The sequence below is a fragment of the Callorhinus ursinus genome, unplaced genomic scaffold (assembly GCF_003265705.2).
Source record: "Callorhinus ursinus isolate GAN/ISIS: 27379988/994484 unplaced genomic scaffold, GSC_fseal_2.0 scaffold3, whole genome shotgun sequence".
NCBI classification, from domain to species: domain Eukaryota; kingdom Metazoa; phylum Chordata; class Mammalia; order Carnivora; family Otariidae; genus Callorhinus; species Callorhinus ursinus.
Genome location: NW_027397065.1, coordinates 6,377,836 through 6,522,014, shown reverse-complemented (window position 1 = coordinate 6,522,014; position 144,179 = coordinate 6,377,836).

The window sequence follows — 144,179 nt, the reverse complement described above, 5'->3', positions numbered from 1 at the left end:
TGGAATCTGTATTGAAATTCTAGGTATTGAGAATTCTGCGCCCTTCTCTGGCGTCCTGCGGCTCCCTGCCTTGGGCCTCGGTGTGCCGTGTAAGAGATTATTAATCAGAAGCGTTCTTTTTGTGTGTGTCTCAAAAGGAGGAGGTTTGGCTTATGAATACTGAGAGGGATATTTACAATGGGTGCATCCAGTAGGTAACTGGAGATTTTATTATGATTCTGATTGTTTTATACAGGGAAATCACTATTCTGATTCGAAGATGGAGGGGGACCGCATTGAAAACGCTAAATTCAGAACTTCGAGTTATTGAGTTAGGATGCCAAATGGAACTAACGTTTAAAAGCCCTATCTTCTTTTAAAATGTGGGGACATTTTGCAGTGAAAAATTTTAAAACCCCACACTTGATCTATATTTTTTGGTAAACACCATCAGTTGGTGAAGAAGAAAAATGTATCAATCAAATATCAAAGAGAATGAAAGAAAAATTCTTACTTAAAGTCCAAAATATTTCGGAACACATCTTGTTCCTGACTCTGGGCCTTGGTCTCACTATCTTGGGGGACAAGGCTGGGCAAATGCCTGAGTATTCAAGGCAAGCCTTAATTTTTTACCATGAGGTGGCCAACATCATCTTTAAATGTCATGCCTTTTGCTATGTTTCACAAAATTGGCGACTTTACGTTAAATCCTGTATCTGTTATACAATTCTAAATAATTATTTCTGATTGAGACAGCAAATTAATCATTCGTTGATGTGGGAGGGGGGAGAAACACGTGTCTAATTGGAGGTTGTGAAGTTCAGTGAGGTGGTATTTTTAGATTTGAAAGTCCAAAATCAGGTTTTTGGGTATCTCTCCCCCTCCAGACTTTTCCTCATTGCCTCCCCATTTTACCCCCTTTTACCCAACCCTTTGGGCTCCCTTCTCTGCTCTTTCCCCCTTTCCTCAGTCTCTCTCTTCCTTTCCCTTGTTGCGCACCCCCCACCGCAGCGCCTTTCCTCTTTCCTTTCCCATCTCTTCACCCACCCACCCCCATTCTGCTCCCCTTCCTCTGTGTGTGTATCTCTCTCTCCGTCTCCACCTCTCCCCCCCCCATTTATTGTCTGATCCTATCAGTCAAGTTAATATAAAAGTAGCAAGTGGGAGGCCCAGAACCTCTCTCCCGCGCGCCCAGGACACTTTGGGGAGGTGTCGGTCGCTGCCAGGTTACCGGCCGGAGTGGTGGCCCTTGATGCAGGGCACGCAGCTTGTTGAGGAGTTGGGGTCTGCCCGGGGTTGCGGGGCTTATTCAAATGCCGCCCGCTGCTGCTGTGATTCGCAGGGACTCGGCCTCCATATGGTAATGCGGGGCGGAGTGGGGGGAGGCGCAGAGGGTAGAGGAGGGGAGGATGGGGGTGAGGGCGGGGTGGGAGGGGGCTCCGGCACCGCGCGCTCGGCTGCCGGGCTGGGACAGAGCACCCGGACCCGCGGCGGCGGCGGCAGCGGCACTACCCACCCTCCGCCGCAACACCCACTGAACCAGCGAGCCACCGAGCCACCGGCCCCCGGGGTAAGCCACAGCGCGCACACGGCAGTGACAGTGACGGTTCAGATGCTTCAGGTTACTACCATGAGCCAATAAGGGAGATTAGAAACAGAAAAGGAGATTACTGAGAAATCAGAGATAAGAGGTGTACCTTTCCGTGTCCCTTGTCACACAGCGCGCGCGCGCACGCACACACACGTCTGTACACACATGCATGCACAGACATCCGTACATGCACACATTCCTTGCTAGTACCATCTAAATATATGCACCGCCACTCTACGCCCGGAAACGTGGCGGGTGTGTTTGTTCTGATCCCTGCATAAAGGCAGGCAGGTATGTTTGAGAGTCTAGGCTGGAACAAACCGCCACGCACGATTGAATTGCAGCCAAACTCGAAGAGACATTTAACCTGCCGAATTATTTCGCTCAGCCAGGTGCCCCCCAGAAACCGGCAATTCTGCAACCAGTTGTGAAATTCTGCAACTATTCATAAAATGTGCTGAAAATGTACTTTAGGAAAGGTAATCTTGCTATGTATGGCAAGGTAAGGACAAACGTAAAGGATGAGTGTGTTTCCGTTTTTTAATGTTTTACGTGTAGCCATCTGACCACTTTTTATTGGGTGACATATCATATGAGCACTTTAGTGTAGGCTTGGAAAAACTACAGTCAGAGGTAAGGCTGGAAATGCCATAAGACTTAAGGGTGCTAAAAATGGATGCTGGATAGTCCAGCATGAAAGATGGCATACAGCTGTAGGTTTAAAATGGGAGAAAATACATGTGAATATTTATACATGAAAGCCACTGGGGAGGGCTGAATCTTGCCCTGAGTATCTGTGCAGGTAAGTCATTCATAAGAAAACTAATTACCTGTGCATGTACTTGGACTTGTTTAATTGAATAAGCTGCATGTGTGCATACTTGCTGTTCTTTGTGGCTATGCAATTATGGATTCAGTCTTTTAAAAATGATAGCTTTGGAGGAATTTTAAAAGTGGACTTCATACATATATATATATTTTCCAAAAGCCATTGTATTGAATAGACGTATTGCCAAAGGAAAATCTGACCCTATAAACAAGATTACTATTGCTTGATATCTAACTCAAGGCCTGTATAGTTTAGGGTAAGTCAAATGGCTTAATATAGTCAACTGTTTTGTTTATTTGTTTTCATTTCAAAGTCAGGAATTAAGGATGCTTTTCAATCGAGATAATGTGCGTTTCCAGTCACATAAGATAAAAATGAAACTCAGTAAATTTTGAGTGCAGCAGATAAGGTACAACATACAACATGGTTGAAAATGTCTTCCTTGCAGAAGGCTGTCCGTTGCTGTGTCTACACATTTTAAAATAGATTTTTTTTTTTTTTTGGCAATAAGAAATGCTCTAAGGCAATAGGGTAGCGAATGCCGCAACTCTCAGTTAATCAGCACAGAAATTATTTAGAAATCTTTGGAGTCACTTCCCTTTATACATACATTATCTCAAATGCACTGGCCCGAACTGTGTTTTTGCTAATATGAAGTTAATTAGATAATCAAACTTTGAGCCTTGAGCGATGGACATTACAGCCGACCAAGGGGGTATGTCAGGGGGGGAAAAAGAAGTGTCTTTTCTTTTATGACCAAACCAGGAGGCTATACAGCTGGCACTACCTATATGACAGATGTGCATATTTGGAGCCTTAAATACACAGAAGCAGGGAAGCGACTGTGCATATTATCTAGCAAGAGACAGCAGCAGACACTCGCCAAAAAATACAGACAGAAAGGGACAAGAGAGACAGACATAACAAGATAGCAAAAAAAGGAAGGGGGGATCAATAAAACGATACAACCTGAACTTTTCGCGAATTAAAAAATGCAAATATATCTTTACATATGCATCAGTATTAAAAATAATACACGCTGGAACCAACAGGAGCGGGAGCAGGAGGAGGAGGAGGAGAGGTGGAGGAGGAGGAAAGGAGGAGGAGGAGGAGGAGGAGGAGGAGGAGGAGGAGGAGGAGGAGAAGGAGGAGGAGGAGGAGGAGGAGGAGGAGGAGGAGGAGGAGGAGGAGGAGGAGGAGGAGGAAAGAATGGAGGCGCCGCGGAGCCCTGATTATGCATGGGCTGGAGCTGCCTCCTCTAACCTGTTCTTCTCCGAGCCCGGCAGCCGGCGGTCCTCAGCCGCCCACAGAACAGGAGCCGAAACAACCGTTCCCGAAGGCTACAGCGTTTATTTTTCTCTTTTGGGGGTTTTGGCGGTTGTTTCAGGGGCTCGCCAACTGGCCCCTTTAATTAAAAGCTTCAATAAAAGGCGATCGCGCCAGGAATGCACCGGCTCCTCTCCGCGCAGGATTTGCATATTTTTTTAATGCCCTAATTTCCTTGATGTATGTAAATGTAGCCGGACGTAGAGGGAGACAGGGAGCTGACGTCAATGGACGTGACCTCGCAGCTAAACCTTGAACGTGAAGCCGGGATGGGGGAAAACACGGAGCGGCAGCCGGCGGAGCCCGCTAGTGCGGGCGGCGGCAGTGGCAGCGGCCGCGGCCAAGCCCAGGCCGGAGGAGGCCAAGGGGCCCCGTATCCACCCCGGGGGAGGACGAGCCGCCGTCTTCTTTCACCACCGCCTGGCTTCCAGCCTCGCCAGCCTTCCGGCCATACACACAAGCTCTTGTCCTGCGCCTCCGGCCCCACCAAATACACGTTCTTTTGCTTCCCTCAGAAAAACAACACACTCAAAAACAAACCCAAATCAACAGATAACAAACCAAATCAGATCCCCAAATGTTTTAGACCAAGGTTCGGGTAGCTTATCAGAGAGAAGACTCTGACAATGGAACATGGTTTTTTGTTTGCTTTTTTGGCTTCTCTCCAGAAGAAGAAGGGGGGGAGACCTCAGACAACAGCAAATCATTCCTAAAACACGAAATGCTACACGTGTTTCCAGTAGGGAGAGATAAATCGCCCAGCCGACTGGTGGGAGCTTCTCCTTTTGGTACCTATTTACCTGTGCACTCATTAAGCGCGTCGGCTTCATTAACTGCCGTGCTATTAGCCTGCGATGTAATGTGATGGAAGTGTCGCGCGCGCGCGCGCGCGCGTGTGTGTGTGTCTGTGTGTGTTAAGGAGGCGCTGCGGGCGAGATGAGAGCGAGATCCGTGTTTCTCCAAGGCCACCTCTGGGACTTAACTGTAGGGCCATCTAGACCAGAGCTCCTGGGCTGGAGTTCGAATTTCACCTATTTGGGAAGGCGGGTGTGTCGATCACAGAAGGCTCTCTCTCTCTCTGAACAGCCAGGCCCTTCCTATTACACTGTGCGGGAGGAGGTCTTTTGAGGTGTGAGCCATTCCTTGGTCGCAGCCCGGGGCGCTGCCTGGCGGATTCAGCCTGGTGTGTTTTTATCTTGGAGCTCAGCAGCCTCAGCGAGGAGGTAGCTACTCTCCGCTACGCGGCAGGGAGGCCTTCAGACTATTCCCCACCCCCGCCCCCCACCCAGCCCCGCGCGCCGGCGTGTGCGTGCCGGCGCACCCGGCGGGAGTCGCTGGCACCTCCCAGTGCACATCCACCCCCGCTTCTGCTCGCCCACCCACTCCTAGGTAGCTAAGAAATGATCCTCGGCCTCTTCTGGGCCGGGGCGGTGCGGAGTCCGAGGCGGAAGGCAGAGTCGCGGGCTGCCAAGGAAGGGGCGCCGGAGGCCGCGGTGTCGGCTTCCCAGTCCTGCCCTTGGCCGCCAAGGCTGCCGTTTTCTTCGTTCCACCTCGCAACCCTAGCTTTGTTTTCCTGACATGCTCGTGACCACCCGGCCCCACGCCTGCGAGGGGAGTGTGTGCGTGTGCGCGGGGGGCGGGCGCGCGCGCGGGCGGGGACCCTCCCGCCAAGGACACGCATGGCTGTCTGTCCTCCGGCTGCACTTGGCGGGAAAGCTGGGGGCCGCTGGCGGGCGGGCGGCTCTCATTACCACCTCCCCGCTCCCCCCGGACGGCATTTACATACAGGCCACTCGCCTGAATTTTTATAGTCCCCGTTCCACCCCGGTCGCACGCGCGCAGGCTCGGAACAAGCGCCCGCGCGCGCAGACACCCGCGCCCAGGCTGTGGCCGGCTGGGAGCGCGAGCAGGCCCAGGGGTTCAAGCCGCCCTCGGCGAGACGGGTTCTTGCACCCTCCCTCTCGCGCCTACACGCCTGACAGCCTCCCGGCTCGTGTTCCAGGAAGCCCACTTTCCCTCAAGGCCCCCACCCCTCTCCGACCCACACCCTCCCACATCTCTCTGCCTCTTTCCCTGGAACACACACACACACACACACACACACACACACACACACACGCTTTTTCTTACCCCTCAAATAGATAACTCCTATAGGGCGTCCCTGGTACCTTTTGAATAGCTCTGGAGTTTAAAGAATAAAAATCTTTATAACGTATTGCTTGTCTTTAGCCAAACACATTTGACGACCACAACAAAAAGAGGAGGAGGACTGAGGAAGGGGGACTTGAACCAAAAGACCTTTCTTTTTTTAAAAAAAGTCTGCAAGTCAAAAGGTCATTCTCCAAGTTTGTAAATAAAACTGCAAAGGGAGTTCTTAAAAAAAAAAAGAGGAAAGAAGGAAGGTAGGAAAGATCCACAAGTTACATAAAATGGTGCATTGAAAAAACAAGACAGGCCTATTCTTTAAAAAAAAGAGAGAGAGAGAGAGTCTAAAGAAATCAAGAGAAAAAAAAAACTGAAGGAAAAGAGAAAAAGATAGAGAAAATAAAAGGTAGAAAAGGCAAAAGAAGTTTCCAAAGAAATGTGTGCTTTACATCTTATAATAGGAAAATGTAGCCATTGCCTTCCTTCAGACGAGACATTTCTAATTTGTTCCGTCTGTCAGGAGGGGACTATGAGAGGTTTGGGTGCAAATTCATTATCTCTGGCAACGCAGAACGTAGTGTGGGGACTGAAAAAGACCGTGGCAATGGATGAACAATAGGGCTTCAGTTCATCAGTAACAAAAGCAGTGGGGAAATTGGTTGAGTTTCAGAGCACGTCCTCCTCGGCAGAGGGGGCTGGACTAGACCTTGGACAGCCCCCCCAAAAACTTGCCGAGCCTCGCACACACCACTTCACTCTCCGCTCCGAGGCTCAGGGAGCAAGTGCCTGGCGTGGGGGGAAAAGTTGGCTTTTTTCCTCTTTCGTCTTTTGCGCCCTTCTCTCTCTCCCCAGAAGGGAAGATCCTTTTAAACTGTTTTAGACGCAATCAAGCAAGAATCACCGTGTGGAATTGAGCGGCAGTTTTAAATGTGCTAAGGAGAGGAATGATCTGAAAATTTTTTTTTCTTTTTTTGGGACGCCGAAAGGAGCCTGTTTGTGTACTGCGGCCGCCCTGTGACTCTGGATCTTGTCTTCTGGCCGGCGCCTCGATTCCTGCCCAGCTGGATTTGGGGGGGACAACACTGCCTGGCTTAGGGAGGAGAGCAAGTGAGTATCGTGGCGGCCCGCAGGCGGCAACTCGGTGGGCTGCACGGGGCCAGCAGTGACCGCTGCAAACCCCGCGCCCGCGCTCCTCACCACGTCCTCGAGCCGGTGACCGCAGAGCCCCGCTGCGGGCCGCTCCGAGGGCCAGTCCGGGGCTTTGCTTCAGCTAATTGATTTTGAGTCTCGGATGCTAAACCTGTTGATCTCTTGAGTTGTCTGAGCCAGAACTGTTAATTATCCAGCGGTCTGACCCCCAGTTGCAGAGAGATGCCAGGAAAATTTCGCGTTGGAAAGGGGAATTTTGTATGTAATTTTGTGTTGTTGTTTAGTGGGACTTTTTTCTTATAAACCTAGAGCTAAATACAATTGTATTTTGCGTTCCTGGATCCAGAATTTGCATTTTGAATGATTCTTTTAACCACCTCAAAGTTGCAATCATCTGGCAATGAAGTGAGGATCTGACTGGATTCTGGCGGAAACTTAATGTACACTAGGTAACTAGACGTGGTGGATTTCCACTTCCCTTTTCTCTAGCCTTTTGGTTTCTGGGAGGCGAAAGGCCGCTTTACAGGGTTATCCCAAGTTCAGATTCATCAAGATAACAGCCATCGCAGTTAGTTATTGGGACTTGGAACATTTCAGCTTCAGATGCTTCTGGTATCCGAGCGGAGCCCGGTCTCTGCAGTTTGCTTGGAGCCCAGACCCCGCTGAGGGAGGCAAACCCTTCCTTCCGTTGCCTGGAATTGTCTGAGGGAACACGGGGAGGGGGGAACCCAGGCACTTTATTTGCATTAGGGTCTGCCGCGTTTTCTCTTGCAAATGTACCGGCGCTGCTTGAATGGGAGACTGTCTTGAGGGGTCAGGGCAGCAGTGGTATTGATCAGAAGTTAGACCGGAGGCCCTGTCAAGTCACGGCCATGGCCGGGGCTCTTTTGGGGCTGTGGCTGCCTTGGGCCCAGAATGACAGGGTCGGATCCAGTTTCCTCCCTCTCCTGGTGCCCAGCTCTTCCCAGCACCCTCCTTCCCCACCTTGCCACCAGTAATTAGGGCGCTGTCTCAGAAACGAGCTCCCATAGTCAGCATAATTGAACCGGTGCAGTACTTTCATTTTGCAAAACCAGTAGCCCCACCCCATTACTCCAAAATAACAATAAGCATTTAAAAAATCATAAAAGAAAAGCAACCTATTTTCGGGAGACTAAGACTTCTTGAATATTGAGTCATGGAGGAATGGGGGAAGGGAATAAAAAAATCCACCACTTTACAGCAATCAGGTTTTACATTATTCATTGATTTACTGAAGGAAATAGCCAATCAGGAGCCATAGATATGAATGCACATCTCACCGTGCTGTGGCCTTACAGTAAACTATTTGCATCTTTCTAATGGATTAGATATTTATCTAGGGATTCCCATTGTTTGAAAGGCCTGGAAATCCAGTTCCTGAAACATTTAGAAATGTTCCAGTCTTGAAATTCTTACATGGAAGAACTCTCCCTCTTCTTTTGTATGGCAGGTTACAGTGTTCAAATCCCTAATGTCTTTTAAGGGTCCCTCTTCCTTCCAAGCTAAAAATAAAAGAAAAGAAGAAAGAAAAAAATTAATTTCCCAAACCCCTCCAGATTCTGCATATTTTGCATTCCCATTATCATGCATGTCTCCATTTAAATGCAAATTAGCATATTTAACCCTGTGGGTGCTGAAGCCCAGCATACATTGTACTGGGGGGTTTTCTGTAATCTCTTGGCATTTTAAGGGATCATGGTAATTGCAATACTTTAAAATGAAGCCAAATCTAAACATGATTGTATACATATATGTATATATTAAAACTGTGATCATTTGTTTTCTTAACTATTTTTCAGGTAAGACTACAAAGAAGCCTAAAATGAATAGACAATACGACCAACCAAAGGTAATTTAAAATTTTACGTTTGATAAAATCAAAATGATATACAAAGTCAAAATAGAATATCATTTGCTGGGTGGTAGGCCTGCAGTGTATTGCATATGTCCCAGTTCGTGCAATAGATACAATTCCAGAAAAATCTAAGTTTCCATATGTGCTGTTTTTTTTCCCTGTATGTAGCCTTTGTATACTATGTATCAAGGTTGATGCAAACATAACCTGTAACTGCCTATAAAAATGAAATTCAAGATACAGAAGACATAATAGGACACTTTTATTAGAAAGTAAGCCAGTCAAGTACCTTGCCTGAACTATACAAATCGCTGTAAATTAAATGGCTTTTATGTAGAAAATGGTCGTCTTGACTGTATTAGTGGACTGTGGTTTACTTACATAAGAATCTACAAACTCAGTATTAAAAAGGGTTTAGTAATAGGCCAATTCTTTATATACTCTGCAGTAGTCTGAATAGGATTCAGAGAGGTGTTCTGAATATGAGTGGCAAACCTGATTATTTGCATTTGTGAAATAGCACAATTCTGATCCAAATATGTGGAAAATCATAACTTTTCACTTCTAACTTAAGCAGAGATTGTTTATTCCCAAGAAAACCAGGATGTTTCAATTCATGTTTCAGCCATCTGGAGACCTATAAAAAGATTAGAAAACAAGCATGACAATCACGTCCTAATCTACTGGCCATTAATGGGAATTTATTAGAGAATGAGCAGGCAAGCCATTTGAATTCAGTATATCCTTCAATATGCAGATTTCAGAAACGGTATTCTGTAGCTCAGATAAATAGCTTTCTGAAAAACAAAAATACTTGAAATAAGTACATGTAGGTGTTAATAGTTGCTCATAACAATGTATGGCAGGCATTGCTAGGAATCAGCCCAATTGTTTCAACTGGCTCACATCCTAAGTGATAATAAAGTCCTTGAAATGTATATAATAAACTATGACATGAACCTTGGCAATATTCAAAAATAACCAGGTGTTCAGTGTGAAGCCTTGCTGTGTATCTTTTATTTCTCCATACCTTGAAAGAGAATGGAGAGGTAAAATATTTAATTGGCTATATGGCTAGTGAACAGACTGCCCATAACCTTTATGTTGGCTATTTTCACTTTTGGGGGCTCTCACAATGAATCTACAGTATATGTGGCATGCATGAGGGCCAGTCCTGGAGTCAGTTCATGTGACTATGTGGCATTGCTTTAGAAGATGCTATTTTAAGACAGTATTTTCCATAGCTTCTAATTGTAGAAGCACTTCAAATGTTCAGTGTCTTGGCTTTCGTGATAGTTACTTGGGTTCTAAAAATGGATTTAATTGTTAAATGTAGGAATATAGGCACATTAATTTGTGAATTCACACAAATATGGGGTGACACACATACACAGACATACATGTATCACGTCTCTCCACTTTCACCAACCCCCACCCAGATGTATAGAAGGCAAAAAGATATTCTAAAAATATCTGGCATTTCTGAGGGTTTTGAACTTAAAGAATTAAATTCATCTGATCATATGCTTGCTTTATGTAGTACATGCCACATCACTAATGATTCTGCTTCTAGGTCTTGGAAAGCAAGGCCAGGATACTCTCAATCTCCCAATGCAGCCAAGCTCATTATGGTTTTACATAACGTCAGAGTGGCATGTGCCTCAGCCATGTGCCCAGTTCTGTCCATTAGGTTATGTTGTGACCTCATAGTTCAAGAAGGAACAGTAGTAACTCTATGGGAGTGTGTGTCTCTGAATTAGTTTGTAGTTTGCACGTACATTTTATATGTAACCCAATGCAGCCATTTCTGATCATACTTCGTATACCAAGATTTGATGAGAAAAATAGATGAGCAATTTCCATAGCTGAGTCTTTTCTAAATAATCAGAACGCAAATGCTCACCCCAAAAAAGTGAATAAAAAAACCTAAGGGAAAGTTGGCATCTGTGTTTCTCAATTGTATCTTTAACTGGTGTAATATTGTTGTATGAACTGTAGATTGGGGGCTTTTCTTAGCAATTTTGGTTCTCTTTACTTGTCAGTCTTTTCCATAGGATTTACATATGTGTGCTCTGTATGTAACATGGTAAGCATATTCACTCTCATGTCTTACAAGAATAAATTACTGAATTAATGAAAGAGTATATATTAATTCTGAAAGTGTTTTAGTCTTTGGGCAAAATAGTCAACCTAAAGAAATGAGAGTATTGTGATAAACTAGTGATGTGTGAAATGAATATGAAGATTTATGACATTCATGTGTAGCATATATTTGAAAGAATAGTAACACCACCAAACATGACTCCCAATTTTGGAAAACAATCCATAAAGTTCACCCATGGTGAATATGCATCTTCTATGGACTGCACCTTAGATATTCTGTTGAGGGGCATCTGAGTATTAGAACTGTACATATCATAGATGCAGTATACATAGATTACCCATAAATGAAGGAGAAGAAGAAAAGAGCTCTTTAAAGTGACCATATTTACACTTTGAAAAGTCCTAAGAAAAGGAATGAGGCTAATTAATTAATAAAACAGTATTCTCCTCTAGATCGAAGAAAGGTGGGGGTGGGGCAGGGAAAGGTGGGGTAGAGTTATGCTCTTAACACCCAGGTGTTTTGTCGTTTTCATGAGGTAACGATACTTTTTTCATAATTTCATAAGGAAGACTAGTACATTTTGTCCTTCTGTATGAAAACTGATTTTTGAAATTATAAACAAAGGCTCAGCATTTTTATTACAGGAGAGTTGTGTACAACAGTAGAAACTAATGCTGCAATGTTTACCTGGGCTACATTCTAAGGCACACTCTATACAGAGTCATTTTTTCTAAAAACCAGAATGAAGTCAGCCTGCTTAGAGCATTCCGTTTGAACTTAGAGAGCAAACAAAATACACTATCGCCATGGCATATAGATACAAAACATGACTGAGCCGTGAAGCCATTAAAAACACACCACCAGAGCACATTGTCAATGTAATCACACATCGACTCACTGCGTAATACAGATCTGATTCCCAGCCCCAGAAAGCAAGGCCCTGCTTTAAGCAATAGCAAAGTGCCTTCCATCTGTCTGCCCATGCAATCTGCCAGAAGAGAAATGCAGGCAAAGACGCTCCCCAGATCTGAAATGCTTTTATCTGTCCTTAGAGAGAGATTTCTTCCAGTCTTTGGATATTAGAGCGATCTACACTAGCACCGAGGAGGTAAAAGGCCACGGGTTGCTTATCCTGGAGCGGTCGGTAGTGCTAGCGGAAGAGATGTTGATTGAGAAAATAGGGCTTGTTGCAATGCTGCGGCCGCGGCCGCTGCTCGGGCAGGAGGCGTGGGGCAGTTGGCTGATCACTGATGCATATCAATAACCGTGTACTTGAGATTTCTCATGACATCATCATTACCTTGGTCTCCCGCGGTCTCGAACCTTTGACCTTGCCGGGCTGGTCCACATTTTGGCAGTGAAAGCCCCTCCAATGATGGCCCTTTTCTCCTTCTTTCAGACCGGGGGCAGCAGCACGCCAGCAAGACGGCTTCTTCTCCTCCCCAGCCTAGAAGCCCTGTGAAATCGAGGATCTTCCCCCTAAAACACATACACACGAGATACGTGCGATCAAGCTGCCACTGCTTGGTAAAAAGCTCACGGTGCCTAACCCAAAGGATCAGGAACAGATCCTTGAATCAGCTGTCACCTCTTCTATAGAATGGGATGTTTTTTTTTCCTTCCTCCTTAACCTGCGCTGGAAATTGCCGTTGGCTTTATACATCTCTATAGAGGGAGGCTAAGGAGTCTTGCGTGAGAATGAAGCAATTTACAATGCAAATAGAGGCCTGTGGAGGGACGGATGCTGCTGCTCACACGTAACCGCTTTGCTGCACCTTAGTAGCTGGTTTTATTTTCTGATATTAATAGATGAATTGTTGGCTAACGCTGCCGGAGATTACTTGCTGAAAGGAAAAAAAAAAGTTCGGAATAAACTTTGAAAGCAACAGATCTCGTTTGGATGTTTTAGCTGCACACACAAACAGAAACCAGGTCATATTTACATGCAAGAAGGAATCTTATGCTCGGCAAGTGTCCTGGAGGACTACTCTTCGGTATTGCCAGAGAGATCGGGATCTGGAATCTGGCCAGAGGAAGACAGAGGCGTGTGAGGGAAGCGAGTTGTTATCTTTGGTTATCTAGCTGTATGAGTGTATTGGTCTTCATAAAGCTAGATAACCGAAAGTAAAAACTCCTTCAAGGTCGCCGGGGAGCACGTGAGAATGAGACTACAACCAAGAGACAGTAAAAACCAGAAAGGTCAGGAACACTTACTGAATCTAACTTTGTTTTTGTTTTTGCTTTTGTTCTTTTTCCTTATGATTAAAGGTGGGATTAGAGGAAATTAAGTGACACACAGATGCCAAAATACAAAGGTGCCAGATACTTTGAGAGGGCTTGTTACAGCTGCAAAGGAGAGTTGTATAGTGCTAATAAGTAAAGATGCATGTGGAGTTTGTCCTACTTTAAGACAAAAGTTTATATGAGGGTGTTTTTTTTTTTTTTTCCTTAGAAAGCTGTTGTAGAGATGTCTGGTATCTAGTTTAAAACTGATTTCGTAATACGTAGACCTAGGCTATCTCCTTCTGAGGGTCCCCTCCCCTGAAAAATTTGAAGATTATGCTTGAGGACTACATGTATTGGGGTTGTATGTCAAGTTATATTACATTAGACTTTCAGAAAAGTTTATAATGGAAGGTTAATAATTTGTATCTCTGAGGACATACAGCTAGCAGAGAAAATGCAAAAAAAAAAAAAAAGCAAAGCCTGATTTTTATTCTTCTATTCAAAATACAAGGACAGATGCTTCTCTGTTCCAAGAGGGTTTCCTTGAGGAAGCTACTGAAGCAGAAAGACATGATGGAGACGAGATCGCCTCCCCTCTTGTCAAAGTGTTAAAAAAATGTTCTGTCTTACTCTGCGCCTAGCATTGGAAATGAAAGTGACATTTACGCCACAACCCACGTGTGCGCCTCCTCTCTTTTTGTTTAAGGATGATCAGGTCTATCCAGGAAACAGCTCTGGCATCCCAAACTGAAATAATTAGGACGTATATAGACCTGACAAAAATGGAAAGGGGGTGGGGAATCTGAGGGTCTGTCTTGCCTAATTGATTCCGATAAACGGAATGCAGGAGATGTGAACGGCAGGACGCTCCGATTCCCACGCTCGGGGGCAAGTGGTAAAGCGGGCCCGGCAGCCTATGACAGACAGCCCTGTTGGGGGGTGGGGGTATGAAAAAAACATCAAGTGCACACACCATACTCATCTCCATCGCTTAAGAAAGTAGAGGCATTTCCCACCCACAGCCATCTGCAACCTCCCAAATGGTAGCATCGACTGGTTTGTAGCTGCTGCATACTGTCTGTTTCTGTTAATTTTATAACCGCTGTTTAATTTGGCCGTAATTAAGTTCAGCTTTCTTCTTTGGTTAAGATTTTCAATATTTAAGGAAAGCTAGTAGAAAGCAGTTCCAAAAAAGTCCCGTTTCTGCCTGCCCTTCACGTCAAATTCTCAGTCTGTACTTTTGGCCTTGTGAACACATTCTGGCTTTTGTTTTGGGTGGATTATATCTAAAAAACACATACTCTATAATGGACATTATTATCACTTCATCAGGCTGTTTACCCCTTAACATGCTATGTCTAGGAACTTGGCCTAATTGTGCTAGTAGACACACAATGGAAGTAAAACTATAAAATCATCAGCCTACAGAAAATTAATGGCAATAGTAATATAAAAGGTTGTTTTGGTATAGTCCCAGTTAGATGAAGTGCATACAACCATTTTTATTGAATCTAAAAATGACTATACTTAGCAGAAACTTTGGGGCTTTGGAGGTCCCCACTGCAATCTTTTCATAGAAGTTCTTACATTTTTCCACGTGTCAAAGCAAACATTTGTATAGGCATTAAACGTAAATACAAACATTGCAGTAAGAAAATGCCTAAAATGGCCTATTATTTTCCATGTGGCCTGGATTACTGACAATTTCAAATCCCAAATCTACAATTTTTCTTCAAAAACATTACATTTTCCTTCGTAGCTTCAGCACCTTATACGATTCCAGACTGGAAACCCTAAACCCACTGTTAGTTTCAGTTAGAAACTCTGAGAGACTTTATTAACGTAAATTCTCATTATGGCTGCTGAACACGTGCCAAAGTTTTACTACTGTAGTGACCGTTGAGAAGACCCTTGTTTATTTATATTTGAAGCACTGTTTGTGCAAACAACCTTTCATTGTTAAGTGCCTGTATTCCTTTCATTTGCTTCATGTCCAGGGGTGCTATTTACCTAGAACCATTGTCTACTACAATTAACATTTACATTACAAAGTGTGTGGTTTTCTTTCTCAAGGAGGTTCAATTAAGGCAATAAGATGTTTGCTAGGGAAACCTATTGTTTACTGAAAGCACTCAATGGAGTCAAATTACTGAAGCTTTTGCTTACATCTTGGTCTTTTATGTAAATGTGTTAAATATAGCATCTAAGGAAAATAAACAATATTATAATTATGTGTTTGCCATTGTCATATCAAACTTGCTTTGTACCATACTAATGTTACATGACTTATCGATCAATAAAAATACATTTCAATGTTATTATTTTCATTTTATTTTTTGCTGTTCCACTCTTCCTGCTGCAACATGTCCCAATTTTTCTTTTTTCTATTGCACATCAAACTTCTGACATTTTGTTTTATTTGTGTGTGTTGGAGAGAGGTACTATATCTGAGCATGGGTCTGAAGGATGTCCAAGGTAATCTCTACAGTGACCTTATAATAAGGTGATATTTCTTTGAAATCTGAAATATTCCAAAGGCATGTACATATAAGTCAAAAGAAGTGTAAATACCGGTTAAGTAGTTCTTTGAAAGCTAGTTTTAACATTGGCAGAAACCGGATCAAGTTTATTTAGCATACCACTGCATTGTGAAACAGTCGGAGTGAAGTTGCAGGTTGCGTGAGGATGCATGTTAACTAGTGGGAACCAAGCGCAGTCTTTGTGAAAGCGGAGCAGCAGATTGCTGTGCAAGGCCAATGTTAAAAAGGCAGCTGAATTTAACACCATCTGGAAGAAAAGACCCCTTCACGACTTTCTCACACCGTCAGACAAAACTAGTGTCTCTTGTTCCGAGCCCTTGTCTATGCAACCATACAATACTGAGTCATTATACTTTTGCTGAGAGAAAATTTGAGAACACAATATGGGTAACCAGTGAATGACCAAGTTTCATTGTGCCCGCTTAAGTCGATTGAAATCTACGTCTAGAGCTATGAATGGTAGTATTGTTTTCCTCACCAGGGCTGTACTAAATGTCAGCACAGTGTAAAGAAAAACTTGAAGTCTGCAAATAACTTACCAGATCTCAATTATAATATTTTCCCACACTAGAACTAATATCATTGCGAGGGGCTACATTGCAGAAAATACAAAAAGAAATGAAAAGAAATAGAGAATTCATTTAGAAGCTGTTTTATCCAGACAAACATTTTAATTTTCTGATGGGAACTTCAATTCAGGCTGCAGGCAGGCTGGGTTGAGAAGCGGAATTCATTATTGGAAAGTTCAAGTTACAAAAATGCTTCTTGTGCAATTAAAATAGAATAAAACAAACAACTGCTCCCACCTGAAACCCTCCCTTCTTAGATATAAAGATATTGACTCTACTTGGGTTTTATTGCTTTAGATCTTCTTAGAATTATTAGTATGAATCTAGCCCAAATTTTGCTTGGAATTTTGGCAGACACTGCTCTTTCAGAGTTTGCCACTATGATTGACATTGCAAAAGAACATCATGGATGTACATTTCAAAAAAAAAAAATATGCAACATTCTGGCACCTCCCTAGGTGGATTCAGGTACCCTCAGGAATACACCTCCCTTTGTGTTATACCTCCTCCCCATTTTCTAACTTTCTTTTTCTCATGATGTGTGTGAATCAGTTACTATACTTAGATTTAACATTCACATAATCGATTTAACTGTAAACAGTCAGAAAAAGGAAACGAAACAGTTCAAAAACAGTAAAAGGAGTTGGTTGTGTATGTTTTATTGGGATGTCTATTTTAAATATAATTGACTTTGCAATTTTGTTATTGTGTCACCAAGTGTCGCATAGTTCTTAACATGTAAGTGAAAAACAATGAGTAATTGCTGTTTTGCTGAATAATACATCTGAGTTGCCAACGTCAAAGGTATTATTTTGTGTATTTCTAAACAGGAACGTTTAACTGCAGGTTTTGACATCTAGAATCTTTTCATGAAATACTTCAAAATTGGGCAATAAAATGACACCTGTGAAAGAAAATACAGGGATATAACCAACTGATTTTCCTTGTCCTACTTTCTACTAGAAAATTAACAATGAAAAGTCACTCAATAATAGAATTATAGAGGATATAATATAAAAACACAGCCACACAGAAAAATCCAAAACAACCACAAAAGTGGAAATTGGGTAGAGGTAAAAAAGATACATAGGAAAACTCCTGCAATATCCTTGCAGGATGTAAGTGGATATATCCACCAGTCTCAGCCCCTTAGTGAAGTTACCATTAATGTGCATAGTAATGAGATAAAAGCATTATTTACATTCAAAATGAATTATTTTCTCAAAGTGGCTTTTCTTTAAGTCTTAAACAATACATTTCCACCAGTGCTCTGTTTAATTTTCAAATTAAAATGATTTTCTTATTTGGAAAAATATGAATTCTAATTTGATTTTCTGTAATCTTTGATGAAAATTAAGAAACCACTTGAATAAGAGATAAGGATAAGTATATTTCATGTTCCTAAAAGTTCTTCCTATTTATAGACTACATTTAAATGGTTCAAGACGGTTTAGCATTTTGAGAATTTTGAATTTTTAGAAATGGAGAGATAAAGCCAAAGGTTTTATTTTCTAATATAGCTAGAAAATGTATGAAAAAGTGTGTAACTGTATATCTAGTTTTTTTTTTCTCCTATGTGTCTGTACCTCTGGAAATGCCATTGTGGCTTAAGAATATTCATACCCTTTTCCCACTCTGTCTTGCTATGATTTAGGTTTTCCCTAATAAGTTAGGGTAAGTAAAACACACCTTATATATGATGTTGCATTTGGATGGATGCTGGGGGTGGAGGTGCTGAGATGGGCAACAGAGACAAGGTGTCCTTTAGAAGTTAATGAGGAAAAAGACATCTATAATACTGGCCCAATTGTTTTAACGTTAGTATTTTGAGACAGCTAAACAGGTCCTACAGTGACGGGTCATGTAAGGTAGTTCTTCAGTGTCTCCAGATTTTAATGGATGGCTTTGTTACCCTGTTTCTGTGTTCATCGGTTTCTTAGCACAAGTTAACCCAGAAGAGAAATCAGCAGAAACCTTCATTCTCATCTGCTTAGAGAACCTATTTCACCCCTTTTGGGAATCGTTCGACTTTATAGTGGAATTAATTCTAAAGAAGGTGAATGGAAATGGAAAGTATATAGTTATGATTGCTCCTGAAGAATGTCTGCTTGCCCTCAATCAGGGCCGCGAGAGTTAGTGCACTTCCTTAGAAAGGTGATGACCATCTTTGAGGTGGGAGCATGTGGTTTTCCGCTTTGCAGCCAACTGCCAGACCACAGGGGGTAGGACTTTAAAAAGTGAAGATAATCGACTTTATTCAGGGAAATATGGAGTTCAGAGCCATATTTGTTCAAAGAGAGGCACATCACTGTGTTTGGTGGTTTGAGGTTTAGCTGAGCTCCCGCACGACGCATTCTTTGAGATCTAAAAATAGCCAGGCTTAGCAGTCGCATTGCAAGGTGCTTGGCGTGGGCGGTGCACAGAGGAGACAGCCGACTCTGGTGACTGGCTGCGGAACTGGCTGGGCTAGGCAGTGGCAGCGGCGAAGGCGACCGGCTTGCCGCCGGGCAGCACTACGCCTCCCGGTGACAGCCAACAGCCAGAGTCCTCCTGCAGCTGTGGCTGCTTGCGGCCCTTTCCTGAAGCGGGCGTCTGATTGGTGTTTCCCGGGAGACGGGCTGCCAGAGCTGCCAGAGCTGCTGGAGCTGGTGCGCCGGCGCGCGCGCTCCCGGGGCTGGCGCGCGCTCCTGGCTGGCGTGCGGTGAGGCCGCGGGGGGCGCGCTGCGGCCCAGGTAGCCGGCTGGGAGGCCTCCCAAGTTCGCGCGAGCTCAAGTTCCCGCGCCCGCCCTCCAAGGTTTGAGAACCATAGAGGGGGCCTGGCAGCCTTCCTCTAACCGGGCGTGCTGAGTTGCATCCGCTTAGGGCTGTTCTGTTTTTTTATTTGTCCGCCCTTCGTCCCCTCACCAGCGACCTCGGTCCTGCTCCTGCGCCAGCTCGGGATTGCGGTTGCTTAGGAATCTCTGAGTTGGACTTGTGCACGGGGGTGGTGTCGGGGTTTAGTCAAGCCAGGACCTCGGCTGGAGCGAGGGATCTAGCTGCGGCCACCTCCTTCGCAGGGCCCCTTCCTCAAGCTAGCAGGCAACTTGTGTTTAAGGGGCTTTCTTTTGCTGACACTGTTTCTCTAGTTCTGCCCAGGAATCTTCCCTGGATATGATCAATATCATTGATAAAGATATAACGTGCTCCTCCCCACCATTTTTTAACCTAATGAAAAGCTAACGGAAAGAGCACCCCCCCCTCCCCACACACACACCCTGGGAAGCTCTTGGAGAAGCAAGTTTTCTGTATCAGGAACCAGGGTTGGTGAGCACACTCCGCTCTGGGCCCTTCCCTGGGTCAACTTCCACTTCTGCCCCATTGCCCATTGGGGACTCAGCGCTCTCATCTTTTCCCTATCAGATTTGCAGGAAATATTGATCTCCCTCTTGGGTGGATACAGTAGAACTTGTTCAGAGATTCCTTTAAAAAGAGATCTGGGTCTTAAGCACTTACTAAAGCCAGTTAATAACATCATGCATGGACATTTAAACTTGTTGTAAGTTGCAGAGAGGATTAGAGGGAAGTCACGCTGTGCGCAGCTAATGATACCATCTTAACTCTAACCGGGCTAAATCCACCTCGTCCCGCGCAGGTCCAGCTCTGCGGCCCTCGGGTGAGGTTGGGAAAGAGGAGGGTCTTGGAGCAGCGCAAGGAGGGCGGAAACAGGAGGAGCCACTCTGGTCCTCGCTTCAGGTGGTGGTCACTCGTCCTGGGAGGTTGCGGGCAATCTTGCTGCTAGGTGGGCACGAGCACCGGGACGAGGGCACAGGCTTCCTGGTGTACGTGTACGCGCCACAGCCCACGGGCTGTGCTATAATGACACTAAAGGACACTTACCTACATGTTAAGCAGGTTTGATTTCATTCACCAAAGGGTGCACCAATGCTTGTAGCAAGCTCAGGTGAGGTTGTGGGATTCCCACGGTGGTGGGTTTTTGCTACTGATCGATTTGCATTACAAAGGCCGTTTACTTTCAGTTCTCTTACAAAAGTAGTCAAGCTCAGTATTTCACAGGTAAATTTCGAAGCATATTATTAACAACTTCCTGTCATAGGCTTGCTCGACTGGTTTCAAACTGATTACTGTTTTAAGGCAGTTTTCGACTACTTTATGACAGGGCCAATTAGAAATAATCTTGGGGAAATGCTTCGAAAATGCTGCGTTATTAAAACACTCACCTAACAATATTCATTTGGTTCTGTCACTAAGTAGCTGTCTGACGGATATCTTGTGTTCTCAGAGTTTCTTTTAATATTCACTGGCCCTGGGAAAACAAGCTATCAGGAGAATTTTAACTGCAACCTGGCTCTTGGAAATTTTTTTTTTTTTTTTAGTTTTGAATTCAAACTTGACAAGGTTAAAATGTTTATGTCTTATATAATTGCTAGTGGGAGACTGGAAATAACTACAGATGCTAATCACTATAATAATTGGTGAAAACTTGTAAATGAACCTCTTGGGAAAAGGAATGTGTGCAAATAATAATAAATACTTCCTCTGAATCAGTCCACAAAAATGATTTACAGAATATTACCCAGGATATCTCTCAAATATTTGTCTTTTAGGGGAAAAAATATAATCTACATATATAACCACACATGCACATATATAAATGTGAGTGAAATGTATTGGAATTGAAGAATTTCTCACAAGTATGATTAAGAAGTATTTTCCCTGAATAAATATTTCAAATATAATTAATTTATGCATTTATCAACCCTGGTCTAATGAAAAAAAAACTTACTATAATTTATTTGGAGGTAATGCCTTCATGAGGACAATAATAGATTTAATATCACTGAAATTCAGAATCTATGCACTTACTTCCTGTCAGGACTAGATCTCTTGTAGTGTAATAATAAAAGTGTAGTTAGTCCTTATTTTTAATTCAGTGAGCATTATGAAGGTACCTGAAACTGTCGCATGAATTTAACAGTCTTTGAGAGAAGCTCAAATAATGGATTTTAGGCCTCTAAATTATTTTTAGAAAGCACATAGTTTGTATATAGAAGCTGCTCAGTATATATCATTTTAATGTATTGAATTATCCATGAAATGTATGATCTATATACAAAGTTAAATTAGTAGTGGCTGATGGGAATCTGAAGTTGAGGATGTTGCTGGAATAGTTTGAAAACTGTTTAGGAGCTTTAAATATAAAGTTATCTCCATGACAAATTCATGACAAGTGGCTTTGAAAAGAATACAAGAAAAATAATTTGATAGGTCTTCATCTTTAGGGTCTGTAGTACGTGCCTCTTGAGTGATGATGGTAGTGAAAATATCTAGACAGCAAGGAAATAGGGATTAATTGATGAATTCATATTTGCATTGTTTTATAAAGTAATTCTTATGACAATTTGTAGGTACTCAGATTAATATAAAAAATAACAAGTTTAGCTGTCCCCAAATAAAGTTAGAAATTGCTGAGTGGCTTAGATTTTCACACTCAAGTCTCATGCTCAATTATAGTCTAAAATCTGAGTTTGCAGATATGACATGGGACTCTAGTGATTCAAACAGCATAGTACAAATACTGCATATATTTCTGCCAAATTTGTCTCAGATGGACTAGCTGCTAAGGAAGAATCCATAACATGACCGAGCTAACAGAAAGTGTGTTACCTTTCCAATAGGTAATCCCTCCATTTGCATGCAGTGCTCATTGACGAGAGAGGACTTGAATTTTTGTCATTTTTCTGGACTTCAGCCTTAAGGTCTATATTGTCAATTCAAAATGAACAGTAATTTATGCTAACCAATAATTATTATTAAGACAAAATTATTTTCTTGGCCAATAGAAATTTGGCTTTATTTAAGTTCAACTTAACTAGATCCATTTTATTAGAGATTGTCTAATTCAATTTTGATTTTTCAAATTGCTTTTTATACTATGAAGAACCCTTCTATATAAAATGTAGTTTGAAAGGAGAAAAATATTTATACTTTTATCATTTTAAGTGGTCAAATACTGCAGCACTAGATATGAGAATATCATGTGCATCAATACATTATTAACTTAATCTAATGCTCAGAGTCATTACCACATTCATGGGTGTCTTTCTGATATCTCTCCAGTCCACTGGATTTTGAAGCGTGATTATGTAAATTTTCTACTGATAAATAAATGACTATAATTGTACTTGAAATACCACTCAAATTCTTAAGACCATGGCATCTAAATAATATATTATGCATTCCTTAATTATTTATCAAGACTAATTCAAAATAACTGTAGGGTAAAGCATACATTTATTTTTAAATTGCCATCCCCTTCCCCAATTTTTTTCTGCACCAGGTTAATAATATTCCAGATGGTGAAAATATGGAGAGATGAGAAAAAGGTTGATAAGTAGAGTAAACAACAAGTTTAGTCCTCAAGGAAACATCTCTGGTCTGGCCAATACTACTATCACCATGATGCAATTTTTATGGCATGTGATCTTAATAACAGTTCAGTAAGGGTATTTTGGTGACAGAGGAAATCATGTTTAAATGTTAAACATCAGTGTAGAAAATTCCTCACTATTACTTGACAAAGAAAAAGGGAAAAGTTAGCAGAAAAAAAAAATTCACCAATGGGTATTTTTTAAGGTTCTTTTATAATCATAATAGGGAAATTATAATCTTGAGTTATAAAATTTAAGTAAGGGTTGTACAATCAAATGACACTAAATGTAAAGTATGGCTTCCCTTCATTTAATTATAGCTATAGAAAATCACAATAATCGAATGGTAACTTTTCATTGTTTAACATTGCAAGGCTGTATTCAGAACTCTTGTACTGTGCCTTTAAAAGAAGGGCGCGCGTGTGCGCGCGCACGTGTGTGTGTGTGTGTGTGTGTGTGTGTGTGTGTGTGTTTTACCTACATAAATTCTAATTGCAGAATCCACTCTAATCACCATGTAGAAATCATCTGAAGCCTCATAAGTTCATGAGCTACACACTTTTCTTTTTTATTCTGCAGACCACACCTTATCTGGTTGCTAATGAAATACAGGAGATTGATTGCAGAAAATCTTCAAGGGAATATTTGCTGTACCACATATAGTAAGCTCCATTTGGTGCATTAGCATTTAGCCATTTTATGCAAATTTAGAGAAAATGACTCATGTATATGATTTAATATGCATCAGCGATAACTCATACCACCCTTATAAGAAAAAAGAAATTAAAAATTCATTAGAAAACTAGACTAGTGTCACTACATGGTTAAAACATTATTAAAGCATATTTCAATGTTTTGCTTACACTAGTGTTCTCATCATGGTGCCACCATTTCATGACAAAGGCCGTAGAGGAGAAAACATTCAACTTAAAATGTCTGCTGGCACACATCGCTGGATTTGTGTGTCACTAAACAATGAGCGAGCATAGCCTTGAATACCAACTATTTAATTAGCACTTTTGGAAACCATGCATAGAAAATAGCTCATTTACATGCATCTGCTTAGCGATTAGTCCCATAAAAAGCTACCATTTTTTTGTTGTTGTTGTTTAATATAGCGAGCATTTTACCATCGGCCATGAAAAAAAATCAAAACATATGTTATTATTTTCAAATCCTGAAATTCAGAGATTTAATTAAAACAGGCAAAAGTCTTCATATTTCTCTTCAAGGTATATTTAAATTATTTAATTTAACCTTAAGTGTACCATAAAAGGCTGGATACAAGTAATAATTAAGAACTTCAAAGGGCAACGGAAACCCTCTAACAGTCCTTGGTTTAATTAAAGGCTATTATTAGAAAGCTCTTGAATATACAGTTACATTTAATGACAAGTGATGGCTAGTAAAAGCTGTGTTTGAAAGTTATGAGTATCTTATTCTAAATACAATTCATAGGCTATAGAAAGTATTGCGATCATTTCATTTTGGAAATAAATGACATGTATTTCTTGAAAAATCAAACTGATAACATTAAAAACCTGTTAGTTTAAGATGCTTTGCTTTTCATTAATTCTCTAGTCTACACATAACTGTCATGATCACATATTAATTGTATGCTTCTTAAAAAGCATTTCTGCCAATTTAAATGTCTTTAAGAGGATATTTTTTTGAATACAGTGGTATATTTATGAAGCCATGTATACAAATGTGTATGGATGAATTAACAATAAAAGTGGACTTTACTGGTGTATTTTGAAATGTAACATTCTTTTTTGGAATGTGGATTGATATTTAATACAACAGTAATAAATTATTTTTTAGAAGTTTATATTATCTACCACATTTGTGTGAGTAGACAATTGGCCGAAAAACAGGTGACTCTAAATACATTTTAGAAAGTATATAAACCATATAGAAAATAGGAATCAGTCATTTATGTAAAATTTGCTGTTTATCATGAGTATGCTCATTGTACTATTTTGCTTTGTATGTATTTATACAGGGAATTTAGTTGAATTTGCATGAAATTCAGGGCAGATGAGTGAGTAGAGTGTGTATATATACATATATATATTCAGATGTGAAATTGAACAAATATTTTGAGAGTTTATTTAGAACATTTTACTGATTCTGTTTGTTAAATTATCTTTAGTAATTGGCTTATAAAGCATTTGTAGTAAAAAATTGCTCACTTATTAAGCATATAAAATTTTAATTTTATGAGAAATCTATTATTTTGAAAATGTGATACTCTTTCCTTTGTTCACTGTGGATCAGTGAACTACACCATGAAATGTTTGGTTTAAGAAAGATTGTGTGGATTAAATATGTAGCTATGAATCTATATCTGTGTAGATTATCTGTCTAGTTACATAATGTAGTGTATGTATATAATCCACTGTGTAAGAAAAGTGTGCTCCTGATGTGCCTTTCCTATGGCATGTTTCTTTCATTAGAATTTTTTTACTTCAATTTCTTATTTTATTTTCCTCGCAACCAGTATTATTCTTTATTTATTTATTATACTCACCCTACTTCCCTCCTGCATAGACACTCAGAATTTAAGGTTTGTCAACAGAAAACTTACTAGTCTTGTTCATTGCTGTATATCCTGCACCTAAAACAGTGTTGGACAGATAGTAGATGCTCGATGATTATTTGTTAATCAAAGAATGAATACATTTAAATATGAGATCGATCTTTCTGAGATAGCTGTTGCCCTATGGATCTAAGGAATTGGTTTAGATAGACTGGTTCTCCCAGCATGGGAGCCCTCTTGAAGCTGCCCAGCTTTGATGAGATTATCCCTCCTGGATAGAGTAAAATCACTGGTTTTGGGGTTGGTGAGAACTGCAAGGAAACTTGTAATCTAGATTTCAAAGTTCAGTTGAGGAGAATTACATATATATTTGAGATTTTATCTTTGTTTTTTTAAGATTTTATTTATTTATTTGACAGAGAGAGACAGCAAGAGAGGGAACACAAGCAAGGTGAGTGTGAGAGGAAGAAGTAGGCTTCCCACTGAGCAGGCAGGCCTCGATCCCAGGACCCTGGGATCATGACCTGAGTTGAAGGCAGATGCTTAACGATCAAGCCACCCAGGCGCCCCGAGATTTTATCTTTGATATAGGAAATATCAAATGGTTCAAAGAATAGGGCCAACTTAACGGGCCACATGGAGAATGAATCCTAGAACACAGAATTATTAAAAACATTCCAAAGAAATATTTTACAGGGAATTTTAATATTTTTATTTTACTGTGATTAAAATATCTAATTCATAAGAGCATGCTGTTTGTAAATGGCCTGAAATGCTTACAATTTTAATGACAGAAGAAACAGATGTGAGTCAGAGTCTCCCTGGGGCCTGACCTTCTTCTTGACTATGTTAGGACCATTTTTTAAATCTCCATTAGTTTCCTTAGAATACTAGGAAATTATGAATAAAGATATGGTTATGTTACTAAACAGTGCTCCTATGACTTAAAAATTAACCTGTCTAACCTGCAATCCAATAGTTACGTGGAGAATTTAAATCATTGATTATAATTTCGAGCAGAAATTGGAATATATCATTTGGTATAATCAGTGAAAATTTGTCTTTTCACGTTTTCACACAACATGGGTTCAAAGTAACAAATGTAAGATGGGAAACTCAAATCAATGACATGTTTATTGAGGCTCTTATGTTCCCACCAAAAAGGTTCTACGTTTCTCAGAAAATAACCAGCAGTAGATTGTTGAGTTCATAAAGCAACAAGTAAACATATTCATAAGACCAGGTAGTTAGAAAAGTGAGTCATCAAAAAGGCCCAGCCCTTTTCTATTTATGTACCATTGAAAAAGAATGTCCCCCCCCCCCCCCCCCCCGCCCGCTGCAAAAAGCTTTTTTGTTTTCATTTGGTCCACAGCTTGGGCAAGGGTTCTGGGGCGTTTAAAAAGCTGCCTAGTGGCCGCAGGGAGAGGCTCAGGCAGAAGCCCTGGCATCAGGGGTTTGCCAGAGGGGCCCCTCAAAGGCTGCTGGGCTCCGGAGGCTCCTAGTCGTGCCTGACGGTGAGCCTTTCGAAGACATACTGGCCCAGCCCAGCCTGCAGGCCAGCCTATCTACGAGGTTAGCCAGGTTGTCGCATGTTCTTGATGAGGTTCACCTCCTGACCTAGGAAATGGTTCTTTAGCAAGTCACAGAGAAGGGCATCTGCGCAGGTAGAACCAAGGGCACGCAGATCCCAAAGAACCTGCCTGATTCAGGTTCTTCTCCAGAACCACCGCGGCTTCCACGGTGTACAGGGTTTTACCCCGTTCATCTTCGGATGGCTCCTGCACTACCGGGAAGAGCAGCAGCAGCGCCAAGCACGCTGGTTTTACGTCTTCAGTAGACTCTTGGGCCCTCACGCTTCTCCTCAGCCAACACGGCAGAACTGGCCTATGCCCTCTGGAGCCACATCGTCGTGGTCGAGAGAGAAGCCCAGAGAAAGGTAGGTGTAGCAGGCCTGCAGATGCATGTTGACCAGGTGGTTAACGGCAGCCTCCACCCCCTTGGAATAATTCTGTCAAATCTGGAAGTTGCTCACGGTTGATTGGCAATAAGGAGCAAAGTTTGAAAAAATTGTGTTGGTTGATTTTGGGGGCAGGGGATGGCTGAGAACGTGGCTCCCAAAGTTTTCCAGTTTCCCAACTGGAAAAGAGTTGTTGAAGGGTGCTGCCGGAGGCTATAGTAAATGGCGTCCAAACACCGCTGAAGTAAGAGATAGATCTGCAGGAGGCAGGGTGCACTGCCAAGAAAAAATGTTGTTAGAATTTGGGAGTTGGGTTAAGCATTTGATTAAGCCCATTAACTCTTTCATATTATTAAGGTATTATTTTAGTCTGTGAATGCATTTTTGGCAGCTACAGTGGCTTTTATGTTGGTGCAAAAAGGCGCCAAATGATTCCCTGGGAGATAAAATAGATTTAGCAAGTCATGTGCCTTGAACATCGTGACTGACTGTGGAATCTGGATCCAGACTGATGCGTCGACAGACTTCATCATAAAGCAAAGCAGAGAATTCAGATTATATATTTTATCTAGGTCATTTTCATACTTCTGACTTTTACTTAGAAAACAACTCTCCACTGTGTAAGTGGGCATACTATTTACTACACTAAAGGTAGAGCTAAATATGAGGAAATCAAGGAAGAATTTCCGGGCTAATAGAAAATCTATTAACCAGAAAGTATTTATTGAGTACTTTATCAGAGTATACAGTGCGAAGGGCTAATTATATGTTTGGGAGTGTAGGGTTGGGAGATAGAGAGATGGAAAGCTTTGGAAGAGGACTTAGAAAAAGTGTAAGAAATGATGCTAACTTTAAGAAACCTAACATCTGACTGAAGAGACTAGATTAATAAATATGGAAACTTAGTGAATAATGTAAGACTGTGGAATTCTGGGATACTCAATAATATTATAGGAATGTAAAGATAAATCTTTATGAATACCTAAGGAAAGATTAGTAAAGAAAGTAATATTTGCAGCTTTGTATTTGAGCTTTGAAAGAGTTGTAGAATTAAGACAGAAGGGAGACCATTGTGGCCCAGAAAACCAAAATGATGTATGATGACCTGAATGCGTCAATGAACTAAGCATGTTTCTGAGAGTGAGAAAGAAGAAATTTATACTCAGTAATGGTGATTAATATTTGTGGATAGGTAGAATAAGGCCAGATTACTTATATTCTTGAAACTTGGCCATTAGAGAGAGACAGGATGATGAAAGTTATGGAGTTATTCCGGATTTCTTCTTTGATATATTCAACAAATATTTATTGAGTATCTACTATGTACAAAGTACTGTGCCAACCCCTGGGAGAATAGTGGTGAACCAAAAACAATTCTTGCCCAACGTCATGAAATTGTATTCTAGATGGAGGCTAGACTTTGAACAACTAACCATACGATTGACTGTTTAATTATGGCTATGATTAGTTCTACAAAGAGGGTAATACAGAGTATCATGAGAGAGTGTAACTAGTCTGGAACAGGGGATGGTGTTAGGGAAGCTTGCCTTAAGAAGTGATGTTGGAGTTGAATTAAAGGACGAATAGAGATGGCTGAACAAAGGGGAAGGAGGGTAAGCGGAACTTTATCGATAGTCAGAGGAGACAGTACATGTCAAGGTCAATAGACAGGAGGAAGCCTACCATGTTTGAAGAACTTCAAGACCAGTGTGACTAGACTACAGAAATACACAGAAAACAATATAGAATGGTCTAAAGATGAGGTTAGAGAAGAAGGAGGACAAGATCATGCAGACTTTGTAGGGTTTTGGTCTTTGAATGAAATGTGGTGAAAAGCTTCCGAAGAATTTTTAAGCAAGAGAGTGGCATGTTTGGATTTACATTTTTAAAAGGTGATTCTGCCTATAGTATGGATTGGAGGAAGGCAAGGGTAGGTGAGGGAAACTAGTAATGAAGCTGAAGTAATAGTTGAGTTAAGAGATGTTGATGGTTTGGACTAGGGTGGCTGTAGTGAAAATGGAGGGAGGCAAATAGCGAGGTGTTTATGAGGCAACAAAATGAGGAAAGTAGTCTTTATTTATTTATTTAGTTATTTTTAAAGTAGGCTCCATGCTCAACATGGGACTTGAACTCACAACCCTGAGATTAAGAGTGCTCTAACAACTAAGCCAGTGAGGTGCCCCAGAGGAAAGTAATATTTAGAGAAAGGTTCACTGTCATCAATTTTCAAGTGGGCCAAAGTGGATATAGGGAAGCCTAGTATGGATATAGGGAAGCCACTCGGAGACTGTTGCAGTAATCTGAGAAGGTGATGAGAACTGAAACTGGGAATGGAGAAGAGAAGACCTATTTAGAGACATTCTAATAGAGCAAGACAGAGATTTTTTTGACTCAAAAATTTTAAGTCTTAATGATTTTAGTGGTCTTGGTGGCTAGAAGAAGGAATTAAGACAGGGAGGAAAGTGTTGAGTTTGTGGTGTTAGATAGTTATATAGGCAGATATAGGAGTATGATTCTATTTGGGAAGCTGTCAGTAGAGATTTGTGATTGAATTAAAGTCTTAAAATATGTGGAGTTTGCCAAGGACACAGGATAGAGAGTAGAGAACAGCAAGCCAGGACACTGATTCTGACATTGGTGGAAGAAGTAAGCAGGTGTCACCCATGAGTTAGCTTACATCTGGAAACAGTTGTGCTCAGTAATTCCCTTTTGAAGGCAACTTAGATTTTACTGTTTAGTGTGTGTTCAATTATTGAAAAAATGAGAATCCTCCCCAAAATGGCTGCAATTTGCCACATTTAAAAATACGTTACATTGAAATAAGGAGAGAAAGAAAGAGAGGAGAAACTAGTTGGAAAGTGTTCTTATAATTTTAGAAGTACTTGGAATTTAAGTGATGCTTCATAAACATTTAATTAAAAATGATTACCAAGTAATCCAGTATATGCTCAAGCTCACAGATATTTCTTTTAGAAAAATGTTAGCTTATACTTTCTGACATATTTATTGAGAGCTTACATGCTTGGTACTGTTCTTGCTCCTACTGATTTTCCTTCTGGTTTTGGAAGCTCCATTTTATTTATATTTTATTTTATTTCAATTTTTTAAGTAAGCTCTGTGCCCAACGTGGGGCTTGAGCTCATGACCCTGAGATCAAGGGTCTCATGCTCTACCAACTGAGCCAGCCAAGTGCCCCTGGAATCTATATTTTCAAGGGATGAGATAGTCAATAAACAAGTAAATAAAAGAAAATATCAGATACCTATAAGTGCTATGATAAATAAAACAGGGTAATGGAGCTTACTTTAGTTTGAGTGGTCAGCCAAGGCTTACTTGAGGGAGTGATGTTCAAAATGGCACATGAAAGCATACTTATGCTGTCTATGTCTATGAAGAGGTGCATATACTTGTCTCTTTGTTTACATAAGATTAATGATCCTATTTGGGTTTAATAGCAACAAAAACTTTGACATAATCTCTTTTGAGATCAAGAAAAAGGTTAAGATTGGGGCACCTGGGTGGCTCAGTCAGTTAAGCGTCTTACTCTTGGTTTCTACTCAGGTCATGATCTCATGGGTCATGATGTCATGGGTGTGAGATTGAGCCCCGAGTTAGGCTCCAAGATCAGAGAAGAGTCTGCTTGAAGATTCTCTCCCTCTGTACACCGCCCCCCCAGTTGCGTGCATTCTCTCTCTCTCTCAAATAAATAAATAAATCTTTAAAAAAAGAAAAAGATTAAAATCTTTTTCTATTTGAATGTGTTATGAATTTTTATTTTTAATTTTTTTCCTTTTTTTAAGATTTTATTTATTTGAGAGAGAGAGAGAGAATGAGAGACAGAGAGCATGAGAGGGAAGAGGGTCAGAGGGAGAGCAGACGCCACGCTGAGCAGGGAGCCTGAGGTGGGACTTGATCCCGGGACTCCAGGATCATGACCTGAGCCACCCAGGTGCTGAATGTATTATGAATTTTTTAACTTGCTGAAGTTATCAAGTAAATTTTTCTTTTCAAGACATTTCTTAATTGCCTACATCATAGTTTTGAGAAATATGGTTTTCTGATTATGTGTGCTTAATGTAGTTTTGGGAATCCACACTCAGAGTTGAGTCTGTTGTTTAACAGTTCCAATCAATTTTTAAAAATAGGCATGCATACACATGCTTTTAAAAAGTTAGAAGTTCTAGCCATTTTGACAGGTGACACCTCATTTTGTTTTGGATTTGCATTTCTCTGATGATTAGTGACGTTTAACATCTTTTCGTGTGTCTGTTGGCCATCTGGATGTCTTAGGAAAAATGTCTATTCAGGTCCTCTGCCTCAAAAAATAAAAATAGAAAAAATAGAAATACCATATGATCCAGTAATTCCACTACTGGGCATTTGCCCAGAGAAAATGAAAACACTAATTTGAAAAGATACATGCACCCCTTATTGCAGCATTGTTTACAATAGCTAAGATATGAAATCAACCCAAAAGTCCATCAATAGATGAATGAATAAAGATGATATGGTGTAAATACAGTGGAATATTACTCAGCCATAAAAATGATGAGAGCTTGCCTTTTGCAACAACATGGGTGGACTTTGAAGGTATTATGCGAGGTGAAATAAGTTAGAGAAAGATAAATACCATATGATGTCATTTATATGTGGAGTCTAACAAAACAAAACAAATGAATAAACAAAGAAATAAAGAAAAAAAAACCCAGATTCTTAAATGCAAAGAAGGGAGGAATGGGTGAAATAGGTAAAGGGGATTAAGAAGTACAAATTTCCAGTTACAAAATATGTTACAGAGATGAAAAGTACAGCCTAGGGAATATAGTCAATAGTGTTGTAATAATGTTGTTCAGAGACAGGTGGCGACTATACTTGTGGGAAGCACTGAGTAATGTAGAGAATTGTTGAATCACTAATTTGTACACCTGAAACTAATATAACACTGTATGTTATACTTCAAATAAATATATATTAAAAAAATAAATAAAAAGTTAAAAGTTGCACAGAGATATATGGTAAAAACTAGGCTCCCAGTTCCCTGAGTTTCACTACCCAGATGTAACTAGCAGTTTCTTGAGGTTCGGAAACTGTTTTAAAATTAAAATTGAAATTACTTTGCTTATAAAAAAGTTCCTCAAATTATAGTTAGGAACATTTTTCTACTGTTTCACAACTTTCTCTCAAATACAATGTCAAATGTATGCAAAGATTGGATTTAAACATAAATCACTGGGGCGCCTGGGTGGCTCAGTCGTTAAGTGTCTGCCTTTGGCTCAGGTCATGATCCCAGGGTCCTGGGATCGAGCCCCACATTGGGCTCCCTGCTCGGCGGGAAGGCTGCTTCTCCCTCTCCTGCTCCCCCTGCTTGTGTTCCCTCTCTCGCTGTGTCTCTCTCTGTCAAATAGATAAATAAAATCTTAAAAAAGTTCATTGGAACTTGAAATTTATATAAAGACTAGAGGAAATTTTATAAACATAAACAAATACTTTAAATGATGCATCATGTTCCACTATGTTGTCAGATCCTATGGATTTAAAAAATGTTACAGCAATTTAATACAAATTTTTACATCTAGTTCTTCATTTTACTGACCACTAAAATAACACTGTAAGAATTAATTTTGAGGGGTGCCTGGGTGGCTCAGCCGTTAAACATCTGCCTTCGGCTCAGGTCATGATCCCAGGGTCCTGGGATCAAGCCCCGCATCAGGTTCCCTGCTCGGCGGGAAGGCTGCTTCTCCCTCTCCCCCTCCCCCTCCTTGTGTTCTCTCTCTCGCTGTGTCTCTCTCTGTCAAATAAATAAATAAAATCTTTAAAAAAATAAACATAAACATAAATCATTAAGGGTCTCAATTGTTGAGGTTATCTTTGGTAAAAAGCTAGACTTCAGTGAGTTCATATTGTTTATTCTTTTTGAAATTCATATTTCAGAGACTTAAAGGAAATTTATGGACAGCCTTCCTCCAAAAGGTATTTATTTATGCCTCAAGGGATCTCATGAACATTGTTGTGAACACAGGGAGTTCACAATTATGGTTTAATTTGTAAACAGTTTCCCTCACAACCTCATGTACTTGACCAACTTTTGAAAACGCCAAGTTAGCTAGTGATTCTCTACTGACTTCAAATTAGCTAATCTCAACTTTAGGTTAAACCCTCATCAGTAACCTTCCTGTCAACTTCCGAACACTTATGAATCATTTAAAAATTTCAGGACAGGGTCCTCACGGAATCAGAAGATGCTGCTTGATCCCTCACCCCTGATGTCCAGTCAGTCACTTCTTCCATTAGCAGATTAGTGGTTGATGTGTCTGTTCTGCCGACATCTCCTGAATTCTGTTTGTCCTTAATCACTTCATCAGAGTTTTTTTTTTAATTTTTTTTTAGATTTTATTTATTTATTTGAGAGAGAGAGACAGAGATAGAGCACAAGTCGGGAGGAGAGGGAGAAGCAGGCTCCCCGCAGAGCAGGGAGCTCGATGTGGGGCTCGATCCCAGGACTCTGGGATCATGACCTGAGCTGAAGGCAGACGCTTAACCGACTGAGCCACCCAGGCGCCCACTTTATCAGAGTTTAAGTTATATTCAGATATTCTGTGAAGCTGTCAACTTCTTCTCTGTAGTCCTAAAGCTAGCCTTTCAGTTCAGATCATTCATCTTGGAGCAACTGTGGCTGCCAAAGGGAAATTTTACAGCAGCCCTAGCACGAAGCATTCCCTGGCAGAATGGAGATGGAACATTATGCAGTTAGGTGAATAAATAAATGTCTTTGGTTTTCTTGATAGCATATTATAAAGAAAACTTTGAACATCAGATATATTGTTAACCAGTGCCTAAATTGGGGAACAAACCAAGGATGTAAGCAAACATTTCTTTCTCATCCATTACAATTACTCTGACTCTTCTAGAACTGACAAGGAAAGAGAGGTGAGAAGAAAAGAAACCTTATTGTATTAGACACTGTGCTGGGTGCTTTACATCCATTGTCTTACTTAATCTTCAGAAAAACTTTGTAGTTTATATTAGCCTCATTTTTCAGAGCCAGAAACTGAGGCTTGGGAGATTACTTGAAGCAAATAAAGAAAGGAAGGTACAAAAGGAAGAATGAATAGCTATAAAATCAGGCCCAGGATATTACTTATATTTAAACAACCAAAAACTTGTTAGAGAATTTTATTATTTATTTCTCTGTCTTAATAGTTAAGAAAAGCTTCATGTTAGTAAAACCTTAGCACTTTCAATTCATGAATTATCAGGTCATTGAAGGGAAAGAAAAACAGTGTATTTGATGGAAAAAAAATAACTAGTATCTTCCAAATGAATTGAATATTTCATTTTGCATTCAGTTGCTATGGTATCACGTAGGTATAATTTATAAGTTATACAAGTTTTACACATTTAGAAATTAAATCTATATGATAATTTTAGCACTTGTATTTCTTAATAGAAATTACCCATTTTTATGTGTGAAAATTTTTTCCAGCTTTATTGAGATATAATTGACAAATAAAAATTGTGTACATTTAATGTGTACAACATGATTTAATATACATATATACTGTGAAGTAATTACCACAATCAAGATAATTAACACATCCATAACCTTACATAGTTTTTTTTTTTTTTTTGCATCTATGTGGTGAGAACAGTTAAAATCTACTCTCTTAACAAACTTCCAAGTATATAATACAGTATTACTAACTATACCCACCAGGGTATACGTTAGATTACCAGAACTTATCTTAAACTGAATGTTTCTACCTTTTGACCAACATCCTGATTTTCCTGACTCCAAGCCCCTGGCAACCACTGTTCAACCCTTTAGTTCAATGAGTTTGACTTTTTTAGATTCCACATATAAGTTAGCTCATATTACTATTTGTCTTGCTGTGTCTGGCTTATTTCATTTAGTATAACGCCCTCAAGGTTCATCCAAGTTGTCACAATTGGTAGGATTTCCTTCTTTTTTTTTATGCTGAATAATATTCCATTGGGTACATATATCACATTTTCTTTATCCATTTATCTGTCACCAGACACTTAGGTTGTTTCATACCTTGGTTATTGTTAATAATGCTGCAGTGACCATGGGAGTACAGATGTCTCTTCAAGATCCTGATTTCATTTCCTTTGGATATATACCCAGAAGTGGAATTGCTGGATCATATCCTGTTTTTTAATTTTTTGAGGAACCTCTATACTGTTTTCCATAGCAGCTGTGCCAATGAACATTCCCACCAGCAGTGTACAAGGATTCCCTTTTCTCCACATCTGTGCCCAAACTGATTTCTTGTGTTTATGACAATAGTCATCCTAATAGGTGTGAGGTGATAGCTTATTGTAGTTTTTTTTTTTTTTGAAAGATTTTTTAATTTATTTGACAGAGAGAGACACAGCAAGAGAGGGAACACAAGCAGGGGGAGTGGGAGAGGGAGAAGCAGGCTTCCCGCTGAGCAGGGAGCCCAATGTGGGGCTCGATTCCGGGACCCTGGGATCATGACCTGAGCCGAAGGCAGATGCTTAAAGGCTGAGCCACCCAGGCGCCCCTTATTGTAGTTTTGATTTGCATTTCCCTGATAATTAGTGGTACTGAATACCTTTCCATATACCCATTGGCAGTTTGTATGTCTTCATTAGAAAAATGTCTCTTCAGGACCTTTGCCTTTTCAAAAATTGTGTTATTAGTTTTTTGCTGTCGAGTTGTAGGAGTTCCTTATATAGTTTGGATATTAGCCCCTTATCAGATATATGGTTTGCAAATATTTTCTCCCATTGTGTAGGTTACCTTTCATTTTGTTGGTTATTACCTTTCCTGTACAGACGCTTTCTGGTTTGATGTAGTCCCTCTTGTTTATTTTTGCTTTTGTTGCCTCTATGTGTGAGATTTTTATCTTTAATTTAATGGAAAGAAAATGGGCATTGGAATTGTATTTATCATGTATGATATTATGACTGTACAAACATATTAACCATAATGTTAAATGAGTGACAATTTTGCTTTGCTTTATGTCTAAGTGTGTGAGGAGAGGTGGCTTTGATGATCAAAAGAAAGTTAAAATTAACATAACCCACATTTGTCACTCAAGCATTGCTTGACTCAGATATACACTAACATTTTTTTTTACCCCTCTAAGCCTCTGAATTTAAACACACAGATGAATTCATGCTTCTGCATGCTCTGCAGAAGAGGTGAGCAGGCTATATTGCTGCAGTTTGACATTGCCTTACTGTGTGGGAGGCAGGTTGATACTGGGCAAAATTGTGAAATTAAGGGATGTTTGTAACTTGCGTTTTAGTAACAGATCCTCTTATTCTGAGCCTTTTCTCTTTACAGTTGTTTTCTCTTTCCACACCCTTATTCCTCCCTAAAGAAAGATGTCCAGTTCTTTCTTGTCTTCTCCAATTTTATCCTATTAATTTTGCTCTGGGCACAGGATTGAAAGAAACTAATTCCTGAGATGGAAATGACTGATGTGGTTTAATATTTCTTAAATCACAGTGTAGATCAAAGGCATAAAAATTGTTTTATTTAACAAACATTAATTCACTGTTCTGTGTTTTATAAATGTTAACTCATTTAATTCTCACAATAACCTACTAGGTAGGTTTTTAATTGTGGAATGTCAGGTGATCAGTAAGGGAGAGCTTGGGAAGCAATTGATCCTTTTACCTTTGAAATCATTTCATGAAATGAAATTCTATTTGTATGGCCTGCCTCGTTTGTTACTCCCATGATAGTAATCACGAACCAAGGCAAATCAAGCACAAAATCTTATGGTCAGTCTTGTTCTCTGTGGGGCAGTGATGATAGAGCCAATGATTAGATTAAATTGGACCCTCATGACAGGGGTTTTATGGGCTCATACTACAAGTAGAAATGTTCACATCTAAGTTTAAAAAGTTTTGCAGAGATTTGCTAATTGAAATTTTACTATCGTAATTGAGATGTAAGTTAATTTTTTGTTATGTGTAATGTCACTGACATTTTATGTCTATTATTTTAAAATGTTAAGAAGTTTTTTTGACTTTTGGAGTATCTTATTATAATTCCAATTTTAAAATGAATTATCCATAAACAGTGGTTGCTTTCAGTTTTTAAAAACACATCTTCTGATGAGCACTGAGTGTTCTATGCAACTGATGAATTACTGAGCTCTCCATCTGAAACCAATGTTCTATATGTTGCCTAATTGAATTTAAATAAAAAAATAAAAACACATCTTAGAGAAGCCCTTCTTCATAAGAATGAGAATGAATTGTATTTTTTTTTGCAATAGTGCTATGCAGAGGTATAAAAACATTTTAAGGATATCATAAATTGTTTCTTATTTTAGTTATTTAACCCTGTTTAATGTGTGACAGTATTTAAATGTGAAATAGATTGTTATTTTAACTACTGAATGATGATAATCTATCAGGAATCTCTAAAAACCCCTTCTAAATATGGGAAAGAAAGGATTATAATTCACACAATATTCATTTTAATTGAATTTCTGTCTAACTTTTTAGAGTATATGGAAGAATCACCAAGGCATATTTTGTAAACAGTGAAAGCAACAAAGAGGAAAAAGTACTAACAATAGTAGATTGATTTTAAGAAGTATCAAATTTCAATTTTAATTACAGTCATTGTTTAATTTTCTCAAATCTTACATGCTGAATTAACTGATAGCAAATTTGTCCACTCTGAAACTTATTATTTATGTAGTAATTACAGTTGTCATTTGATTTCTCAACTGGTAATTTTTCAAAGAAGTCTTTGAAGAGGAGTGCTGTGGTGGTGCATCTGACGCTTGGTTTCAGCTCAGGTCATGATCTCAGGGTCGTGAGATCCAGCCCCATACCAGGCTCTGTGCTCAGCATGAAGTCTGCTTAAGAGTCTCTCTCCCTCTGCCCCTGTCCCCCCACCTCTGCCCCACCCCCTGCACGTTCTCTCTCTAAAATAAATAAATAAATCTTTAAAAAAAATAAGTCTTTGAAGAAATAGTACAACATTTTGATTAAGGTCAAATAGGCCTATAATAGTAATTACCAACCTGTACTATATTAATGGTAGAATTAAGTCAGACCAAAAAAACGGTGTAACTCAATTTATCATTACTCATTTAAATGGTTAAGTCATAGTCTGAAACGTTTTGTTGCTACTGTGACATTTACAACTGTACACATTGGAAAGAGTTCATCCTTCCTTATGAACATTGTTTAAATTCAGAAAGTCACTTATCTGTCTTGAAACCTCATTTGGTGCTCAAGAGACATAATTCTAGAACTAGTTTTTGCTGTACTGATGCTTGAGAACTTATTATTTAATAAAAATTGAATTCTAGGTAATTCCTTTTCTTCTCCCCACCCACAGGGAGGATTTATGGTAAAGGAAAATAAAAATAAAACTAGTTGCTGTAATGTGATAAGTAGGGAAAAGATTATAGGCCCTTTTATTTTCTCACAAATAGCTATACACTTAGGGCATTCAAAAAGAATTCATGCAAAATCACAGTTGAAATGAAAACATTCCCTTTTTGCTAGGGAGTTTAGTGCAGTGTCTCTAATATCCCTTAATATGTCTAAAATCAGAACTGAGTCAGTCTGTAGCTTTGCTACATACATATTCCTTGAGATGTATCATACAATTGTTGGTCTGCAATAAGCATTAGATTTATTACCCAAATGTTCTCAATCACTATAACAGGTTTATTACAATGTAAGAAAGACACTTCTTAAGTGCGTCATGTGAGAGTCTATCATATTTCAAAATATTTTTGCAATTTATTATTGGTCATCTTTTCCTACACAATTACTGGTATCTATTACATTTTATGGACTAGGAAATATTTTGGTAGGGTACCAACAGGTACAATTATCCCTTAGAGGTACTATGTGTGTGTGTGTGTATGCATACGTTCACAAGAAAGGAAGGAAATGTGCGGAGCTGACACTGTTTTAATTTCTGTAATTGGTCATAAGACTAGTTATGTTTATAAATTCCTTCTTCCAGTACCTAGTTCCTGTTTCCTTTGCCTTCCCTCACCCAGGACCTTAGCTGGTCAAAAGTCCCTTATCTGTCAGGGTGACCCAAACTTTCATCATTGATGGTCTGAATCCTATTTTTGTTGTTGTTGTTGTTTTGTTTTAGTTGTTGTAGGTTTTCATTAACTTTTACCAGTGGACATGGAAGTCCTAAGAAGTGCCCAGGGAATACACTGAATTCAGGTATGGCCTTCTAACCATGTTGGGTAGTGTCAGTGTTATTACAGTAAAGAAACTGAACATATCCAATACCCAAACATTTTCTGTATATCCTATTATAATTTCTCCCCCTTGGCCTTTTCTGTCTCTCCTCACCCTCACATAGCCAAGTAAACTTTGAATTTTTAATAAATTTTATCACAAAGTATATAGTCTTTTATGGGTGGGGCCTGGCTTCTTTCACTCAACATGATCATCTTGGAATTCATTCATGTTCAGTACATCAATACATCAGTCCTTTTTATTCCTAAGTAGTATTACAGTATATGGATATATCACAATTTGTTCATTCACTTATTGATGGATATTTGGATTATTTTCACTTTTGACAATTAAAATAAAGCCACTTTGAACATTTGTATTGATTCTTTGTATGGATATATGCTTTCATTTCTCTTGGGTAAATGTGTAAGAGCAGAATGTCTATATTCATGGTAGTTGTGTGTTTAACTTCTTTTTTTTTTTTTAAAGATTTTATTTATTTATTCATGAGAGACAGAGAGAGAGAGAGAGGCAGAGGGAGAAGCAGGCTCCCAAGGAGCAGGGAGTCCGACGCGGGACTCGATCCCAGGGCCCCGGGATCATGACCCGAGCCGAAGGCAGACGCCCAACCATCTGAGCCACCCAGGCGCTCCTGTGTTTAACTTCTTAAGAAACCTCCATACCTTTAAAAACAAATTTGTATTGTTATTTCCAGAGGTGTATGAGAGTTCTGGGTCCACATCCTCAGCAACACTTAGTATGGCCAGTCCTTTAAATTTTAGACTTTGTAATAAGTGCGTAGTAGTATCATTGTGGTCTTAATATGCATTTTCCTAATGATTGGTGAAATCATCATCACAATCAACATAATGAACACATCCATCACCTTAGCATGTGCTTGTTTGCCATTCAGCTATCTTCTTTGGTAAAGGTGATTATTCAAATTGTTTGCCCATTTGTCTTATTAGACTGTTGGCTTTTATTATTAATGAATTTTAATTTTTGACGTGTATAGTCTGGATACAAGTTCTTTATCCGATATATAATTTGCAAATATATCTCCTACTTTGTGGCTTTTATTTGCATTCTCTTAATGAATCTTTTGAAGAGTAAAAGTCCAACTTGAATGAAATCTAGTTTATCACTTTTTTCTTTCATGGATCATGTTTTAGTATCTGAGAAATCTTTGTCTAACCCAGTGTCACAGATATTTTCTCCTGTGTTATTTTCTAGAATTTTTAGTTTTATATTTAGGTCTATGATCCATTTTGTTTTAATATTTATATATAGTATAAGGCAAGAATCAAAGTTTATTTTTTTGCATATAGATACCTAATAGTATTAGGAGCATGTGTTGAAAGTTAACAGTTTTCATATTAAAATTTCTCTTTTTATATAACTCGTGTTTCCTGACTGGACTCTGATACAACCTGGCTAACTCTTGAATTGTGATCTGGATTTCTAAAGAATTTTAACTAATATTTTTGTCCAGATGGTTATAACCATTAGCATAAATAGTGCCCAAAGGAATCTTCAAGACAGACATGTAGGTAATAATATTCATTTTGTTGTAAATAAGTTAAAAGTTCTGGTTACCAATATATAGTGATATAATATTTTAGAAGACAATGAGCATTTTCTCAGTCCGTACTCCCAGAGTAAAACAGTAGATTCTGAGTGCATCCAAGAGTTTGGATTGGGGTGGGTGTTAAGTGTTAATATAGCACTTAAGTCAAATATTGAAAATAAATGACTATCAATTTGTTTTTCTTAGAAATATCTCCAGGTATTTGGGCTGAATGGATGGGCAATTTGCATTGGATGAAATTAATCAACCAACTAACCAACCAACCATCAAATAAATACACCCCAAATCAAAACAATGGAATCAGTGAAGCAGGTCATGTCCAAAATGAAATGTTTTGTACTTTTGTGGTGACTTTATCACTCATTTTTTTTATTTAATTTAATTTTATTATGTTATGTTAGTCACCATACAATACGTCACTAGTTTTTTGATGTAGTGTTCCATGATTCATTGTTTTCGTATAACACCCAGTGCTCCATGCAGTACGTGCCCTCCTTAATACCCATCACCGGGCTAACCCATCCCCCCACCCCCCTCCCCTCTAGAACCTTCAGTTTGTTTCTCGGAGTCCATAGTCTCTCATGGTTCGTCTCCCCCTCCGATTTCCTCTCCTTCACTTTCCCCTTCCTTCTCCTAGTGTCCTCCATGCTATTCCTTATGTGCCACAAATAAGTGAAACCATATGATAATTGACTTTCTCTCATTTTATAATTTTTTCCTTTCAACTATTTTTAGGCCATAATATAGATAGATTAGTGTTAAAGTGAAGACTTAACAATTTGGACTCATATGAGGGTATGAAGTTCCTTGTCATTAGAATCTTGATCCTTGACCCAGATTTTATTTTGGATCCTGGTAGGAAACAGAATGTGGAGATCATAAAGCATAAAGTTTGTATTTTTAAGCCGCCTGCAGCCTGTGCATTTTCTTTTATAACAATCCCAGGTTTAGGGTGTATTGTGAATTAATGAGTGTCTATATAGTTATGACCAAGCCTTTTATTTAATGAGAAAGACTGCTCTTTAAGCTAACGGTTTGAAAATGCACATACCCTAAAAATTATTCTTAAATTTTAAACATATATAAAATAGCCAATTGTGCTGTTTCTTCTGCAACTTGACTAAGTGTTCATTTGTTGTTGTACAATGAGTAGAAAAAAAAGGCAGTAATAGTGACAGACTTTCTCACAAGGCCCACAGTGCCAGAATACATTAAAAAAAAAAAATATTGGGAGAGAATCCCATACTAGTTTTTAGACCAAAGAATAAAGGAGGGGTTGGTTGATAAACTACCCAGAAATAGAAACCATGTTAAAGGTGATGTTTTGGCTGTTAGGCTTTCTTCAGGCCATAATATATAAAACAAACATTTTTATATTTCTTCTTTCGCCCAAGGAAGCCCTCAAAGACAGAATGCTGCCTTTAACCTTATTTTATATTCCACACAGTATTTTAAAGACTAGAAAAATATTGCTGGGGCAAGAATGATTGGGGCTCTGAAAGATCAGAAAAAATCTATCATTTTTTTTTTTAAATAAGCAGACACTGAGAACTTCATCCACAAAGTTATTCCAAATTCAGTGTTCTAGCTAGGGACTTTTGTAGTAAATAAATAAGATTGACCTAGAGTTCACTATATTTTTGGATCTCAGTGTTACTTTCTTTTAGATTGGTTTACTTGAAACTTTACCTACATTTCTATAATAGTTTTATTTATATTTGAATTTTAAGTCAATTATTGAATTCTAAAATGATTTTAATTTAGACTACTAAGTTTTTCAATACATTTTACTTACTTTTTCATAACAGTCTGAAAATATTAAATTACATGAAGATATTTCTAGAAATTATTCAAATCACAGTATTTTATTTTTCTCATTGAATTTTGTTTATAGAATTTTTAAAAATGAAAGGTTTGTAAAAAATTAAAATGACAGAAATCAAAGCATTAATTCCCAAAACTACTAGCAAGTAGGTCTTCATAACTTTGTATTTGTCTGGTGAGCAAATATACCTGCTCTGAAGAAAAATCTTTATCTTGGGTAGATATGGCCAGGTGTATGCATGGATTGTGATATTCAATGAGGAATTTAGTACAGTGTTCTAAAAACTAGGTGGCTGCCAAAATCACCAACTATGTTGGTCAGTTGTGAATATCTAAAAAATGGAACAAATACCTATTACAGTTTAAGGAAAGGGAATTGCCAAAAAGAGAGGCACTATTGACTAATAAAAGCTGATTCTTGACTATGTGTTTTGCACATATTATCTCATTTATTCCTCACAGCCTTATAGGAATAAAACAGACGAGCAGCTAGAAAGTGTCACATCCAGCACTGAGGTGTTTACTCTCAATGCCTGCTTTCTCTCCACTACACAAAGTTACCTCAAATATATACCAGGTAATATTCATTCATTAATTTGATGGGAGCAACAACTTTATAACGAAATAGTATGTCATTTAATACTGTGGAATGTATTAAATTCTCGTGAAAAGTAAAAACATGTAGATTTCATGCTATGTTTTTAAATACGGTTGTAGATTTTTTCTAAAAATTTAAATTTCTGTCTTAAAGTTTATTTTTGGGCTTCATTTTTATGATTTTCAGTGCTGATATTTCATAATATTGATGAACTTCAATTTGTCATATATTTTTCTGGGATAAAATGGCTAAATGTAGCCCAAATGACTAAGTAAAATTTTAAGTTCTTGTGCAATAAAGAAACCATTCAGAAACTGGATGGTTTGTTAAAACTTGCATATTTTGATGATGGTAATTTTAGTCTCTGGCTATTTAACTTTTTATTCTCTTTAGTATTTAGTGAAGTTCTTTTGAAAATAGCAAAGAATTCAGCATATTTTATTTTATTTTAATTTTTAAAAGATTTTAATTTATATATCTATGTATTTAGAGCAGAGGTGGGGGGAGGGGCAGAGGGAGAGGAAGAGAGAATCTAACTCCAGGTGACTCCACGATAAGTGCTGAGCCCCATGCGGGGCTTGATTCCACGACCCTGAGATCACGACCTGAGCCAAGATCAAGAGTTGGACCCTAGGGCACCTGGGTGGCTCAGTTGGTTAAGCGACTGCCTTCGGTTCAGGTCATGATCCTGGAATCCCAGGATCAAGTCCCACATTGGGCTCCCTGCTCAGCAGGGAGTCTGCTTCTCCCTCTGACCCTCCCCCCTCTCATGCTCTCTCTCTCATTCTCTCTCTCTCTCAAATAAATAAATAAAATCTTTAAAATAAGAGTTAGACCCTCAACCAACTGAGCCACGCAGGCACCCCTCGACATATTTTATATTTCATTCACTAATAATAATAAACCAAGTCAGTTGATGGACTTAATATCAAGTAAGATTTTCAAATGAATTGTAATGATTCGTAAGACTGGGAATCTTTTATTTTTCACTGTCATAGTTTCTAAAGAGCACAAAGTTCATGTCAGACATGTATGTCTCAGTAGTTTACTCTTTATGTCATCTAAAGGTGATTTACTAATCAAACCCACCAGGGGCTAGAAAATGGTTTCCCACTGCTTGGGTTTAAAGTACTTGCTGGGATTAACTATTTCCACCCAGCTGCGGGACACTCTACTAAGAATGTGTGGTATGTAAAAAAGGTTTCCTTAATTTCTGAGAATGATTGCATAATGGACATCTTGGAGGATAGATTAGTTTACTTTAACTGTGTTTTAATGATGGGACCAACGTGGAGAGGCACTTTCATTTTCAGTGATGTTTGATGAACAGATCATTAGATGTGTTTTCAGTTCTTTGGGTCAAAGCTAAATGACCAATACAGGATGGACATTCAGAACGCATCATCTGTCTTGTGTTGGAAATAGTGCAAACAACACTTTGAATGGTTGTATTCTATCTGCTTAGAGTTACAACATTCTATCTGTGTGGTCACAATCCATGACTAAATGTGCTGTATGTTTGTTTTTTCTTAAAATGAATAAAAATTTTGCTTTGAAATTGTAAGGAAATTTTGTAATACAATCTAACTGGGACATTTTAAAGAATTCAAAAATAAGAGATTGGAATAAGTAGCTTAGAGTCACACTGACAAGAAAAAGTATGATGAATTGTTTCCTAGTGATAATTTCCAAATATGACAACCCTGTTTCTGTTTGTGATTCAATAGATCCGAAGTCTACGTAAGTGATAACTAAAGGATGATTGTGAGCCAACTTTGTAAACACCTTTTTAAATGGTTTTTCTTTCTTTTTTTTTTGTTAAAGATTTTATTTATTCATTTGAGACACAGAGAGAGAGAGGGAGAGAGCATGAACCGGTGGGGGGGCGGGAAGTAGAGGCAGAGGGAGAAGCAGGCTCCCCGCTGAGCCAGGAGCCTATGTGGGGCTCGATCCCGGGACCCTGGAATCATGACCTGAGCCAAAGGCAGACACTTAACCATCTGAGCCACCCAGGCGCCCTTAAATGGTTTTTCTTATGGCTAATACTAGAGCAAGTGTAGTTGTACTTGCAGGAAAAGACAAAAATGTATTTGTTAGTATGCACAAATACTTTTTTTAATTAGAAGAAAATTATTAAATTGATACTATTTAAAAATATTTCAGTATTGCTTTTAGAAAATTAGTTTTTTGATGAATGCTTGTCTTCAATCATTCCTTTCACTGTGGATAGTTTGATAACTTGGTAAAAGAAGGGAAATCTAGCATACTGTGTGTACTAAACCACCTGTCAGATTTATTTCCAAAATATCTGTTTTCCTCCCTAGGAAGGACTTCAGTTCATGATTATTGAACAAATACTGAAGAATTATCTAATTAATATGGACTTCTAGGGTCCTATTAGATTATTATCTGAATTGACCTCATGATTGAGTCCAAACTGAGTTGCTGATTTTCCAACCCATATTTCAGTTTTCTTTTCTGGCAAAGACAGTCCGAGCCCTTTATATTTGTATCTTGACATTTTCATTGCATTTTTAAAAATAGAGAATTCCCCATTTTCTTTATTTCACTAAGCAAAATAAAATTCAAATTAAAGCCAAATGTGGCATGGCTAAAAAAAGTGCTTATTTTCCAAAAATGAAACAGAAATGAGTGAAAGACCCCAACAGTTTGGAAACTATCTACAGTACTGAGACATTGTGACAAGTATCTGTTCCTCAAGATATGCTCCCAGACCCCCCAGCCCAATCTTCAGTGACTGTGTGAACCTGTGGAGGCCAGGTAGAAGTGGGAATGAGGACATTTTATTTGAAGAGCAAATTAAGTAGGTCTAAACAGTGAAGCAGTGCTCTGAGGAATTGGTGAAGGTTTTTGCATGAAGAAGCAGCAAGGAAAAAATATGAAATGCATAAAAACTCTGCACAGCAGTTTTAGAGCTTTGATAAAATATAAAATGTCTTTAACCCCTTTGCTGTTCTTGCAAACGCCTGCAATTCAAGAATTTTATTATTCTGGGGCTAACGTAGTTTAAACCTCAATAACTGAATGTTTCCTTTGGGATACCTTCAGGCAAACTATATATTGATTTTCTCAGAATGCACTGTATTTTTCATTAGTACCAAGGTTTGGTGGATATCTAGTCATTTGTTCACCAAATTCCTCTGAAAATTAAAATGGACTATTCCATTTGGCTGTGGAGTCTTCAGAGCATGGGCATTAATTTTTTTCTTTTGGACACAACCAGGATACTCTGTTTTGACATTCATCTTGTCCAGGGCATATGATACCAAATCACCTTTTAACTTGGTCTACCATTTTCCTCTAAATACCATTCCTTACATGCCTCTGGGGTTTGATGGCACATTTGACATTGCCAAGATCAAAATATTTTTCTGATTTATTTATTTTTAAACTATAAAGTTGCAAATTTGTCTACATAATGCAAGTAAAATAAGATCCTGTCTGATCATTCTTTTATTTGAATTATCTAGGAAATTTAGTTTTTTAAAAGGCAAATCATCTTGAATTGGCTTAATATTCATTGTTTCTTCTGTTGGTAGAAACTTAGTCTGTGAGGCAGGTAATGCGATTTCACAGTTGGAAGTAGAATTACTGAAGTAATTTTGGTGTGCCTTCAGTCTTATCCATTATGAACCACTTCTGTTTTCCTGAGTGAGGGGATCCCCAGCCTTTCTTAAAGCCTACACTGCTTACCAAGCCAGATGTGTATGTTTGAGGTCATGTATTAAAGAAAGCTTACTACTTATTTTGTCTTACACTTCTTGGAACCCAGCGGTTTTGACTCAACTAGCCACCCCCAAATATATGTAGTTTGAATAGTTGATTCCTTTTTTTGGTATATGTTTAAATCATGTAATTGGCCAGTGAGTGAGAAAACAGCCTCCTGAATTCACGTATCAGCATGGATATGTGGTTATTATTTAATTTTCATGATAACCTTCTGAGGTAGGTACATACATTTTATGTTTTACAGATGAGAAAACTGATAAAATTGTGTGCTCTATTCTAATTTTAAATTCGTAATGATTCTAGATGAACTGAAGTGTGTTCTTTGGAAATGTCAAGCATCAACCATGACAGGAATAATTCAAGGAACTTAGGAAAGGCTCAACACAACCAGATACTTGCTGTTTCATATTTACTATAATGCATCCTCAATTTTGAATTTCTGATTTCAAAATTTTGGAATTTTGAATGCCTTCTATGACTAGATCACTATTCTAGGCATGGAGGATTCAAGGGTGAACTTTACAGGAAAGGCCCTTGTTTTTATAGAATTTACATTCAATAAGGGAGAAGGTGAGAGAGTCAGTACAAAAAGAAACAAATGAACAAGGTAATTTCAGGTAATGGATAATGCTTTGAAGATAGTGAGACAGGATAATATACAAAGAGGGACTGGGGGAGGCAGAGTAGGGCTGGGACTGATGAGAGCTACTTTTAATTGGTTGATCCTTTACTGAGGAAGTGAAATTTGTGTTAGCCCTGAATGATATAAAGAGGCTAGCCATGTGGACATCTGGAAGCAGGGAAAACAAGTGAAATGACGCCACCGTGGTAATGAGCTTGATGTGTGCGGGCAACAGGAAGAAGGCAAGTGTGGCCAGAGAATAGGGTGCAAGGTGACAGCATCATTAGTATGAGATGAGGTCCTTTATCCTTGCTTAATCAAATTCATAATTTGGCTGTAATGATGTGACTTCAGGATTCAGAATTTAAAACTTTTAGGTCAAGATCAGTGTTCACCTATAATATATTATAAGATTTTGGATCAAATATCCTTTTAAAAGAATTCATGTGAGAAGGAGATATAAAATTCAACTTAAAGTTACAGGAAAAAATCCATTTAATGAAGTATTGAGCACCTCTGTGTATCAGACTCTAAGCTAGGTGGAGGTAGGTGTATGAATAAGACATAATCCTGCCATTAAGGAAGTTCCTGAGAGGTCAAATGCAGGTTAAAACGATTACATATCAGTCCGATATATGAAAAATCAACCAAACTCAGAAGTTATCCTTGTGTCTGAAACTGCACTTAAGTATCTGCTCAGTTGCAATTAGTCTTTCTTGTTCTGTGTCCATTGTGTTTGTTTGAAACCAAGTTTAAAATTAAGCAAAATAAATCATACATTGTGGGTGCCTATTAACTGGTTATTTATTAGTTTTATTAACACCTGAGAGATTAAATATGTTCTATTTGTATCAACCATTACTACATCTGTGCTGTAATCATAACCGAATAAGATAATAATGTAGAACTTTTAATCCATATCTTAAAACTATTTCCACATATCCTGTCAGATGCAATGGCATATATTTTGTTTTCTAAATCTGACTGTAATTATTCTAAATTTTCTTCCGAATTTCTTAAAACGAATTAGTTTTAGGACAAATGTGGGTTGACACATTGCTGGAGCCCCTTAATTTTTTTTCCTTTTATTTAGAAAACAGAAGTAATAAATTCCCATTAAAAAGAAAAATAATATTACAGAAATTTAGAAAAAGTCAAAATCTGGATCAACTGCCCCTTCTCCCCTCCAATTCCAAACTGCGGAGGGTCACCATAATTAGTTTGGTGTATATCTTGAAGCTTTTTTCCTACTTCTTTCTAGTCCCTCCTTCTCCACACACAGGCTTAGCTTAATTTTCTGTTTATGTGAATAAATCATACTCTACATGTTCTGTGACTCATTTAGCAACCTATCACCAGTATATTTTCCAGTTAATACACATAGATTTATACCATTCTCTTAGGATGGCATAGATTTCCGTAGAATCGATACCTCATGATGTATTATTATTTTTGCTTCTTAAGATTGTTTATATTATAATACAATCAGCATCCAGACAAGAGTAGAGAGTAAAGTCATAAAAATAGTAAACACCTGTGTCCATAGCACACAGCTCCATCGTATATTTAGCAAAATGTCTCTTGATGGGAATATATAGTGCTATATCTTCAGTGTTAGAAAGAATGTTGCAGGGAATAGCATATTTGCACACTTAACATTTATGCAGGTGTACAAACTAGTTATGAAAAGTCAATGCCTAGAAGTGGAATGGTTGGAACAAAGGGCGTATGCATTTGAAAATTTGAGACTCGGCAAAATTGTCCTACAAAAATGGTCATGCTTACCTTACCATTAAGCATCAACAATGGATGCATGTGAGGTCCCATTCTTGAACGTGGTATACTTACATAATAAGGAATATACTTAAATAATAAGGAATATACTTACATAATAAGGAATGAAAAACAATAGGATTTCAAAATAAAAGGACAACTTTTAGAAAAATTATATTAAACTTCTAAAATTATTAAACTCAGAACTACTAAACTGTTTTACTTTTTTAAACTTTATTATCAGTCAGTGCCTCAGATTGGTGTCTGCTTGCTCCTAAGTTCAGATTTTTTTTTACAGAGATAGAAGTATTTCTGCAGTGAGCAAATAAACTTGATTCTAGAGGTTTGTTGCCTCTAGTTTGCATTTGTATACTCTGTTAGCACCTACCATTATATCTCCACTCTGTGACATATTTTTATGTGGTATTACTACCCAATATAAGAGAGATCAAACAGGATCTTTCTTGAACTATTAAAATTGGAATAATTCCAATGTAGCCTTTTAACCTCTAGGAACTGGGTGAAAACTCTTTCCCTTGGTCATAATTCTTTTTTTCAGAAATTCCAGCTTCTGTTTCATTTCCCTAACCACTAGAAATGTGGAATTTAATCAAACATACAAATCTGTATTTCAAACTCAGCAAATTAGAATCAAAATCAACTAATTCTTTTATAAATTCAACTGATTTTAAAATAAATTTGCTTACTGAGGAATGCTCTAAAAAATAAGTACATATCACTTTTGTGTCAGGTTAAGAAACTACATTAAACAAAAATAGTGATAAATTTAAAATTAAGCAGTTTTAAAATTAAGAGGGCCCTATTTATAGAGAATTTGAGTCAACTCTTTTTTGTTTTCAAGGAAGATAGAAAGGGTAAGGATTTATTAAATGAATTTATTATCTCAAGTCAACAAATGTTTCTTGAGCTCTGCATATATGGTACTATATTAGGTATTGTGGAATTCAATAATAAATGAGATCTATCCCCCACAATTCAAGGAGCTTACCCTTCAGTCAAAAGATAGACTTTGGTCTCTCTTCTAGGTTGATAACAGTTACACATTTTTCTGCAGCTTTCTAACTAAGATAAAAAATTAGAAAGTTGATTGGATCGATGCTTAGATGAAGACAAACTACTTACGGTTCCTGTCTTATACTTTATTTCCAGTAGAAGCCTTCTGCTGAGGTGATTAGAATCAGGAAGCTTTTTCTTTCAGGGTAGCATGGGGTCCATACTAACACAAACTGTTCATTAATTAATTCTTTTCTGGACTTCAGTATTTCTGATTATAGGGAGAGTGTGTTCAGTGCTGAGAAAAAGCATGGGCATGGAGATTATGCGTATTCTAGGGAATCATCAGAAGATTGAGTGGATACCTATGAAACTTGGGGCTTACCATTTATAGTCTTTTGTTGTTAAAACAGGTATATTTATCCTCACCTACTTGCAGAAACTGTGAGGATTGGTTTAAAAATAAAAACAAAAAATATGTCTCCAGAATTAATGCTCTTTAGATAAATTTGAGTCCTTCAACTACTTCATTGTAAATAGACTCAGTGATATCACAGAGAGTAAGCCTTTATGAATTAAACATATTTTATATCCTAATAGCATATAGAAACAATAAGGCGAAACAAAGTCCAAGAGTAACTAGAACTTTTTCTAGAAACAGTTTGCCTTTATAGGTATGTCCCCTGAGTGCTCTGCTCATTAATAATGCACATACAGACAGACATACTACTCCAATCATACTTTTTTCTCAACCTGACCCTAAAATTAAACCATAAAGCCATTAGAATTAAACCATTAAAGGAATAAATATTTGTTTAGTCACAACGAAAGAATGCCATCCATTCAAGTCAAATTTGTGGTTAATTTCAAGGTACTGAGGCTAAAACTAAATATTTTAAGGTGAGTGTGTCAGAATTTAGTAAAAATTAGTTAAAAAATAGTAAAAATTACATTTTTTTATTAAGACGGTTTATTTTCATGGTGAACTTGAAGTAAAATGTCCTCTTATCTCTGTGAACTCAAATTAACCTCAAATTAACCTATATTAATATTTTAAATTATTTTTTTCAGTGCTCACAAAATTACAGAAGGTGTTTGGCTCTTTATTTCTTCCAGGATGCTGAATTACATCCTGATTGTCTGAGATAGCTCTATGTCTGAAAAAAACAAGCATTTTTTTTCCTGGGTAGATTATCACAACTCACTAAAGCAGAGGTTCTTCAATGTTTTACATTAATATCACCTGGGGAGCTTGTTAAGAATTCAGATTGTCAGGCCTCTTACCCTAAGATTCTGATTTAGTAGGTCAGGGGTGAAGTTCAGAAGTCTTTTTTCTCAACTACCCCTTTCTTTTCTGATGCAAGAGGTTGATCCAAGCCTTGCATTTTAAGATTACTGCTAGAGGTCAAAATCTAAAATAGATTTAGTGAATTATTTGCAGTAAAACATAAATATTTTCATTACTTTTCACTACTCCAAACTTCATGTACAAATTCTCCCATCAACCTGTTTGCCCTCAGATTTACAAGTAAGCAGTAAATCTGGTCTCTTTCCTTTCCCATGGAAAATACTACTTTTTTCATTTTATAATCCTCTAGTAAAGTTTGTGCAGACACAACTGGTAGTCTTTATGAATAGAGCTGCGACTTTGCAGATTATGTTTTGCTTCCAAATGTTTTCTCTCTCAATTTTTATAGCTTTGTGAGAAACTGATGCGGAATTAATAACTGTATTAACAAACCTCCTTTATAGAGAGCTGATTTTCAAAACGATTGGGATTTTTAAGTGGCATGATATTGTTACTCTTATAGTGGCTCTGTGATTTGGTGGACACACCATCTTGGCTCTTCCCTCTGAGTGTCTTTGTTTGAAGAATTGTAGTTGTTTTTTTCTCTTTAGTCCAAGGATGATTTTGAAAATTAAGCATTTGTTGTTCACAGCACAAATGCTGATTGAGTGTCCACCACATAGAAGCACTATTCTAGGCCCTAGGGATACCACTGTAAGTAGAATAGAACTGACCCTTGTCCCTTAGGAAACTTTCAGACTAATTTATGGCCTGAAATAATTGGTTGCTTTATGAGGTTACTTGGACTGTCAAAGTGAACTTCTTAAAAAATAAACTTTAAAATTTAGAGTAAATATGGATTTATGGAAAAATTGTGAAAATAGTACAGAGATTTCCCATATACCCCACACAATTCCCTCTATTATTGACATCTTACATTAGTATGTGCTTTTGCCAAGGTTAATGAACCAATACCAATAACTTATTATTAATTAAAGTCCAATTTTATTCAGATTTCCTTTGTTTTTACCTTATATCCTTTTTCTGTCCCAGGACCCCATCCAGGATACCACATTAAATTTAGTCATCATATTTCCTTAGGCTCCCCTTGGCTGTGACAGTTTTTCATTTTTTTCTTGTTTTTGAGAACCTTAACACCTTTGAGAAGTACTAGTCAGGTATTTTGCAGAATGTTCCTCAATTGGAATTGGTCTGATGTTTTTCTCAAGATTAGACTGTAGTTACAGGTATTGAGAAGGAGGGCCACTAAATAAAGTGCCCTTTTCATCACATCATATCAAAATTATGTACTATCAACATGACTGATCACTGTTGACATTGATGTTAACTTTGACAACCTGGTTTGGGTTAAAATTAACCATAGAGTTAATTTTCCCTCCCCTTTCATAGTGTTTCACTTGCTGAAAGTCACTATGTGCACCCCACACTTAAGGAGTGAGGAATTATGCTCCCCCTCTTGAAGGCAGAGTATCTACATAAATTATTTGGAATTTTTCTGCATGGGAAATTTGTCTATTATCCCCCGTTTATTTATTCAATAATTTATATCTGCATGGAGCTGTAATTCAATAGTACTTTATTTTTTTGCTCAGATTATTCCGGCTTTGGCCATCGGGAGCTTTTTCATTTGACTCCTATGTTCCTTTGACATATCCCCATCAGTGTGTGTGTGTGTGTGTGTGTGTGTGTATAATATTTTCTTACTTTCTGGCACTGCAAGATGCTTCAGTCTCATCTTATTTATTTCCTACCTGAGTTCTAGAATCAGCCATTTCTCCAAGGAACTCTGGTTCCTTTTATTGGAAACTAAGTTCTGGGTACCAGGTGTGCTTGTTGATCCTGGGATGTCTTTGCTTCTAGAACCTCTCAGCTGAAAAAGCAAGAAAATATATGTGTATGTGTTAACCCTTGTATATAAACATATCTGTAAATATTTCTATATATATACATTTGTATATTAAACAGAAATTTATGCCAATGTCTTTAATGTTAATCCATTAGCACATGGATCATTCTAGTCTTTTCTCTGCTTATCTGTATGTAATCTCCCACTCCAAAAGTAAGAAACCTGGCTTCTACCATTTATTTAATTTACCAATTCCAGTATACATGTATAGTAGTTTCAACAACTTTATCAACTAGAGCAGAGTACTTACGTACAGTTACAGATTCCACTCATTTCCAAGTTACTTAGGTCAGCAACTTTTTCTCCCACCTTCTTCAGTGAGTTTGTTTCATACATTTACAATCTGATTAGATAATTTTGTCACAGTCTGCATTCCTTCTAGATGATTTTTTAACATTTGCATATATTAAGGTTCACTCGTTATGCTACAAAGTTCTGTGGGTTTTGACAAGTACCTACCATGTACTTGCCATTTCAGTATCATATGGATAGTATCACTATTCTAAAAAAAGACCTAAACCTCCTGTTCTTTACTTAACTCTCCTCCCTGGCCTGAAACCCCTGGTGAGCACTGATCTATTTATCACCTCTGTAGTTTTGCCTTTTTCATAATATCATATAAATGAAATCATATAGCATATAGCCTTTTCAAGCTGGATTTTTTCACTTAGCAATATGCATTTAAGATTCATTCGTCTTTGCATGGCATTAATTACTTTTAATCAAATAAGGTCCTAGAATATATTTATTTCACTATTTGTGATTTAATTTGTTGGAATCATATACTAGCTGTACTAACAGAAGCAAGGAAAGAACACTGTGCTGGTAGAGGAGGTGATTCACTGTTGAGGTAGGTAAGGAAAAGCTTAATGAAGAAGGAGAAACTTGGGTTAGGCCTTTTATTTCAATAGTGTCATTGACCATGTTAAACATACATGCACATACACACACAGTCTCACCACCTTCACACAAAAGGTAGATTCATTTTGTGTATGGAGTTTCAGGATAGATTCATGAATTTTTGAAGCATTGTCAGTAAAATTTTATATTTTTTTACTTAGTAATATTACTGAAATGTTTTCATGTTCTTATGTACTTTTTACAATTATATTGTTAATGTGTTTTTTTGAAGGTTTTATTTATTTGAGAGACAGAGAGAGCTAGAGAGAGCACAAATAGTGGGGACGGGCAGAAGGAGAGGGAGAAGCAGACTCCCTGCTGAGCAGAGAGCACAAAGCGGGGCTTGATCCCAGGACTCCGAGATCATGACCCAAGCTGAAGGCAGATGCTTAACCAACTGAGCCACCAGGTGCCCCAATATTGCTAAGGTTTTATATTTATTTTTATGTTTATAAATTATGTCACATTTTTTTCCCCTTATACCTCAATAAAGCTGGAAAAATGATCATACATGTCAATTGTGGTTAATTAAGTAAATACGGGAGAGTATAAAAAATGTATTCTATTAACTGCAAAGGCAACATTTTAGTGTATTTTCAGTCTTTAAATGGAGCTTAAAATTTTGTACATTTTAATTTTCTTTAACATTATTCTTTGTTATTTAAAACTCTTCTTAAAACAGTTCTTGGGGGCGCCTGGGTGGCTCAGTCAGTTAAGCGTCTGCCTTCGGTTTAGGTCATAATCCTAGGGTCCTGGGATCGAGCCCCATGTGGGGCTCCCTGCTCAATGGGGAGTCTGTTTCTCCCGCTTCCTCTGCCCCTCCCCCAGCTCGTGCTCTCTCTCACTCTCTCTCTCAAATAGGCAAAATCTTATTTACTTATTTTTTATTTTTATTTTTTTTAAGATTTTATTTGTTTATTTGAGAGAGAGAGAGCAAGAGAGGGAACACAAGCAGGGGGAGTGGGAGAGGGAGAAGCAGGCTTCCCGCTGAGCAGGGAGCCCGTCATGGGGCTCGATCCCAGGACTCCGGGATCGTGACCTGAGCTGAAGGCGGACGCTTAACGACTGAGCTACCCAGGTGCCCCAATAAATAAAATCTTTTAAAAAAAACAAAACAAAATGGTTCTTGGCCTTTGGTAAGTGTTTAGTAAGTATTATCTATTGTTATATGATAAATGTCAGTGAGATATGTCTGGATTTTTCATGTGGATAGCCTCAGGCCTAATTCATCCATGAGGTACTTTTTAACCCCAAGTGCTTGAAAACCTTCCTAGTTTACTGAAAATATAAGAAATATATGATGTAATTATTGTAGCATTAAGCATGTTTTTAGGTTGATTAAAAAAATTAGTCTTAAGTAATTCTCTCAGAGGCATGGAGTTGGAAGCTAGAAAATGTTTTCAGAAACCAGTCAAGAGAGTGTGAATTGTGTGTGTGAATCACCTGTCATGTCACCAAGCCCAGCATTCTCACAGTCTGTAAATTTTCAGCAACCTCAAATGAATACTTCACATTGTAACTTCATTAATGATTTGAAAAGTTTAGAATTCATTAAATAGGATATACAGCCTTTCAAATATAAATATGAAATTATATTACAAAGAAATTTTGCATTACACAGAACTCACAATTTTCCCTTTTCTTTCTGACATGCTTATTCTATAGATATAACACAAATTCTTGAGCAGCATCACCAATGTCCTTTAGTATCATAAATCTAAGAAGCCAGTTAGGACCTTAGCCATCAGAGAGTGAATAAGAGAGTTATAAGACAGGTGAAAATATTTAAAAGATGCCTCCCCTGGCATCTCCAATACTCAGAATACCAGCGTAAGGACTAGCAAAATTTAACAGCTCATTACTATCAACAAACACCATTTTGTGTCAACAGAGAAGAAAGTCTATAAGTTAAATAATACTTGTAAATTATAATAAAAATAAATAAACTGTATAACTTTAAAAACAAGCATCGAACAAAGCACAGATGGCAAGTGTGATAACCTGTGATGGAATGAACAAAACTGTAGTATTTAGATTTGTGCCTTTTGGAATATTAGAGCAGGATATAGTCCCAGAGGTCAATCAGTTCAATCCTGTTTGTTTTTCATTTGAAGAGGAGAAAATAGGGCCAGAGATTGTGGCTGATGTTCAGGATCACTCAGCTAGTGGTAAAGCCTAGACTAGAAAGCTGATCAATATGTATCTAGTATAAACTCAGTGACTGAGACTGTGATCAGGTGTAGAACTATAAAACATGCAAATGCTGATGCTACCTTTCCTGTCCTCAGGGAGACTGAAATCAAGTTTGATCTTTTGAGAAAAAGATTTCATTTATTTATTTGAGAGAGAGAGAGAGGAAGAGCATGCATGTGCATGTGTGCAAGCACACAAGGCGGGGGAGGAGTGGCAGAGGGAGAGGGAGAAGCAGACTCCCGGCTCAGCAGGGTACCCTGCTCAACCCTAGGACCCTGAGATAATGACCTGAGCTGAAGGCAGACACTCAACCAACTGAGCCACTCAGGTGCCCCAATTTGATCTTTATCAGGACAGACATATATGTTCATTGCAAGGTGGCAACTCATGCCTCAAAAATTGAGGGAAAGGCAGATTTGGGGTAAAACAATTATGAAATTATTTGTAGCCTCTTAATGTAAAAAATGTTCTTTACAAAGTCAATTTTCTCTGAACTGTATATAGGAATAGAATTGAGTTCTATAACTGCACAAATGTTGGAATTGGTGGGTATACTTGGAATTTTGAATGTTCAGTGTTTTTTCTTTTCCTTTCCTTATGGATTTTTGAAACACAGTCCACCCTAAACCAGCCTTCCACACTGGAATTTTCAACTTGGCTCTTGCTTGAGAAATATAGTGATTTGTAGATACTGTAATGCTGATTCATGGTCAGTGAATTTTTAAGGTGGGAATGTGGGAGGAAAGATCATTTGAAGATAGACCTGAGAAAGATCTTGGAGGATTTTGAGCAGGAGAGTGATGTGGTCTGACATATACATTTTTTTTAAAGATGTGTTGATTTGAGAGAGAGAGTGAGGGGGAGGGACAGAAGGGGAGGGAAAGAGAGAGAATCCCAAGCTGACTTCCCGCTGAGGCAGAGTTCAACGCAGGGCTAGATGTCAGGACTGTGAGATCATGACCTGAGCTGCAATCAGGAGTTGGATGTGCCACCGACTGAGCCCCTCAGGTGCCCCTGGCATATACTTTGAAAAGATCACTATAGATGATATTTTGAGAATATCTTCTCTCCTGGGGCAGAGACTGCTGGGCAGTTATGAGGCTGTTGCAATAAGGGAAGATGTGATCCTGGCTTGAAGCAAACTGGTAGCACCTCAAGTGGTGAAAAGGGGTCAGAGAGCGGGAGAAGAGATCCAGGTAAACTAGAGCTGACCCATTTGCTAATGGATTAGTTGGGAGAACTGAGAAAACGACAGGAGCCCAGAATAACTCTAAGATATTCTTTCATTGAACAGTTGTAAGGTTGGAGTTGCTATTTGTTGAGACGTGGGGGTTCTGGGAGGAGCAGTTTGGGGAGGTGGAAGGTAAGAAATTTGGCTGTGAGTGTGGTTAACTGTCTTTTGCTAGTATCGTGACTTGAGATCTGTTGTGTGTGGCTTTGTGAAAGGTCAGTAGTCTTGGGGACTTGAAATACATTAACCTCCTATCAATTTTGGCCAAAACATCTATCAGAAGATTTTATTTTATAGTTTTTGTTTATTTATTTATTTAAGATTTAATTGGCTCTATTAAGCAATTCATGAATTAGGCAGCAGCCTATCTAGCAAGTAGAAGGGAGCTCCAGAAGATTTTATTTTTTTGATCTAGAAAATGTAACAAAGAATTTGGTAAACATTTCTTTATAGTATTTAGAATTTACATTTAAATTGAGAGATTTATACTTTATGCAAATCTAGGTCATCTTTTTTTACCCAGAATGCCAAGAAAATTTTAAAATGTACAATTGTTAATGGTAAGATAGGATAATAGAATCAGTTAAATGTTAATGGGTTTAATGACATTCATTTTTATTGTATAATTTAAAGCAAATCCCAGATAGCATATCTTTTCACTCATAAATCCTTCTGTAAAAATGTTTATGTCTGAAAAATGTTTTATCCACTTATCTAGCTATAGTTTCCAATTCCAATTCCAGTATACATATACTATCACATTCAAGGCCTTATCTGTCTATGGTAGGTGAGAGCGATCCTTAAGGCATCTCTTAAGAGTTGCTCTAAACAAAGTGACAGTAATAAAGTTAAATAAAAATTCTTCAGTGAGATCGCACTACACATATTAAAATAAAACATTTCCTTTTCCTCATTCCATCTTGGGTGAAGTGTTTGATTTTTCTAGGAATGTTTGTGTAAACATCTATTATATACCTCTTTGAGAAAGTATAACTACTGCACATCTATTTGAAATACAGTTCAGCCTGTGTTGAAAATGGCTGAACTGAGGAGTTTCCTGGGAGCTTAAAAATATTTTAATATTCTATTTAGGAGAGCAAGAGATTTTAAATGATCAAAGAGAAGTTTCTAGATCAGTGATATTTTAAAAACATGTAAGGGGAAATAGACTTTTGGCGATTATACAGCTTTGGGACGTCAAGAAATTACCTAAAAATATTTTGCATAATAGATCAATATGTATTTATCTTTCAACTGCCCCTAAATTCAATTGCACATATTATCACACTTAAAAACCTATAGTAGAAATTTATCTTAGCCAAAAGATATTGAAAGGAGGGCATAGATTTCAGCTATTCTCAGATACTTCAAACTGATCTTTGTGGTACTTCAAGGGTTTATTTTGGAAAGGACATCATAGGCATGCAGGTGTGGAAGTGCCTGTAAGGGTTCATCTAGTTCATCATGTCATCCTAAGGATTATTAAAATTTCCAGATGCAAAACTAGTTATAATGGGTCGGTTTTCCAACCTGTGAACTCTGGAGAACTCTTCTAAAGGCAGAATCTCCTTTTCAAAGATATTAAAAATAAGGTTTCTCCTTATTTCACTTTTGCAGAGTCCCCAGCCCTTAAAAGAGTTTAGAACTTAAACTTCAAATAATCTTCTCTTTGACAAGGTCTTTTGGTGTTCTTCAAATAATAGTCCTTTGTCTAAAGAAAATCAGACTAAACTTATGTATTAAGTGATTAAAGTAAAGCTCATTATTATGTTTTCCATGTTACTTCACCTCTGATCTTTCAACTTTGACCTCTACTTTTGATCCATTTCCAAAGTATTAAAATATAACCATTATAAAGAACTATCCTTTATAATAGCACAATAACCAACATGGCCCTTGGCTATTTCTGAATATTCAGGCCTTTTTCTTCAGTTTTGAAACTACCTGGTATTTTTTGGTTCATTTCATATCAGTGGTTACGCAACATTCTTTTTCAAGGACTTTTTCAACATCCGTCTTGTTACTTCAAACAATAAAATCATTAAAATATTCAAAAATTATATTTTTTGCATCTATGCTTATAAAAATAAATAAAAAATAAAAAAACTATGTTAAGGTAAGGATAATAGGTGATTATTTTTAGAATATTCTTAAATATTGTTGCTATGTCAGCAGTAACTAATACATATGTACATAACTAATACATATACACATGTAAATTACTACAATGGATTAAAAAATTAACCACATTAAAATCTGTGAGTTAGTGATACTCTAAAAGCTTACTTTATTGGTCATTTTTGGGATCTAAATCATTACTCTGAAAACTGGTCAATAAATGTAAAGAATTGAGAAAGAAACATTCTATTTTTTAAATCTCAGAAATTTAAAAATACCACCTACCATTTTCCACCAAATATTAAGAAACTTCTTTTTCCTTCATGCCTAGCATTCCAAGTTCATTTTATATGTCATAATTGTAATGGCACCTATGCTGGGGTTCCAGGATTTTATAAGATCAATTTGGAACATTTAGGGACTTACTAAGTAATATTATTTTCAGTGATGTACTTCAACTAAAAATTAGTGGTGCTATTTTTAATTATTTTATTTTTATTATTAAAAATTTTTTTAATTAAATATAGTTGACATACAATGTTACATTAGTTTCAGGTATATAACAGGCAATTGAACAAGTTTATACATCATGCTGTGCTCATCACAAGTGTAGCTACCATTTTTCCAGATACATTGCTATTACAGTATCATTGACTATATTCCGTATGCTGTGCCTTCTATTCCTGTGACTTTTTTATTCCATAACTGGAAAAGTGCTGCTACTTTTAAATGAAACAATGAAATGATTTTCTTTGAAGGCTATGCATTAGTGGATTAAAAGGGGAGACTCAAATGTGGGAGAGTGAAGATTTCACTGGTCTTTTTTTTTTTTTAAAGATTTTATTTATTTATTCATGAGAGACAGACAGAGAGAGAGAGGGAGAGGCAGAGGGAGAAGCAGGCTCCCAAGGAGCAGGGAGCCCGATGCGGGACTCCATCCCAGGACCCTGGGATCATGACCTGAGCCGAAGGCAGACACTTAACCATCTGAGCCACCCAGGCGCCCTCACTGGTCTTTTCTACCAACCCCTCTGGACTCCCTAAAGGCCTCCTTAGGGAGAAGCTTCCTAGAAGCTTGGTGTTGTCTTAAAAAAAATCTCAAGAGCTCTTTAGCTTCTTGTGGGACAATGCATTTTAGCTTACCTTTGTAACAACTCTAAAACATTAAACCCACGGCTTTGGGCTCCACAATTCCACGGTTCCAGGGAATTGCTCTGTACTTTTCTACTTTTGTAGCTGTGCAGTGTTGATACTTTCTTCCTCAAGATCAAATCCACTTTATGATGAATCTTGATCTAGAACATTTCCCTGCCCTAATCCATTCAACTGCTTTCTTATTGTTAATTCCATCTTTTTGTTCTCCTTGCTGGTTTTGAATCTAATCTCAACATGAATTCTATGGCAAACTTCTTCCATGGTGCATCTCTTCTTCTAGAAGGAAGGACAAAGTCCTACCTTACCTTTCTCTTATCCTTGACTGTAAACCCATTTACTCACACTCACCAAGCATATTGACTTAAAATGCTCACTTCTGCAAACATCCAGATGCAGATAAAATGTTCCTGCCTCAGGAAGTCTTCCTCAAACTCCTCAGATGGAGTTAATGGTTCCATTCTCTTATACAGTCTTGGAACTTGGTTTGTAACTCAGTTGTAGCATTTACTGTGTTCTCTAGTCACTTATTCACTTAGTGATGTAGATGTTACTAGATGGCAGCTTTTCAGCAGCAGAAGCCATGACTTATGTATCCTTTTCTCTAGCACAGTTCCTGACCCTTGGTAAATATTCAATAAACATTTGTTGAAAGAATAAAATAATTAATGGATGGGATAAATAAATGAATGGTCTTTTGTACTTTTCTTGTCTCTGCCAATTTTTTGCTTTTGCTTATGGCATTTTTTGTTTGTTTTCATGGTCACTCTACTTTTACATTTATTAAGTGGAAATATGGTCTTCAATCTAAATAAGTAGCCCTGGGGCGCCTGGGTGGCTCAGTTGGTTAAGTGTCTGCCTTCGGCTCAGGTCATGATCCCAGAGTCCTGGGATGGAGCCCTGCATTGGGCTCTCTGCTCAGCGGGAAGCCTGCTTCTCCCTCTCCCACTCCCCCTGCTTGTGTTGCCTCTCTCCCTGTCTCTCTCTGTCAAATAAATAGATAAAAATCTTTAAAAAAAATAAATAAGTAGCCCTAATTCTTAATTTCCTCTTAAATTCTACTTGGATAATCCATGCATTGGTAAAGCGCTCTGGGAGTTTCATTTTGTATTTGTCTATGTGGGAAAATCCCAACTGAATTTCTACAAAAAGGCAAAAATTAGGGTTGGTCAAGAGATTGATCAAATCATTTGATTTGTCTTATTAGAGCTTGTCATCAACACAGGCATTTGCTTTCTAATTTACTTGCGGTAGCTTTTCTTCTTTCTTAGTAGACATTGGTAATCAGCAGGAAAGCAGCAATCCTGTATATAAGTAAGTTAAATTTGAAAATTTGTTTCCTATCGACTTGATCATAGGGAAGTCTGGAGCCAAATGGTGATATTTGTGTCTTGGCAACCTAATTACTCTGTCCCTCCCTCACTGCTGCCCTGACCATGCTTACCTAAACTTCCTCTTTCCCATCCTTCCACTTAAGAGGGTTTTGACCTAGTAGATAGTGTGGGTTAGCAGGTCTCCTCAGTTATATGAGTCACAGTTTCTTCATCTTTAAAGAGGGATAATAGATCTAGATGTTTATGAAGCTCAAATACGCAATGCACCCACTGATTTTTGTGAATTTTAACCAATTATATATATAAATTATAGGATTATTTTTAATTTATTAGAAGCATCACCTCTAGCATAATTTAGTACTTCTGTTTGTATATCTGTGTCACTTAAGATGACAATTAAGTAATGCAATAATCTAGTCTTGTTATAATTGGGATGCGCTTAGGACATGCTCTTGGGGCATTTTAGCATAGCCATCTGAAGAGGATATTTCTATCTCTTTTGTCCACCCATGAAGATTCATGTTCACAGGTAAGGGTTGGAGGGCAGGTGGATGAGACTGACTTTGGGGCAGGGAAGGACTGGCAGTAAGGGCACAGGGAGATTAAACAAGGAGCAGCAGAATATAACTCCACCCAGAGAGGACCAAAGGACCCAAGAAAGTAGACAGTTTTTGTTTTAAGAAATTAATGTATGCAGATCAAAAAGAAAATTTTATGTTGTAAATGGAACCATTTGAAAGTGTAAACTACCTGATTAGGGAGATATCCCAAATCAACAGAAGGGTGCTTCTACCTACACCTGTTTTTGTTAATAAGTATTTCAAACAAGTACATTTGAAGAAAGATGTGACTATAGGTTACCCCTCAAGACTATTTGTCTTGGAAAGCCAAGGGTGAAATCTAATTTATTAAGTAGTTTTTCTATTAGAGCATATATTGTGCTGTCTTTACTTTTAGGGGAGAAACTATATGATTGAGAAAGATATTAAAGAGGACCATGATGCCCATGTGGGGACACACATACGCACATACAAAGCACTTGTTAAAGGATATGAAAAGTAATGAAATTTTATGGCAATCAAGTTTGTCTTTTTTGGTCTTCCAGGTGATCCTAATTACTTATGTACTAGGAAGTTTATGGTATTTCTAATGGTAATATTAAAACAAATATTGAAGAAATAGCTAATTTGGGGAGATTTCAGAATATCATGGAAAAGAGATTAATTAAACCTCAGTATACTAGACAATTCCAGAGAAGTGAAAAATAGATGATATGAGTGGTCCAAAAGAGAACCCAAAAGTCCAAAAAAAGAATCAGGGAACCCTGATCCTCAGTCTTTGCTATTTTGTCAAGAAACAGTTTCTTTATCTATAGAAATGTTTCCCCAGCTAGTCTGTGAGTGCTGTGAGCATTGTTTTCCAATACATTTATTATAGTTTTACCCTCCTCAAAAATGGGTACTATATAAAGAGTATGGTTTGGAAATTGTTAAACGAAGTGGAAAAGTAGGAAAAATCACAGAAATAAATTGTCTACCTCCTAGGTGACATCTGGGTAAATTGGATTATTCCACTGTTCTCATTCTTTAATTTTTCTGCATTCTAGCTCATTGCCTTGTTAAATCATTTTGCTCTGAACTTTAACTCTCAAATGATGGTCAGTAGTTATCCATCAGTTTATTACTCACTTTTATCCTGGGCATTTTGTTTAATGTGTAGCAAGTACTCCATAAATGGACTTTAAATAATGAATAAATAATAATATTTTATATCTTTGAAGCAATTGTACACATTGAACACATTGAACACATTGTATCAGTTTTTCTTACCTCATTCTGCATGTATGATTATCGTCCCGCCTAAAATGATAAAAGAGATTTTGTGTTTTTTCCGGGCTGTGCTGGTTTGAGGTGAGAACTCCGTCTACAAATCGGTTCAAGTTAAACCCAGAGCTGAGTGTGGCCCGGTCTCAGAGCAGGCCGACCCATGTCTTGGTGGTTATCCTGGCCTCCGTCTCTGTGACCTTGCCCTCCCCCTTCCCCACAACCTCTCTGATCTCAGCTCTTAGTACCATCCCTCCTGTACTTTAATCCAGCCCCACTGCTTCCTTGCTGTTCCTAAAACTCTCCAGGCATGCTCTGCATTAGGGCTTCCTCACTAGCTGCTTCTGTCTGGAACATTCTTCCCATAGGTGTCTACTTGCTTAACTCTCTCATCTCTCATCTTCTCAACAGAACACTCTGTTAGACGTTACTGCCATTCATCAACATCCAACTCCCCTCTACCACCAGCCACCAGGCAGATCACACTTCCTTTCTCCCTTGAAGTTAGACAGGAACATTTGACTTGTTCTGGCCAAAGAAATGTGAGCAGAGGTGACATGTGTCACTTCCAAGTGGATGTTTTCGAAAACCTGCGTATATTCTCCTGTGTACATTCTCTTGTGTACAGTGCTCCCTTCCCTGTGTCCTTGCCACTGTCAGCCTTTCAGATGATGGGGTCTCTATTAGTCTGGACCCCCTAAGTGACGATGGCATGGGTAGAATGCCCACCAATCTAGAATAGATATTTTGCATGAGCCATAAATAAACCTTTGTTGTTTTAAGCTACTGAAATTTGAGGGTTGGTTGTTACTACAACATAACCTAGCTAATCATGAACAATATACTTATCTTTCACTAGTCAGTACTGCAACCTATTCTCCACCCCCTCCTTAGGGCCCTTGTTTTCCTTTACTCCACTTCACCCTTTGTGACACTTATCACCTTCTAAATAGATATTGGATACTTTATTGACTATGTTTATTTTTTATTTTCTCTGTCCTCTCAACCCCACCCGCCCCAGAATGTAAGCTCCATGGGGCTAGGGCTCTTGGTCTGTTTTGTTCAATTAGATGAAATAAGGCAGTCAATAAATATTCATTGAATGAATGAATATTAAGCCCCTTCCCTTACTTGCCCTAGTCTCATGACTGATACAGATAATGTGTAATTATATCAGCAATGCATTGAGAAGAGGGAAGGTATAGCCACAGCACCGTTGGGAGGCATTAGTGGCCACTTTACCCTGCCTAGAGATGTATGTTAGGGAGGCCTCCAGACAGGTGATGCTGAGCTGGTATTTGCAGCCAATTAAGGGAGACCCAGACAGGTAAGGGAACAGGCAATTCTAGGCAGGGAACAGGACGTAGTAAGAAAGACCACGAGAAATAGCATGGTTTATTTCAAGAGCTGCAGATAGTTTGGTATTGCTGAAGTTCCGTTTATGGAAGATGGAAAGGTGAGAAGGGGCCCATGATGGTTAATTTTATGTGTCAACTTGACTGGGCTAAGGGACGCCTAGATAGTTGGTAAACCTTATTTCTGGGTGTGTCTCTGAAGGTGTTTCCAAATGAGATTAATATTTGAACTGGTGAACTGAATAAAGTAGATGGCCCTCTCCTACGTGGGTGTGCATCATCCAATTCATTGAGAGTCTAAATAGAACAAAAAAATGAAGGAGGGATAAATAAGGTGTCTCTGCTGGAGCTGAACTATTGATCTCCTGTCTTCGGTTTTTGGACTCAGCTGAGAACTTACTCCATTGACCCCCTGATTCTTAGGCTTTTGGACTTGGATTGAATTACACTGCCAGCTTTCCTAGTTCTTCAGCTTGTAGGCGGATCATGGGGCATCTTGGTCTCTGTAAACACATAAACTAATTCTTATAATAAATCTCTTAATCTCTCTCTCTCTGTATATCCTATTGGTTCTTTTTCTCTGGATGACCCTGAGTAATACAGATTTTGGACCAGGAGTGGTGTATGTTGAGATATCTGTGACTTGGGCCCCATGATGCAGCAGATTCAGTGGTGCTTGAAGGGTCAGTGGCAGATAGAGATGCTATTTGGAGTCTTTGGCAGGCCTCTACAGGTGAATCACAGTGCAGGTCTTTAGGATTTTTTGAAGCAAGGCCCTGCCATCCTCTATTGATAAATACTCTCTTTTTGAGAAACACCTCCTAGCCTGTTACCGAGCTTAGGAGAGACTGAATGTTTGACCACAGGCCACCAAGTTATCATGTAACCTGAGCTGCCCATCATGAACTGGATGTTATCCTGCCCACCAAGCCATACAGTTACATGAAGTTACATGAAGAAGTGGCCTAAATGTCCTTCTCCCCACCCCCACCCCCCAACTACACTGCCTTTTCTTTTCCAGTATGCACCTGTGGTCTCATGGAGAGTTCCTTACGATCAATTGAAAGAGAAAAAAAAGACTCAGGCCTAGTTTAGAGACGGCTCTGCATGTTGAGTAGGCACCATCTGAAAGTGGACAGCTGTAGCACTACAGCCCCTTTCTGGAATATCCCTGAAGGACAGTGGTGAAGGGAAATCCTCTCAGTAAACAGATTTTTATGTAGTATATCTGGTTGCTCACTTTGCTTGGAAGGAGAAATGGCCATATGTGTGACTGTATGCTGATTCATGGGCTGTGGCCAGTGGTTTGGTGGTGACAAAGAAATTTGGGGAAGAGGTATGTGAATAGACTCTCTACACAGAAAACATGAAGGTACTTGCATTCCATGTGAATGCTCGCCAACAGGTGACCTCAGTAGAGGAGGATTTTATTTTATTTTTATTTATTTGTTTATTTTAGTAAAGATTTTATTTATTTTTGTGGTAAAGTGTGTGAGTGGGAGAAAGAGAGAGCATGAACTGGGGGTGGGTAGGGGCAGAGGGAGAAGTAGACTCCCCGCTGAGCAGGGAGGCCCATGTAGGGCTCCATCCCAGAACCCTGGGATCATGACCTGAGCCAAAGGCAGACTCTTAACCAACTGAGCCACCCAGGTGCCCAGTAGAGGAGGATTTTAATAATTAAGTGGATGGGAAGACCCATTCTGGGATACCAGTCAGCCTTCTTCCTTAGCCACTCCTGTCATCTCCCAAGGGCTCATCAGGCAAATGGTCCTTGTGGCAGGAATGGAGGTTATGCATGGCTTCAGCAACATGGACTTTCATTCACCAAGGCAAACCTGACCATGGCCACCGCTCAGTGCCCAGTGTGTCAGCAGCAGAGACAAGCACTGATCCCTCAAGATGGTACCATTCCCTGGGGTAATCAGTCAGCTACCTGGTGACAAGTTGATTATCTTGGACTGCTTTTGTTGTGGAAGGGTTAGCATTTTGTCCTTACTGGGATAGATACTTCTCTGTATACCCCAGATATAGTGCTTCTGCCCAAACTGCCATCTGTGGACTTATAGAACACCTCATCCACCATCATGGTATTCTACATAACATTACTTCAGGTCAAGGAACTCATAGCAAAAGAAGTGCAGCATTGGGCCCATACTGATGAAATTCCACTGCTCCTCCCATATTGCCTCCATCCTAAAGCAGCTGGCTTGATAGAATAGCAGAATGGCCTTTTGAAGACTCAGTTACAGTGTCAGCAAGGGGGCAATGCTTTGAAGGGCTGGGGCAAGGCTTTTTGGAAGGCTGTATATGCTCTGCAGCTGTGAACCTGTGAAATCAAACATATTACATATATGTTTCCAAAATATGGTGGTGGGATAAGTTTAAGATATACATTCCCATTCCAAAGGGAGAAATAGAAAAGAAAAAAGGAGTAAACAAAGCCAGGGTAATCCTAAACCTAATAGGTCAAACAACAAGGCTTGAAATCTTAAGGCTTAAAAACAATCTCCTTAGCTCTGTGCTCTGCCTTCTAGAAAGACTGGGATAAGAGGTGGGTCTTCAAGGCTCTGGGTGGTCCCACCCTCACAGCTTTGCTGCAGCTCTCCCAGGCTAGAATCATATGTTAGTGTTTTACCAGACTGGGGTCATGAGGGTGGCAGGTCCCCAAGGCTCTGCTGGGCATTGGCCTAGTGGGGACTCTAGTAGTACTAACCCAGCAATGGCCCTCTGCCAGAACTGGGTGCTGCTCCGTTCCTTTTTTTTTTTTTTTTTAGGATTTATTTATTTATTTAAGAGAGAGAAGAGAGCGAGCAAGAGAGAGAGAGAGCGCACAAGCACAGGGGGGAGGAGCAGAGGGAGAGGGTATGAGAAACCCAAGCAGAGTCTCCGCTGAGGGCGGAGCCTGACATGGGGCTTGATCTCACAACCCCCGAGATCAGACCAGAGCCAAAACCAAGAGTCTGATGCTCAACCGACAATGCCACACAGGTGGGCGGCTCCATTCTTTAAAATCTAGGTGGAGGTAGTCATGGTTTGTGTTTTGCTGGACACTCCAGGGCCTACTGGAGCTAAACCTGGGGGCTGAGGAATGTGACGCCAGAATGTGGGGAGCTCATTTCCATCTGAGACCTCATCAGAATGGCCTATACCTTCCATATTTCTGCCAGTGTTCTGTTTATGACCATTTAGGTATTCTTAAGAAGACGGAGGTTGTCCTCAATGATAACTGTCCTCTTCTCCTTCTAAGCGCTTCACCAGGTTGCCTTTAGCAGTCTTTGCCTGGCAATGTAGGTTTTTTCCCAACATGTACTGCAAAACATTTCCCTCTAGCTATTACCCACTTCCAAAACCGCTTTCACATTTTTGGTATTCAATACAGCAGTGCCCCATACTTGGTATCAATTTTATGTCTTAGTGTTTTAGGCCGTTATACAAAGATGTCACAGACTGGGTAGTTTATAAACAACAGAAATTTCCCAGGGTTCTGAAGGCTGAGAAGTCAAAGATCAGGCACCAGTAGATTTGATATCTGGTGGTATAAATCCTGATTTGAGTCCAAAAGTCTGAGAACCAGGAATGCCAGTGTCCGAAGGCAGAAGATGGATGTCTTAACTCAAGCAGAGAAAGCAAATTAGCCCCTCCTCCGCTGTTTTGTTCTATTTGGACCCTCCGGTTTGACTATGACCACCTACATCCATCTGCTTTACTCAGTTCACCGGTTCAAATGGTAATCTTTTTCAGAAATGCCCTCACAGATACATCCAGAAATAATGTTTTACTAGCTATGTGGGCATCTCTTACCCTGTCAAGTTAACACATAATATTAACCATCACAAGTCCCCAGATTTATATGTTGAAGTCCTAATCCCCAAGGAGATGATATTAGGAGGTGGGGCTTTTGGGAAGTAATTAGGTCACAAGGGTAGAACACTCATGTTTGTGATTAGTGCCCTTATAAAAGAGTCCCCACAGAGTTCCCTTTTACCCCTTCTGCCGTGTGGGGACACAGGAAGTGTGCGACCTGGAAAAGGCCCCCACCTGATCATACTGAACCCCTGATATCAGACATCCAGCCCCCAGAACTGTGAGCAATGTCTGTTTTTAAGCTCCCTAGTGTGTGGTGTTTTGATATAGCAGCTGATTGGACTAACACAGGGCCAGATCATGAAAGACTCTGAATGCCGTTCTAAGGAGTTTGACCTCATAGTGTGTAGGCCACTGAACGATTTTAAGCAAGAGATTGAGACAATCAGATGAATTGTATTTTAGAAATATTACTGTGACTGCAATGTGGAGGTTGGACACAGGAGGTAAAAAGGCTGATGAAATAGTCCAGGTGAGAGATGATGACAGTCTGAACTCCGGCAAAAGCAGTGAGAATTCAGAGGAAGTGATAGTGACATATTAACTGTGGGGAAGACTCTAGAGGATTCAAAGTAGAAGTTTGAGATTTTATTTTATTTTAAAATTTTATCATTACTATTATAATTTTAGTGACTGGATGATTCTTGATTCTATTTACCAAAGTAGGTAAAACAGGAGGAAGATACATGATTGAGTTGAAGTGACTGTGAAACTCCTGGACATGAATACCCAGTAAGTCCATGGATGCATAGGCCTGGGTCAGTAGATTGGGGAAGTCATTAACCTTTAAAGGTAGTTAAAGCTATGGATGTAGGCTGAGAATTGGGCTGGAGAGGGAACCCTACAAAATCACATACTGGGATTGGGAAGAGAAAAGATAAATCTGGTTAGAAAAAGAGAAGGCACAATCCAGGATTAAGAAGGAGAATGGATCTGTGAAGTCTGAAGAGAAGAGAGAGTGTCAAGAGATATTCTGAAATCCTGCCTCAAAGACTGTGAGCTGAGATGCTGAGGAACCCGGACATGTTCAGGATCACACAGTTAATTAGTAGCAGAATTGCGCTTAAATGCTCTTTGCAGTACTTCTTTTATTTTAGGACTAAATTTTTAGGTATTTGAAAGGTCCTTGTAAATCAGGCCTAATAGATTTAGTAATTGGGCTCATCCATGTTTCCTCTTTTCCTCCCCTGATCAAATTCAGTTCATTGGCAAATCCTGTTGAGTCTTCCTCTAAAGGGTATCTTTGTTCTAATCAGCTCCCCCCACTTTTACCACTGCAACTCAGTCCAGCCTGCATCAGCTCTTGCCAATGTTACTGCAGGAGCCTCCTAACTTTTCCTGATGCTTCCACTTATTCCTGATCCTTAGTCCATTTTCAACAGAGCAGCTAAAATTGTCTTTGAAAATCAGATCGTGCCACTCCCTTGCTTAAAACTTTCCAGAAGGTCTCCAATAGCCCTGAGAGTAAAACCCAAATTCTTTAAATGCTCAACAAGGCCTCATGTGCCGTAACTATTGCCCATCTTTTGGACCATGTCACACTCCACTTTCTGCCCTGCTATTGTTCCATACACCATCCTTTTTTTTCTGTTCCTTAAACAAGGCAACACATTCATGCCCCACAGCCTTTGCACTTCTGTGGCCTCCTGGATGCTCTTTCCCCAAATTCCTATGTGGCTGCCTCTTTGTTCTCATTCAGGTCTCAGCTCAGATGTCATCTCCTCAGAGGTTTTCCTTCTCAGCCTAACTAAAGGAACCTCCCTTAACCCTCCTTCCAATTTAGTCTTTACTATTACAAAATCTATAGCACTTCATAGCACTTTTTGAAATGACATTGCCTGTTTGTTTACTCATATTATCTATCTTTGCTATGAGAACAGGGACCCTGTCTATCCTGTTTACTTCAGTTTTCCCACGGCCTAGAGCAGTGAATGGATTATGAGATAATAGCTAACTCATGTTTGCCACTTGCCCAGCACTGTTCTCAACACTTTATTTATTAAATTTTCACATCAATTCTATCAGGTAGGCACAATTTACAGGTAAGGAAAACGATGCACTAACTTAGGTCATTAAGGCTCTTGCCTAAACTAGTGAGCGGAAGTGCTTCTTAGTCATCAGCACCCATCAGAATCACTTGAGGGGTTTGTTGCAACAAAAGTTGCTGGACCCCCACCTCAGTATTGTTGGTTCAGCAGATCTGGGATAAGACCCAGGAATTGTCATTTCCAGTTAGTTCCCAAAGGATGTTGATGTTGCTGGTCCAGGAACCACCCTCTGAGAATCAGTGCAATAGAGTTCACAGAGCATTTTCTCACATTATTTATAGTAATATCCACATTCCTATAACCCACTTTGTAGTTAAGGAAACTGAGGCTCAGAAAAGTTAACTGGCCTTCTGATGACCACAGAGGAGGGAGTGAGTGGAAAAATTGCGTGGACTCAAGTCTGGCTCTAAATCAGTGCTCTTGGCATTGCCCTAACAGGCTTCTCTGTGGCACTAAGTTTTTAAAAATATTGCTTCAGTAGATAAATTGTAAAGACTTCATGAATTTGGCAGATAAATAAAGGAACCCCATGGGAATAGAAGGAACTTACATCTTCTACTCTGTTTCAACTTAATTAATCTGAATGACCAAGATGCTTTCTACACAAGCTGACTTGACCAAAATTTATTTTCATTCTAATTTAGACCTGCCATAAATATGATCCAACCACTTTCCCTTTTTGTTTAAAACAGAGGCATATGATAGCATTGTAAGTGAGGTTTCTCTGGCTCATTACTGTTAAAGAACCTTTCTTGCAAAACAAAGAAGAGATTCAAGACTATTTACTAAAAAATATAATATTTTAATATTTATCATTTAGTTCTTTTATAAATAACACTAGTTCTAAGGAAAGTTTTTTTTAAAAAAAACTTATGCACAACAATTTTGACTAGAATTTCTGAAGTACTTGAATTTTTTTTGCTTAGATAGCAGCCCTACCACACACTAGAGACTTGAAGCTATAAAACTTTGTTTATCTCGGGTTCTTTCAGACATTAACATTCCGATGCCATATTCTTATGACAAAGACTAATAAGAAGAGAAAATGGCATACCCTGGATCTATTTTAGTGATAAAGATAGGAGTGGGAAATGGTAAAAATCTACCTTGTTCTCATTACTACAGTGCTAAAACTGTCATCAATTATAATCACTCACCACATCCCTAACATGAGACTTTGTTGGTAACTTCTCTTCAACACAAACTCAGTCTCCTTTAATCCAGTGTATGTGAGAAATATATGTGGAAATATATTGATAGTGCTTATACTGATGGCATTCTCTTCACTTATAAAAGCATGTGCTGAAAAAGGAGTAATGTCAGCACATAGTAACCAGGTTTCTATAAGACAGTTATTTCTGTTTTATTGCCCATCATCTTATAAGCAAAATAGAAAATGTTCCAAGCATTTACCTTGACCTATATTTCACAGTCATAGTTATCTATGCAGAATTTTTCTTTTGTCTTTGCTCAGTGTGCAAAAATGTCAATACATTTCCTCCCTACCCTTTGCCTATGGCCTCCTCTTCAGTTTTGTTCAATTTGACTTGACTCATTTCTTTCTTTTTTGTCTTTAGTTCCCTTCCCTTTTTTCCTCCCTCCTTCCTTCTGTCTTCCCTCTCCTCTTTCAGTGAATAATTATTGGGTCCATGATGTTTTAGATTTGGAAAGTAAGACACTTAGTCATGCTGGAGAAGAAAACACATAATACAAACATAAAAAAGTTCCATAGTTCAAAGTGATACACTGTATGATGATGAAACAAGAAAACAGTACACAGGCGGTGCAATACGCATTGAGTGGGAATAGAGATCCCTATGGAACTGGTGTTTTTGAGGATGGCTCTATAAAAAAACATTTCCTTTAATCTATTGCTACACAAGAAGTACCCCAAAATTTAGTGGCTTAAAATAATAACTTGCCTTAATTGTACCATCTGGGCTGAGCTCAGTTGTCTTCCACTTCACCTGGTATCTGCTGGTATTAGAATTGCAAGATGGCTTCCTAACTTGTGTGTAAAGCACCTGGCTCCTCATCTAAATGGCCAGAACAAATGGACATCTCTCTCTATAAAGTCTCCCCAATAGAGTAGCTGAACCTCTTTGCATGGTGGGTCAAGGTTCCAACAGAGAGCATTTCAAGAGTAATAAGCCCCAATGTGCAAGTACTTCAATACTTGCTTGCTTTCCACCTGTTAATGTCCCAGTGGCCAAAGTTAGTGTGGGATGCAATGAATACTTAGGCAGCTCATGAACACTTGGTTCGTGGGGGCCACCAGTTCAAACAAAGCAATTGGAGGGCCTGACTACATATGGGGTGTGAGGGAAGGAGAAGTTACATATGGAGAGTTTGAGCTCGAATGATTAGGAAAATTGTAGTACCATTCATTAGAAGAGAAGTTATATGGGGGAACCGGTCTAAATTTGAAAGGATGAAAGTGTCCATTAGGCAGACAGAAGATTTACTGGAATAAAGACATGAGCCGAGGGTTGAAGTTCTAAATTCTGGAATCATATGCAGAAAAGAGTTAGTTAAAGCTTTGTGACTGGTGAGTTCTGAGAAACACAGAAGTTGGATCAATGAATTTTGAGCTATGCTTATGGTTAGAAGTTGGGAGGCAGAAGAAGAACCAAATTAGGAGACAAAGATATTGAATATTCCTTTCATAGTTTGTGTCACTGTTAGCATTTTTATATTTCTAGTTTAATTTGACTCTCATTTGTACACATCTGGGAGTAGAATTTAATTGAGAAATAATTTGGCTTTCTTTTAGCATGTTTTGCAGTGGAGTACTTCTAGTGCTTTAAGTTATTGACTTGAAAATATGTATTAATAATAGCTAATATCTTGGAGACTTCCTCATGGTTCTCAAGTAGGTGGAATCATTGTATGAAAATTTAAAGTTAATGATACAGCTTGACAGAGTTACACTTTTATTAATTAATTTTACTTTATTAATTAGTTTTATTAATTAAGCTTTATTAATCTTTGTGCTGTCCTGCTTTTAGAAAGTAACAAAATTGTGTAAAAGCTTGGTTTCAATGATGAATTAATTTTCTTCTTATGAAATGGACTTGATATTAAGGCTAGATTAATGCAAGTGCAGATTAAAAGTATGGTGCAGAAATATTTTCTTGGTATCCAGTGACAAAGTAAAGTCAATATTCAGAGGCAGTTAATAGTTTTCTAAGAGCCTGTTGCACATGTAAGTGAGAATTGTTGATTGAGGAACTGAGTTCAGAAATTCCCTGAGGCAGTGTCAGGAAGTTTCTGTAGTTAAGCACTGTCTGATTTTGATGAGCTACCCAGGTAGGCCTCAGGTTGTATATGGTCAATATGATAATCAGACCCAAACAACTGTGGGCAGGCTTTGGAGCCCTCTCACCCGTTAGGCAGAGGGGATGGGATACCCCTCAGAAGCCATTTGGATGAGATAAGATGCGAAAACTGCACGCGGAGAGGTTGAGTAATATGGCCAAGGTCACACAGTTTTAAGTGGCAGAGTCAGAATTCAGATCCAGGCAGTCTGATCCCACAGTCCATTTGTTTAACCACTACACATAGTGATGCTTTAGTTTTAATTTGTTTTCCTAAAAGCTGTACCTTTTTTATGTAATAATTTTGATGACAATAAATTAAACATTCAGAAGTAGTTTGTCTATATAAGAACTAAGATATATTTAAAAAAATTTTTAAGATTTTATTTATTTATTTGAGACAGAGAGAGAGAGCACACAAGTAGGGAGGAGGGTAGAGGGAGAGGGAGAAGCAGATTCCCCGCTGCGCAGGGAGTTGGGATCATGACCTGCGCCGAAGGTAGATGCTTAACCAACTGAGCCACTCAGGTGCCACAATTTATCTTCCCCTCTCCAGTTTCTTTTAAAAGCTAAGATGGTTTGGACTGGGATAATAAAGTTATTCTTTGTGTTAAATAATTTTGTCATTATATCCCTTATGGAGTCCTTTTGCTTATTAAATATCTGCTTATTTAATCAATTGCATAATCCAGGCAAGTATATATGTGTCCACATTCAGTGAAGGCACGGAAGAATATTTGAATTTAGCCTAAACATTGTTTAAATAGAATACCTTCCTGATCCCATTTGAAAGCAACAATACTAAAATTAGAATATTCCATGTATCATCATTTTACAAGTACAGGAGTATAGGTATCCCTTAATCTATGCATGTCATTCTGCAGTTAGAGGGCTGCTGTAAGGACCAAAAGAAGCTTTCTTTGTAAAACTGATCAGTGCTCAACAAATGAGCCCATTTATGTGATAGTAAACTCTTTTTAAAGGCCATTTGAAACTATGCCTTGTAGAGAGAGGATAGGATAGCTTATTGACTTCCATTCTAGAAAAAATTATGAAAATGATTGTTAAGAATAGTTGTAGAAATTAGACCAGAAGGTCCTTTCTGCAAGGGTATGGTGGCACTGTTGAAAGGGAGAAAATGCTGGGGCACCTGGGTGGCTCAATTGTTAAGCGTCTGCCTTCGGCTCAGGTCATGATCCCAGGGTCTTGAGGGTCTTGGGATCGAGCCCCGCATCCGGCTCCCTGCTCAGAGGGAAGCCTGCTTCTCCCTCTCCCACACCCACTGCTTGTGTTCCCTCTCTCACTGTCTCTATCTGTCAAATAAATAAATAAAATCTTTTAAAAAGGGGGGTGGTGGAGAAAATGCTGATGGTGGCTGTCCAGGTGACTATGTTAATAGTATCTGCCCAGCAAAAGGGCTGATGCCGAAAGCCCAGAGAATCAGGGAATGGGTGAGTGTGGGGATATCAACATGGTAAACACCAACATTTTAAAGGGAATTTAAGTCAATGGGGTCAGAAGTAAGATGTAAATTCCTGATTTCTCTCAAGGGCTCCACTGACAAATAGACTTTTAGGTAAGGAGATATTAATATTCTTTACATTAAGATGCGAAGGAGGGATGCCTGGGTGGCTCAGTCGGTTAAGCAGCTGCCTTCAGCTCAGGTCATGATCCCAGCGTCCTGGGATGGAGCCCCGCATCTGTCTCCTTGCTTAGTGGGGAGCCTGCTTCTCCCTCTGTCTCCCGCTCCCCCTACTTATGCTCTCTCTGTCTCTCTCTCTGACAGATAAATAAATAAAATCTTTACCAAAAAAATGCAAAGGAAATAAAGTTTGAGTGAGTTATTTAAATAGCATTGTTTATACTTAATATGCTTTATTATTGGATTATCTCCTTATTTATTGTATTACTTAGATTTGAAAATATTTCAGTTTTCAAAATTAATTCCTTTTTTTTAAAGATTTTATTTATTTATTTGACAGCGAGAGATACAACAAGAGAGGGAACACAAGCAGGGGGAGTGAGAGAGGGAGAAGCAGGCTTCCCGCGGAGCAGGGAGCCCAATGTGGGGCTCGATCCCAGGACCCTGGGATCATGACCTGAGCTGAAGGCAGATGCTTAACAACTGAGCCACCCAGGAGCCCCTCAAGTTCCAGTGAGCTTTTTTTTTTTTTAAGATTTTATTTATTTATTTGAGAGAGAGAGAGAGAGAGAGAGCACATGAGAGGGGGCAGGGTCAGAGGGAGAAGCAGACTCCCTGCTGAGCAGGGAGCCCGATGTGGGACTCGATCCTGAGATTCCAGGATCATGACCTGAGCCAAAGGCAGTCGCTTAACCAACTGAGCCACCCAGGCGCCCCTCCAGTGAACTTTTAACGTGAAGGTAACTTTCGCTGATTACTTCTTTGATTTTAGCATTTTAAATGATTTTCATTTTAAAAGTATTCAGAATTATGTGTATAGGGTAACTCATAGCATACACATAGTTACTGGATAAATCATTCTAATAATTTTCAGGAAGCAAAAGTAATTATATGTATTATACTAGTAGATTTATTTCCTCATTTTAAGAGGGGCTATAATACACGCAGCTTTAATTTATTGTAACTTTGAAAATTCTGTGGGATTTTTGTTACACATGAACTAATGAATAACTAAATATCCTTTAGTCATAGTCATTCATTCAGTGAACATAGAGTTTAGGCAACTTTCTATATAGGAATATGAATCATCTAGTAGAAAGATTTTTTGTTAGCTACTTGTATCCCCATAATGATAGTAGGTATTAAACTGAAGCTAGAAGGAAATTCCTTACTTTCATATGATCTTCAAATAATTTTAAACCAACTAAATTCTTTTCAAGCTTGAATTTCATGTGTTCCAATAACCCTAGGCTCTTTTTGAATCTTGTTATCATAGAATATGTGATTTTAGAAATGTTTTTATTTAAGTCATAAAATAAAAGGTGCCCCTGCTATAGTATGGATATTGCATACCTTTGGATTTAGCGTGAGCCAGTCTTCTCTCAGCTAACACCATTGTTAGGATGGAGTTCCCACAGAATCACAAAAGCTGAGAACTATATTTTATATGAAGTCTGTTATTGTTTCTACAGTGGAGGAAATGGCTTGCTCTTTCATATTGGATTCCAAGAGAGTGGGACCTAATAGAGACAGATTAGTGACAGACTTGCATAGTGGCCTGTTGCCTACACTAAGAAATGAAATCAGGACAGTTATTTGTAAATTTGATCAATACAAGCATTTTTGTTGTTGTTGTTGTTTTTCTCAAGGTAAAGACTTGATTCTCTACTTAATGTTAGTCATTGTATCAGTCCAGTGTATTGTAATCTTATTGTTTCTTTATAGAAACTTAGAGCAATATTCTATCAGTGCTAATTAATCCATTTTACTAGAATGACCCTAAAGGGTCAGAGGAGGACTATATCTAAACATATTTATTGAGCCACTCATCTGTTCTCTCTTTAATTCATTCAACAAACTTGTTGTCTTCGTAGTGTGTGTTAGGCCCATCCCTAAAACACATCAGTAAGTGGAAAAAAAACACAAATTAAATAAGTAAGTATGATCTGTGCTTTCCTGAAGGTTCAGACAAGTGGAGGAGGCAGGCATTACTCACATCAGCATACTAATGAAAGTATAATTACAAACAAGTATGTTCTTTTATGGAAAATAACTCTATACTCAGTATAACAAAGCTCTTAGGCTTTGTCTGTGCGTGAGATATGGCTGAAAGAATGGCTCTGCTGAAGTTTGTATAGGGTGGAGTATGAGGGAGCTTTCTATCAAAAGGAGAAAAAACATTTGCAATGATCCCAGGTGAGAGGAGCTGGAGAAACTGAAAGAAGGCCAGCCTTGCACGTGTTCAGATAGTAAAGGAGAAACAAGATGAATAACAGGTCAAACCACTCAGGAATTTTTAGGCCATTTATAAACTTTGTCTTAATCCTAAAAGCAAGTGGAAATTGTGGAAATGTTTTGAGAAAGGGAGTGCAATGAGTTTGACTATAGAGCCCATAAAGTTATGTCTAAGACATAACCCTTGGAACATGTGAATGTAACCTTATTTGAAAAAAGGACTTTGTAGATGTAAGTAAGGGTCTTGAGATGAGGTCATCTGGATTATTCCAGAGAGCTCTAAATGTCCTTGAAAGAAACTAAAGAGAAAAAGGAGAGGGCCACAAGAAGATTAAGGCAGCGATTGGAGTGAGAAACTACAAACCAAGGAATGCTGACTGTCATCAGAAGCATGGAAAGGACAAGGAACAGATCCTCTCCCGGAGCCTCTAGAGGAAGCACAGTCCTTTGGACATCTTGATTTCAGACTCTGCCTCCAGAATTGTGAGAAAATAAATTTCTGTTGTTTGAAGCCATCAGATTTGTGGTAACTGATTATGGCAGCCCTAGGAAACAAATATGGGGGTGGTGATTCTTACTTTTTCATAGATGCTTCAGCTGCAATATGTGAAGACTGGATCAGCCGAAGTCCATCATTTGCTGGTTGGGTAGTTTTTCCAAGTGGCCCTCTAGCTTGAGCTAAATTTAAAAATTATGCTTGATGGGGCACCTGGCTGGTACAGCCAGTTAAGCTTCTGACTCTTGGTTTTGGCTTGGGTCATGATCTCAGGGTCATGAGATCAAACCCCACATCAGGCTCTGCGCTCATTGTGGAGTCTGCTTAGGTTTCTCTGTCCCCCTCCCTCTGCCCTGCTCTTCAAATCAATCAATCAATCTTTTTTTAAAGATTTCATTTATTTATTTGAGAGAGAGAGAGTGAGAGAGCGCTCAAGTGGGGAGGAGGGGCAGAGGGAGAGGGAGAAGCAGACTCCCCACTGAACAGGGATTCCCCTTGTGACACAGGGCTCCATCCCAGGACCCCGAGACCATGACTGGAGCTGAAGGCAGCCGCTTTACTGACTGAGCCACCCAGGTGCCCTAATAAATAAATCTTTTAAAAATATTATGCTTGCTGTAGTCCTATTTGTCTATTTTGCTTTTGTCTCTTGTGCTTTTGGCATTATATCCATGAAATCACTGCCAAGATCAATATACTGAAGATTTCCCCTGTTGTTTTCTTCTAGGATTTTTACAGTCTCAGGTCTTACACTTAGGTCTTTAATCCATTTTGAGTTGGTTTTTATGTCTAGTATAAGGAAAGGGTCTAATTTTATTATTATGCGTGCAGATATCCCGTTTTCCCAACACTATTTGCCAAAGAGACTATCCTTTCCCCATTATTGTTCTAGGCAACCTTGTTGAGGATCACAGTTGACTGTATATATGTGGGTTTATTTCAGGGCTCTCTATTTCTGTTCCATTGCTCAGTTTGCCTGTCTGTATGAGAGTACCATACTGTTTTAATTACTTTAGCTTTGTAATATAGTTTGAAATCAGAAAGTTTAATGACTCTAGCTTTATTCTTTTTCACGAGTGATTTGGCAATTGTGGTCTTGTGGTTCCACATGAAAGCAAAAATAGAGAAGTGGAACCATATCAAATTATAAAGCTTCTGCACAATGAAGGAAACAACCGACTGTGTGAAAAGGCAACCTATGAAATGGGAGAAAATATTTGTACACCATATATCTGATAAGGGGTTAATCTCCAAAATATATAAGGAACTTCTGCAACTCAATAGCAAAAAGTCTAATAACCTGATTAAATCAAGTTGGGCTATGGACTTGAATAGACATTTCTTCAAAGACACATACAGACGATCAACTGGTATGTGAAAGAATGCTCAACATCACTAATCATCAGGGAAATGTAAACCAAAACCATAATGAGATACCACTTCACACCTGTCAGGTTGGCTAGTATCAAAAACCAAAACCAAAACCCAATGTTGGTGAGGATGTAGAGAAATTGAAACCCCTGCACACTGTTGGTGAGAATACAAAACAGTGCCAGTGATATGGAAAACATTATGGAGTTTCCTCTAAAAATTAAAAGTAGAATTACCATATAATAGTAATCTAGCAACCCCACTTGTGGATATTTATCCAAAAGAATTAAAATCAGGGTCTTGAGGTATTAGCACTGCCATGTTCATTTCAGCGCTGTTCATAATAGTGTGGAATCAACCTAAACGTCCATCAAGAGATGAGTGGATAAAGAAAATGAGGTCTATACATATAGTGGAATATTATTTCGCCCTAAAAAAGAAGGAAATGCTATCATTTGCAACAAAATGGATGAACCTTGAGGATATTGTGCTAAATGAAAGAAGCCAATTTTCAGAAAGACAGGTACTGCATGATGTCACTTACAGAAGGTGTCTAAGAGTCAAATTTATGTAATCAAAGAGTGGGGTAATGGTTGCCAGGGGTTGAGGGGAGAGGGGAATGGGAAGTTACTTAGAGCAGGCATAAAGCTTCAGTGAAGCAAATGAATCCATTCTAGAGATTTGCTGTACAACATTGTACTTTTAGTCAACAATATTGTCTTACACATTTACAAATTTGTTAAGAGGGTATATCTCAAGTATTCTTACCACAATAAAATAAAATTTTAAAAAATTATGCTGACTTGGCCTCATCTTGTGAGATTTTCCTAAACTGGGAGTAACCGAATGTAGGTATCCACTTTGTGAGATTTACAAGGTTCAGCCACTGAGGGAGTCAGTGGAGGTAGAAGGAGGCAGCCTCTGAGAATGGAGGCCTAGGGCCCTGAAGGTGAATCTTGTCCCAGCGTTCATGTGTTAGATCTTACTTGTGTTTTCATTTTCTCAAACCTGTAAAATACCTATTTTATGAACTCGTTGTGAGGATTAGCAGATCTGTTTATACAGAATTTAGCACAGTTTTTGGGATGAAGTAGCAGCTGAATAAATGGTATCAATTGTTATGGTTATTCCAAAGGGGTTAGGAAGAGTCATCTTAAATCTCTGTTAAGACTGTTGCCACTGGTTAGCCACTTCAGTTAAATGCTCTGAACTTGATATCTGGGTAGCTCAGCTCATTTTTGGAGACAAGCTAAACCTGCTGCAAAGGGGGACGTGAAGCAGAAATCCAAGGGAATGAAGAAAGGTGAAGATTTTTAGGATTTTCAAATAGCCTACTTCTGTACCATTCAAATAGGCTTAGGGGTAAAAAAAAATCATATTTTCTTAAAATAGCATATTTTGGAAACATCTGTGTGTCATCATACATATCTGTTAATTTTATAATCTTATTTCAAATCTAGTTTCATTGTAATTTTGTATATAAAGGAAAGAAATACTCTCCCAATTTATTGACTTCCTAGATGCTCCTTGGATGCTTCTGAAAGCTGCATTTGATGCTTTCCTTTCATAAGGGTCTTACTTAATAAAGTATCATTTACTTAGCAAATGACTAGATACTACCTTAGTGCAGTTGAAGAAATACATTACCACATCTCCTCATAATGACCATGTTTCAGTAAAGATCCATTTATTTTAAACTATGTTTGAAACTCACCTGGGTTCATATTTTCTCACATTTTATCTGAGAAATGCACAATGTTTATTTGTAAAATGGAAATGAATTTTAATATTGCACTTCTTACTGCTGTGGGGTTTAGAGTTGACTTCATATCATTAAATGCATGGATGAATTAGTGTATTTATTTGCATGTATGATATATCTGTATTTCAAAGCAAACATTTCAAAGGAGCACCAAAATATGTATGTAAAATTTGTATTTGCCTCCTAGGAATGTTCATAGAGAGGGTATGCACTATACAGATCAGGGTTTATAAGAAAAAATTGGACTGTTTGGAACTCCATTACCCAATTTTCATGGGCATACATGTATATATGCAAATTTGGCAAGTGTTTATGACATAATTTAAAAATCTGACAATAAGTAAGATCAAATTCTACCCACAGGTGACTTAATATTGGTCAAAACATTGTGTTTTCTCTTCTGTGTTTACAGCACAGCCAAGACACACGGGGCCAAGCATAGTTTGTGAAACAGTTACTCACATTTCATTTTATAATTGTGGACACTTTACAGTAAATAACCTGAGACCAAGGACATTATTGGAAATAGGGCCGGGGGCTGCTATGCTATTTTAGTTATCCATAAATGTAAACTTCTTTAATTAAGCACAACATGGTCTCATTTTTTTCATACATTTTCCTCCACATTTTAGTTCTTAGTTTTTATTTTATTATAAATAGATTTTAATCATGATTTAAACATATGAGGGCCCGGTTTCATTTTGATATGTGTGTATCCGATTCACACGGAAGTTAATGGGGGTTATGAGTACCTACAGAGAAGAGAATACACCCAGAGCTTCCAAAACAAATTTAGAACAATTTAAAATGCCCTGGAGTAATAAAGAGCTAGTTTAAGGGGTCAGTAAGAGGGTAAATATATGTTTTAAAGATTATTTTTTGTGAAAATTCTTGTGGCTTTGAGGCCCAAGGGAGGAATAGATGGGTGTGAACAGCAAAAAAGGATAAACTAACAATTATGCCTAGGGTAAAAGTGTAAATTACAGTTTACCTTGGCAGAAAGCATGTGCATGGTAACATTTTTTATGAGAGCTATTTGTACTTCCAAGAGCTGTGTAACGGTTGTTTATCCCTCAGAATGTCCTTTTGAGGTGTGCATTTCCTACCAGTCAGCCTTATGTGACAGTGACATGGGGATACAGTTCTAGGATCAAATATTTTAAGTGATCAACTAAGCTACTGTCAGTGTGTACCTGTGCAAATGAAAAAATAGAGAATAAACTGGGGTTTAGAGCTTTCCTCAGATAACTGAGTGACAGCATTTGGATTGGATTTCATAAGGAATCGTGCAGTTGTGTTATATAAGAGACATGGAACACATTTGTTGCCATGTACCATGCCTGCCTCCCCATCCTTCCACCTCTTGTCTCGTCCACAGTAAGCCTTGTTATTAGTTCTCAAGGTGCCAGGAAGATACATGCTTAGAACCTCAGTCTTGAATGCTATTTAAATGTTGGCACTCCTACCCTCTTTTTAAAAACCATCAGAAAATATGAATTAGATCAGTGAAACCAAATACAAACCTTCATTCCCATCGCCCCCTCCCCCCAGATAACATAACAAAAATAACCTAATGCCAACACGAGTTGGGTGAAATAACATAGACCACCTATTTTGATTTGGCATTATGTAAAACCATTTTAAAAATCACTGAACTAAAGTCAGAACACCTGAGTTCTAATCTAGTGCTTTTTCAACTCTGGCTGCTCATTAGAAACATCTGGTGAGCTCTTAGTACCTACAGATGCTAGGGACATCCCTCCCTCTCCCCCAGAGTCTAATTCAGTTGGTTTGGGGTGAGGATTGGCCATCAGTATTTTTACAAACTCCTCTGTGAGTTCACTGTTCTACTTTCCATTCTATAGCATTTAACTTTTGTGAATTCCTTTCAAGAACTCAGCCCCCCTTAAGCTTCTATTTTCACTTTTCTAAAATTGAAGCAACACATACCAATCCTGTTTGTCTCACACAGTCATGAAGATCAAATGAAGAGATGATTTTAAAACTTGTGAAAACTAGGACATGCTGTACAAACGTGAGACATGATGATGATCCGGTTAGCTTTCTTGTGATTTAAAGAAGTCAATTTGAAGAAACCTTGGGAAAACTTTTTCCTCCCATCTCCAGTTTCTTTGATTTTGTACACTGGCTCCTTGAAACTTCAGTCTATTTTTACTTAAGTATATACTGTGTACTTGTTTATGCAGCATTAAACATTAGTTTGCTAATTGATTTCTGTCAAGTCAGTGTTAAGAACAGATAGTGAGAAGTGTTGATTTGTGTGTATGTATGTGCATGCATGCACACAGGTTTGTCTACATAGTATCTGGGAAACACTCTTGCTAGATTTAAAGAGTGGATAGTGATAAACATATAAAAAGGCAATTGGCCAAAGCATGTCATAGTTTATTCATTCATCCAAAAAATACTCTTTTGAGGAATAAATATGTGCCAGTCCCTCTGCCAAGACATAGAAATAGATGACATTGTCAACGCCCTCAAGGAATTCACAGGCAATTGACAATGACAGACAAGTAAACCAACACTTATAATACGGAGTCATGAGTGCTGCAATTGCAGATTTTTCAGCATCCTGAAGAGTCTGTAAAGAGAAGTGAAGGGCAACAGAATGTGGTCAGGTAAGGCACATGAGAAGATATGAAGGGCTGAACTGTCTTGAGGGACGTACAGAAGTAAGTTAGGTGAAGGAAGGGCATGGGTCCTCCAGGCTGAGGGAGAAGTTCAGGAGAACTGCTGGAATGTGGCCCACTCAGAGAAGGACATGAAGTTCATATAATAGCATGCCAGAGTGTATCTGGGGAATGTATGGGTTTACTATTTATTCTGAAGGCCATGGGGACACATTTTATTTTACATCGGGGAGTATAGATTAGATTGCTTTTTGGTAAACTCCAATAACCTGGGAAAGGGAGGGAGATGGACTGAAAGACAGGAGAACAAAACAGTTCATCACTGATGTAGTCCAGGCAAGAAAAATGATTTGAGACTGAACTTAGGGCAATGGTAGCAAGAAGGAATAATTTAGTAGATTGAGCCATTTAACAGAGTAGAATCAATAAAATTCAGTTACAGATTAATAATAAGCACATTAAACATTTAAAAAATAACACCAACACATGAATGTTAGGATATTAAAATGGGATTGTAGTGGTCCCAATAGTGGCCCCCCAAAGATGTTCATGTCCCAATCCCTGGAGTCCAGCGTGTGACTATGTTACTCTATGTTGTAAAAAGGACTTTGCAGATATGATTAAGTTAATGATTTTGAGATTACCCTGGATTACCTGGGTCAGCCTGATGCAGTTACAGGGGTCTTTTAAGAGAACAGCAGGAGGATCAGGATTACTGGTAGGAGATGTGACAGTGGAAGCAAGAAGTTGGGGTGGTACGAGGAAGGGAGCATGAGTTAAGAAATCTGGGTGACCTAGAGAAGCTGTAAAAGATAAGATGAATTCTCTAAAGCCACCAGAAGGAAAACATTCCTGCCAACACCTTGACTTTTAGACTTCTGACCTCCACAACTGCAAGAGAACACATTTTTTAAACCTCTAAGTTTGTGGTAATTTGTTACAGCAGAATTGGAAGCTAATACAGGGACTCTTCCTGCCATAGTGTCAGTGGAGAGGCTAACAGAATAGATACCAGGATACCAAAATGAGTGTGAGACAGACCCCCATCCTCTCACATATATTGACAATTGAAGAAGTTGCCTTTGGGAGGGGCACTTTCTAATCAAAACCTACTGAAGAATGCTTCATAGGCATTATTTGTAGATCTTAGAAATAGATATCCTGCTATTAGTTAGGAGGAACAGAGGGTTCACACCTGATTCTTGACAAGGAAAGATGTGAACTGGGTTCCAATATCACCTAGGCATTCTAGACAGGGAGGGGCTAACTGAACACTTGGTTGTGCACCAAGAACAATGGTGCTATATAAGAACTGAAACCTTTGGTTTACTACTCTCTTTCTGTTCACCTTATCCAACACCCACTAATCATTGAACCCAAATAGTCCTGTAAACTTCATGCCTTCTTGCAACTGCTGCATGACTGTCACCCTACATTTCTTTTCATTGCACTTGGTGTTACAGTCTCAATTTCTAGGACGATATGTCCTCCCCGTTTGCATTCTTTCTTAATGTTATTGGAGTACATCTTCAAGTATTTTTCCTTAGAAAGGGTATCAGAAAACTTTTCTGGGTACTTGTATGCAGCAAGGCATTTTTTTTTTCTCCCTCCCTGTCTCCATAATTCAGCTGGGTATAAAATTTCAGGTTCAACATCATTTAACTCCAAAACTTTGAAGATACTGTGCCATTTTCTTCTAGCATTAGGAATGAGATTCCATTCTCCTTCATACTCCTTTTAAACTCCTGTTCTTTCATACTGGAGGTTTTCAAGAAATTATCTTAAAATCTTGGCGTCAGAAATTTTAGAAATATGTCTAGTTGTAAGCCTTTAAAAAAATCCATTCTGCTTATCATGATGTGGTTCTTTTGGTTTGAAGAATACCCTTCTCCAACTCTGGATATTTTATTCAACTTCTTGTTTTCCTTTCCTGATTTTTTAAAAAAAATCATTTTCAGGTTTAGTTATATTGATATTAAACCTCCTAGAATAATAGGGGGTTTTCTAGAAAATCTCTAAAATCTGTTGTCTATAAAATTGTGATGTATTCTCAACATTTAATTTTCTATTAAATTCTTTATTTCAAATATCATATTTTTAATTTCCAGTAGTTATTTATTTTCCTTCTTATCTTTTCCCTAGCTGCATATTTTTGTTTTATGCATGCATTATTGAATCTCCCTGAGGATAGTAACCACTATTAAAAAAAAAAAACCTCTTCACTGAATCATCTCTTGTTTAAGATTAGGATGCAGAAGGTTTATTAGGACGTATCCTTGGGATCAGCATCTGGGGCAAGAATGAGAAAGATACAGAATTGGTCAGTGGGAGAAATTGAGCTGCAATGTAATCTCTCTGGAGCTCTCAGCTGAATTTCAGGGAGCTTTTTTTTTTTAAGATTATTTTAGAGAGAGAGAGTATATGAGCAGGGTGAGGGGCAGAAGGAGAGGGAGAGAATCTCAAGCAGACTCCCAGCTAAGCACGGAGCTCAGATCCCAGCGCAGGGCCTGATCTCAGGACCCTAGGATCATGACCTGAGCCAAAATCAAGTCGGACACTTAACTGACTGAGCCACCTAGGGGCCCCTGAGTTTCACGGAGTTTTGAAGCTGGGATAACCCTACAGAGTTTCCCCAAGTTGGGGTGAGAGAGCCAGGACTTTGTATCTCCATGTTGATCAGTCACTGGATTCGGGCCATAATCTTGGGTTGTTGGGTGGCTGTCCTCAGCCAGTGCAGTTACCTTAGAACTTTCTGTTGGCAACTGTGCCAGCAACTAGCAACTAACTGAAAGGGAGTCTGGTTCATCTCAGCATCCACCACATTTTTTGAAGGTTTTTAGGTTCTACTTGCTCAGTTTTTATCTTTCTCTTTTATGCTGTTGTTTTTTCCCTCAAATGTTTGGTGAGTTTAGGTTTTTATTTATATGTATGAATGAAAGTCTAGGCAGTTAACACGGCTAACTCTCTGTGTCTACAATAAGGCTCTTCCTTGAATGAGAGGACTAATAGCTCTCTGTATGTGGTTAGGGCATGTAGACTGGCAGGACTCACTTTAAAGACACTCAGGCGGGGAATTATCTGGCAATTCCAAATGCCAGAATGAGGGCAATCTTATTTTGGGGTGCTATCTCTGCTACATGGCCCAGATAATTTTAAAATTTCTTTAGAAATTCTGATTTTGGGGTGCCTGGGTGGCTCAGTCAGGTAAGCATCTGCCTTCAGTTCAGGTCATGATCTCAGTGTCCTGGGATCGAGCCTCACATCTGGCTTCTTGCTCGGCGGGGAGCCTGCTTCTCCCTCTCCCTCTGCCTGCTGCTCTCCCTGCTTGTGCTCTCTCTCTCTCTCTCTCTCTCTCTCTGTCAAATAAATGAAATCTTTAAATAAGAAAAAAAAAGAAACTATCTGATTTTAAGCCCGGGAGATAAATGCTAATCCCATATGCCACATATATCTGGTGTGGGGCGGTTGGAGTGGGGTTCCTGAACAAAGAGCTGTCCGTATTCCAGTATTGCCTAAACTTGCTTTTCACAAAATCACCTGAGACCCTTGTCAAAAAGCCAGAATTCTAAACCGTATTGCCAGACTCACTGAACCAGAGTCCCCAGAGAATGGTCCTGAGGTTCTCTAAGTTTACAAGAACGCCATGTAATTTTATGATCAGCCCAGGTTGGTAACAGCACCTGTAGACAGTCCTTCAAGCCATCAGCCTCCCCATCTACCCATCAATTTCATCTCCACTTCCATTCTTTGTATCTGCTCCCTTGGAGTCTGTCTATTATGATAGCTTCCACCTGCTTCCTGTCTTACAGCAAGTTATCAAACTCTCTGGTCTTCCTGTTCTTACGCCTGTTATCAGTTTATTCCCTTTTGTGCTTCTTTACTGTTTCTTCAATGGGTTTTTAATAAGGAGGGAAGGTAAACATGTGAACTCAAAATACTCTCTTAAATCAAACCTCAATAACCATACTTTGGAAAAATCTCGGAGCCAGGCTATTGCTAATGTGCAATATGACAGATTGGATATGGGGATAAGGGAGATAGAGCGGTCTTGGATAATCCTCAACTGGCTGGTTTTAGCAGTTGGGCAAATTTTTATTTATTTTTTTGGGGGGTCAAATTTTTATGTGTTTCACTGAAAAGAAGAATTAGGTGGGAGGGAAGAACTATTTTACTGGGGAAGATAATGAATTTAGTTTTCTACATGTCCAGTGTAATGTGAAGGCCTGGGGAAGAGATCTGATCCAGAAGCATAATCTGAATCATTTATTAATCTATCAATTTACATATATTCAACACCTTCTTAATATATACCAGGATATGGAAGTAGAAATATCTTATAGGGGGTAGAAATAAATAACTAAGAGTGCATGGTAACTCATAGAAGTACCAAACTCAGACCTGGGTGATCAAGAAGGAACTGACATCCAGGCTGACAAATTGTATGAGTCTGGCAAAATTGCCTAGACAGATAAATTATTTTAGAAACAGTGAAGAGCCTGTAGGAAAGCTGAGAGCCAAAAAAGAATACCAATAGGAATTTCTGTATGACTAGTTCTTAGCAGGAAGAAAAACAAGAGAAGAGGCTGGAAAGGCAAAGAAAAGTGAGATGATGCAGGATCGTATACAGTGGGTACAATGGGAAGCCACTAAGAGTTTTAAATAATCATCCCACAAGTGGATCTGGCACCTTGGAAATGAGTGATATCACCCAGTGGTTCTCTAGCTTTGGTCTGCATCAGAATCAACCAAGTAATTTGTCAAAAATGTACTTAGTATGTGTAGTATTGTATTAAGCCCTTTACGTACATAGCTTCTTTACATAAATTATTTCTTGAACCTCACAATCTTGGAAGTGGGTGGAATTTATATTCCCAAGGTCACATTGCTAATAAGTGCCAAAACTGAGACTTGAACCCAAGCATTCTGGCTGTAAAGTCCCTGCTCTTATTCCCACACTGTGTTGCCGCAGGATAGAAGCATTGTATAAAATAGACCCTTGGATTTCACAGAGGACTTATAATGAGGCCTTTGAGAATTCTCAGATGTACAGTGCCACTATAGGAAACCATTTATTTCCTCCCATATCCAGAGAATTAAATTCAGGAGTGTGGAAGCAGGCCTAGGAATCTGAATTTTAACAAGCCTAAAGATGTTTTGTGGCAGATGGTTCCCTGACCCCGCTTGGAGTAATTTGAGAATAGAGAAGAGGTCTGAGGTTGGCCCCTTAGGACAGAAGAATCCATTAAGATGACTGAAAAGAAATGTCTGGAGAAATTGGAGGTAAACTTAGAGTATTATTAGGGAATAGGAGAGAATTTGAAGAAAGAGGTCAATACTACTACATGCAAGAGGCAAGAGAAGCTAGGTAAGAGCGAAAAAGTCCCCTTTGGACACAGTCGTTGTTCACTGATAAGGCTGAGACTTTTCCCTCCAAAACTATGATTCCCACTTCAGAAGAGCTTCTACTTCTGGTTATCCACACTGCATGAAACTAAGCCTAGAGATAGTTCCACTTTTCTCATGGTTTTCCCTCTCTCTTAGGAGCAGTTAGCATGCTTTGGGAAAGTCATTTCTTTATAGCTTATCTTCGTAGGCATTGAATTTCAAGCACAGCATACCTGTGAATGGCAGACTCACTTAAATTTCTTACAGATTTGCAGATATGCTCTGGGATTTGACCCTTTAAATAGGCAAAGATTATTTGTTTCAATAAAGTGCTGCTCAAGCAGCAGTCTCTCTACATTGAAGATTCTACCACCCATAATAATTGAACCTGAAGAGAAGAATTGAACTATGGTTTAAGAAAAACTCTGTGTCTGTTTTTAAATGTAGGCAAACAAAATTCTCACAATTGGAGTGTAAGCTGAAGGTGGATAATGCTTTGTTTTGGAGTATTTAATGCTTTCAAAACAAAAATAAACAGACTCTGCTTTGAGGTTATACTGGTTATTCAGGCACTTAAGGTAAGTGATTTCTTTGCAACATGCTAAAATGTATGTGCCCAATGCTTGCTGGTTTTTACTGGGATTGAGTCTCAGCACAGAGTTATCTAATAAAAAAGTGTTAAAATCTGCACTTAACTTACTCTCAATTATAGATGTCTATACTGCAACTTCCAACAGCTCCACTTTCTTCCTAGTAACACTAAACATTTCTTCTAAACTGGATTCTAAGCCTAAGTTAATTCTTCTTCAACCATTCTTCCATTCTTATTAACTAATGCATTTATCTTAAGTTAGAGGCCCAAATTCTCAGTCTTGGAGATCACTTAGAAATTTTATGATAATAAAAATAATTATTAAGCACCTACTGTGTTTGACATTGTGCTGTGTTCTTTGCGTATCCTTTAAGCCTTGCAGTTTTGGAAATATAAATACTTCTATTCTCAAGATCATATAGCTAGTTAGTGTCAAAACAGACTTGAACTGAAGGATTCTGGCTGCAAAATCCTTGTTTATACTTTTGCACTGGGTTGCCTGCAGATAGAAGCACTATATATTAGACCCTTAAATTTCACCAAAGCTATAGAAGGGGACTTTGAGAATTCTGAGATTCACAATGCCACCAAAGGAATTCATTTACCCTAAAAACATCAGATGCTTCCTAAACTCATTTAAGAGCTTGCTGGCCCTCCTGTGGACTAGCTTCATCACCCACTGTATGCACTGTACCTAACATTGTTGTGGATTACACATTGTAGACCATTGAGTCACTGGCTCTCGTTTATCTATTTATTCAATAGTTGTTTAGGATCTGATGAATCTGACAAGGTCCTTATCTTTATGGAGTCTCTATCTAATGGTGGGGGGAGACCAGGAATGATAAATCTATAAATATCAGTCTAATCGGTTACTTTGTGGTCTTCATACACATATACATGCTGTTGAGGTTGTAGGGTCCATTCAAAGAAAGAGGCATTTTATAGGATGTGAGAAGAGGTTAGTTTAAGAGGTTGCTAAAGACTAAGCGAATCCTGTTTGGAAAGGGCTGAGAGGAACCATCCTAATCAAATGGAAGTGCCAAGAGAAAATGTTGCTCTTTGGAAGGAAAGAAAGAAATCATGTTAAGGAGGTGTTATGCAATGAATTTTGAGATATTAAGAAAATAACATCTAGACCACTAAGTTTCTTTGATTTGCATATTCCTGTCAGATTAGAGTTAAACTACCCCAACAATCACTGGACATTTCTGTAATAACCTGAGGTAGAATTTCAAACTTCCAGAGAGAAAGGGAGAGTAATAGCCATCCATTTTAGAGTCTGCTTCCATCTGTCCTGCCTCTGCTTGCCTTCCAGTACCATTCATACCTTCTAAAATGGCCTCTCATTCTTCAGGAGAGTTTGGGGGTTCACAGTTGTTTATATCAAACTCTGAAGATAAGGATGAGAACTTACACTTTTAGGATTACTGCCATTAGAAAAAAGTAAAAAAGGGGCAGGAGGATGGGTTAAATAGGCAATGGCATTAAGGAGGGCGCTTGTTGGGATGAGCACCAGGTTTTGTATGTAAATGATGAATCACTAAATTCTACACCTGGAACTAGTGTTGCACTGTATGTTAACTAACTGGAATTTAAATAAACACTTGAAAAATAAAAAAATGCAAGTCTTTGTAAAAAAAAAAAGAAGAAAGTCAAAAGTGACTTGCTATTCTGTTGCTTTTATTAATCGTAGTATAGAGCTTATTGTTTGCATCTAACTTTAAATTAATCCATGTTTTATATTGAGATAGGGGTTTTAACTGACTTTTTAGAGAATTATTATGAGACACAAAACTATTTTTAATAATTCACCAGAAAATCTGAATGTAAGGCCTTTTAATTATTTTTATGATAATACCTATAGGAAATACAAATGGATTAACTATTGTGTTAACAATCACCATCAGCCAACCTACTAGAAATCTTAAAATAAATGTTACCATAACATTCCTTTTTTAAAAATTTGGAGCATAATTATCTCTAGGTTATTTTCAAGGCAGTCTATTTCAATTAACTTTGTTCAAATTCATAAATAGAATTACTTTTTAAAAGAAGAAATTTGGGGCACCTGGGTGGCTCAGTTGGTTAAGCGACTGCCGTCAGCTCAGTTCATGATCTCAGGGTCCTGGGATGGAGCCCTGCATTGGGCTCCCTGCTCAGCCAGAAGCCTGCTTCTCCCACTTTCACTCCCCCTGCTTGTGTTCCCTCTCACACTGTCTCTCTCTCTCTCTCTCTCTCTCTCTCTCTCTCTCTCTGTGTCAATTAAATAAATAAATAAAATCTTAAAAAAAAAAAGAAATTTAAGGACGTGATAAAGAATCAAATAAAAAACATTTTGAACTTCAGAAAAGGTGATTTTTCTCAGGAATGTATGTAAAAATTCTCATTTACATTTACACTAAAGCTGTGGATAAACAATTAATTTTTGTAATACAATTTAGAAATCGTTTGAAGGAAACAATACTTTCTTTTTTAGTAGGAAGTTAAAAATAAACTTCACTGTTATGTTTATATCTTAGTTAAAAAGCAATATAATTCTGGAATTGATTCTGGGTTTTAATTCTCTTTCCAGTACTTATTAGATATATCTTCCAGGACAAATCTCTTAATCTAGGGAAGACCTTATTTATTTATTTTATAAAATGGGGTTAAGCATAATTATCTCACAAGCTTGTTGAGAAGAAAGATTAGATAATGTATACAGTGTAGGCAATGTATATAAACTAGGAAATTCTACACATATAATCACAGACATACTCAAAACACTTTTTTAAAGATTGGCTAATGATAATTATAGAAGAAATATTCTATGTTTTAAGATAATAAACTCCTTTAGGAATTTCTACAACTCAGTGATATAAGGAAGGGGAATCTATTTAAGTGAAAATGCCCCTGTACTATAGCCAGAACAGAGCATAGCCCATCCAGGAATTATGCTGGACAGCAGAAATATTTCTTCAGTGGGACATGCATGCTAGATTTGATCGTTTAATTTTGAATAACCCTTTAATATTTCATACAATATTGACTTTATAATAACATGTTTATTTAAATTGATAGAAAGTAATTATCAAACTTCTCCCCTACCCAGGCTACTTACTTAATTGCTGGACAATGGCTATGAAGTTAGAGATTTTTAAAATTTTTATTTATTTATTTAATTTTTCTTTTTAAAGAACGCTTAACTGACTGAGCCACCCAGGTGCCCCAATTTTGTTTTATTTAACTTGCTTGCATTTATGGAATCCCAGCCTCACATGGAGCACTAGGAAGGATTATTGGGTGGGGATAGAGGCAAATCCATAGAAGATATCATCATTACCGTTTAGGAGCTTGAAGGAATGCACATCACCTCTTGAAAAAGAGGAAAACACATTTATGGATGAACATGCAGTGACAGCAAATTGATATAGAAACTGCTGGCCTGAAAGAGAGATGACAGGCCCAAATATTTTTAAGTCAGTTTCTGCTTGGATATGATTGGTAGTGGTCAGTCACAATGTGTCTGAATGGTTTTCAAAAGCATGATTTCAGACTTTCACATCTCACAATTTATCTTGCTTCTATTCCCTTTCCTGTTACCCCTGTCCTATAAATGGCAAATTGTACATTTATAGGGTGATTTATAATTTAGCTTATATATTTTCATACTTATTCCAAGAAATTACATTTATTCTTTTCTACAAAATAGAGGGAAATCTACTCTGTCAAATCCTACCGAAGAATAGTTTGTTGTGTCTAGACTATTATAGTAGTTGCATTAGACAGTGACTGTTCTTTTATTACACATCATGAAAAAGTTCCATTTGATTCTGTTAAATAAATAATGTGATTGACTCTGACCATACTTTTATTTTATTTTTAAATTTTAATTCCTGTATAGTTAACTTGCAGTGTTATATTAGTTTTAGGTGTACAATATAGTGATTCAATAATTCTATATATTGCTTAGTGCTCAGTGCTCATCACGATAAGTGTACTCTTTAATCTCCATCACCTATTTCACCCATCCCCCCACCCACCTCCCCTCCGTTAACCATCAATTCTCTGTAGTTAAGAGTTTGTTTCTTGGTTTGCCTCTCTCTCTTTCTTTTTTTCCTTTATTTGTTTTGTCTCTTAAACTCCGCATAGGAGTGAAATCATATGGTATTTGTCTTTCTCTGACTGATTTATTTCACTTAGCCTTATACTCTCTAGCTCCACCCATGTCGTTGCAAATGACAAGATTTCATTCTTTTTTTTTAAAGATGTCTTTTTTTTTTAAAGATTTTATTTATTTATTCATGAGAGACAGAGAGAGAAAGAGAGAGAGAGAGAGAGAGAGAGGCAGAGGGAGAAGCAGGCTCCCAAGGAGCAGGGAGCCCGACGCGGGACTCGATCCCAGGACCCTGGGATCATGACCTGAGCTGAAGGCAGACGCTTAACCATCTGAGCCACCCAGGCGCCCAGATTTCATTCTTTTTATTGCCGCATAATATTCCTCTGTGTGTGTGTGTGTGCACGCACGTGCACGTGTGTACCACATTTTCTTTATCCCTTCATCTATCAGTGGATATTTGGGCTGCTTCCATAATTTGGCTATTGTAAAGAATGCTTCAATAATCGGGGTGCATTATTTCTTTGAATTTGTGTTTTTATATTTTTGGGGTGAATTCCCAATAGTGCAATTACTAGATCATAGGGTAGTTCTATTTTTAACTTTTTGAGGAACTCCGTACTGTTTTCCACAGCGGACGCACCAATTTGCATTCCTACCAGCAGTGCATGAGCGTTCCTTTTTCACTACATCCTCACCAACACTTGTTACTGTTTTATTTTAGCCATTATTGTTGATTTTATTGATTTTAGATATTCTGACAGGTGTGAGATGATATCTCATTGTAGTTTTGATTTGCATTTCCCTGATGAGTGATGTTGAGCATCTTTTCCCATGTCTGTTGTCATTTCTGTGTCTTCTTTGGAGAAATGTCTGTTCATGCCCTCTGCCTATTTTTTAATTGGATTATTTGTTTTTTGGGTGTTGAGTTGTATAAGTTCCTTATATATTTTGGATAATAACCCTTTATCAGATATGTTGTTTGCAAATATCTTCTCCCATTCAGTAGGTTGTCTTTCAGTTTTGTTGGTTGTTTCCTTTGCTTGCAGAAGCTTTTTACTTTGATGAAGACCTAATAGTTTATTTTTGCTTTTGTTTGCCTTACCTCAGAAGACATATCTAGAAAGGTGTTGTTACTGCTGATGTCAGAGAAATTACTGTCTCTTCTAGAGATTTTATGTCTAACCATACTTTTAAAGTTACAGTTTGTCTATCCACAGATACCTCCACAGATGCCAGGACTTAATTAGTTCTAATAAGCTATTCCTGGTAGAACCTAACTCATCAGTCAGGATAATGTAGGTGAGGTCCCAACATTTGGTTTCTGGTCTCTTTACTTTAAAAATTATTGAGGACTCCCAAAGAGCATTTGTTGAAGTGGATTATATCCACTGTTTTTTTTTATATGAGAAATTAAAATCAAGAAAATTTAAAAATAGTTATAATTTTTAAATAACAATAATAAATCCATAACATGTTAATATAAATAGCACATTTTTATGTAAAATTACTAAATTTTCCAAAAATAAAAAAAATCTAACAAGGACAGTACCATCATTACATTTTTTTTTTCAAATCTCTATGCACTGGATTCTTATATCAGCTGCATCAAGTACATTGCAACATCATACACCATGTAGAACCTTGGAAAACTCTGCTTTGCACTTGTGAGGAAATGAGAGCAAAAGGGGAAATAACATCTTCATGTTATTATGAAAATAATTTTTACCTCATGGATCCCTTGAAAGAGCTTCAGGAGTCCCAGGGGCCCCCCAAACCATACTCTGAAAATCACTGGGCTAAGTTATACTACGATAATATACAGTCCTAAATCCTAGTATCATTTGTTTTATTAAGATTTTATTTATTTATTTATTTGAGAGAGAGCATGAGCAGGGTGAGGGGCAGAGGGAGAAGCAGACTCCCTGCTGAGCAGGGAGCCCACTGTGGGGCATGATCCTGGGACTCTGGGATCATGACCTCAGTTGAAAGCAGACGCTTAACCTACTGAGTCACCCAGGAGTTCTCAAACCCTAGTAACTTAACAGGAAAGTTTTTTTCTTCTTTCTCATTCTAATATCCTTTCTGGATCAGTTGGACATTTTGCTCTATGTCATCGTAGCCTTCACTCTGGGACCCATTTTAGTGGAACAGAAACTCTTTAGAACATTGCTGGTAACTGTGACAAAGGGAGAAGGAAACATGGCAAAATATGGACTGATTCCTAAATCTTCCCCTGCAATGACACCTCTTACTTATGCTCATATGTCATTAGCTAAAGCAATTCACATATCGTAGCCTGACTTCATGAAGGCAGGAAGTATAACCCTCCTACAGGGGCAGACAGAGGATATTAGTGAACACTAATACTGTCTACCATGCCCACTAATATTTTTAAAGCACATCTAACTCTGTTGTGCCAAGGCTTTAGATGCTCATAGATTTCGATCTTGGTCAGACTTTGATAAGGTAATCTTTATCTTTGCCTCCAAATCTGTTCCTTTTCTAGGTTTCAAGAATTTAACAAATTCCTGGCATGTGTTCAGTGTTTAATAAACATTCATCAAATAAATGGACAAATACCTGACAAAATATCATTTAGATTTGGGTATGATATTTATGTGCCTAAAATTCTAAGAATGATATATCCAAATAATGGCCAGGTTAATTTTGGATCTGGAAATGGTCTTATTGGTAATCTAGCTCAATCTCAGCATTTAATAGATGATTCAGTTGAAATGTGAAGAAGTTAAATCACACCATTTTAATCCTTGCAATGGAAATAGAGTTAATTGTGCCCAGTGTATATTTTGTAAATATATTGAGTTTGGGAGTGCTTCTAAATAGTCCTAATAAATGCTGAAATGATAAAATCTTACAGATTTCTACATCAGAGTTTCATATTGTCCAATATCTAAAATTTCTAGGACTCAAAAGAAAAATTAAGGTATTTTCAAAGCAACTATAGCTTAAATAATTTACTTTCTCTCGAGGTGCCACTAGAATAAGAATTTCTCACCAAATTTCTAGTTTTTTTTTTACAGGCGTGCACTCATTCTACATGCTACTGTGTTGATTACTTCTACTGTAAAGCCATTTTCTAAAACCAGTTATGCTCATAAAAATATCTTGCAGATGATAACAAGGTTATATAATAAAAATCGCCAAGATGTGGGTGATTACTCCCACCTTCAAAACATCCAGTCATTTATATTTTATTTTCATTAATTCTAGAACCAAAAGTGCCAAACTTAAGTAAAAGAGACTGACTGAATATAGACAAATATACAGTACTGTGTTTTCCCATAATATGGTAAAGTTAATCAATGAGAAAACTAAAAGCTTGCATTCATAACATACTTTCTTCCCAAGAACAATATATTATTCTAGTTAAACATGGCAGTAGCCCAATAGAGGTAGGTAAGGGACAAATACTCCCTTTTCATAGATGAAAAAAATCAAGGCACAAACAGATAAAGAGAGAAGCCAGAGGTCACAGAGTTATTAACAGAGCCAAGAGAACATGACGATGTTTTTTTCTTCCAAGATGGTGCTCCAGACATGTAGCCACTGCAACCATGATTATACATTTTTATAAATAACTAAAATTAGAAAAGCACCTTGGTCAGAGTATCTGGAATGAAACCTAAATCGTGCATATAGCAATTACCTTTGCAGGAAACACGAAATTGCTTCCATTTCCAAAGCATTGCTCTCCCATATTTTATTTTTTTCCTATTTTCTTTGTATTCAAAAATATCTGTTGTCTAACTTGAAATAAATGCAAATATAACTGTCATACAAAGTAGCATTTGTGCCTCTAGTACCATTAAAGACCCTCATGTGTGAATGGGTGTTTAATTAGGCTGTATTAGATTAATCCCATGTCTCCATTGGTTATAACAAATGAAAAGACAGAATACACTGTCATGGGGATAGACATTTAAAGTTCAGTGTAACTTTCATATTTTTCCATGTTGATCGGTCAGCTAGGACTTCCTTTTAATTTGATGAAAATTTGGTTTGTAAATCAGAAAACCTTTTAATTGCAAGAAATGCAAAGTAGGAATCATTTTTTTGTTGTTGTTTTTTTAAGGATTGACATTACCTTTGTTGTTTGATACATTAAAATAAGACCCATAAGGGACAGCTCTAAACAATGAACTTCATGTAAAATAGATAAAAGCTTGCTCCTTGGGCCTACATAGAAATTCAGACAGAGGCTTGGAAAGAACAACCTAATACTTCTAATAGGATAATATTGCCTAGGTAGCAGTAGAATATTTGTTATAAAAGGTCTTAAGTGTCATTTCCTAATGACATTTTGAGGTAATTTTAACCACTTTTAAAATAATTGCATATAGATTATAGTTATTGTATAAGAAAAGACTTGCTTCCAATTTAAACAATGTTGGGAAGTTAAATGTAAATTTAAGTAGTGAAACCTAATTTTTAAATCAAAAATATTTCGGCCGACATGTAAGTTTTGCTTTGTCACTGTACTGTATTCCGTTCAGAACAAAGACCAGATGCATAATGAGCCAATGTAAATGAAGTCAAATCAGCAAAAGCATAGTGGGGGAGGGGAAGGTATAAGATATGACAGTCGGTATAATGACCAGGGAGTAGAGAATTTAAATGTTTAATGCCTACACATTCAGATTCATTTTTCTGTCATCGCTTTGAATGGGTAGACTGAGGTGCTTGAAAGTCCAGAATGAAAACATCATCCTCTGGACCAAAAGAATTATTAATATTATTTAATAGCACAGATATGATCTGCACTCATAATCATCTTCTTTCTACCACTTCCCCCACCCTCCTCAGGAAAAAAAAAAAGGAACGTGGTTATAATTAGAGATAATTTGAAAATGCTCTAAGTGTTTATTTGGGGCTTTCTCTCTTACCCTCCTACACTAACGTGCCAGCTTCCCATCTCCCAGCCATGATGGAAGCTCAGAACACAATAGAAACACAGCAACAATATGAATTGCAAATACATGTATATCTTTCTGCACAACCTATCTTATTGACTCTTAATAAAATGAGTATCTTCTAAAAAATATCCTGAGCTGTAAATCGCTTTACTACTGATGACGGGCTTTGAAAAATACTGCACATGCCTTACAATCAACTAGACAGAGTTGTGTTAAACAGAATTGCTTAGCTCTTGTCTGTAAATTACTCCCCTCCCTCTCCAATAAAGGAATGAATCTTGCTTAATAATCTGTGCTGCTTAGCATGTGTTATAACTGTACATGTGAAAATCTTTGTATTTTACATATCCCATACTTTAGGACTATAACAAGCCTTTATCATAATGTTCTCACATTTAACATTTTCCTACATCGAGTGTGAATTTTCAAGAATACTGACATAAAGATCATTTAAGGCAGTGTCCCCCACCATCCCATTTTCTCTCGTGTGCATTTCCAAACTATGGCTGTCTTGAAGATATTCATAAATTCATTCCGCTGTCTAGGCAGTTTAACACACAGTAATTAAACTGGAGCTATAAACAGCAAAGCATATACATGGACTTCTCAAATTTCAACATTACATTAAACTAGAGAATATTAATCCCTAAATAAATGCATTGATAATATGAAGGTGGAATTGTATTTTGAGGTGGAGATAGGTGGGAAAAGAATTGAACATTGTTGTAAAGTAAGTTAAATTTGTGGTTTTAGTGCTAATTAAATTATTCAAAAGAATTTGTGTCTTTAGAGCTTAAAAAAGGGAGGAAGAAAACCCCCACCACATTTCTTTGGCGCTGGTGATGTGTACTAAAAGGCTTCTGTTAAATCAGCTCCACGAGTGGGAGGAGATGTGTGTTGAGGGTTGGGGAAACACAGGAACCCAAATACTTGCTTTGTAAATATTTAAGCTTTTTTGCAGGTTAGAATCTAAAGAAAAAATAAAATGTTAGCCTTTTACCTTTGAACCTTTTTTGTGAAATATCTTAATGTTACCAAATGTGAATATAGTGAACTTAATCAGCAAATTTGACTGAGATTTATGAACTTTTTCATTCTAAATGCATTTACATATACACAAGCACATATATGTACATAAATTTATTTTATTACGTCCATTTTACACAAACTGAACCTTAAGCAGTTGAAGTACTGAAAAAAGCCAATCAGAATACTCTTCATATATCCTTAAGTCCATAAACCTCTTTAAATTGTCTCTTTTAAAAAACAGCTAAATTATGGAAATGCAGACTGCATTACAGAATATTTGCCAGTTATATCTTGATTCTTATTTGAAATTCCCACAAGAATATAGGCATGACAGTAATATAAACCATAGAAACAGGCAAAAAAAAGTAGAACACAGGGACTTGTAAATAAATCCATGAATATCAAGAAGCACAGATGCTAAGATTATGCATTTTTACCAGTACAGTTCTGTGCTTGTAAACTATAAGGCCAGACATTTGTAAGATGCTGTGTAGCAGGTCCTGCAGAGGGAGGGAGTAGGAGAGACACTGAGAAAGGTGGGGAGGAGGGAAGAAGGGAGGGAAAGTGAATGAGAAGCAGAGAGAGAGAGAGAGAGAGAGAGCGATTGAGAAGAAGAGAGTGTGTGTGTGGGGGGGGGTTCACATAGCCAGACACAATAACGCATAATAATGTTAACATTCCTGCATGTCTAATGGCTTAAATATGCTGTGTGCCTCACTCTAGCTCCACACGGCAGCTGATGTCAAAGAATCATTTAATATTTTATCAATAGTCCTTCTTTGAACCCCCCAATTTTTTTTCCTATAAAAAGGATCCAGGGTTTCCAAGCACACACACACACACACACACACACACATACACAAAATTAAATCTCTTGAATGGCAAAATTTTAAGACACAACATATTTGTGAATTCTTCATGTTCAGCAAGATTCACACCATTTTCCAACATGTCTTACATTATTTACATCTTAGCAGTGTCAACATGTCTTATTTACCAAGGAAACATAAAGGCAGATTTTTAGCATCCTTTTTTTCACATTAGGAATGTATAGCTTTATTTTTTAATGTAAAAGAAACTCATTGATTGAATTATTATTATAATATCAGCTGGACTTTTAGGTTTTTTTTTTTTCTGGTGGAAAATATTATTTTCTTGTTTGACGGATACTATGCCTGTAACAAAGAATGACTGAATTGTCTTAACAAAGAAGATGAAGGCTGTATGTGTTGGTTACAATAGAATAACCACCTTCCAGATCTCTTAAATCCACAATATATGTAGTGTGGGTCCTGAGTGGCTTTTGTTTTCAATGTCTTTTGTAAGCTTTTAGGGTTTTTTCTGCATCAAATGTCAAGTTAATTTACAGGGCGCTATTACTGATATGTTTCCTTGGTTTGTGGTTTTCTGTGAAAGGCAGGCAGCTGAGACCAAGTCTTAGGCTAGGGGGGAGGGGCAGGCGGCGAGTCCATAACACATACACTGTGCCAGGGTCTGTAAATTGGCTGCCTGTATGACAGCGGGCCCAGGGAAACCTCTAGTCTTCATTTGCATGCTGAAGAATATCCAGGATTAAACCGGACTGATTTTCATACAGGATTTAGACCTGACATTTATTATTCGGTTCACAGACCTCTTGAAGGAAAGTTTGTTTTCCACTCATAGATGAAAAATCTTCTAAGATAAATAAAGACTAGCTTAGCAGTAACAGTAAATAAATATCTTTCCTGTATTTCTTATGAATTTATCATATATGATTACCAGACAGATGTTTGCCACCAAATTATTATATTTCCCTCTTTAGCAATTCTAAAGAAAAATATCTATCAAGGCCCAACTCGGTATTTATAAAACATATCTATTTAATTCTGGAAGTTGATTTTTCATAAATAAAACTTAGAGATAGACACTTGATTTTTAGAACAAATTAAAACAATATTGGAGTAGTAAAATACTCTGAAATGCTTAATTTTACATATGCTCCATGTGTTTTTATGAGGACAGAGAAGATTTTGGTTATACTGTAAGCATCAATTACAAAGATTTTGGTTTTTATATAAAACGTGAAAATTAGAAATGAATGCTACACATGGAGCCTAGCTACCAAATTTATAACATAGATAGTTCATCTTCATTGCCTAATAGATCCATAAAATATTCCAGTGTCTTTTAACATTTAAGTATTAATTGTCCAGACAAACACTTATAATCTAATACTTTGGCAATATTTTAACTAAAGCTTAATTTCTAGTATTCAAACAAAATGTAATTTGACACAGTACCAATATGAAGAAACATGGTAGGGTTGCCTTACATTTTCTGGAAGGCATTTTATATGTGGGCCAGAGTAAAGACTACGTGTAGGGATTAAACAGGCCCAGAAGAAATTTAGGATTCCTCATGTATTAATAAACACAACAGATTTTTCAAATGCATTGAAAATATACTTTATATACTTAATAAATGTAAGGTAAAATCATACAAATGTCAGCAATTAAATATATTATTGTTTCTGTCAGTGCATATGGAGAAAACACTGTAAAAATCTGCTACATATTTGAATTTTTAATGTGTCAATGGAACTTTTGAAAATGTGTTCTGGCATTTGATTTCTTTATGGATTTTAACTTATTCATAACAAATCTTAAACATGGACAATATAGGATGTATTCCTGGAAAATTTTTGTTTGTTTTAATGTTGCATTTTATTGTAAATAAATGTACATATGAATCACATTTACATCTTCAAATCAATTTATGTTTATACTCAAAAGTACATATTATTAAAGTTTTAGACTGTATCAATGAACTTTTTATAGTAAGATATCAGTATCATTTATACAAATCAGATTATTAACCAAACATTTAGTAAATGAACAAATGAATCCATTTAGTTTTGTCTTAATTCAATTACCGTACATAACATGCTCAAGAATAACTAGACTCTTCACCAAAAATTAGGTAAAACCAAAAAGTAGAAATTATTGCTGTGAAAAGATTTTGGTCATCTTTCATGTAGCAATATTTCTCCTTTATGTTTATGTAAATTACAAATGGTAACATAAATATTGTAAAATGTGTCTCCACGTGCAAAATGAAGAGATTCCAGGCACTTAATTTGAACAATTCAGGCTACCCCCCTCACTTTTGCTTGCAATAGATAATTGAGGCAAAAGTGGTTTTCTCTTGAATTATCTGGATGATTGCATCAATTCTTCACTTTGCTTTAGATGTGTATATAGACATAGCAATTGTGTGTCTTCAGAAAGTGCCACTTTAAAAAACATGCAAATAGAGAACACATTCATGTACAACACTGCTACCTCATAGGCTTAATACACCACTGAACTTCTTTGTTAATCAGATTGGAATCTTAAAAAAGGGGAGGGGTTAAATATATTTTCCTAAGTAATTATTTCTAAAAGCAACATACAGTGATATTTAGATGTAACATACAATTATATATGCATCATGCAAACTAGGTTTCTTCAACCTTCTCTGGCATACTAATGCCCCAGTATCCTTCATTATTATTTCTATTAGCAGTCTACTTCCACAGTAGGCCCTGCTAATTGTATGGAGAGTATTCACGATGGTGTGTTACCAGGAAAGTACTGAGAAACATTTAATTGTGAAAGTTTGACCCTCAACCTGAAAGTATATGCTTGAGAAAAAGGAATTCTGAATTCAGTTGGTTGGAATGGGGAGGGTCATTTTCAATCAAGCCAATTTTTAATGACTTTATTGTTAATACACTTAAAAATTGGGCTGATATAATGACTTGAGCTCACACAGTTATTTCATCTTTTTTAGTGACTGCATAAGAAATAGATATTAATTGCCCCACCATTTAAAATTCTTGATACAATTCACACTTGCTCACTTTAAACTCAAGATGTCTCTCAATCAAATTGTGGGGCTCTTTATATCTTCAATGTAATTAGTATTATACAGTATTCATGACAAACATAAAGCACAAGGAAAAGGATTCCTACTTGGTAATCATTGTAAATATGAAATTGTCAAGCTAGCCCTAATTAGTCACTGAGATAAAGATAATATGCAAGTCTCTAAGAGGTGCAACAGATTTAGAATAAAATTCAAATATGCCACAATTAGATTATTGTTTCAAATGCCTATGCTTAATAAAGTTGGTGGACCATTATTTGGCAAATAATTCTGTCAGGCAAGCAGTCATAGTTTAAAAGTAATTAAGCAATTCAGCCTCATCTTTAAATGGTACATGCAAATGTCCATGCTTTTGTTGGTTTGGAAATGTAAGATGCTTGATAAGTATCGCAGGAGAGAAAATTCACTATATTATACTTTTTAAACTTCAACAGGTAGAGAAGCATTTTTAAACTTGCCTTTAAAAACCATTCTAGTAAAGCATTTGATTGTTTAACATTTTTGTTATTCAAGTTCTTACCATTTCACACTACTCCCTAGAGAGGGTCCAAGAAAATATTAAAAATACTATAGAAATATAAAGGATAAGATATTTGTCAGTCTCGTTTAAATTGATGTATGCTGCTGTCCTATAAACGTCACATCGGATAACCCTGAAAAATTACCATGAATCTCCATAATTACGCATATTCATGATGCTGTTTTGCATAGTGCTAACAGCAGACTGCATGTGGGGTGGGACGTGAAGGGGGGTAGGAGTGATGTGACAGATTAAAATTATTACCAGTATCATGGAAATAGACATAGCAACAGTTCCATTTTGTTAGGTCTTAGCAAACAAAAGCATATCATAAAATTGCCAGTAATTAAATAACTAGAAATTTTTCTCCTACATATTTCATCATAAAAAGTTAACAATGATAAGCTGACTAGAATTATCATGTTTCTTGAAATGTGCTTATATTTATTATAGATTCCCAGGTACAAGAGTACGTCAACGGGAAGGAGAGGGTGTTTTTTAACTTCCCTTGAGGTAGGGAGAAGGTGGGGCGTTGGAGAATTTTCAAACCTTCCGAAGTACATGGATTTCTTATATGATTCGAAAGCTCTTAATGAGCTGAGTGCAAATCCTGTAGGCACAATTCTTCTGATAAATATGAGGACTGAATCATATTCAGTAAACTGTTAAAAGGCTCTAAGAGGAAAGTTGTCTGGTGTCTATCTCAATAGCTTTTTGTGCTGAGGCAGAGAGCAGAGTTAATCAGGGACTCTAGAAGTAATTATCGACAGAGTTTGGGTAATACAAATGCTTGGGTAAACAGCGATTGTTCTTTCCACAAGATTGCGAGTAGAAACAACAATACTGGCATTGTCCTCCACTTCTCATTAAGGGGACTCGGGGAGGGAGGGCTGCACTGCTAGGCGGATGGGAAACTGACAGGCAAACTGTGCTCGAACGACTCTCTCCTGATCCCACTACCACAAGCTCTGGCTTTTGGCATCAGGAGTGCCAGCTGCCTCGGCAGAAGCCAAGCCTGTCATACCGTCTTCACATCAAATCTTCAGGGTACAAGAGCTAGAGCATAGTTAGTGCTTAATGAAGAAACAAATACAAAAGGGAAGATTAGGCCTTGTTAACACTTGCATTCATTTGTTCTTATAGAAACTGCGCTGGATGGGTTGTTTTATAGAACTCATTCATTTTTTTTTCTCCTAAGCAGAAAAGTTACATTGAGGATGCGTTTTTTTTTTTTTTATTGTAAATACACAGGGAAAAAAGAAATCTTTCAGTTCCCCTGTAACTATCAGCCAGCAAATTGTTTTGTCAAAAATGCCACTTGAAACGGTGATGTCCATGACAACTGTCAAAATTGGTAAATAAATACTTCTCATTTTTTTATATTAATCATATTGTACTTCTTGCCACATGAAGCATTTCTTTGCATACTTAAGTGGTACCATTGCCTTCTTTTGAAAAATGGGGATGTAGAACTTTATCTATTGTTATTGGATAGCAAACAGTCTCCTCTTTGGGGTGCAACATTTATGTTTCATGGCACCACATTACTTTTATCTTCAAATTAATTGCATCTGAGAAAAAGGAACCATATTTTTGAAGTTCACTATAAACTAGTCAGAAAGTTTGACAGCAGAATGCTACCATTATTTTTTATTGTTGTAAGCAGTCAGTCAACGGTACAAAGGTGTATTGTGCACAACTGCAATGTAAAACCTATTTGTGTTTACACTATCTGTCAACCACTGAATATGGCTAAGGTGCATTCTAAATGATACTATTCTAAAGGAAACAAGAACGCTTTAATGGAGGAATGTACTTTCTAGTCTATACCTTGTATATAGGGCTTATCCAAGAAAGGTTCATAATGTGGCTCTGAAACTTTGGATACATGTTGAAAGACTGCAGAGAGGGGTGTTCAATATCTGTATTGGGACTGAGATGGTTGATTCTTATAAATTCTCCAATATTTAGATGCAAACTCAAGGAGGAGATCCTTCGTGTGCTTTGCCTTGCTTATGATGGAAAATAGAAATATGGACAACGGGGTATTCTTTCAGAAGGTAAATTTCTGTAGGCATGTGAAAAGACAGTACCCAAACAATGCAGCCTAATTACTAAATAACTTATTTTTTATGAGAAAGGCATTTAAAATAAAGTATACTATATTTAAAATAAAGTATACTGGGGCGCCTGGGTGGCTCAGTCAGTTAAGTGTCTGCCTTCGGCTCAGGTCATGATCCCAGGGTCCTGGGATCGAGCCCCGCTTCAGGCTCCCTGCTCAGTGGGGGAGTCTGCTTCTCCCTCTCCCACTCCCCCTCCCCACCACTTGTGTTCTCTATCTCTCTCTCTCTAATAAATAAAAAAAAAGTCTTTAAAGTTAAAAAAATAAAATATACTATAAAGTCCAAGTCATTTTATATAAATTGAATTAGCCCAAGGTAATTTTATACTATAGTCATATAATGATGACAGAGAAAGGTGTTATAAATTAGATTTTGTATTCTATGAATAAAGTTTACCATTTGCTGTAAAGCAAGACTCTACCTCTCAGATATCACTGCCAAACTATCCCTTAATATTTGAGCAATGTTACTTGAATTTACGCCTAACATGAATAAGACCTTCTTTTTTCCTTTATATGTCCTAAAGAAAACCAATGTTTTCAGCATGGGGGGAATGGAACCCCTTTATTCTGTTAGTGTCTGGAAATACCACCAAGTTAGTGTTATGTGCTGAGTTCCCTGAACTCTTCCTGTTTATGGTTATTATGTTTGTGTGACGTGATGTTTTTTATGGTATATAAAACATCCAAACAACAGTAGGCCTTGAGATACTCAGAAGTATCTCATAACTCCTAGTGCACATATACTTCTCAGTACTCGAACTCATGGATGTCACCATTTTAAGGTGACTGCATCTTAAAATGTGAGGTCATGTTGTAGGGAGCTGACCTCGTCACAGAAGCTTCTGAGATTTGTTACCACGAATTCATTGATTAATCATTTAAATGGCACTTGGTACAAGTGGCAATTCTCATATGCTTTCAGACAAAGAGCAAGCAGTTAAAGACTGAATAATGCTATTTTTATTTGTTAATGTTATTAGCAGTTTTCTCAGTACCTTATAATTAAACATGACAGGTAGATTTGTATGATGTCTCCAAATGTGTTTAGTTACACAATAGTATTATTATAACTTTTTGTGATAACAAGTAAAATGAGACTACATTTTTCTTTCTGACCAATGGCACTCCTTTTTAGGATTTTATTAATAATTACTTCAGCATTAATGTGACCACACTATTAACATTCATTTCTAAAACTGTCCAGCCAATTTGGGATGATGCAATCAATTATGTATCAGCAGGACATGCAACTAGAGTATGTACAAGTAGAGTCTTTACCTCTGGAAATTGTATCGTCTTAAGTATGACATTATAAAATACATATGTGTTTATTTGGATTATTTTAAGACAATAGCATGATAAAAAAAGAGTAAAATAATTCATGTTCCCAAAAAGCAAAACCTGACAAAAATATTTGTTTATTATGCTATAATATCACATGTAAATATTACATATATTTAAATATTTTACTGACAAAAATGAATGCAAGTTAGTTTTCTATTTGAAGAGGTCTGAAGCTGAACTGAAGTTGTGGAGTTTAGGTGAGAGCAATGGGGTATGGGTATTACTATTACATACATTTAATTGACAGTGATCTGGCTCCATTTTGGATATAAAACATTATTTAAAGAGTTTTATATTTTAATAAAGCTTAAGGTTAATTTGTATGGTTTATAACTTAGGTGAACCAAAATAGAAGAAAAAATTATACTTTTAGTTAGATCAGGAAGTATCTACCATGCATTTAATTAAACTTTCCTTTACGATGAGTTGATTTTTATGAGCTATATAATGAAGAGTCAACTTTTCTCTTTCTCCTTGAAAAATTGTGTTTGGTAAGAATAAAACAATCAAAATGCAACTAAAGAAATTAAATATGCAGGAATGTTGAATATTTGGGTGCTGGATAAACTTCTATCAAGTTCCCTCCTTTGAAAGATGTCATCCTTGATCAGAGCTCTAACAAGAATGAATTTGCTCCATTGCCCTCACTCACTCACTCCTTGACCTCTAGCAATGTGTGACTATCTAGAGGGAAAGGGGGGCATGCATAGGAATGGAAACATAACTGGCCCTAGAGGCAACCCAATTTCTTGTTAAAATTAGAGTCACTATCCCACTAAGAATCCCTTCTGGTTTCCACCCCTGTTGCAGAGAAGAGTATGTTTTTTTTCAAGGAGTAACTGACAGAGGTTGGGGGTGGGTGGGTATGTAGTCAGAGTTTGCTTAACTGGAGTTCATGCTTGTTTATACTAGATAAATGTATCTTTACTCACTTTTTTTGTCTACAGGCATCTATATCTAGGAACTTAGAAAAGTCTATTTATCCAAATTCTAGATTGACTAATATTTCCACTCAGTTATAGATGCTGCGTGCCTTGTGTGAATCAGGTGGTTGTTTTGGCATATAGGAATCTTTAAGAGCACTGGTGTTGGAGTGAGTAGATCTCGGTTCAGATTGCTGCTTGTCTTCATTTGGAGCCATTGCATTGTCTTACCGAACCTCAGGAATTTCTTCCTTACACAGTGACTCTAAAGATTACATAAATATCCATAAAATATCATCTGACAAAATAACTAGCACTGTATCTGAAACATAAGAGGTACCCCAGAGTAGTGGTTGCACTGAAATTTGAATGTGTAGAGTCCAGGATAAATTCAGAGTTGAGTAGTCCTTTACGAACGGTGGTTTTATCCTGAGAGGGGCAGGGTGGGGCCGCAGAGCCCCTTTACCGTGGTAGAGAAGGGGAAGAGAGGCCAGGCCCAGTGTGGGACTGCTGCTAATGTGAAACTTCTGCCTCTTTCTTCCTAGCTTGCAAAAGTTGAAAAACTGAGTGCCTAAAAACAAAAAGAATGGAAGTTGGCACCAGAATCCAGTGTTGTTGTGTTTTTCTTTTTAACATGGAAACTGGCATATAATAATCTAAAGAAACATTTGCCGAATAAATACACAAATAAGTAAAGGTGAATTTTAAATATGCAAACCACTAAAATTTGAAAATAAGTAATTCCAAGTTCACCCCTATCACCGTCCTTTTTTTTTTCTTTTGAGAATAAAAAGTTCAAGGGACTTTAAGAGTGTGAAAGACACTTTAAAATGGTCCTTCTTTATGTTTACACATGTTGAAGGAAAACCTACTTGGCATATATACCTTTATCAAGTATGTACCTTAAAGCACAAAAATAAACCCATATTAATGCATGTTTCTTATACAACTTTTTTCATCACAAATTCTAGCCATAGTCACATATGTCTTCATGGAATAGTCCATCATATCTTCATATTATGAGCATTTATTTAGAATGTTTTCTTTAATAACATAGTCAGATGCTTACTAAATATATCCTTTAACCATCTCCTAAAGATATATTTTCAGACATCACCATATACATTTGGGTTTAATCAAGATGGCTATGTATGTAGGCCAACAAAAATGAGTGCCTCAGCTGTAGGCATTGTGTTGACCTGTTAACCTGAATTTCATTTCTGACTACTTTTGTATTTAAACTTAAATTCTATAACCTATATATGCAGGGGGGATTAATTCTCATTTGAGAATTATCATCCTACTTTAAAATAACTGAAACAGCAAAAATAGGTGTTCATTCCAACCATCAACCTTTTCAAGATTTGGAGCTTGTCTTCTTGAGAGCTCTTCCATAGAGCAGAGGAAAGAGGCAACTTCGAGTCTGAGACCAACCAGAGGAGTTTTCAGAGGTGCCGCTTCATAATGAGTGGTGGAGTCTGTGGAGTTCCTTTATTCTCTGGAATTCATCAAAATTATACCACATCTATATACATTGAAGTGACATTATAAATATAAAAACTTTCTAAATGATATTTTCCTAGTGGATATAATTCATAGAAATCTCAGTGATTCAGAATAAAACTGGGCAATGCTAATATCTTTTTTCTGGTGTAAAACTTATATTTGGGAAAATTATAAAAATACAGTCACATTAAACTAAAAATAAATATATGACACAGATAATTTTTCATAGCTGCCAACCGATAGTATCGGCTCACTTACAAGTGGTAATACTAATGTAAGAAAGTATAAATTGAATGTTCAACTTTGCAAACACATCTATAAACATTAGAAAGGGAATTATCTTTCTTTCTAGGAAACGCATACATAAAAGTTAATGCAAGAAAATATTTCTATTTCATTATTTATTTTCCTCATTGCACTTTGATTTTAAGGCCAAAAAGAACCTATCTATATGCTAAATTTTGCACATTTTTTATCTTGGGGCAGTTGATGATGATTTTAAATTATTATTTGAATATCTGTTTTATATTGGTTATTTTGTGGTAGCTTAATAACCTTTATAATATGATCTTTCACATAATAAATATTTTAACTGAAATATGAAATCAAGATGATGTATTTACCTTTTTTCTATAGTACAGTATGATCTGATAAAATAGACATAAAATAATTATCCTACTAAATAAATAAAAAAATAAACTTTATGCACAGTGTTTTTTGGATAATAAGCATTTCTCACAGTAGCATGTTCATTTTAAAGATATTTTCTTATTATATTTTAAAACATGTGACCTTCTCCTGTTAGGAACTTACTAAAAAAATCTTTGCTAACATTCAGTTTTTTTCAAGTAAAAGGCAGATCTATCCAACAGAGGCTTTTTCCCTCCTCTGTATATTGTAAAGGACTTATAAGGACAAATTTAATCAGGCAGTTCAGTATTTATAGTATATAAACACTTAAAATAACCAACAGAGAAACAAGAGGATAGTTGTGTCTCACTTTTATTTACTTCAAAAAATAGTATATCACACAACAGTTTTTACTGATGATTAGGACTCACAGACAGGCTAGTTAAATGAAGTACATGTGTTTAATAACAAATTTGTACTTATTTATATTCATAATTATAGTTAATATTTTTCTTTACATTGTTTATTTTTCACAAATATTACATTTTCTGTAGAATAAATTGCAATGAGCTTATAGTGCTATAATATTAATAACGCCAAAAAATATATTAGCTGTCCTTCCTACAGCACATGCATGCCAATTTCTGATATTATTGTTCTCTGCTGCACACACATGGTTATATGTTTCTCACCAATCAAGATCTCTCCTCTCTTTTCTACCTCTCTCTCTCTCTCTCTCTCTGCCCTTGTCTCTCTTGCTTTTCTTCCTCTATTTCTTCCAGTCTTTCTCTCTCCCAACCCAGTTCCCTTCCTTCCCTGCCCTCAGTTCTTCACTGCAGAGTATAGTGAACATATTAAGAACATTCAGTTGTGCTTGGGCTTCTAACCTTGCTCAACTCCAGCATCAGCAAAGGGATTCAGTTTCTTGAATTCATTAATAGTGTTTTGCCACAAAAGGCTTTGTAGTTCTCTCCTGAATATTGAGCCTAGCTTAATAACATTCCATTTATGTTAAAGACACATTTAATCTGTAAATGTGACCTTTAGAAGAATTCTCTTGTTTTTCATTAAAGAAACACTGCATTACAAATATTAATTATTCCTTGATGCCATATTTTAATTAACTAATCATGCGCTATTTGCAGCAATAAAGAGTGTAGTAATGTATGTGCAGTAATGCTGTGTAATGCAAGATCGATATCAGAGAATCCATTGCTGCAGAAAAGACATGTTTTGAGTATCTTCTCTGGATGAGTTTGCTTATATGAAACATTTTGTCTAGAATGATGCTTTGTTTTGCTTTTTTTTTCATATTTTTAAATGCCAATGCAGGTCTGATTAAAATGCTGAACATATCGTTAGCCCCATCACTAATAAGTGAACGTTCACTGATGCATATTAGCAAGGTCTAGCAATGTGGTAAAATTGTCACTTAAGTGCTTGGAATCTGAACACAGAAAATGACAGGCAATGCCGAAGGTCCGGCTCCAGTGCATGTCTTCACTGTAGCTAGAGTCACTGGAATGGTGAAACCAGTTTAGGTTCAAGGTCGCTGCTGACATTCAGCTGTCATGGCTTCATTGTCTGCAGGCCTTCTCTCCATTGACACATTCAAGAGTACTTTATAGCAACCACAAAGAGCCAGTCAATTGATACCATTACACTTCATGCACACACAAACCACAAGCCTGTTCAGGACTGTTGATACAGTCTAACATTTATTCATTAAGGGATCTATTGAAAATGCAACTTGCCCAGCCCCACTCTTAACAACATAGACTTACTTGTTTAGTCCAAACATTTAGCTACGTCTTTTTCAAGTTTTGCACAGCATTCTCTAATTGAGGTAACATTATCTGCATTTTAATGCTACACCATTTATGTCCAATGAAAGATTACCTGAACAACCCTGCCATTACCACACTAGTTTAAATACGGGCAGTCGTATAGAAAAAATATACACAAAAGATGTAAGCAGGGGGAAAGGGAGATATTTATTTGTTCTGGGAGTGCCACGGAAATCCAATTGCTCAGAAATGAAATAAGAGTCTGGAGTGAAAGGAGGGAAAACCTAAGCTTGGGTCAGGGAAGAGGCAGTGATTAGCTCCATTGTTAGGAGCTCTTTGAGCTTCGTTGGTTGTAAAGAAAAACCCACTAATGAATCTATTGAAGCTTGCCAGAACTTTGTGTGGAAGACAACTTAAGTTATAGTGCTTATCTAAAAAATGGTAGTAAAGCATGTGGATATATAAAACAGCACATATGTCTCTTCATTAACAGCTTTCCCATAAAAACAAAAAAAATTGTTTAAAGGTTGTATGTTGCACAAATACCCTATTTAACACATATATGTTTAATTCAGTATTTGCAGGTCTTAAAAAAAAATCACCTCAGTGATGAGGAGATACGAGCAAGTATATTCTATTTAATAGTTAAAAGACAAATAGGCAGAAATATAATGTAGTTAATCTCTTCTTGGTTTTCTCCCAATATTTGTAAAGAAAGACGGGCTTAAAAGTCAAGTTAGAATGCTATTTCATATTTTGCATATTTTAAATATGCAAAAATTACTGAGTGTAATCAACTGACATTAAAAATAATAGACTTTGGGAAAAAGGATCAGTATGTTCATGTTCTGCATTTAATAAAAAATGTCTATCATACTTCCATCATATATGGCATCTCTAACATAGAATTGAGTTCATTTTTGCAATTCGATATAATATGAAATTATATATGCCTATTTAATTCCACAAAACACATTGCAGTGTCTCAAATAAGGCTAGCAGTAAAGTAAGGATTCAATTAAGCGCAATTTACGGGGAAAAAATGATTTTGGCCAATCACTTGGTCAAGATCATTGGTAGTCCCTGGAAAACTTACACTGTATCATAAGTAGAAATAGAACATATGCTTCTGAAAGTTTTGCCTTAAGTTTTTCCAAATATTTTAAGTGTTACGTTGGTGAAACAAAATTCAAACAATGGATGAGAAAAGGTCCTCATCCTCCCTACATTCTGCCCCTCACTCTCAAACTCATCCCTGGTTCCATGACGTTTTCACAAGAATGAAGTTTGTTACTTGGGAAGCATGATTCTCTGCCTCTGAGAATTTGTTTTATAAATAAATGAATGTTAGGTCAATGAATTCACTCATTTTTTTTCATAAGCACTAAAGCCTTATTCCTCCAAAGCATACCACTTTTGGGCAACAGGAGTAATCACGAAGCAGAATTCTTTCTTCAAATGCCATGGGTTTTTTTTACTCTGGGCACCTCAGATTTCTATCTAAGGCCCTGGGAGACTTTTTCTGGAGATTATCTTGTAGTTATCAGAAAGTTGTCTCTTTAAACCCATGTTCATATAAGGGACGATACCATTGCCATGGTACTGAGCAACTTTTCTTCAGGTCTTTATTAATTATGCAGTGATCAAACTAGGATGAGCAAAGGCTAAATACAACCAAATAAAAATGAGTGATATGTAGGTGCAGTTTTTCTCAAACCCAAACCATTAGAAATCCATTATGTTAATATTTGTTACAAAGAATGTCTCTATTTCTGTAAGATTTTATGGCAGGAATTTTGACTTACTATTGATCAGTAGAGGAATTTCAGGATGAGAATTGCAAGAGCTATGGCAAAAAATTGAAAAGATAAAGGGAAGGAATACTACATTACAGATGTTGTATTGGACACTTAACCTGTTGTGCAGTCTCCCCAACAACCCTGTGTGTTTGGGGATTATTATTATTATTATTATTATTATTTTATTAATATGAAGAAGAATTTTTTAAAATTTAGCTGAGGCTACAAAGCAAATAAGTAGTAAAGCTGCAATTTAAACTCAGGATCATATTCTCCTGAAGCTTAAACTGCATGAGTACTTATTTCAGCCAAAGGACTTTGGTAAAATCTGGCTGGTTTGCTGATGCCATTTAAGATGAATACTACCTTCTCTCTTTCTGCCTCACTTTTTTTTTTTTTTTCGGATTCACTCCCTATAATGAGCTTTTCATCTTGCCTTTCTTTTTCTGTCTTTCCTTTCCTCCAGAGAACACTGAAGATTGATCATCTTCCTTATCAGACACCTTCCGTATCAGCTTAATAGAAGCAACTTGACTCACAAGTGATGATGGTCAACCTATTCACAACTCTTTCTACCGGATCTTTTTCCTCAAGTAAAGTATATCAGTAGAAATCAGTCAGTCCAAAATTCTGGGTCTCTGTAAATATTATATAAAATCATTATGACATGTTATAATCATTCAAGCTTCCCTCCCCAACTCTCTCATTGATTTTTATTAATTTAGCCTATTTTTTCTAGGAAATTTCTTCTGAGATAGGGAAACAAACTTTTATAGTAAGTTACCCTACATTTTCAGAATCCAGATGAAGACATGTAGGTTAAGTTTTATAGCTTGTACCACAGTAGACTTCTGCATATTTTGTTCGTGTGTGTGTGTGTGTGTGTGTGTGTGTGTGTGTGTGTGTAAACTTTCAGGCATATCTCACCTGTCTAATATCTAACCATCCTCTATTCTCACTACTCTTGCAGGGAAGAATTTGTAATATGCTTACAACATATTTCTTCAAGAAAACTAAGACTGCTTAAATGCAAAGTCCTCACAAAAATATCTTGGTCATTTGCTTGAGTATTCCCTCATTTAAATGGCAAAGAAATTAGTCCATTTGAAAATTATTGAGGATATAGTGCTTTTCTCACAGACACATTTACTTTCTCTCATAATGCAGTTTTTTGTTGTTATTTGTCCAGGTCTGTTTCCACAAACTATCCGAAATGGGACCTTACCAAAAATGACACCGAATGCTATTCAAATAATAGCAGAAAGAGAGCGATGACCAGGACGATTGACTTTCATTCTCAAACTTTGCTAAAACCACATATATATTTTTACTTTTAAGGATATCCTTTGGTCAAGAACTTTTTGAAATTATATTAAATTGTTTATGAAAAAACAATTATTTTCGGGAACCTCTCTCCCTGTGTAATTTTTATTTTTACCCGTCCCTGCTAATACCCAGTTAGAGCAAATATTACGTAGGGTGGTTACTACAGTATTTCCGCCCTTTTTGGTGAAAAAAAATTTAAGTCTCACAAATAGCTTACAGAAAAATAATAAACTCTTTTAAGAAAGTGAAATATGCTTTTAAGATATGCTTTTAGTTAATTTCTAATCTCGAAGGAGGCTTATTTGGTGGTTGTTCCCTATAATTAGTGAGATCAGTAATCAAGACAACTGTGATTTATTTTACTAGGAGAGCTCAGAGACTGAAGACATCTGGCCTAGACCCGTCTGCTGGTAAAATTCAAAATACACCTAAATCTGCTTTGTTACATGATTCTCTTCAAAGGGACAGGAGGAGAGGTGATGTTCTCTGCATAAGGACAATTCTGCAGTGTCAGAATCAGATAATATTTGTTTTCTGACAGCAGAATATTGTATCATATTTCTAAGGACAGTAAGCCCTTGGGTGGACGTCAAAGAATACTAAACACTAATTGATCTGATACATCCATATGCACGTACACAAATACACATGGTGGCCTATAATGGTTGAAAAATTACATTTTGCTTCCATTAAAAGATCTGTCACTTTTAGGTCAGAGAGGGATTTTGGAGGGGTAACCTCCCACAATAGAAACCTATCCTGACAATGGTGATGTTTTAGGGTTGTTTGTTGTTTGGCTTGTTGATGATGCTTAGCCAAGGAGACACTTCCTTTCAGATCCTGTCTCCCAAACCCCAGGGCTCTGTTCTGGGCAGTTCAGCCTAATGGAATTACGCCTGACATGTTTCAACTCTATTTCTTTATAAAATAAACATAAAACAATGGTTTCGATTTCTAATAAAACTCGGGAAACATGTGGGACTCCAACTTTCCTTGTTCTTTACACATCTGTAAATAAAGCGCATAAAAGAGGAGCCCAACAGGATAAATCAACATAAATTTGAAATCCACTGCAGCATATTAAATGGCGCAGTCTCAGTCAAAGACAGGCTGACCCCACGGCTTCGTGCAGTTTGAAGCTAATTGTTTTCGTCAGGATGGGAACGTCTGGAAGTCCATGGCTGTATCCCACCAGTAAGGCTCCAGTAACTGAGCTGGCCCACAGAGAATGGACCCACTTTGTAGCGACACAGCGGGCTCAGACACCACCTATTCTGCTCTCCAAACTGTCATGCATAACAACTTTATTGTGCTAAATTGAACTTGAAAGCAACCAAAGGCTATGAGAAGGAGAGGCTATGAGAAAAGCGTGCTGTCAGCCCTGGCAAAGGCTGACCTGGAAAGTAGGCTCAGAGACAGGGGAATAAAAGACCAGGCCCCATGAACACAGCATATTGTTTCATTTTAAAGTATGATTCCCATACCAGAGAAAGTAGCAAATGTGATGTAAATTTATTTAAATAGATTCGACCGCTTAAAAGTTTGCCAGCCGCTCTTATCCAACTTTCCCAGCTCTCTGATTCGTTACTTACAGTGGGAATATAATGACATATAGTCATCATTGTAACAGCTTCTTTGCAGGGGCACAATGATGATTAATAGCCAGCAGCAAATTTTCACATGGACTCTGAAGCACTATGGCATTAAGCAGCCAAACAGTCCCAAATCCCCCTTTTCTGTTCCGCTGAAAAGTCCCCTCCTTGTACCTTGCAGATAGGAACAAAGCCTATCTTAATTCCAATCAGCTTTTCCTCATTCAAAGGGACCTTCTCTTTTTCATAATTGATTCATGTGCATTTTTTAGTGTTTCACTGAGCTGAAGCCACTTTTCTCCTTTCCTCTGTTCTGCCCCCACACCCGCACCCCTCTTTTTTTTGAGGGGGCGAGGAGTGGGAAACATTTCAACAACAACAACAACAACAACAATAAAAAACGGTGTGTTTTTTCTTCCCCAAATATTGGCTAAATACATTTCTCAGTTAGTATTCATTTGTGTTGTACATTTAAAGGGTTTAAGACAAGACTTAACTCTTGGATTTCTTCCTCCTCGGAAATGATTTTGGTTATAAAAAGTATGAGCTCACTGAAATAACTCTGGTGGGAGCCCCCTAAGGATGCCCTGTTTGGCTGGGGGGAGTCTCGGGGGTTCTCATTCCCACGAGAGACTCACAGTTGGAACAAGGGCAGAATCCCTTGCTCTGGACGGATTCTTTTCCCCCCTCTATGTTGGGAGCCATTAAAAAACGAGCAAGTGACCAAAGTGGAAGGCAGCAAATGAAACCCTCCTAACCCGCTCTATCCTTAAGTATCACTTTACCCCAAGTAATCTCACATTATAATTATTTGCAGAAGTTGCTGTGCTACTTGTAGACGTGCTCTCTCCCTGTGATAACAACAAAAATGATATCAGCTAGTGCTGTCTTGGATGGGGATTTCTACGTGTAAACTCCGTTTTGTGTCTATGCTAGTATAATGACCACCAAGGGCAGAGTGTTAGTGTTATGCTTCGTGTATTTGCTTACATTTCCTACAATTCTGCCCTCATTTTGATGTGGAAGTAGGGTGACCGTATGCCCCTGTTTGCTCAGGACACACCTCATTTATGTCTTTTGTTCTTATGTAACTATTAGCAGTGCTCTCCTTCACTCTCAATTTGATTTGAGCAGTTTGCCAAACCTATACCTTTTGGCTACTAAAACTGTCCCAAATGACATACAAACCATAAAGCTGGGTTGTCTCTTACCCAGGTGCTGTGGACTGATTTACCTTATTGCAGTTTAGGGGAAAGAATCTCACTTGGAAACCCTGCTGCCCATGTAGCAGCACTGACTTTTGTCTCGCCCACTTTTAAGAGGTCACCTGACCCTATCCAGCTTCTTTGATACATAGCAGAAAGGAGGTCATTTGCTGAAATGAAAGACACATTGCAAACCAGATTTTAAGTGTGACACTCTCCTTCAGCTGGGTCACGGTTCTCAGTGTGAACCAGAGCAGCACAGTTCACTGGTCAGATAAAAATACTATGCCGTGTTTTTGATAATGACCTTTCTCTTGCTTTGGTGTCTTCAAATGGTTAAATGAAGAATATGTCAAATTGATCGGAGGTATTCTGTTCATCATGTTCACTCTAGTGCTTATGTCTTCTCATAAGAAAAGTAACATGCGCAAGTGGCATTATATATCTATACTGTATTTTTCATCCAAAAATCTCATACAGGAAAGTGTCTTCTAGTCTTTTGGTTGTAGAACCAAAGTGTCTCGGAGAGTGTTACAAATCCATATGGTAAACTTCCTAAAGGCTGGATTTTGCATTTGGATTTCAGAGTTAACAGAGAGATGTGTAATATCATCTGCGGGCAGAGAAGTCCCTACTGACTAGGCCACCAAGGAGGTTCGTATGTGTTGTTTAGTCCTGAAAGTATATGGAATAAATGGACTCCTGATATGCTGGTTTCAGAATAACTTTAGTAAGAACCTGAAATTTCTCACTTTCCATCAAACCACAGCCCCTAGTCAAATACCAGAAGGATATGCACTAAGAATTATGACCTTAAGTTTTTTTGTTTTGTTTTGTTTTATTTTACAGGAGCACAGTCCTTTAGTAAAACCATTATTCTATTAGCCAAATTTTGGTCTATCTGGTCTTTATAAGTGCATTTTACTCCCCTTTTAGATATTCTTACAGAAATGAAATGAGTGGAGTACATGAATGATGTTTTGTGAGGTACTCTTATGTCTTCATTTTCTCATAATGTTACCATTCTGAAAAAGTATAATTAAGATTTTGATAAGAACCATTAGTTTTGTTAGATTATGGTGTTGAGTCCGGCTATGAAATTCCCACATTCATGAAGGACTTTGTTTTTTGCTGGCTAAGACAAAATTTTTAAATGCAATTGCCTGTGGGACTCTCAGATAAGTTCCTTCTTCATCTCTGAGGTTGATAAATTGCTAGGGACACACAGAAGGACACACTGTGCTCATCTTTTGTACTGGCACCATTTGAGGAACTAAAGGTCAGGGTGCCTCTTTAGGACTTTGATTTGAGATTATAATGCTGCCCCTTGCGTTGCTCACCTTGTTTTAGAATGTCATAAAGCACTTTTCTTACAGTAGAAAAATCTCTTTATATAAGTATGTAAACTGAGGCCCACTGTTTTTACACAGACAGAGCTGACTTTTTTCCTACCCAGGCCTAATTCTTCCTGGATGCCTAAAATATTTACTTTATGTGCATACACTATCTTGACTCTAATCTCAAGCCAGCTAAACAAATATGTCATATCCAGAGTGGTTATTTCTTATTACCTGGTGTGTATATTTAGGAATATAAGATCTCTCTCTTTTTTTAAGATTTATTTATTCATTTGAGAGAGAGTGAGTGTGCATGCACACAGGGGACAGAGGGAGAGGGAGAGAGAAACCCAAGCAGACTCAGCACTGAGTGTGGAGCCCAACTCAGGGCTCAATCCTACGACCCTGAGATCATGACCTGAGTCAAAACCAAGTCAGATGCTTAACCGACTGCACCACCGATGTGCCCACGAAATATAAGATCTCTTAATTGATTTTTATCCTGTTCTTTGATGTAATCAAACTTTTCAGTCTCTACTTTTCCAAATTTCTCTTTCCTTCTTTTATTTGCTAATAAAATTCTGGCTTCTTTTCCCATTATCATGGAAAAAGAGGCTCAGAGAGAGTGAGCATATCCCCATGAGATGAGTCATAGTTGGTCTAAATTTTTCATCATAATTCTGTTCTCCTTTGCCAGGGTTTGGGTTAGAGATGGGCATGTGACTCCCCACACTAAGGCACATCATAATCAAATTGCTGAAAACCAGTAGTAAGAAAAAATTCTTAAAAGAGCCTGAGAAAAAAGGTATTTTTTATAGAGAAAAAAAGGAAAGGATAAGAATAGATTTCTCTTTGGAAGCAATGCAAGAGAGAAAACAGTGAAGCAACATCTTTTCAGTTTGAAAGACCAAAAAAAAAAAAAAGAACTAAGGAAGGCAGGGAGGAGGGAAGGAAGGAAGGAAGGAAGGAAGGAAGAAAGGAAGGAAGGAAGGAAGGCAGGCCTGTCAACCTAAAATTCTATACCCAGCAAAAATAACTTTAAAAGATAAAGTTTTTCAGAGATACAAAATGACCCACAGACCCGTGCTACAAGATATGGTAAAGAAATTCCTTAAGGAAGAAAGAAAACAAGACTACATGGAAATGAAAAGCACTGGAAATGGCTATTTCATGAAAATTTTATTTTATATTATTTAATTTATTTTAAAGATAATTTAAACTGGCAACTGACTGGTAGGTGCTATATAAAGAACTCTCAAAACTCAACAGTAAAAAAAAATTCAATTATAAAATGTGCAAGAGCTATAAATAGACATTCTGTTGAAGAGGATCTAGATTGCAAGCAGACACATGAAAAGATTAACATCATTAAGGGAAAGGCAAATTAAAACCACAATGAACACATCTATCAGAATGGCTAAAATTAAAAAAACAGTGATAGCATCAAATGCTGGCAAGGATACAGAAAAACTAGATTATCCATACACTGCTGGTGGGAATGTAAAATGGTATAGTAGCCATTTTTAAAAAGCTTAACTTGCACTTACTATATGACCCAGCTATCACACACCTGGGCATTTATCCCAGAGTAATGAAAATGTACATCCATACCAAAACCTGTATACACATGTTCATAGCAGCTTTGTTAACCCCAAATTGGAAACAACCCAAATATCTATAACATCTGAATGGATAAGTAAATTGTGCAATATTCATACAAGGGAATAACTATTGTTATGCACAACATTGTTATGAACTACTGATATGTGTAGCAACATGAATGAATCTCAAAGTGATTATGCTGAGGGAAAGAAGCCAGACAAAGAGCACATCTTGTAGGATTCAATGTATATAAAATCAGAAAATGCAAACTAATCAACAGAGACAGAAAGCAGATTATTAGTAGGTGCCTGGGACTGGAGGGAAAGAGATGGGAGGGGGGATTGTCAAGTGATATGAGAAAGCTTGTAGTAGTGATGGATAAGTTCATTACCTTGGTGGTGGTGATTGTTTTATGGATTTATACATTTGTCAAAACATCAAAAATTCAGTTTATTGCATGTCATTCTTAAAATTAAATTAAATTTAAAAAAAGCATAACAATAGAGGGAGAGTCTATTCCATTCCCCCTTTGAGACTACCTTAACTAAGAGAATATGGTGGACTTGAAGTTGTGTGGTCTCTAAAATTAGGTAAGGAAAGTCCATGCAGCTTCTCCCAATTTATTTCAGAATGCTCAACCTAAGATGCTTACTGAGCCATCATGTGGGAAATAGGGCTACCCTGAGTCCCCTCTGCTGGAGAGACCTCATGGTGAGACCACATGGAGAGGAAGGACCTGAGACTAGGCACAGATAAAGAGCTCCTCAGCCAGCATCCCTTTGTCAAGCTCTCTGAGCTGTGGCCATGATGTGCTGGCAGCTGCCAGAGAGAGAGATCCCAAACCACAACCATCAAGCTGAATGCTGAGAGATAATAAAGGAGTGCTGTTACTTTTTCTTGTTGTTTTTAAGTAAGCTCTGAACCCAACATGGGGCTGAACTCATGACCCTGAGATCAAGAGTCACATGCTCTACTAACTGAGCCAGCCAGGCCCCCCAGGAGTGTTGTTACTTGACAACATTAAGTTTTGGGACAATTTGTTACACAGCAATAAATGACTAGAATGCCACCTATTCTATATTTTCCATGTTAACAGTACAACTTTCATTCTTTTCAGGAAAAACTGTTTTGTGTTAACAAATGAATAAATGTAATTTGTGTTTTATACATTTTTACAACTTTCCATTTATAGAAATTTGCAGATCAGAAAGAATTATTTGTCATCATATATATCCTAGCTTTTGGTTTAGAAAAAAATAGAGAAACCTTATCTATGAATTAAGAGAACTGCTGGTTTCAGTCAAAACCCCTCATATTTAGCTAACATCAATCAGTCAGTCAACAAACTACTGAATGTTGGATTTTGATGAGAATACAAGAGATACCTAGCTTGCCATGACCGCCAAGAATATATCACCTGGGTAGTGAAATAAAGCCTTTTTGTGGTAGGATGTGGTAGAATGTCTTCAGGGAAGAGGAAGAATTTGAGCTATAAATGCTAAGTTATGAATATTAATGTTTGAATGATTTTTTGTTACTTCATTTTGTCTCAAAGAAAACTTTATTGTGCATGACTATCCTATTAATATTAAGCATCAGGAAATACAACCTGAGAATCATTATTTGCTAGCCAAACCATTTCCCTTCAACAATTTATCTACTTCCTTCAATTCAATGTATATTTTTCAAACACTTTAATTTGAAATAATCTTAGCAATGGGACAATTGTAATACAGCTAATGGATAAACAGGGGTGCTTCTTAATGCAATCATGTCGAGAGGTGATAGATTTGATATAAATAGTAGCTAATAGCATTAACCTGTGTTAGATCTAGAGAACAATTTCCAATGTTTTTGCATTCAAAATCTATTTAGTGGAAATATATAGTGGAAATTTCTTTGGTTTGGGTCTAGTAAGCCGAGTGGTCCAGGGTGGTGCTGGAGCCTACCTGTACTGACTTGCATGGGCCAATTGTTATCACCTCTTTCTGATTCCAGCCAGAGTGGGAGTACTTACACTACAGAAATGGCAAAAGTTACAGACCTCCCTCTACCCTGCCTCGTCCCATCCCAGAACAGATTGCTAAAAATTTATCAGCACAATCCTGCTTAAACTTCCAAGTCTTTGGATACAAATTAATTTCAGTAGGTTTCTCTGAGTTGGAACTGGTTTGAAAGGTGATGAACTATATTTGTAGGTGAGGCCAATGCCAAATGAGAGATGATAAGAATGAGTTCCTGGGAAGGAAGAGAAGCAGGTAATCAGTTTTTAAGAAAGTATCACAGTGATACATGTTTTTTCTTTTCTAACTTCTGCCCATCCCTGTGGGACAAAAATGTGACTTCCTGACTTCTCCAAGAGAGGAAAGAGGGAAATAATGGCCAACAAGGTAGTGGGAGTTCTCAGCACTACTAGTTCCAGGAGCATAACAGAGGCAAGCCTAAAGCTTCTGTATGGGAGGGATTGTACGGATGAAAGAGAGGTCTGACCGTCAAGATCCCAAAGGCCTGTCTTAGGAAGTTGTAACACCAGGAAACGTACCAGATAGTTTGGTGTGAAGATAGAATAATAAGTGTTAAATACTGAAGCTGAGTTGAAGGATACAGGATAACATTCACTGTAACTAGGTGCTAGTCCATTTTTTTATATTTCATTTTGTTTAATATCCCTTTAAAGTATGATGTACACATTAATAAACATTAAGGTTTTTATATCACTATTTTAGGGGAAAAAGGCAATTTTTGATAGAGAAAACTGTGGAAAAATATTTAAACCCTCAAATAACCCCTGTGGTAGACCATAATAGGCGAGGCAGTATCCACCAGCTTGTGAAGTGTTCTGATACTGCCTGTTAAGAAATCGGTGGCCTCAGAAGTAAATCCAGCCCTACACAGCATGACATATGATGGAGAGACAGAATTTAAGTTGGCATGCTTGTAAAATTTGATTTGCAATTTGAGAAAAAAACAAAACAAAACGCTTTCTGGGAGAATTAAACTGAAAGACAATGAAGGATTTGGGAGAATTGTTGCTGTGTGAGACTTTTTCTAGGAAGGTGATGGAGATCCGGAATTTTAGAAGCAGGTTTGAACCATGATCAGAGATAAGTGTAGGTCATGATCACCATACTTGCATGTATGTGGGTAATAAAATGTAAAATACAATGATTTAAAATGTCTAAATGTAAAATATAATGATTCCCATTGTATTGTTCTCCAATCCCCTTTTAATTGATTCCCCATTTATCTGTTTCGGGGTCCTACTTGGATAAACATCTCTGTTGCACTATTAAAATCCAGTCATCTCTGCATTCTAAATAGGAACCATATCAGAAGATGACAAACCTTGACCCTGAGAGTATAAACAGTGTGGTAACATGTGTAGAAGAGTGAGTATATGGTTTGCAAACCTTCACAAATAGTTTTCCAGTTGACAGGCCTAGGAGACAGCATTAGTCCTCCATATGTCCTGCCTATTTCCACATGTTGCTTCTCTGGGCTATTGCCTCCTGGTACGTGTTACTTCCCTACACCTCTGCACTATTTCCTCTTCTCATTGGCATTTATAACTCCCAGGTTTGGATCGTTTATGGATTTCATTCATGTACCATTTACCTTTTTTTCCAAATTATTAAGCCCAAAATTACATTAGAGCTTGCTCAAGCTGCTTGCCACTTGGATAAATTATACATCATGGCTTCTCCAGTCGATCACCATCTAGCGTTTTCAACATTCTGCAAGTCACTTAGCTTTATTAGTTGTATTCTCTGGCAGCCCTCAGGAGAATGAGGCTTACCCAGGGAATCACGATAAGAAAAATATGCAGCAGTTGATTTTTGTTTTCTTTTAATATTTCCACTTGAATGTTTCTCCAGTGTCTTTTTTGTGACAAAGAATATTACTATCCTCTTATCCTGTACTGGTCAACACTATTATTTTGGAAATCAGTAAGATGGAAAATACTTTCACTTATATTTAGCTGAGGCTTAATATATATAAAGAAATATGGAAATCATTTTCTTATATATTGCATAACATTACATATATGGACAGTTTAAATTTTAAAATTCAGGCAGTTAGAGAGTAGTTCTATTAATTATGTGTAAGTTGTTTTTTTCCTTTATTTGGGACTTGTTTAATTTGTAGCAAACATGGAGTATTTGTTCACTACTATATCCCCACCACCTAGAGCATTGTCTGACATAGTAGATATTCTGTAGATCTTTGTTGAATGAATATTAATAAAATTGACTTAAAATTTAATAAATATATCCTCTTTTGATGATAAATATTGGAATATAAATGTCATGAACATAGAAGCCCTGTCCGTATTTTCTGTTGATGTCTACTACTTAGCAAAGTGCCTTGACAATATAGTGTGTACTCAGTAAATGAGTCTCAATATTTCCAGTAGATACCACACAAATAATGTGTCTGTCTATCTTAGTGTGAGCTCCCTAGCAATTTACATAGTCAGTTATCTGAATCACCATATTATTTCTTCAAATATTCTAGTATATTCAATATTTAAGGAAAGGCGAGTTACACATATCCTATGGCTTCAATACTTGGCACACCTTCAACCGTAGAGTACCTGTGTTTGAAACCATAATTTCATAAATGTAAAAATTCTTAATTACTCATTTTTAGTCATTGTGTTCTTATTGTAAAGCAATACATAGTGAAGAAAATGTTATTTTCTTATTATAGAAAATTTGCAAATCAGTGATTAAATAAAAAGAAAATCACTCAGAATTTTTCCACTCAAAAATAGCCATTGAAATTTTGGTATCTAACCTTCCAATTATATGTGTGATGTACATATTTGTAGGTATTATTACTATATTACATGTAATTTTGGCACTTGCTTATTCCCCATTAATTTAACATGAACATTTTCTGATGTTTTAAATGTGGAATTATTTTAATGACCAGAATCATCTTTTTCGAGTCATTGCATGGTTGATTTCTTCTTATTCTTCATGTCTCCCATTTTTCAAGCCCCCCTAAGTGAGGCTTCCTTGATTACCACCCCAAGTGGCCACAACTCCTCACCCCCAGCTTTTTTCTATCATGTGAAGCATGAAAAGTGTCTTTATTCATTATTATACTCCCAGTGCCTAACCGGTGCCTGACACTCAGTTAACTGTTTTTGGAAAAGAAATAAATAAATGAGTGAAGGAAAGGATAAAGAAAATTCTGTTGGTAAGTCTACCATAGTGACTTAATGCCCCTATTTTTATACAGTAGGTTATTTCTATCTCTTTTATATAAATATCACTTTGATGTATTTCTCTGGACAAATTTTTTTGCACATCCATGATTGTTTTTTCTTAGTTTATATTCCTAGAAGTAAAATTGCTGGGCTAAGGATAAGTAAATGTTAAGATTTTAAATAAGTATTACCGGAAACTTTGTGACAACTTACATGCTCATCAAGGGTATTTCAAATCGCCACTTTACTCAAGTCAGAAATAGATTTTTGTCATTTTGAAACAGTATTATTAGTTGAGAAATTTTATGCCATTTTAAATAAAATTTCTTTGATTGTTAGATATATCTAATATTATATAAGCATACAATTATTTTCATATGCTTACTGGTCATTGTCATTTCTTTTCTTTTGGTTAATTGTTAATGTGCTTGCCAATTTAATATTTTGAATTTATCTATGAGTTCATTATATACTGAGAATTTATTTAATTTCTTGATATTCATTTTGTAAATATATTCCACAGATCATGGTTTCTCTATGACTTTTGTTTATTGTATTAAAATTTCCATATGATATAAACTTTTAAACATACACAAAAAAGTAGAGATAACACACACACACATATATATATATATATATACACATTAATGTGTGTATCACCCAGCTTCAACTGGGTACCCAGCAGGTACAACTGGATATAAGGATCAAAAAGATCTCATTAAGATCCTATTTCTTTTTCTTTTGCTTTTATCCTCTTTTAGCTGTATTCATAGACAGTTATCAACTCGCCTAATCTTGTTTTACCTTCCTACGCTCAATTCCTCTATTTTACCTCTTCCCAACTCCTGATTATGTTGAAGAACACCGCATACATTGTATCATTTAATCTGCAGATATTTCAAAGTGTATCTCTAAAAGACAGAGACTGTCCCTTTTTTTCTTATATTTTACTGACATATAGTTGACATATTTTTATTTAAAAAATGTTTTTTTAATTTATTTATTTTTGAGAGAGAGAGTGTGTGGGGGTGTGAAGGGGGGGTAAGAGGAAGAGAGAGTCTTAAGCTGACTCTGGGCTGAGCAAGGAGTACAATGGAGGGCTCGATCTCAGAACCCTGAAACCAGAGTCCTGAGACCATGACATTAGCTGAAACCAAGAGTCAGAGGCTTGGGGCGCCTGGGTGGCTCAGTCGTTAGGCATCTACCTTCGGCTCAGGTCATGCTCCCAGGGTCCTGGGATCAAGCCCCACGTCTGGCTCCCTGCTCAGGCGGGAAGCCTGCTTCTCCCTCTCCCACTGCCCCCTGCTTTTGTTCCTGCTCTCACTCTGTCAAATAAATAAATAAAATCTTAAAAAAAAATTAAAAATTAAAAAATAAACTGGGGACTCATTAAAAAAAAAAAAAGAGTCAGAGGCTTAACCGACTGCCCCACCCAGGTGCCCCTACATAGTTGACATATTTTTAAAAGACTTTCCCTTTTCCACATAGTCTCAAAACTAAAATAATGGTTTGATATAAAACAGAAAAATTTCAATTTTTATATAACTTCAATCTTTTTCTTTAAGGTTTCTGCTTTTGTTATTCTTAGAAAAACTTCCCTTACTTTATGATTTACAAAAATTTTTGTAGTTTCCTCTAGGATTTTAATACAAGTCTTTTGCAGATGAATTAATTAAAAAAGAATTGAATCTCATAACTCATGCATATCACTCTCAGTATTATAGTGTAGAATACATTCTGGAAATATTTTAAAATTTATTTTTATAAAATTAAACCATATTATTTTATAAATTGATAATTTATTGTAATTGTCATTCCATGTCAATAAATACTGACTGGCATTATTTTCTAAAGGTGCATAATATTTAATTGTAAAACCATATCATAATTTCTTTTCCCAATACCTTAATGCTGGATATTTAGATGGAGTAAAATTTTGTCACAATGTAAATCATTAAATTAATTAAACAAATACTGAATCCCTCTGGTATGCCAGACACTGTGTTTGGTACTGAAGATACAAAGGTGAGAAAACACACACACACACACACACACACACACACACACACACACAGTGCAGGTTCCTTTGTGGCATGGGGTTTATTAAAGTAGTCACAAACACTTTTGTTCAAATATTTTGCACCATTTTTAATTGTTTTCTTTGGATAAATTCCTAAAAATGAAAAATCCTTTTAAAAAAGTAATTTTTATAAATACTGTTAAATTTTCCTGCAGAATTATTTTGACATTTTACATTTTCACCTGCACTATATTAGTGTTAGTGTCAGGTATCATTGCTCTCTTCAATCTTTGGTAACCTCATGGGTGAAAAATGATTTGTCACTGTAGTTTTACTAATACTAAATATGAAAGTATTTCACTTATTATTAATGACGTTAACTTCTTGTTCATATGCTTACTGAACCTTTGTATGTCTTTTTTTGTGAATTACCTGTTCATGTTCTTTGCACGTTTTTTCTTATTGAGGTGTCTGCCTTCTTATTTTTTATAATTTTGTTTTTTCAGTTTAAATATTTATTGCTTCACAATAATGGTTACTTATAGAGGTCATATATGTAAAACCACTAAAATCTTTTGGCTAACTAAAATGAAGTCTATCTGCAATAATCATACCAATGCAGTTTGGAGACTTTTCTAAATTGTTCAACAGCGTCTACATAAATATCTTTATACTGGAAGATTCAATTGAAGGCACCAATCTATGCATAGATGAAATGCTTCTTTAGAGGTAAATGTAAAACAATTATAGTTTTGTGTTGAAAGGTAGAAGAAATGGTGGTTGTAGAATTGGTAGTGGGTTATAGAGTGTTCTGGTTTAAAAATGGTAGTATTGGCAGTATTGATAAAAAGTCATTGCTATCTGCCAGCTGTCATATTATACAAAATGATGTTGAAAACTCAGAATAATTCTTAATGTGTGTGTAACAAAAGTCGCCAATGCAATTAGCACCCTTGTGAGCAATCTCAAGAGAAAAGCTCAAGGATTGAATTGTTGTGGGTATAAAATACATTTTCACCTGTGACACAAATTGGTATAGAAACATAGACTTCCTTAGACTCTCTCTAGTTGGTGAGTAAGGAACTGATTTCAATTTCTGGGACCATTAATCTTTTACCTTTTATGGGTAGTAAATTATCTTTAAATTAAAATAAACAAACAGTATACCTGTCAGACTGTATCTCAGAATAAACACAGGCTGCCAACAACTTGTAATTAGGACCTCTAACCTGATCTTCTTAAATGGCTTTGACAAGTAGAGGAACAAAAACCAATTTTCATTTTCAAAGAGGAAAATAACTTTTAATCAAAACTTTGAAAAAAATGACATACTTTCAAATTTTTTCTACAAATGGTATATCACACTGAATTTAACCACATTTTTATACATAAGCTGAGTAGTTATCTCTTGTGTTTATGTCACATTTTTGTTGCATTTGTTTTTATTTTTGTTTTAATATCTCATACCCAAGTTAAGAGTAGTAGTTTGAAGGTGGAAGTGCGAACATTTTCAGCACATGTAGGGTCAGTAACACCACATTTTTAAACCCTATTAATTGTCATCTTGAATGAGTGATGTCTTGAGAATGTTCTGCCTGTCCCCTACCCAGCATGATCTGGTGGAAAGGGCCTTTAACCTATGGGAAGCCACCTACCACACAATTGCTAGCGTGAAGGAGTGGCAGAAATCATTTCAGCTATTGTGGAAAACCTAGTAGATTTATGATTGTTGTTGTTCTGATCATTTGTACTGGATAGAGGGAGGCCATTTAAATTTTTCCTGTGCTGTCATTTAAAAATATTAAGGCAATAAACAAAGACTATGGAAGGGAGTCAGTTAGGATATTTTAGGTAACATGTGATGGGATGGAAAACCTGCCTTGAGCCTGAGTCACATGACACAAAATTCCAGAAGTATCTGGCAGCAAGTACAACTGGATATAAGGATCAGAAAGATCTCATTAAGATCCTCTTTCTCTTTCCTTGGTTTTTTCCTCTTTTAGCTGTATTCATAGGCAGTCTATACCCTATTTTCTTTCAAAACTCTTAGCCTTTGCTCTGACAGGACTGGCTTAATTCTGATGTCCATTACTGAATCAACATTGTGGTTAGGGAAATCCTTTTTTTCAAGATCTTATTTATTTATTTATTTTGGAGGGGGAGAGCACACATGGGAGGGACAGTGGGGGAGGGGGAGAGAAAGAGAAAATCTCAAGCAGACTCTGCGCTGAGCCCACAGCCTGACCCAGGGCTCCATCTTACCACCCTGAGATCATGACCTGAGCCGAAACCAACATTTGGACATTTAACCAGCTGTGCCACCCAGGTCCCCCATGGTTAGGGAAATCCTTGACTGCACCTGGGCTACGGGCTTCAGTCATAGAATCAGAGTGGCAAAGCCCCTTCTAGACCACATGGAACCAGAGGAGAGGAGGGGAGAATATCCCAATAAGTGTCTGTAGAAGGCAAGGGGAATCGATGTTCTGGAGACCAACCACAACAGTCTGGAGTGTAGATTTTTCTGTTCTGGGGTTCTCATTCTTTTGTATTATGGGTGTTCCCCAGACAAATAACCATAGCCATCAGAATAAATTTAGACAAGCTTTCTTGTCACACACCTGCAGAGAAGAAGTCAGAGATACAATGGCAACACTGAGAGATGATTCTAAGAGATGTAAACATCTAGAAAGGATTTCATGTATATTGATGATGTTGTCTAACTCACTTTAATACCCACCAACAAAATTTGTAACATTTTCATTCCCAGTAACTTTGGTAAGATATTTCACTTTTCTGAGAGAGTACTGAAACTGTCTTGATTAGACACGAATATTGTTATTTTGCACAACCACCTTCAATCAGCTAGCTAGGAAAACTGCATATTTTGTTCGTGTATTTGGGGAGGACAAAATGTATAAATGAGAGTGGGTTTTTCATTTCCTAGAGAATACCCAATTGTAGGTGTAGGATTACTTTTTAAACCATTATATAATTTATAAAAGAAATACCAAAAAGATTGACTATATCCTCTTTAAACTTTAATAAAGACACCCTCAAGATATATCAGTTTCTTACAAAATAGGGAATGGCATTCTAAAAAATAGATGACCTCTGGCCAAGAAATACTGCAGTCACACGCGTTATCTGCAAGGTCGTCTGGAATGGCCAAATATCTTAGTACTTATATTTCAGTACTTTTTGCACCCCCCTAGTTGCTGCTACTGATTAAGATTTTTCATTTTCATGTAGTTTTCCAGGATAAGAGTTGCAAGATTTTAGATGCCCAAAACAGAATGTTTACTTTGCGCAAGAGAAGTCAACTGGGCTTACAGTAGTGCAGTAGAAAATTTAGGCCCTTTCTGCTATGATTATTTCTGTTCTTAGTGAGAATTGAGGAGGAAAAAAGACAAGTAGTTAAAGGAGGACTGTTCTTTGAAAACTAATCCTTTAAAAAAAGGAGTTGGGATTTTAGCATTGTTTCCTAAGCCACAAAGAGCTCTGGGTGGGTAAAGTACGTATGTATGCATTCCGGGAGAATTGAGAGAAGAAATGCAAAGACTTTCAAATGGAAACAGAGTTAGAGTCCTTCTCCATTAGTATTTGAATATAAAATGATTATCCCAGATCACTAAAAATAATTGTTTTGACTACTCATTGCACCAAGGCTGTAACAAAAGTTAAAAATCACCCTTCAAACTGATTTTTGCTATCCTGCAGAAATGTGTTACACCCTTCGAAGAGAAACTCAAGAGAATCCTTGTGGAGACCAGAAAGATTTTGTAATGCTTCAGGTATGTCATAAAAACATACAAGTGTTACCTTAGTAGTTATTTTTATTTATTTTTAGCAAAATCCTGGTAAATGTAGTGAACAAACAGTGCTCTAATCCATCTTTTATTCTTTTCTAGGATAATGTTTTATACTTTTTGGATTGTCAATAACTTTTCTAATAGACTCATATCGGTGAATTACTAATTCTGAGGACTCCATCATGGAATTGGTTATTGTGGTTTTCCTCAAATTGTCGCACTGATCAGTGGAAAATCAAGCACAGATATAAAAGTATATTTTAAAATGTTTTATTAATTTGCTTTATTTTCTTCTCTTCTCCTCCTTCTTCTTTTTGGTCATGACTCAAGTAATACTTTATGGCATCTTTTTATTTTAAGGACATGGCATAATTTGGGGCCTTAGGTGAAGAAGGAAAACAAAAAGCTTGGGGAAAAAGATCATGGTGTAGTGGGAAGAATACAGGTTAGGAGCCCGACAGACAGGTGTGGATCTCAGCTCTGCCATTTAGTAACTTTGGGTAACTTAACTCTGTTGATCGTTGGTTTGCTCATCCTGGAGAGCACACTGGTTATGTCTAACTATAAGGGTAGTGAGGGAATTAAATATGCTAGGCTATGTGAAGTGCCTAGCATAATCATGGGTCAGTCAATGCCATTGACTGCCAGGAGAACCTCAATAAATGCTAATTATATTATTTTTTATCATAATACTTACTTTTATTAATATTTACTTAGAAACTGAACAAAACTTTGTTTAATCATGCCAAAAGACAGTCAATCTAAAAAGCGTATAAAATATATAATGTATTCCAAATGTATGATGGTTCATACGCTATATAGACATTTACTTCTCACTCATGTAAGCAAAAAATAGGTTTTCCTGTTGATAGGCTAGGTTACTTAGGGGTCCGTGTGCCTTTCATCTCTTGGGCTCCACCATCCTCAAGATGACTTCTGAGGATGTCATGCTCATTTATATAAATCCAGGAGAGTGAAAAAACATGGAAGAAGGTACTTGAAAGATTACCCTGGGCCTTATCTGGAAGGGCAATCCACCAAACACATTTCACCAGCTAGAACTCCATCAACATGGTTACATCTAACTGCAAGGTGAGATCAGGAATGGAGTCCAAGTGCATGCTCAAAAACAAAGTGAGATGTATTTGAGGAACAGTCAACCAGTCTCTGCCACATCAAGATGTTAACAATAAAAAGGTAATATGAACAAAATATAACAAATTATATTGTACATAATTGAACACCTTGAAATACTATTATATATGTAGTTTTATAGTACAATTTTGTATTATACAATTGGGCTAGCAGAAGAAGAGATGAATGTATCTTTAAAATAATTAAATGTTAATGGAGTATTTGAGGAGGTCTGTAGAAGGGGCATGCAGATAAGATGGGTAGATTAGATGGGAAGACGCCTTTGCAATCTGGAGAGTAGCTGGGATTATTCAAGTGCTGTGATATCCATCCAAAAGTGACCCCTAGAGCTGTGTGCCTGGACAAGTGAAAATTCACTTGCAGTGTTAGAAATTTTCTTGTCCATAGGACTGCTTTTGGTATTTGCTTCAAGCCCCAGAGGGTGAGCATAAAGGTGAGACAGGGCCTAAAAACAGAAATTTTTGGAGGGGAGTTTAAAAAAATTCAGAGTTGGGTTCTTTGGGAGGAACCAGTGCAACAGCTCTTATTGATTTGTAGGTTGAGGGAAGGAACTCAGTTCGGTCTGGACTTCTTCATATTCCCAGCACTGGTTAGAACCTACTAAGAAAATTTATTCAACATGAAAATTCTTAAATGACCAAATTTCCTGTTCAGGTTACTTTTTGTAATGGAAAGAACTAAGAAATGAGGAGAGACTAAAATAGTGTTTTTACAGACAAGAGGCAAAGGCCTAACAGGTTATATGGTTGAAGCTCATATAAAGGATATAGAGTGAATATAGACTGTACACTGAATCCAAACATGTGAGAAACAGGTAGAAACTCTTAAAGCTTGAACCAGATAAATTTAAGACTTATCTGATAAAGGTAAAACCTATATACCTTCTTTCCTCATTGTAGTTTGACCAACTTATTTTGAGAAGGTGCCCAAGTTTTTGGACATAGTGGTATGTTCCCATTTTCTATTTGTATATGAATGTCTCTGTTTTATGCTCAGAGAACAAACAGAATTGTGATTTGTATTTTCCAGTTAGCATAGATGATTTAATATACTTGGACAATTAGATTGATTTCTTTGGGAATTTAGGGGCACACCAGCCTGTTGATGTACTCTTCCACACTATGCTCAGTCATTTGGAGAGGCACTGCACCCTACATAAGATATACTTCCAATAGCAGCTGACTTCCAGAGCTAATCCTTTTTAAATTCCTACTCTGTCCTTCTGATTATGTCAAGAAGAAGGTCTCAGTTTGGTGTTCATCTGTCTTTAATACCTAACACTTGCTAACTTCCCTTTTAACAGAGAATAGGAGTTCAGTAAACAACTGAATCTATGATGAACCTGGGGTGGGTTTGACAAGCTTTAAAGGGAGAACAGGAGTCAGTTGAACTCATGTTAGAGAATCTGGAATCCACAAATCCAAGATGTTTCTGTGTTAGTTTACTCAAAAGGTAGTGGTTACATGGAAATTTTATATCATGAAAACCTAAAATATAGGCTTCTAGAAAGGTTAATCTAAATTCACACATGTCAGAAAAATATCAAGAAGTCTCCGGGTGTATCCCTAACCTTTTGAGTTTCACATGATAGAAGACCACTATCACATGACATGCCCCTGTATGCTCCTAGAAGAGACAGAATATTGGATGGACCATGGTTCAGACCCACTAGACTAATTCTTGTGCTTTTAAGTAAAATCCTCTGTTTCTTTGAAAAGACCTCTTTTAAATTGCAGATGAAGCTGGTCTGGGGAAAGGTGTCCCTAAAGAGAAAGTAGCGTAAGTGCCCATGTTAGTACTATCTTACTGTGTGCACAGGATAAATCTAATGCAGATTGAACTAATCTAAAGTTCAACATCTGTTTCATTCAAAGTGGAACATTTGAAATTCAATTCAAAGGAGGACTTCCAAGCCTGGCTTTTATTCTGAACAACTAATTGCAGTAGTCAGTTTTCAGTTTTTGAGTCCATAAAGCCCCTTAGCTAGTCTCAATAAAAGTCCCATAAAGTAGCATTACAATTTGATGAATGTTTTATAGGTTTCATTCTGTTTTAAAAAAAAGAACCATTGTATATAATTTTATAAGTTTTTGAATTTAGTAATACTGAATATCAGTAATATTAAATACTATGGTTAAGAGCCTATATTCTGGAGCTGGACAGACTTGGGATACAATTTCGCATTTGCTACTTCGTGACATTGGGCAAGTTATCTAACCTTTCTAAGTTCCAAACTCTTTTTTCTTCCTATGAAATAGGGATATAAATAATATCTATCACACAGGTAGCATTAATGAACTAATGTGTATCAGACACATTAAACAAAATAATTTAAGTAAACTCTTAATGTGCAAAAACTAAGGGGTCAAACATATTAATTATAATTAATCATCATAGTAGCAGTTTTATTCAGCACTGATCTTTTGATTTAATAGCTTTGTTTATAGAACACACTCACGTTAAATGCATGTTTAAAAATTGTCTCTTGATGTTTTACAAACATGCAGAGGTTTGGCACAATGAAAATAAGAGTAAAGAAGTAAAATAAGAATTTTAATTTTTTTCTGGAAATTTTGATTTTTCAACACCCACAACAATGACATTTTAAAGTATGTCCATCATAGTCATTTACTCATACTTTCTCTAACACTCTCTTTACCTCTGCCCTAGGCTGTGCTCCCCTAAGACGATAGAATGTTTAGAACTGGAGGGCAGGAGCTGAGGACTCATCTCTGGGACATCCCCACTGACTCCACCACTTTTTGTAAGGAGAAGACTAAAGCCCAGAGGGGAATCATTGGTTTGCACAAGTTCAACTGAGTCTGAAGTTAAACTCTACTTCTCACACTCATTCCATTGCATCATACTGGTCCTCAAAACTGAAAGGGCTCAGTGTTTTTAATAATCACTATGGCCCATTTAAGAAAGGAAAATGACCTTGAAAAAAAATGCTGTAAATGATAAAGATATAAGAGAATATTTTGGTTTTTTAGACTCAGTTAAATTTTGTAAGCAGTGCTCCTAAGGTCGTATCCAGAACATATTGTATGTAAATTATAATGTTATTATTTATATCAATTATTATTAATGTAAAATTAATAATAGAACACTAGTATTGTTAATATTATTGATACTTATATTAATTATGACATTTTAACATTAATTTATCTGTATGTATTGTTTTCTCTCTAGGTAAAGAATTATTGTAATGTTATCAAAGAGCATACCATTTTTATGAAATTTCTGAATAGTATTTAGTTGGGGAAAAAAATTCCCAAGATGGCATACTAAACCTTAAAGAAATAGCCAGCTCAGACCCCAAATTGTGTGGAAAAAGTCTTGTTCTGTAATTCTATGATGCTGGGATTAGGCAAGCAGCTGATGGCTTGATCAGTCAGGGGCTAACCTGAAAACTGCTGACTTCCTGGATGTGAGCCAAAGATTGCCCTTGGGGTTGAGATAAGCCAGTTAATCTCCTGACTGAAACAACTAGTCTAGACATTGAATTGCTCTCGCCCAGTACTTGTCAGGGATACTGTGGACTGACTACATTCTAATTTTGACCACTGTGTATTCGTGGAATTGCAAGGGTGTCCTGGGCAAGAGTATGGTATGGTTGCCGTAACTTGACTAATTCAGCTGCCAAGAGAAGGTTATATAAGGTAGAGTGTTGGGTTTACATAATTTTTTTTTAGATCAGTTCCCAGTCACTAATGGAGAGAAAACAGCTGTATAATAGATCTAGCTTGTTTTATTCATGTGTAAGAATGTAATAAGGAACCTGTAAGCTGGTATTAGCTGTGCTTCTGATCCTCTGAGAGGTTCTTCTGGCTGTGAGAATCCTTAAAACTTGTTGAGAGAGTCATTTGGGACTACTGTATGCTGATGACTTTGAAATGGACGACACATACAAAATAAAAAGACTTTCTAAAGAGCCAGCATAAAATAAAGGCAGTCATTGGACATTAAACAGAAATTTGGCACAAAATTCTACCTTTACCTGATATTTTGATATAAGAAATGCTAAAACAGATTAAGCAGTGAAATGGGTGTTGCACAGGCCTGAAAGTCTTCAAAGCAATCATCTTCAGCCCAGAGGGCATTGAAGCCTCCAACTTTCAGTTGGGTCTTACTCCATTTTAATATTTGTACCATAACCATTCAATATTTGCCCCTATTTCATTTAAGATATTTTGGGCTAAAAAGATGAATAAAATCAGTTCCTTCCTTTAACAACTTTACATTCCAGTAAAGATGGTCACATCAAATAAGAAAAGAATATCACCAAGAGAAAGTGAATAGCCATCATTACATAGTTACTTGGAGGTTGAGCTGCAGCTGGAATGACTGAAAAAATTCAGACCTTTTTAGAAATCTGTTTCCCTTCATTTTCTTACCTTATTCTACATATTCTTCTCATATTCATCTGTACCTATAGCTCCTGCTTGTGTTTCATGGACACTAAAGGTTTTCTCTCTAGCCTTATTCTCACCCATGCTCTGCTAGCCAAATGTATAATGAATAATTTTTACAAAAATGTCAATATGATCTTTGAGCAGAACCTATTGTCTTATTTTCTTTGGATGTAATCCACTTGAGTTGGCTTTACCATATTCCACCCAGCACCAACTTGAACTCTTGGCGTTCTCTGAGATTCTTTCATTTCCCTCAACTCCAGATCTAATTGGCCTCTAAGTTTAGTTGCTTCTACGCCCTCTTGACTCATTCTGTGCTACAGGTTGGGTTCTGGGATGCAGACTGGGCTTTAAATCAACATCTGGAAGGAAGGGGAAGGAAGTAAGATTGCGTAGAGGGTAAAGTTGAGCTGGAAGGCAGGCACTATAGCCTCAGCCATAAGAATCTTGGGGACTAAAATGACTTCTGAGTTGTCCCACCTTGTACAGAAATGACAGAGCCTTCATCCTTGAAGAAGTTTCTCATGTCTGTTCCACTTGCCTTTCTGTTTCCTTTGCAACCACCTTATTTTCTATAAATCTTTTAACTGCTCCCCTTCCCCTCTTCTTATAGCTTCCCCTTCAGTATAAGGCAAATTCATGTCACTCCACTGATTAAAATCCACCAGTAACTCCTCATCTGCTGCAGGATAAAGTCTTGATTAGGTAGCATGACTTACAAAGACCTTATGAGTTTAGACCTTTTTACCTTTTCAGACTCATTGCTTTACAACTGCTCCTGGACCAATCCTAGGTGCCAGCAACATGGAACTCCTTGCAGTTCCCTAAATGTACCCTATTTACCTTGTGTCTTTGCCATTCTATTCCAAAAGAAAGCCCTTTTCTTACCTTATCTGTCTGCTGAATTCACCCTAATCATTCTTCAAAGAGTCAACTCAAGTTAATTCCTTAAAAGCTTTTCTAGACAAAATCAAGCACTTTAATTTCTGTAGACTCTCATCATGAGCTGTAATTATTTGTTTTTCATTTGTCTCAATCTCTATGATGTAAGAACTCAAAGGGCCAATATATTATAGATACATTAATTCCATGTATATTATAAATACATAAATTCATCTTGTATCCCCTGTGGTTAGCACAATTCCTGGCTCAAAACCATATGTTTCAGAATGAGAAAGAAAGAAAAGGAAGGAAGGAAGGAAGGAAAGAAGGAAGGAAGGAAGGAAGGAAGGAAAAGAAAAAAAAGAAAAGGAAAGAGAAAGAAAGAAAAAGAAAGAAAAGAAAGAGAAAGAAAGAAGAAAGAGAGAAAGAGAAAGAAAGAAAAAGAAAGAAGAAAGAAAAGAAAGAGAGAAAGAAGAAAGAAAGAAAAGAAAGAAAGAAAAGGGAAGGGAAGGGAAGAGAAGATAAAAGAAAAGAAAAAGAAATGAAGGAAGGAGAAAGAAGTCCCTTTCTATACTAACTCTAAATCTTATTCTAATCAACACCAATAATTGCTTCATTGAGGCTTTCATGAGTTCTGAGTCTAATTATTTTGTCAACACAGAAACATTATGATTTGTGAAATTTATTCTTGGTATGCTTTGGCTTTTGCATGACTTTTGCATCTCTGTGAAAAAAAATCACACGTTCATAATTATCAACCACAACAATTTGATCAGTGGTAAAATGGACCTGCCTGGTAGGGCATAGGACTGAGAACCCAAACATCCTCAAGGTGAGCTCGCAAGAGTTCCAGCAGTAGTTATTCAGAGGCATTTGGGACAGTTGGGCAGTCAGCATGAGGCTGACCCACGAGTACACAAGGAATGTATATGTCAGCAGGTGACCAGAATAGGGTGTTGAGGGAGGGAGAGGACAAGGGCTGTTTTATGACTGCTGGTGACAAAGAGAAGTGATTCAGGCTGATGGAATGAAGGCTTCTTCCAGGAGATGCAGCTGTAAGTAGTGGACACCCAGTCACAGCTATTGGCACTCAGAGGTTGTTGATGACCCTTGGAAAGCCTGGTGTGAGGGACACATCTAAGTACTAGCTTTGTAGGTGCCAGGATTGAAGCAGAGAACCAAGCAGAAAATCGGAGCAGCAGGATGGAGACCCACGATATTATGACAGGGCTATGTGGCGGAGGCTTTGCTACTGTGGACAAAACAAGAACTCCTTACGGAAAGTAGAAGCAACATAATGATGGGGCTGGCAAGAGGATTGACTCAATGTGGAGGTACTGATGAAGCCTTTGTTGTCTCCTCAAATACAGGTTTGGGAGCTATTTGGTGAAGGCTTGAAGCTATAATTTGTGAGAATGACCCTCAGTACTAGAGATATAATGGACAATAAATCAAACTTCATTTTAGTCAGGATCCTGGGAACCCATAGAGTCAAAAGTTTCTTCCACTAGTAACCATGAATTATCAAGATATACCCAAGGGTCTAGTTAAGGAATTTATTTTGTGACTGCATTGAAAACAAATTCCCCAAATAGCCCCATCCTTACAGTGCTTTGACCTGTATACTCCTTACAATTCAGAAGAGTGAAGAAAGAAACAGTAGAAGAGAATGTGTTTACAAATACATATTTAACTTGTTTCTCAAAGCCAAGCCTACGGTGAGAAAGGCACTGCAAGAACATAGGCAGAGGGCCCAGGCTGACTTCTAAAGGAGGAGGAAAAGCATACCTTGTCTAAAATGAAAGCAAAACGTAGTGATGTGGTGATGTTTTATATTTTATGTTCACAACTAGGTCATAACTGGGTGACTACATTTCTAATGATGAAGAGCTCAGGATAGGCTGGGAGCAGGGAGAAGAAGAGCAAGGCAAGGCCCCCTCGATGTGTACTCCTTCCACCTGAGACCAGTTAACCACAGAGATGTGCTGCTTATCAGGAAGAATGGGTGCATGAGGTTAGGTCTAGGTGTGAGCAGAAAGAGGAGGGAAAAACAAGAACAGAGAATGACCTCTTGCATCATCTTTGGCATTTGTATAGTAGGCTACTTATATTTATCTTCTAGGATAGAGATTATTTTTATTGATTGTGAAATGGCTTTGTAATGTGTCATCTTGATTTAACTTCCTTCTCCAGAATTCCCTTTTTAGTTTGCTTCTGGTTCACGTGGGCTTCAAGGAAGATTTTCTCACAAGAGTTGGAAAGCTCAAGGAAGGCAGCAGCCATTTTGTAGCATGTGCACACCTTCTTCCAGGTATTCTGTCAAATACTAGTTTAGGTGTTATGTTGAAGGAGTTTCCAGATGTAATTAAAGCCCCACATCAGTTCTTTTTGAGTTAATCATAAAGGAGAACGCTTATGATTAGAATCATAAGTCAGAACCCTGGGTGGTACTGACGTCATCTGGTGGAAGTCCTTTAAAGAGGGGCTGGGCCATCCTTGAGGTGCAGAGACTCCAGGTGGCAGAGAGGAAGGAAAACTGTAAGATAGTTCTACATTTACCTGTGGGACTGCAGCAGCAGCTGGGCTTACCAATGCCTTCCCTTTTCCCTGATCTTCCTTCAGTTTCTCTGACTCCCGAGCCAGCATGTGTTTAGCTCCATGGTTAGAGCCCCTGATTCTGCAGAATACCCTTGTCACCAAGGTCAGAGGCAACAAGAATGGATGTTTTAGTCTATATTTGTTGGATTTCAGCCTCTTTGTAATCATCACTCCTGCCTGCCTGTGTACCCTGGGCTTTGGCATTTGATATAGAGACAGTCTTGCAGAGCCTGCTTAGCCAGGATTTCCCTGTAATAAGTCCGCACACACACACAGGTATATGTCTGTCCATATATATATGTATCAACATGTATGTATGTGTGTTTATGTAGTATAATTATATAAATATATATACAAAATATGAAATACATATAAAAACTTATATACTGGTTCTGTTTCTCTGGTTGAATCTTGATTGATACAGTACCTTTTTATGTTATTTTTATATGTTACTTTACAGTTTACCAAGGATCTCCACATGTTATATTATGGCATAGGGAAAGAAACGGTCCAAGAAACATTAAATGACTTAGCCAATGCCAGTAGGTAACCTAATAAAGACTTGAATTAAAGCTCATTCTCCCTTATCACAACACTCCTTGTAATAACGATGTATTTGAAGAGCTATGCGGAAAAAAATTTGGAAAAGTACAATAGAAATTTTGGGGGGAATAGAAGAAAAATGTATGCAGTTTGGGTTGAATAACTTTTTTATATTCCAAAAAATTATGTAGAATCCCTTGTTTTGGATTTCAATTTTGTGATTAATTCTAATATATAAAGAGAAAAGATAGTACAGAGAATTTAGCAAAGGTTTGCTATTGTAAATTATTACTTGAGGTGAGAGTAAAGTGGGTGAGGTAGTTTGGGTGAGGAGAGATTTTAAAGAAGTAACATCTATAAATTCAAAAAAATAGAACAATAGAAAACCTATGCCATAGGCATTCTACATTCTCTCATGTGTTGTTTAGATATAACAGTTCTAATTTAATCAACAGTAGGCATCATGACCCAGCCTGGCCATTCTCTAGAAATATTTAATCTCTTGAACAATGAAGGTCAGTGTTGAAAAG